Raw genomic sequence first — 110,000 nt, forward strand, 5'->3', positions numbered from 1 at the left:
CTCAAACTTCCTTTTAAGAAGACTTTTCACATGCTCTATCTCATCCAAGTTGTCACCCCCAACAATAAGATCATCTACATAAATGGTAATGATCACAATACCCTTATCACTCTTGCGCACATACAAAGAGTGATCTGCATCTGCCACATAAGAAAACCAATAGTGATAAGATACTCAGCAATCTTGTCATGCCATGCTCGTGGAGCTTGCTTCAGTCCCCATACAAGGCCTTATAAAGCTTACACATATACTCTGGTTGACATGTATCCTCAAAACCTGGTGGCTGATCCATATACACCTCCTCTTGCAAGTCACTATGCAAGAATGCATTTTTTACATCCATCTGATGTAAAAAACAGCCTTTAACTGCAGCCACACCCCGCAATCACAACTCTCACAATTGCCATCATTGCAACAATTGAGGCAAATGTCTTCTCATAATCAATCCCATGTGTTTGCGCATATTCTTTAGCTACCAATCTAGCCTTGTACCTGCTTATGCTACCATCACTGTTATGTTTCACCACCCACTTACAGCCAATAGCTTTCTTGCCTTCAGGCAACGGCACCAAATCCCAAGTCTCATTTCCATACAATGCATCCATCTCCTCCATAGCTTCCCAACACACATTTCCAATAGCCTCATCAAAACATGCGGGTTCTATAACCTACACAACTTTTGCCATATAGGCATAGTGATGTGCCACATAACCATCATAAGTTAACCTCTGCACAGGGTTTTTGACTCTTCCAAATCTTCGTAACTTTGCATTCATGGCTTCCATATCCTTCTTCACACCAGGTGTCCTCATTTATTGGAATCCTAAGCTCCTCATTTAAGGCTCATCTCTAAGCCACTAGAATCTCCATCACAACAAGAGAATGCTCTCTAGAAATATCAGGCATACCAAGGGGCTCAACCACTTTCTCTTTGTCTTTATGTGATGTACCATTCAATAGAACTGCTAGATGAAGACTCTCCTGGCCCACTCAATGACTGTGATTGCTGACTTGCATTATATGCAACTGTTAAAATTACAGCAATGTGATGAGCTATGGTGGATCAAATGCTAGAATCAACATCATTAACAAGGAGATTGGACTATAATTAACATGTTATTAGTGAGCAATTAATTGATAGCTTAATGTAGGCATGGATAATCAAAAACCAGCAAATTCTCATTAGGCTAATGCCTCAATTTATAGAGTTTACATCCAAGCATCTAATCCCACTGATCTCTCCTTGATTCACTCCACCTCTTTTGCTTGATTCTTTCCACCTCTTCTCAGAATATCTCCACACCTCCTAAATCTCCTCATGCTACCTTTATTCTCTCCCAATAGATTCTTCTCACCTTTTCACAGGTTCTCTCACATTTACAGATTCTCTTTTACAGCCTCTAGCCAAGGGCTTGTTCTTGCACACACCATATTCACTTGTATATTTCAACACCTCCCCTCAAGTGAATACTCTAGTACACCTGGACCCTATACCAAGTTTCTCTCTTACTTGATAGTCCGCGATCAGTGCCTCAAGTCCCTAAACTCATAGTCCTTGACTCTCTCTCTCTCTCTCTCTCTCTCTCTCTTAATTGTGCAAGGCTACTCTACAAGTGCCCGTGACCTTGACTAAAGTGCTCACACATACATCTACCACATGGCCTACATCATCGGTGGCTCAGAGATGGTTTTACTCTGTTGGGGAAGGTTACATTGGGTTGTGGGGTCTCTCTCTCTCTCTCTCTCTCTCTCTCTCTCTCTCTCTCTCAGAGAAGATGATCTGACTCCACTTCTTTAGGAGCCTCCATGAAGTTTGCTGTCTGCTGATGTAGTGAAGGTCCTTCCTCCTACTCTGCCTCTTCCTCGTCCTTGTCCTCGAGAGAATCCTCCTCGGGTGAAAAATGCTTTTTCTTCTCTTGCTGTTGAGTCGAGCCATTTCTTCTATTTGCCTCTGCTCTCTTGCTCTAGTAAAGCTCCTTCTATCTCGTGTAGCTTCAACTTAGGTACATTCTTTAGTGTTGCTACAATGTTTTCATATTCACCTTTGTCCACACTCTTCAGAAGCAGTACTAGTGCCTCATCATCTTCTACCTTTTTGCCAATAGCTGCCAGTTGTTGCTTAATGCTTTTATATCTGTTCAAGTGTGTGATTAAAGGTTCACTTTCCTTCATATCCAATTTGTAGAATTGCATTAACAGATTTATCTTTGAATTTTTAGCTTGTGTGCCAAATAATTTATTGAGTTCATCCCATGTATCTTTTGCCCATTGTATCCCTGTGATGTGATGAATGATTTCATCATTTAAACTGAGTGCGATAAGTCCTAATGCTTTTTCATTCCTGCTCTTCCACTCATTTTCCCCTCTCACCTCTGGGCATTCATCTCTTTCCTCAACTAGCCCCAACAGATTTTTCCTCATGAGCAGATACATGGTTTTTGTCTGCCATGTGTAAAACTGCTCCCCATTAAATTTAGCTATTTCTTGTGCCATAGTCATGATAATGTGAAGGGGGTCTTACCTCTTGATCCAATTTCAAGCTTCAAGGAGAGTGTCTACCCTTTTACAGCTCAATCTGGTGTTTAGGAGATGATTACAACAGATTTATCAGCATAAAATCACCAGAAATTACATTAAATCGAGGGTAACCAATATGTACGGAATGGTTGGAGTATCAAACCATCTCCGAATTGCAATCTGAAGTTATAGGGATCTGTATATCAGATACCTAATGGGGTTAATTTGAACCCTCAATTACACCAAAATATAGTGATAAGCAATTAATCATTGATTATAGCAAATTAATCCTCTGTTTTATGTGCAAAAAACAGAGTATGCGAGGAGCCCATATCTGAGGCCTTAGAGTTCAAATGAGCTCAAATGCTTTCAAGGCCATCAATAGCAATTAGTCTAGTAGAGGATTAAGCCAAGAAACACAAGATTTGACTAAACATTGAATGCTTAATCTCTGTTTTACCAAAGTCACCTGTAGATTTGATGAAGAGCTTGGATCTCATTGTAGACTTGATCAAATCAAATTCTAACTTCACCACCTTGTAGAGAACCCTTGAAAACCCCTAGGGCCAAGAGTAATTAGACCCATTTGATCTCGAGCAGTAGAGATTTCAATCTCTCCTCAAAAAAATGGCACTTGCAAATCAGCGAAAATCGGCAGCTCCAGTAAGCGGTTTGCGATTTTGTTTGGATGGGCTGGAGCACTATAGTGTTAGCTATGTATACCTAGAAGGGCTTGCTGCCGTAATGTTGCTCCTGGAGGGAGCAGGCATATTCTTCTTCTCCACAGTATGAAGCTCATTTTGCAACTAAATCTTTTGTGCCTTGGTGTTAGTTTCATACAACTTCACCAAGGTGTCCCATGCCTTCTTAGGTGACTTGGCATCCTGTATATGCCCAATCATGGTGTCTTGTATACTAATAGAAAGCTAATATATGACTTTCCTTACTCCTTGATTCCAATCCTTGAACTCTTTTACATCTGCAGTAGTTGGATTAATCTTCAGTATCTCCGGTGCCTGCCTCCTCATGTTCACCTTTAATGTAGTCTCAGTAACCTTTTCCCATCAGGAAATTGGTCAGTCTAAACCTCCAAGCATGGGAGTTGTTCTTGTTAAGCTTATCTGCAACAATCTAGTTTATTCCATCATTTGACATCTTGTCTACAATACAAATTTACCAAAAACAGCGCTCTTATTTGACCTGCACAAACGGTTGTATTCTCTGCAGAGCGATACTATACTACACCCAAACTGTCACAACCAATGACCTCAATTTGCATACATACACCCAATGGCAACTTTGAGACCTCTTTGCAGTACAAACAGTGTCTGCACAACTTTGAGACCTCTTTGCAGTACAAACAGTGTCTGTACAACTAATTGCCCTTCCTACAATTCCAAAAATAGAGATCTGTAGAGAATCAAAACTTACCGGCAGTGCCCGTGAGAACGCCTGCAAACTAAAAAACGAAGGTCCAAACGTACCCAAAATGCGTTTTTGGCCCAAAAATGCCATCCAAAAGATAATATAGTTGCCTTGTAGCTGTCCTCCCATGAAGAAATCTCCTCAATCAGAGTTCGTTTGTACCGGTGCCTCCCGAAGAGCTCCCGAACAAGAGTAGTAGCCAACACAAAGGGAGAAGAGTAGATGAAGCTCTTACCCTCGTACTGCTTCCTGTGCTTCTCTTGCTTGTCACTCAACCCACCCTCAGCATGAACCAGGCTCTGATACCATGAAAATATGCAAGGGAGAAGAGAGCTTGAGCTCTTGCAAAGCGCGCGCACACACACACACACACACACACACACACACACACACACACACACAAACCCTAAAAGAGAACACACAAGGTGAGAGGCTGAAAATTCTTCTTCTTCTTCACACAACAAAAGAGGTCTACAAAGCAGATAAAGTGACAAACACACATAATAGAGTATATACAAGCGGTCCATAATGTGAACACGCTAAGTGGAGAAGTGAATAGGTGTGGACTAGTCAATGTAGTCCAGCTGTAGAATCTCTTGCGAAGATATGTCGGTGCCAGCTACCAAACCCGCTAGTAATGTAAATGTCAAATAGTCATGGCAGGCGCCTCGTGAGTGTCAGCTCATGTTGAGCTTGACATCTCAACATGGGTCTCCATTGTTTTTGAACTTTAGGTGAAGCTGTTGGGGTTAAAGTTGATAGCGAGGCTATCTTCACTTTGTTCGATTTTTGCAACCATATGATGGGATTACCATCATAGTATCCTTGTTGTGTTGAAGCACGTGCACAGGCACCCATCTTTGATGAACATTATAAATTGGTGGTGGCTGATGCCTTTGGTGCTGAGGTTTGTTTCTTTGAACAAACTGGCTTAGGGGACTTTTTGATGCGCTTGGGAATCCAAGCTTCACTATTATCTTGGTAGTACCCTTGTGCTTGCAGTAATCTTTTTGGTACCCACACTTGTTGACTTAGTGAAGTTTTTTGAGGAACTCGCATAGGCTTTTGTGGACGGTGTTGTGGAGTACTTTTATTTTTCCTTGGACACTGAGTGCTACGTTGAGGAAAAGGCTTTGATGATCGAGGCACCCAAATTGGATTAATGTCTCTGTACTAGCCTTGGGCTATAAGTAGCTTCTTCTCCACCCACCTTTTGATACCATTAAGATATATTGATCTTGGTTGTCTTGGTGGATTTTTCTTTTTGGTGGAAGTGGAAGGTTTTGGGTCCTCCTTCACATTGGTTGGCATTGAGGCTGTAGGTTTGAGACTCATGGGTGTTGTTGACGAGATGAGGTTCAAGTCTCTTGCAGAGTGGTGGTTATTGATGTGGCTTTCAAGCATGTGGTTGTCTCCTTTGGTGAGGTTTGTCGATGAAGAGGCATAGGCTTTGGGGCTTTTCCTTTGAGTTCCTTGTTAGAGATAGATGGTTGCGCGCCGCCGCCGTCGCCGGGGGGGGGGGGGGGGATTCTTCAAGAATAGATGTTGATTATGAGGTTTTGGCATTAAACTTTGTTGGTTAGGATGGGGTTGAAGGAGTCGATCGTTGACGCAGATGGTAGGTCATTGTGTAGAGGGGCTTTTGTGGAGGAGGCTCATAACTTCTTGTGTTCAGCATCATAGGAATCCATTAGGCTTGGATCCTCTTCCTTTGTAGTATGGTATTGTCAACTTTTTGTTGTTGACCTTCATGATGACCCTATCGTCGCTTGGGGGGGGGGCAAAGCATAGTGGTGCTTGGGCAGCAATAGTCCATTTACACCCCAAGATTAAATCTGCTTCCAACACATACTCAACCACAAAAAACTTGCACGTAAGGGGGTTAGTTTCAATATACATTTTATATTCAAAGTATCCCAAACATAGCATGTTCAAGTCTTGTGTAAAGGGAATTCTTTCAAGATGAGCTGTGAGTGTTGGTTGACCTAACAAATCCCATAACTAGAGGGTCATGAGATTGTGTTCTCGTGTTGGATAAAGTTATACTTGATTTGTGGTGATTTTATTGGAAAGTTCCAATCCAACCAAAATCCTAGGGATATTTTCAGTAAGATATGTTGGAAATTCAAGCTCTTGCAAAGTCTCTTCCTCCTGTATAGCAATTGTATAATGCCTGCAGGAGTGTTCAAGGTGACTGTTTGCATGGATTCATCAATTGAATACAACGAGTCATGTATCCGCCGAGTTCCACCAAGGATGACATCATACTCAAGGAGATCTGTGGTAACACGAAATCTAAATTCCACATCTCCACTGATTGTTTGAGTAGCATAGCTAAAATAACTGAGAACTTAAATGTTTTGTCCATTGGCTCCTCTTGCAAGACCGTTGTCTGTAGGGATGAGTTTAGGCTGTCCAAAAATGACACCCAAGTGTCTATTGTCTCATGATGTTATAACTAGCTCGAGGGCTAATCAACGCGCGTTTGTGCTTAACATCACTGCCTTTAGGGAAATCTAACCATACCATGATAGAACCTTCAAGAGGAACAATGGATGTTTTAGTTTGTGTTTTAGCTTTAGATCCCATTTCTATTTCATATTCCCATTCACTTTCGTCCTCTTTTTGACTCTCTGCTTTTTCAAGAGTACCCAATGTGTACAATGGCACACTTGGTCCTCTGATAATTCTAATTAAGTTCTATTTGAAAACTTGTGAATCCTCATAGTCATGTTCAATGGAGCTCTTTATGTCTTGGTATAACTCACGTTGAGCCCTTAAAGGTGCAAGTGCTGATAATATGCTGGCTTCACCACCCATGAGAGAAGAGCATTCCTCCAAATGAGGTTTTGAGAGACTGCTTGTGAATCCTCATAGTCATGTTCAATGGAGCTCTTTATGTCTTGGTATAACTCACGTTGAGCCCTTAAAGGTGCAAGTGCTGATAATATGCTGGCTTCACCACCCATGAGAGAAGAGCATTCCTCCAAATGAGGTTTTGAGAGACTGCTTTAGTTTCACAAGGGATTCATCAAATTCCTCACGTGCTTTCTCTATCGCATAATTCATGCAATCTGTCTCTAATGACTCTTTCGTTAGAGAGTATGTCTTCCTCTTGAAAGGGGAAGGGATACCCCTATGGTTCTTGTATTTTGGTTGCTTTTTTAGGATTGGCCTTATGAGGTTCAATCACAACCGGTGATCCTGTAAGACACTCAACCATGCTAAGCATGCTCTCTTGAGCTTGCTTTTTGTATTCCACATTTGTCGTATGATTATGATTTTCAATTTGGGGTGGTTGGGTGGGTTCTAGTTTCTTGATTGGTTTGGGAAGAGTCAAAGCTTGTTTTATCCTCACTTAGTGACGTACTAGAACATGTTTCATCTTTTGACTTTCTTTGGATCATCAGGTTTTCATTATGTTTGCCCATGCAACAAGAACGAATTTTCTTTCGGGCTTTTGTATCCCATGTCGCACATGTGGGTCTTATGGTTTTTATGGTAGCCCTTGAGGTGGATGCTTTTGCATCATGTGTAGCTTTTGGCTCTTTTGAGGTTATGTCCTCCACAGGCTCTTTATCTATGTTCTTTATTCCAGCTTTGTTTGGATAGTTTGTTACCCCTTGTTTTTCTTGGGTTTAGAAGGTTTTGTTTGCTCTTGTGGTTTCTGCTTTAAGGCATGTTCTTCTACCCATGTTATCTTTTGCATTCTTTTTGACCATTTCTCGTGCCTTGGCTTGCAATTACATAAGCACATTCAAGGGTGCTGTGGACAATTGCCCGTTTTGTATACTTAAGATGTTTAGAGTTGTATTCTGTGAGACAGGTTGCAATGAAGCAACTCGCCCTTGGGAAATCTTGGAACATGTGATCGATGCCACAACGTTCACACAAGGGTTGCAAAGTGCCAGTGATTGTGGGTATGGAAGTATTCCAAATTGTGCAATCAGCCACCTTATGCGGTCCACAACAATAGAAACACTGAAGTGTTCGATTAACTGCTTCCTGAGTAGTTTCTACCCTTTCGACTGTTTTTGTTTGGTGCACGGGAGATGGAGGTTTTGAGTTGATTGTTGATGAATTGGGACACTCAGTGTAGTATCATGACCAAAGGTTTTGCAATATATGCAGTACAGAAAAACAGGTGCCTTGTATGCATAATGGGGATTGGGATGGTTGTAGTGATTGCACTGAACACAAGGCCTTTCACTCCTCACTTGGCGCGGCAGAGGCATTCAGGATGTTTGGTTTTGAAGGATTTCATCCTCTCTTAGAGATGTCGATTGAAAGCTTTTTAAACAAGGCCGCATAGAATTCAGGGAATGACAATTCCAAGATCGATCGTTCTTTTGCCATTGCTTCACTTGGTTTAGATGAGGAACGTCTCGTAGCATGATCATCTTCCATCATGTTGTCATCTAAACATATTGCTTCTTTACAACATTGATCGAATGTTTTCGATTTGGATACAATGATGAAGTTGTGTTAGTTGTTATTCTTTAAGTCCATAATGAAATATCTCTTCAATTGAGAATCTTTTAATTTTTCCCCTGACTCACATCACGAGTCCAAGAGTCTTATCCGAAGGATAAAGTCTCTAATGGTTTCGTTTGGTTGACTCTCAATTGAATAGAGTTCTTTCGTTGCACTCCACTGATCACCTTGTCTTGAAAAGCATGGATAAAGGCTGACTTCAAGGTTCTAAAGTTTATCTTGTGATAGTCGGCATGTGATGAACCATCGACTAGCCTTTCCCACACTAAGCATAGGTTCAATGCATGTACCTTGGTGTGCGGCAACTGGGATTTCCAAAGACTTCACATCTCTGTTCAAACATTTGAGTGAATTGAACATGATTTGTTGTTCCGTCATATTTGCCCATGATTTTGGAGATCTGTACACCCGTATTTTTGTATGAGTCACTAAGGCCGTATGTGAGTGCTCTTGTGGGTAGGGACTCACTCAATTCTTGGTGGGCAACCCCCCTTCCTAGACTAGTTAGTATATTTAAGGTGTGGGCATCCAAGTGTTGAAAAGGGTTGGTACCTATAGATTAGTGGGAATGTTAGGTATGTAAAGGACCAAAGCCCGGTGGGATTGCAGTGACAGGGGGTGGAAAACTGGATGATTCTCTTATTGTTGTCATGGAAAATGGTATTGAGAGTTGCAATTAGGGCATGGATCTTAATGGCTCGAAGATGTCAGTCACCATTGGGTTCAGTCCGTGTGTGAGCCCTGGCAATCTCTCTATCGTTACTATATTTTGATGTTACTAATTGCTCTTTTAATGAGCAAGCACACGTTTTTTTTTCATTTTAGATTTTATCATAGCCTCAGGAGGCCCGGCGTACTCTTTGTTGGGTCACCAAACGAGTGTCCGTTTGCCCTATTTAGCTTAGACGCTACACGCACGTGAACGACCTCTTAGGGATATTTTTCTGGAAAAAGTGCATGCTAGTAACTTCCCAGATGGAAGAGGAGGTCCTAAAATATATTTTCCATCATTGTCTCAAGATGAAATTTTTTAATGGAAATTTTTTTCCTATTTCACAGCCCATTTTTTAAGTTCCAAAAGGAATTTAGAAAAACTCTGTATGAGAGAGTTGTAGTATTTTTGGAGTACTACAACTTTATCTTTCTGAGTCATTCGTGATTTTATCGTTTAGACACTCAAAAAGTAGCCCGAATATGGTTCGAAGTCATTTTCGCACTGTTTTTTGAAATTTGTAGCGCTTTTCGGGTTGTTTTTAGCCTCAATTTTCGAGTCGAATTTTGAGGCTACTAGTCGAAGGCCAAAACAATCGATTTTGACTTTGGACAGTGATAAGACCAAATTTGAAGAGCTCAATGTCAGCTTTGTAATGAGTACTAGAGCGCCCTCATCGGATTCATGGTTTAGAAGATACAAGTCTTCAAACAGGGGTGTCTTCCAAAGTCTTTTTTTTTGGGGCCGACGGACCCCCTTTCACATCGTGAACTAGCAAGGTGTATTTCACGGCATGAAGTGGACTTCACGGATTTTATTAATTTTGTTTTTTTTTTGCGTGAAGTCTTAATGCATGAGACCCTTAAGCCGTGAGATGCTTAGGCCGTGAGACGCTTATGCCGTGAGATGCTTAGGCCGTGAGACCCTTAGGCCGTGAGATGCTTAGGCCGTGAATCATGAGACACGTGTCTCACGTGGATTTTTTTAAACCTTTTTTTGGGAGCGGACTCCTAGGACATAAACCCTTAAGGCATGAGAGTGTAGAAATGATTCACGGCATGAGTCATGTGACTCATGCGATTTTTTAATTTTTAATTTAATTATTTATTTTTGGTGCAGACTCCTAAGAGGTGAACCCTTAATGCATGAGAGTGCAGAAATGGTTCACGGCACGAGCCACGCGACTCACGCGATTTTTTTTTGGCGCGGACTCCTAGGACGTGAACCCTTAAGGCGTGAGAGTGTAGAAATGGTTCACGGCATGAGCCACGTGGCTCACATGGTTTTTTTTTTGGCGTGGACTCCTAGGACGTGAACCCTAAGGCGTGAGAGTGCATAAATGGTTCACGGCATGAGCCATGTGGCTCACGCGATTTTGTTTTTGGGGCGTGGACTCCTAGGATGTGAACCGTTAAGGCGAGAGAGTGCAAAAATGGTTCATGGCGTGAGCCACGTGGCTCACGCATTTTTTTTTGGCACTGACTCCTAGGACATGAACCCTTAAGGTATGAGAGTGCAGAAATGGTTTACGATGTGAGCCACATGGCTCACACGATTTTTTTTTGGGCACGGACTCCTAGGACATGAACCCTTAAGGCGTGAGAGTACAGAAATGGTTCATGGAGTGGCCACGTGGCTCACACAATTTTCTTTTCTGGGTGTAGACTCCTGGGACATGAACCCTTAAGGCGGGAGAGTGCAGAAATAGTTCATGGTGTGAGCCACGTGGCTCACGAGATTATTTATTTATTTATTTTTTTACGCACTCCTAGGACGTGAACTCTTAAGGTGGGAGAGTGTAGAAATGGTTCATGGTGTGAGCTACGTGGCTCACGTGATTTTTATTTTTTATTTTTGGAGTTTAGTGGAAAATTCAAATTTCCTTGTTTGAGGGAAATATTTTTTAAATTTTAAAATGAGGAGATATGGGCATTTTTCCAAAAAAGTAAGTGGGAATAAAAAAAGTCAATCTTTTTATGACACTCCCTTATACCCTTCATAAATGACTCCCAAAATGGACAATTTGACAACTCATGGGCATCTACTCATTGAATGCTCATTAGCCTTAATGAGTTATGTAAAAAAGTGATCAAAAATTAATCAAAGATTAATCCTTTCACTAATCTTTCCTTCTTTTAGACTAATTAAGAGCTCTAATTAACTCCTAATCACTAATTAATTCACTTGGATAGACGAAGGAATTTCTAAGCTATGTGCATCAACTAATGTGTCAATTAATTTATAATTAGAGATTAATCAAACTCTTAATTTTGGTCTCTTCTTTTAAGGTAAAATTAAGCAAAAGAGAGTCCAATTCTTCCAATTGATGTAATTAGGTGTTTTGATGCATCTAGATGCTCTCAAAACACTCAAAAACACTAATTTCGACTACTTACATGATCAATTTGGATCCCAAATAACACATTTTCTAAAATTTTTCTCTTGAAGATTAATTATTCTTAATGATAAAAACGAGTCAATTAAGATAAATTAGTCATTTTATAAATTAGTCACTCACACACACTCACTAGCATGCATTAGAGAGAGAGATTAGCAAGAGCAAGACTCTATTGCATAATGGGAGAGTGTGTTGTATTATGAGAGAAATTCATTCATATACATGGCCATAAAAGTTCACTCACTTAAACTGTGGCCATAAAAGTTCACTCACTTAAACTGTGGCCGACCGGGCACTTTAGGCTCATAAGAGGCCTAATGCTATTACAATGACTACTCTCATAATATATCCATGAAGTACATTACTTGGGACTTCATCCTAACTTGCTATCACATGCTCTTGAAGTGAGAATCGCCTTACTTATTCCATCGGACCATTACGGGCACCCATCCAAGTTGTAGCTTTGGACACCATTGCTTCATATCTTGAATGTATGACCTTTTGGTGTATCTAGATACCTTGACTCCTTGATGTAAGATAATGGCGGTAGCTCTTGTTAACCCTAGGAATGGGTTAACAGGTGCACACATCAACATAATGAAGAACCACATACCTAACCTTTGTGTCCCATACCACCAAGAGGAGGCAAGTCTTCAATCCAGCAGCACATAGCTCTAGTATGAAATGGCAAGAGAGTAGATACAATGATCTACACAAGAGAACATCCCTTGAGAGTGCCCCATGCCCCTATTATATAGGAGAGCTCTCAAGTGACTCTTGACTCTCCATCTCCATGTGTGATCCTTGGTTGCCTGATCCTAGCCTCAACCCAAGGTTAGGTCTAACCCTTGCCCCACTAGAGCATGTTCCCATGCTCCCATATACTCACATGCCTAGGGTGAGTTAGCCTCCTCGTATATACACATAATATAATCTGCACATAACAGAATTGGTGAATATGCCTCGAATGGTGGCAGGTAATCACATGGGTGAAGGGGTGTCCCCAATAAAGATGTGTTAGTGGTAGGGGAAAGATCCTTCTCAATAAGAGAAAGAGGGTGCTTGGATATAATGCTCGATGGTGAGGATATGTGATGTATGGGGGACTCCTCCGAAGGCTCAAGATGTGGCGATAAAAAGCTAGAGGATGAGGCCATGTAGAGCTCCTCGTGATGCACCATGATGTGGTCCAATGATGTAGGTAGTAACAAACGAGTAACATTGATAAAACCCACGTGACCTCCTTGGGCTATATAGTAATGCAGGGGTCAAAAAAAAGTAAATCGATGTGAAGATGTGCGTGGAAGAAATCCAGGTGAAAATGGAGCAATAAAAAAAGTGTAAAAAGCCATGGAATTCCATAAGATGCAATCAATATTGCTACATTATCTCGTAATGAGATGACCACGGCTCTCGCCCTAACATGATATTAGCTAAATCCTCCCAAGCGTAAAAAAAGTGTAAAAAACCATGGAATGCCATAAGTGTTGGAAATAAGTGCACACTAGGTGTACTCTTTTCCTAGTCTAGTATAAACTTTTGTCTTGAGTCTTGTGTGTCTGCCATGTGGCATCTTATTTGTCCCACATAACAGCGTGGCTACTATCTCTTGTACTACACACCTATATATTGTGGGTGTCACATCATAAGAAGTATCTAGCTTGTGTCTTGTCTACACTCATCTCAAGGTAACTCTTTGTCCCTCAATCTTGTTCTTATTTCACTTCTAGTTTTCTAGTTTCTACCTCTCTCATCACGGCATCGTCTATCTACATCACGGCAGCTGCAGATCGACTTTCCTCCTGTTAACGAGCTATTTGTTGCATTCAGTTCTGCCATCGCTTCCTCTTGAAGAGTCTACAAGGTACTGTGCATTATCTCCTTCAGTTTGCTGGTCAGTCCTTTTGTTATCCTCATATCTGCAAACTGTTGGTTCCTCATGCTTCGATGGGCTGTCACATGCTATGGTCTTGACAAGTGGTGAGATAGCCAGCTTCTAAAAACAATTTGGATCTCTTCTTTCGTTCATTTCTGCAATCTTGTAAGGGAATAGACGCTGCCCTTGCATTTTAGCAAGAGGTAAGACCTTCCCACATGGCCTCTTCTACTCATTCTCTCATGTCTATCGACAAATTCAATGGGTCCAACTTTCATACTTGGCAAATCAAAATCAAGTGCCATCTTATGAAAGAAAGTCTTTGGGACGTTGTTCACCATGCTGCTCCCGAAGATTCCGACATTGAGCAAGTTGTCACTTATGTTCCCACTGCCAAGAATGATAAAGCCTATGCTATCATCTTGCTCGGTCTTGGAGATGATTACATTCATCACATCTCCGACATACAGTCTGCTTCTCGAGCATGGATCACTTTGGATACCCTTTTTGGACCCCGCTCTAAAAACTCTAAGATTGCACTTATGATCTCATTCTTTGATCTACATATGCAGGAGGGAGCTACTATAGCCTCTCATGTCAATTATCTTCGCAGTCTTATGGTTCAGCTTGCATCAGTGAAGTCCCCCATCTCCGAAGAAATTGCTATTGCTGTGCTTCTCAAAAGCTTACCTAACACCTATGCTATTCTTGTCACTACCTTCAAGTATCACAATAATCCTACTCTTGAAGGTATCATCAATGCTCTCCAAGAAGAGGAAAGAACTCAACAACAAAAGGTAACTGACACTGCATTTTTAGCAAAGAAAGGAAGTTCTAAGGTAAGAAAGCCTTGCACCCATTGTGGCAAAACTAATCATATGGAGAAGGACTACTTCAAGGCTCATCCATGCACCATTTGTGGCCGTGATAATCACCGGGAGAAGGACTGCTACTTCAAGGCTCATCCATGCACCATTTGTGGCCGTGATAATCACCGGGAGAAGGACTGCTACTCCAAACCCTCTACATCAACCCCTGCATCTACCTCAGCCCATGTTGCTGCAGCATCTCCATCAATAGATCTTGCTTTCATTCCTCATATGATGAAACGTGGGCTTTCTGATTACTTCATCTTTCTTGTCTACCACTTTGACCACCGATGATGTAGGTCAAAGGGTTCTAGTGTCTTACTCATTCTGCTTTTGGACCTCTCTCTTGTCCCTATCCAAGAGGCAGAGATTGCCCTTGAGGAGGGGATGTCTTCAAGGTCCATCTGTTTGTCTACAGTCAGTCTATCTAGTCTTGTCTGTCTGTCTATTTGTCTATCAATCTGACTATGTCTTGTTTTAGATCCATCTTGTCCCTACCCTTGTGGACCCATATGAGGATATCACTTGAGGAGGGGTGTCTCAGGATCTTTTCTATCTTGTCTTCTATCTTGTCTTTCAGTCTTGGTCTTGTCTTGTCTGTCTTTCAGTCTTGTCTTTTGTCTTCCTCCTAGTGTCCACTTAAGGAGGGTGTTGGAAATAAGTGCACACTAGGTGTACTCTTTTCCTAGTCTAGTATAAACTTTTGTCTTGAGTCTTGTGTGTCTGCCATGTGGCATCTTATTTGTCCCACATAACAGCGGGGCTACTATCTCTTGTACTACACACCTATATATTGTGGGTGTCACATCATAAGAAGTATCTAGCTTGTGTCTTGTCTACACTCATCTCAAGGTAACTCTTTGTCCCTCAATCTTTTTCTTATTTCACTTCTAGTTTTCTAGTTTCTAGCTCTTGTTTCCATATTTCTACAATAAGATGCAATGAATATTGCTACATCATCTCGTAATGAGACGACCATGGCACGCCCGACATGATATTAGCTAAATCCTCCCAAGCGTCAAGGAACAAAAATACACCCCACCAATCCTCATACCACCAAAGAATATGCATGAAGCTCATAGCGTGGAAATGCTTGCATGGTGTTGGATGGTGTCAAGAACACGTGCTAGTGGATGTGCCATGGTTCGAAAAGATGTGCTTGCATGGTGTGGTGTCAAGAACACGTGCTAGTGGATGTGCCATGGTTTGAAAAGATGTGCTTGCATTAAGTCAAAGCACAAATACATGTAAAAGTGGGATGCGTGTACGAGAAAAAATAAAACTCCTCTTTTGCTTCTTTTGGAGCTTTGAGAAAATAAAAAAAAACCTTTTTAATTTTTTTTCTTTTTTGATCTCTTAAAAAAACATAGGGGTTTTTTGAATATATACAAAAAGTTAGCAAGGGTTAGTTTGGAAGGTTAGAAACTAAAAAGGTTTTAGTTTAGAAAAAGTTAGTGAAAGGGGTAACTAGAAAAAGTGGGGTTAGTTAAATAAATATTTTTTATTTTTTTGAAAGATAAAACGCAGGGGCTTAGTTTTAAAAAATAGAAAAAGGAGTGAGAGTTTAGTTTTAAAAAAGAAAAGGATTTTTTTTTGAATTTGGAAAAAGGAGGGGTTAATGAGATTGTAAGAGGGGAGATGGGGGTTAGTTTTAGTTAAAAACTCTATATATATTGGTTTTTTTTAATAAAATAAAAAGGAAGAGGGATTAGAGTCAGTGGGGATTTATGAGTGTAAATGGGGAAGGGGTGGATTTAAATAAAATAAAAAGGAAGAGGGGTTAGAGTTAATGGGGATTTATGAGGGTGTAAGGGGGGAATGGATGGATTTAAATAGGGGTGTAAGAAGAAGAGTGGGGGAATTAATGTCTATGTAAGGAGCTATTCACAAGAGACCACGGGCGGACAACTCGTCACCCACTTGGCTAGCTTTGTACAGTTCATGCTAGTTGCGGGTTTCTTCAGGGTGGTCCATTGGTGCTGTTCACGACTGTCACCCTTGTCTGTTGCTGCGTGCTACCCAATGGACTTGAATGAGGCGTGGAGCTAAGATCTTCAGGAGGAGTACATCCCCTCTTCAAGAGGAGTACATCCCCTCTTCTCAGCAAGAGGACAACATCTCTGCAAGCACTCCTAATGTCTCAACCCAAGCTAATGTAAGTTCAGCCAACAATACCTTTTGCATCATTTGGTTCTTTGTTGACATGGTATGCACCTCCTTTGTTTTCTCGACCCCACCACTATCTTGTGTCTCTAATGCTCCAACCCCTTTAGTGCGGCCAAAGCTACCCATGGTGAGATGCCACCTACCCTATAGTCCTATTGGTTTGGCGGCTTAGCCCTCTACAAAGGCAAATATGGGTGATGAAAATGCAGGTCTGCCAACAATGGGAAATGGGGGTGCCCGAAAGGGAGATGAAGTGCTCATAGGATTGGGAGGTGTGTCAAAGCAGTCCAAATATGCTAGCAATATCCCTAATAATGAGGACTACCCAGCTAACAAGAACGGTGGCAGCCAAACTCAAGATACAAATGCAAAAACAGTGGGGTAAACAAAAGGTTCCACAAGTGATGTAGTAAATTGGAATGAGTCCGAAACCGAGGTAATCGTCTCAATAAAATTGGAGCTGGACAAGTTGGAAGAGAACAACCTACTTCTGGGGCATATGCGCTCCAAGAAGGCTAAGTGGTAATTTGTCTCCCAGAAATGCAATAGCCTGGGAGTCAAGAGGATTGCATATTCATGTTTGTACCGCTCGGTGGAACTTGGTTTTCAAACAATGGAAGCTTATATTTGACTATGAGCAAAGGATTCCCTCTGGCCACAACTCTTAGTGGCAAATAAACAAAAATGAGAGAGTAGATAGGAGGTTGCTTAGGTGGTTTGACAAGAAAATGTGGGATGCCATTGAGCACCAACACGGCAAATCCAAAGCAACCAATCCGAGAGACATTCTTGTGGATTCATTAAGGGGGGATGTAGAGGCAGGTTGCAATATTCATCCCTTCCTTTGCATGCTTTGTTTTCTTATTTCATCATGTTTGTTGCATGCTTTTAACATTTCTTGCTTGATTTTTAGATGGTGTAGAGGCAAGGATGAACAATAGCCCGGGTGCTGTTGATGGTGTGGAGGAGCCAAGATCACCTACACCACATGAGGAAATTGTTGGATAGTAGCCTACCATGTTGAAAGAGAAGACTAGTGGTGGGACACAAAAGGCACAAGCTTACACGCATGGAGAAGGGTACCAAGGACTTCAAAGAATGCACAAAGAAGATGATGGAATTCTTCGGAGAGGTTGAGGACAAGCAATTTACTTGGCAACATGACCTAGTGGAGATCTCTAAACAAGAATTTGAATCCAATGTCCAAATTGCAAGAGACTCTCCAAACTAAACATGCTCGACTAGAGAATGAGAGGGAGAGTAATCAAGCCTTGTTCCAAATTGCTAATGCAATCAAGGATGTCTCCGATATTTTAGGGATGTAAGGCCCATTTTTGAAACTGCATCAAGTTATATTGTAATGGTAGTTCTTCTTTGGCATACAGCCTTTAAGGACATGTAATGTTGGCATTCATGTAATGGAATGGAAGTTATATCGTAATGGTAGTTCTTCTTTGGCATATAGCCTTTATGGACATGTAATGTTGGCATTCAATGTAATGGAATGAAACCCAAAGCATTTTTCTTTTTGCAACTCTCATTGCAAAAAACATACGCACTGTGACTTTCTCCATGCCACAAATATATATTCGCACATACATTTTGCAAGGTGGTTTTTGTGCAGATTATGAATCCACGAAGAGGATGGAAATGCATGTACCCTTGTGTGAAAGGATTGCATATTATAACATTGCAGAATGCTACATTGTTGCATGAGTTTTAGGGACATGATGAATGTCATTCCTTATGAATACAGGAATACATACATAATGCTAGGCTTGTGCACCTACTTTTGCGCACTAATGATATGGCAAGGATGTCATATCAAAATCACTCAATGTGTGATGTAATACATCAAATAGTAGTTGATGATGTGAAGGTTTGTGGGAGTTTCTACCATTTTCAAACCCATGTATAAGATCATGCATACTGTAAAATCGATTGCTTTTCGATGGATGTCATCCTTTCAAGTTGCATAGGGAGGTGATCATTTAAGAGACGAGCTCCAAAATGAAGCCTCTTCTTGGTAGGGTTACAAGGCAGTTCTCCTATTCAGAACTACAAGAGGTTGTTGGGGGCTTTTGCAAGTCAAATATGATAGGTGTTGGTGGAAGCAGCAATGTTTACAAAGGTTGCCTTAAAGATGGTAGACATGTATCCATCAAAAAGCCGAATGCAAGATGCGGACCCAGTTTAGATCGATAGTTTTTTCTAGAGGTAATCATGGTTGGTTTTTTTTTCCAACCATATTTCATCTCTAAGGATTTAGTAAATACACATTCACATGTCTACAGGTAGAGCTTCTTTCGAGACTTCATCATTTCCATTTGGTTCCACTTGTTGGGGGTACTGTATTGAAACTCATGGGAGAGATGTTGAAAGGATGTTGGTCTATGAGTACATGCCCAATGGTAATTTACGAGAGCATTTGAATCAACCCTTTGGAAAGAAAACCTCAACTGGGTAGCACGTTTGAGGGTTGCACTAGGGGCAGCAAAAGAGGACTTGAATATCTTCATGAAGCGGCAGATCCGAGGGTTCTTCATCAAGATTTCAAATTAAGCAATATATTGCTTGATGAAAAATGGAGGGCAAAGGTTGGTTTCTTCTTTTGACTTATCGTCAATAGAAAAAGGTGCATCTAATTAAAGCAAAGCTAAGGGAGGGGAGGAGTCTTTTCATGGGGCTAATAGTGTGGTCACATATGAGAGGGTGGAAGAGCCACATTAGATGGGGCAATCATGCCCTGTGCTAAAACTAGAGGAAAATAGTGAGAACCCGTACACCCATGAGATTTAGCTGAGTTTAATCTTAGGCTCCCCAAGTGAAATAGGAGCGCATGTGAAGGAGGAAGATGCACCAAACTGTACAGATCAAGGGTTTCTGAAGTCTGTGTTCTTTGTTCAGATCGAGGGGGGGAGTATATGTCCAAGGAATTTCATGCATATATGGCTGAAAAAGGCATAAGGCATCAATGTACAGTGCCATACACACCTTAGCAAAATGGTGTGGCTGAGAGGAAGAACATGTCTCTCATGGAGATGGCATAATATATGGTGAAAGCCCAAGATTTACCTCATGGTTTTTGGTTAGAGGCAACTATGTGCGCAAACTATGTGTTGAACAAATGCCCTACCAAGGCCTTGCAGTCTAAAACTCCTTATGAAGCTTGGCATGGCAGGAAGCCTTCTGTGGCTCATTTGCGTGTTTTTTTGGTTGTCTTGCTTATGCTCTTGTGCCTGAGCAACAATGCAGTAAGCTTGATGATAAGGCAGTTAAATGCATATTTGTGGGATACAGTTCAGAAAGCAAGGGATATAGACTCTACCATCCAGCCGCCTCAAAGCGGATTTTGGTAAGTAGAGATGTTGTTTTTGTCAAAAACTCAGCCCAGCCCATGCTTTCATGCAAAAAACAGTAGAATGTATGCACACAGAACATGTTTGATTCGCTCCTACCTTTGTTTAATGGAGGGCAACCATATGTAAAGCAATTGAATGCTCAACCAAGTGCTGAAATTCAGCCTTTGCAGGTGCAATTAGCCTGTAAATCAACCTTTTGATGAAACAATTATTGAGGATGTAGTGGATGACAAGAGAGTAGCCATAGAAGAATCTAGGCGTATGCCAAAATGGCTTGTGCAGACATTGAGGGATAGCAAGTAGCAGCTCCTTTACTAGCAGAACTCGTGCAGGTTCTCATCGAGCAGATTATTCTCATGTAGATCGTGTTCTCATTTCTACTTTATGTAATGAGGAGGAACCTGTTTCCTTTGAGGAAGCACAGGATGATGATCATTGGATGCATGCTATACAGGATGAGTATAACTCTATACTCAAGAATGACACTTGGTATTTGACAGATCTACCCCTCATGGCAAGAAGGCCATTGGTACTAAGTGGGTTTAGTTACAAGTTAAAACGCAAAGCAAATGGTAGCATTGATCGCTACAATGCCAGACTTGTTGCAAAGGGGTATGCCTAGCAAAAGGGCATTAATTATGATGAGACCTTTGCACCCACATCTCGTATGACTACCATTAGGTGTCTCATTGCTTTGGCAGCACATCATGGGTGGAATGTACATCAATTGGACATTAAGACTGCATTCTTGAATGGTGATTTACATGAGGAGGTGTAAGTATCACAGCCTCCTGGTTTTGATGTGAAAGGAGAAGAGTCTAAAGTATGTAGGTTGAAAAAGGATCTTTATGGCCTTAAGCAGGCTCCTAGAGCATAGTATGAGAAGATTCATGCATACTTGGTTACAAATGATTTTTGCAACAATCCAACTGATTGTACCCTCTATGTGAAGAGAGGAGTAAGGACACATTTTTGGTCATCGGTCTATACGTTGATGACATGCTGCTTACGGGACTCGATATAGATCAGATTTTAGTCTTTAAGGCTGATTTGCAATTATTGTTTGAGATGTTAGATTTGGGGCCCTTGCATTATTATTTGGGGATTCAATTTATGCAGCGCAATGATGGCATTGTTATGTTGCAGTCTAAATATATACAGAAGCTATTGAAGAGGTTTAATCTTGAAGACTGTAAACCTATGGTCACACCTATGGAGATAGGTACTTGACTTAGTCTTCAAGATGCAGGAGACTCTTTTGATGCTAGTTTGTATCAGCAGACTGTTGGATCCCTTCTTTATGTATGCAACACGAGGCCAGATAAAGAGTACGGAGTCTCATAGTTGAGCAGATTTATGCATAGCCAGGTACGAAGCATTGGCAGGCTATCAAGCGGGTTTTTCGCTATTTGTAGGACACTTATTCCCAAAGGGGGTGTGAGTCACAGCTGCATGCTTTTAGTGGATGTTATGACACATGAGTGTCCACTAGTGGGTTTTGCTTTCGCCTTGGTGATTCATCTATATCATGGCTCATCAAGAAGCAGTCTAGAGTGGCCACTTCTAGCTGAAGCTCAGTACAAGAAGGCAGCTTTTACAGCTACATTTGAGTGTGTATGGCTCAGACATCTTATGGCTGATTTGGGTGTTGGAAAGTCGTCTAGCACTACGATTTTCACTGATAGAGCCAGAGCGCATTAGCAGTTGCGAGGAACCCAATGTTTTATGCTCGAACTAAGCACATTGAGGTACACTACCACTTTGTCAGGGAAAGACTCTCTGTAGAGCAGAGATCAACTTGGTCTATGTGCCTACACATGACAACATGACAGATTTATTCACGAAGGCTCTTCCTCGTGAAAAGTTTGAAGCTTTTCGTACAGCTTTGGGCTTACTGCCTTTTCATGATTGATCGGCTATACCTTGTACATGTTCACATCATCACTCCAGGGGAGATTTGTAGCATTATATGGTAGTGATGTGTATGAACACACTTAGGACCGTCGGGGTACTTTTTTCCTCACTAGGAGGTTTTTTCCTTCGTCCGTATGTACACTCTATTATCTACTCATTTTGGGGTGTGTACTTATCTTTTGTATCTGGCACACATTTGTTCATTCTAATCTAGTGAGTTTGTGTGCTCTTAAGCTTCTCTATCTTGTGTGTGTGCATTGTTGTTGCAACCCTAACCCTAATTCCAACAAATGTGAGTTGAAGATAGCTTGAAGTTGAATTGTTGTTGCCTGCTTGTTCGTGGCAAGACATATGGTGTTATGCACCAATCCTTGAGAGTGTACCCGCCATTGTCCCATGATGTACTCATAGAGAGGCGCCCATCTACGAATGCTGGACCATTGAGATACAAGCCACTCTCAAACAGCATGACAGAAGTGAGTTTTTTGGAGAATTCTCTTGTCATTTGCAGACCCAGGCCAACCGGAGAATGCTGGACCATTGAGACGAATGCTAGACCATTGAGATACAAGCCACTCTCAATAGCATGACAGAAGTGAGTTTTTCGGAGAATTCTCTTGTCATTTGCGGACCAACCGGAGAACACATCCAAGAATCTGAGATCCATGTCTACAATGCACTGAACTGACATGGAGTAGTTCTTGTTGCAATCGAACCAATATGCTGCGGTTTTGTCTTTCGGCTTGTCCATGTTGACATGTGTGACATCTATAGCACCACAACAATTAGGAAGATCACGTTGTGCAAAGAAGCCTCGCTTGACCCGGGCGACAGCGAAAGCGTGTTGTGGCCATCGAATGTATTGCTACGATGCGAGAGAAGGCCCCTGACAATCTTGTTCACAATTTTTGAGGCAGTAAACTTGCCAATGCCGAAATGCTCAACAATGTCGATGAGACGGGTGCTTGTTGTTGCAAGCCGCAAAATCGCCACAGCAACTTGCTTCTCCACAGAGATCAGACGTCCACTCACCATTGCAAATGGAGCTGGAATTGGCCCTTGCTGTAGATCATCATGAAGGAGGGCACTCACATGTTTAAGCAAGTGTAAAGGTAGACGGAACACCTCCTTGAACCACATGTAATCTCCCCAAGTTGCTCTAACATAGTGGTTGCACACCAGTCGAGGGCTCGTGGCTTCACACAGAATTGTGATACATAATGTGGTTTGATGTTGAACGCTTTGAGCATTTGAGAAAACAAGAAGCTATGGCAACATGAGAGAAGTAGATGCTTGTGACATCGATGCGAGGACACCATGTGGGCCAACCGATGTCGCTTGGCTCAGTGTGTGGAAATGGAGCATGGAAAATTGTAAGCTATTTTATGTTGAATATATGAGTAAAGAGTAACTAGCAGTCCCAGCAATGAGAAGAGAAAGGGGCGAATTGGAGAAGAGGGAGGCATGATGGTGGCTAGCGCTAGCTTGTGGGGAGTAGTACAATGGGCAAAGAACGAGCTTGTGGGTAAGCAATCAGGTTTGCAGGTGGAGAAACTGAGTAGGGAGGAGAGAACACTCTTATTGGCAATTTGAAAAGTTTTAATTATGTTACGTGTGAAGTTTAAATTAATTGTTTGTTAAGGAAATGGTGCCCAAAAATTTGACTAGCTGGGGTCTAAGTTGGTGTGGCCTGAACTATCCTCTGGGAGGCCTGCAGGTCGCCCATTGGAGGTCGCTAAGGTATCATCGTGTGAACAGACCCTAAGAGGGAATAAGGGGTGAATAGAAGGGACTAGCCCTTTACACATTAAAGAGGGGGGAGATTTTTTTAATTAAAAAATATTTTGGTCACATGAAGATCCGGTGATGGTGACCTCTTTCTCCTCCCCCATGAGGTCCCTTTTCTATGGAGCCTTGCCACACAAAGGTCCTCTTTTCCACTACTCTGCTTGCCTTTTGCAGTGCTGTCACCACACTAAGCTCTGCCACCACCTCTCCTACTGCTGGTGCTGCTTTCCTTTGAGCTAGCCTCACGAATAGAGCCTCCCCCTTTCGTTTTGTTAATGCCGCTTTGACAGCCCACCTCCTCTCCATGCTGAGCTCCAATAGTCGCGTCTCCTGAGCTCTGCCATGGTACAATTGGAGTCACTTCCTCCGTCTCCATGTTGTACCTTGGGAGAGGAATTGACTCCAGCTACAACATGGCAACATGGCAGAGCGCATACACTACAAGCCCCACTTCCATGGCTAGACGTTTGTGCTTGTAAACTTCTTGTGCCAATTGAGTTAGGTTATGACATTTGCAAATAGGGGCTCTCTTACACTGCAAGCTCCACCTTGGGACTTCTTGACTGTTGTGTGGTGGTTAGAGCACTTGTGAGCTAGTCGGCTACTTTTTTAGAGGGTGAGTCCAAAAACAAGCTCAATGTTACCCAAATATCCTATGGTAAAATATAGGAGATGTGCACCAAAGTGATATGCATATATATGTGCACTTGCACCTTCACGTGGAGAAGTATGCAGTGCTAAGCTATAATGTGCGAAAAGAGGTTAACATTCATGGTCCTGCTCTCGCTCCTTCACTGAAGGTAGTTAAATACTCTCTTTATAAAATTTAAGGCGAGTGTATGTGTGTGTGTGTGTGTGTGTGTATGTATGCATGCATGTCATGATTGAAAACTATATTTAGAAAATATTTTGAGTAAATACTAATACCTTACTATATTGATGTTTCTTGATTGACACTGATAGGAACCGAGGCAATGTTTGCAGACGTAGGTCACTTTTGTGTATCTTCCATCCAGGTTTGAAAATGTATTGGCAGACATATTTTATAAGTCCATTCCATGATGTAAGATTTTTTCCAAGTTTCTCATTTAGTGTAGACCATTTTCTTCTACACATTTAGGGCACAACGTCTATTTTGATAATAATGATTGGGCTGAAAGTATAAAACAAAGGAAAACACACTTAAGTTGGGATTAAATTTCTCAGTTTGTTTGTGAATAATATGGGGAAGACTTACGGTGTACTACCATCAGTTCTCTAAGAGGAACTCCACCATTTCACTCAAGAAATTGGTCCCTCAGTTGCTAATTAGCTCCATAGGACACACGAATCTAGTGATGATGTGCTCGTAAATGAACTTGGTGGTCATTCTCGCATCAACTTTTACTATGGCCTTAGCCTCAGTGCACTTGGTCACATAATCGGTAGCCCATGATAATGTATCACGCTTGTGAACTTCTAGTAGCGAGTAGGACTAATGTATCCTACAAAGTTAATGCCCCATTTGGCAAAAGGTCTTATGGATATGATTGGCTATAAAGGCATTCTATCCTTTTGTTGGTGAATGGTGAAGTGCTGGCATTCATCGCCAACATTTTAACATATTCCATTGCATCACCAAACACCATGTAATTTTCCTTGTGGCACATGGTTTGTTCACAGAGTAAAGCAAAGCTTAATGGTCTATAAAAAATATAAATTTATTCACCAAAGATAATGGTGAAACTTCTTAATTGCATGAACCATTGCTAAGTCTTCCCTTTTTGTGGTGGTATAATTCTTCTCAAGATCGTTGAATTATCTATTGGTATAAATAAGGCGTAATAATAGAAAAGTCTTTTTTCTTTGCAATGTTGAGCTAAAATACATCCTATAGCATAGGCTGATACATCTATGTGTACGTGTGAAGATAACATCCCACCTTGGCGCTCAGAAAGTTGAAGCTGTTTATCAAGGCCTCCTTGAGCTTTTGGAATAACTCTCTGCACTCTTCACTCCACACTAAACATTCCAACAGGGCATATAGCCATCTAGCGATCTTCGTATATATGAATATAAAGCGTCTATAATACCCTATCTAACCCATGAATCATTGAATTGCTTTAGTGTTTCGAGCCTTTTGAGTTCTATGATCACTCAGATCTTTCCTTCATCTATGGAGATTCCATTTTTTGACACCACGTGCCCTAGAATTAATTACACCATGTCTCACTATGAACTTGCATTTTTCAGGTTTCAAACATAGTCTATATAGTTGACACCTTTCCAACGCTAGTCACAAATGGGGTATGTGCTCTCGTATTGACTTTGAGTTCACGCAGAGATCATCCATGAAGATCCCTAAGAATTTCCTTAGGAAATCCTTACAGTGCACATCAATCTTTGAAACATAGTTGGTTTCTTTATATGCAAGTGTTTCCTATTCCGTTAGTGAATATTGTCTTGTGATGGTCCTTTGGGTCTATGATGGATACTTGGTTGTACTCGAAAAATCCATCCAAGTAGTTATAGACTTCTTTTCCTGCTACTCTGTGTCAAGAAAATGTCTAGTGTATGGTAGTGTGGGTGATGCCAAGAGTTGCATTTACTTTTTGAAGTTAACACACACACACACACACACACACGCAGATCTTACCATTCTTCATGGGCAGCACGATCATGATTGGTGACACCCAATCTGTGTGCTCAATCTCATAAATGAAACCCGCATTAATAAGTCTTCATCTTCGATTGCCTTGGCGTAGGTTTCATTGTACATGTATGGTTGTTGTTTTACCAGACTAGCACCATCGCTGGGCCTATTGCACCAACTTCTCATTCAACCTTGAGATTTCCTCTCTTGGGTTAGGGTAAGCTTGTAACTTCTTGGGAAGGGGTTCTTCTAATCTTCTAAATTTGTACTTCCCTTCCACAGTTTTCTTGGGCATTTAAGAAGCTCATCCTTTCGGTCCATTATGGACTGATCCGACTTCACTTTCCTCACCTTGTTCTTCATCAAGAGTGATTTGAATTGGTAGTTTAGGGATGATTTTTATTTCAACATAGCTTGGATCATCAATTGGCTTTAATCGTCAGAGTTGTTTGTCCCTATTTATGAGCTTGTGAGGCTTCTCTAGCTTTCTCCTAGAGTTATGGGGTTCTCTCTATCAAGACTGGTCCATCAGGACTATTTAACCCCTTCTCTTTATCCAAGGTTATTTGGCTTACTGAATCTAGAACATTTTCGATCTCAACATAACCTTGATGGTCTTTTGGGTCCCTTACCCATGTCTCTTCCACTAGGACTTTTGAGGTCCCTAGTTGACTGGGTACTTTTTTTTTTTTGGCTCTGAGGAGGGCAATGTAGCTTTTCCTTATTGCATCCTCATACAACACCATTCCCTCATCGTTGACTCTAAGTCTCCTCAGGAAGAATTTATTAATGACATGAGGGAGCTGAGTCCTTACTGCATATGTTTGCTTCAGTAGCTTCTTGGAATCATTGGCCATGGCCAAAGGTCTAACCTTCTCGATGTTCGTTGTTGGGGAGTCCAAATAGAACTCCTGGTTTCCACAACATGTGTAACTTGTCCAAGAGGTCTGGCTCAATTCCATACACTAGCAGCATTGGCCATCTCTCCAAGTGTATCCCGTTAGTGTCAATGAAGAATGGGACTTAGTTAGTTGTGTGGAAGCCATGACATTGTATGACATATGCCTCACTGGTTCCGATGTTGCTAGCCTAGCCTCTAATCTGTTCACTCATGGCTCTTCTCTCACCCATTGGTCTTCCAGCTTGGGGCCTTTCAGCTCCTTTTGATGACTCACCTCTGAACACTCTATGGCCTCGTTTGGCCATATTCAAGTTTGGACGTTGAATTGGGATTATGCCCAACAATCTTGATTTGGTGTTCTTCCTTGTGAAGGATTCCTAGTCCGCTTTTCGAACTGGAATTTGGAGCTACGGGGGTGTTAGATCAACTCTTGGTCCTGTCCTAATCCCTAGTGTTTTGTACTCAAACTTTGGGTTTAAGTATGAAGTCGCAATGATTCGGCCCCAATGTAAATGTAAAAATACTTGGTCCAACACTAGAATCACTTGTTAAGGTTCTTTTTATGTTTTTTCTTGTTTTTTAAGATTTTTTATGCTTTTTAATGGTTTTCTTTTGGTAGATTTTCTTGATTTTTAATATTTTATATTGAGAGAGAGAGAGAGAGAGAGAGAGAGAGAGAGAGAGAGATGTACACACACACACACACACACACACACACACACACACATACATATATGTATATATATGCATACATACATAGATATATGTATATACATACATACATACACACACACACACATATATGATTTTTCTCATAGGGTTTAGCGAGTCTAGGTTTGAGGTGGTGGTCAAAATCCCTTGCACTGGCTATTTTTTTTAAAATTTTAATGTTTCTAGAATTTAGTCTGAGTAGAATCAACGATCCTATTTGGGCGTTTCACCTTTGTGACGATTCTTCTTGAAAACGACTCCTATTGAAAACGATTCTATAAAACGGTTCCAAACGAAACAATTTTAGAGGAAATGATTCTATTTAAGAATGATTCAAAAACTTGGACTACTTTTGGGATCGGTACGATAAGAGCTTGGACGATTCAACTCTTGGATTATAGCGATCCTAGTTGACTCACGATCCGAGACTTGGATCGACAAGTGTACTTGTGGGATCATCGACGATTTGACTGTCAATGTTAGATCGGAGGCACCTCGATTGTGGTGTGTAATTATTGCACTGTTAGCAAATATTCCTTGCAGATTTGGCAGGTACACTGGCACTGACTCCCACATCCACAACTGTTATGGCCGAGACTTGGATTGACAAGTGTACTTCTAAGATCCGAGTGTCAATGTTAGGTCAGCAACACCTCAATTGCGGTGTAATTATTACACTATTAGCAAATATTTCATGCAAATTTGGTACGTACACTGGCACCGACTCCCACATTCACAACTGTTATGGCCAGTTAATTGCTTATTAATGCGCTTGCAAGTAGACGTGAGGTCAACGATCGTGCCAGCCTAGTCAAATCAATTTGACTTTTGGGGTTGGATTGGATGATTCTACCCCAAATGATCCCACTACTAGACTCAACACGATCTGATTGGGAAATGATCCCACTTTACACGTGAGTTTTTTCCTTGCATTTTCTTTGTTCTTTTGTTTTTTGTTATATGCCTCGTACCTAGCTTAGCAATGATTCCAAGATGGTTATTCTAGCATGCAACATCAATATAAATGCTTATTGTGAATCAATTGTTGCTTGCGTTTAGGGAGATCTCTAGAGCTCTAAAGCTTGGGCTTAAAGAAAGCACAAAGCTCCAAACTGGTTTATTACCTATAATGACACAACCCCATGTTAACATGAGTGACATGCTAACCAAAAAAGTATTCATCACTATGGGACCGAAGCCTTCCTATGTGCACCTCTTGTGCCCCATATTACTATCATGTTTAATGAAAATGTTGTTAAATTGTGCATTGCCATTGTTTGCCATTTACTGTTGCAGCTGGGATTAACACAGTTTTTGACAGTTTGTATAAAAAGATTTGGCACCTCAACCAACATACTATTTACACATGCAGTGTAACACACAGCTCACAAAGATCAAAATTTTAGCTCCATTGCATGTTAGCTGAATGGTTACAACTGAACGACCAGAAATCTTCTTTTTACAAGAATAAAGCAGATTACACAGCCACAAGGAGACAGCTACTGCCATGGCTGACCATATTACATGTAAAATCAGCACTTCAATTGTGAGACCTAAAGCTCTACAAGGAAGCCATTCTCACATTTACAATGACAAGAGAACATTGTGCATGTACTTGGATTACTTGGAGATGGTCAAGGGGGCCACTCAAATGATGATCCTCTGAGCTCCTGCAGCTGATCCACTTGGGCCATGACAATCATACCAGTGCTTTGTCTCTACCATAGCCACCATAACTATTTAGGAGAATCAGCTGCCCCATGGATATAGCTGTTTTTTTAACATTCTCTTCTCCAAACATATTCTCATGCCACAGCTTTCTTTTATTACCCATGCTTTTCCACATCAAATATGTATAAATCCCATGTACAGCTGCCTGGCAACCTATCTATACATTATAAATGAATCCGAAAAAATGAACACATGGATCATCTATATACTGCATACAGCAAAGCTACTTCTGTCAGCCATTTAGGAAGGGTTCCTAACCCACCATTTCTTCTTGCTCTTGTCTGCAGACTCTGATTTCCCAAGCTTTTTCAGAACGCCTTTTGTCTCCTTTAGCCTGACTTTGAAATCCTTCTTCCACACATCAAACCTTTGCTTCAGTTTCTGAAGCTCCTCATCAGGCTTAAATTTTGCTTCAATATGCCCAGACTTCACGTCCACCAAGAAATCGGCATCATCATTGAAAACCTGTGTCCGACGCTCGAGCTCTTTGGTTAAATGATCTAAAACGGATCTACTTGGATCAAGTTCGTTTCTGCTCACAGGCAAGTCAGGAGCAAGAAGGGGTATTTCTGGGGTATTTCCTGCCATCATAATACCTTGCGGATGTGTATTCTGCACAGCACACTGAATATTGCACTGATCATTATGTTTAACTGCTTGGCTGGCAGGTTCCTCTGAATTCGCACCTTTTGTTGCAGCATTAAGACACTGTTGCAGTGAGGCTATCTGTTTTTGCCACATTTCCTCCATCAATTTCATCTTGCCTTCATAAGCTGTCCATTTTCTCTCATATTCCTTCAGACTCTGCTGCAAGATAGCGTTCTCGTCTTCTTTCTTCTGCAAAGCTACCTCTGCAGCCAGCTTCTGCATCTGCATCTCTTCAAGAGCTGGTTTTTCCATGCCTTTTCCATCAATTTGTTGACTGAAATCACACACCTATCGTTCATGTGAAAAAGGAATACCACATCAGTGGATTTGCTACTAAATCCTTAAGAAAAGCACTCTAGAGCAACATGATTGGAAACCTTCCAATCAGGAAAGAAGTCTTCTTTTCTTTATTAACACATAAAGCACATACATGCACGTGCACTAAAACAAAAATCTCTTCACAACCCTCACACACACACACACACACACACACACACACATCCAGGTCATTCTTTGACAACATGGAGAGCTCCCATCCCAGGCTAGAGATATCACTATAGCTCTCCGGCTGAAGGCCTTGGCCAGAATTTTGCAGGCAGTCCCTAGGAGGGTGATGGGTGTCAAAATACGCAGCGGAAATGATAACCAAACTTGAGACCACAAGAGCAAGTAGAGTGCAGAAAATAGACAGCACAAGAGAAGGAGAGAGATACGTACTGTCCTCCGTCGAACAGAACTCTAGCAAGATGTCATCAGCAATGATTTGTTCACTAACAAAGTGCCTGCGGCGGTTGACCATGGGTTCCTCCGGTGGAAGCCCAATCCTACAATGCAACCTCACCACCTCACAAGCAGCCCGGTACTCTGCCTTTGTCGTCGACAAGGCAAAAGATGACTGCCTCTTATTGCTCCATAAAACTGCTCTTGGGCCTGAAGTAGATCTCCCCAAACTGAGTCACTCCCACCGTGGAGTCGGCTCCATCAATCAATCCCCCTCCTGTGTACAAGAGTCCATGATCCTTCGCATGCCGCAGAACCACAGGATATGCAATCCTGCCTCCCAAAGAGTCATCTGCAACCATGAGCTCAACAGCCTCATCAGGAAGCTCACGTCCAATCTGGTGTCTATCAACAAGATCAATGAACCATTCTGCTTCTGAGTCAAAGAGGCATCACACTGCTCACAAGGATCAACACTTATTATGGTGAAAAACCAAGTTCTGGAAACCTACTGAAGACCATGCAAGGCCTTTTGAAACCTGTCAACCACCCCCTCTGAATCCGGAACCACAAAGCCTGGGGTGTGCACCTCCTTCTGCAAGTAATCAACTGCCACCTGCTTGGCTTTCCGAAAGGTCTCCGTGGAAATAACATCCTCATCTATAGGAGGTTCTTTGTCCCGAATACTACGAGACATCAGAGCATAAGTGACCTGTTCAGTTTCCTCTGACTGACGAACACAAGAACTACCAACATCAGTACTGGAGAGTTCCTACCAACTGCTACCATCCACTGGCAAGCTATCCACCATCAGGTCTCAGAAAGACCTGTATACCTGCAATGTATCCACACTTAAGTGGCCATTACCAGACTGCCACTCATCACAAACCCGAGGACCTGGGAGAGAGAGTGCTGAAAGCTTGTAAACTCCATTCTCCACTCCGCCTTCCCAAACCACCTGGCCTGTTGCTTTGTCCCAGAGAGCAACAAAATGCTCATCAAACTCCACTCGTACGCCAGTCTTGCAAACCTGATGCACTGACAACAGATGAAAACCAAGTGACGGAACATACAACACCTGGGAGGAATGCTTCCCCCCTCTGCCATCGGGAACTATCTCCAACCTGCTCTCACTGTGAACTGGGATAGTGGATGTATCCCCAGTAAGAATGTGACCAGAATACCTACAGAGATCCTGTAAATCTGAACGGTAAGGAGTCATGTGCCTGGAAGCACCACTGTCTAGAATCCACTCTCGAGTATCCGTTGAGGAGAATCCTCCAATCTCCTCCCTGCCTGAAAAAAATCAAACATCGGTGTTCATCACCTCCAGGTGCACAAAAGCCAGAGTTTTCATGATTGCTGTTGAGGAATCTTCACCCTTCTCGGTCTTCCGCTTGGGACACTGCCTCCAATAGTGGCCTTTCTCACCACAATCATTACAGGTCCTCTCTGCCTTTAATTTCTCGCGGTCAGCGTCGGACTTCTTCTTAGAAGACTTTTGCGAGGAAGCCTTCCCTTTGCCCGTGTTACGGCCTTTCGACCGTTGGCCAGTTAAGGCCTCCAAACCTCCACCCTGAGGAGGGTTCGTGAATCGTTCCTCTTGGTCCAAGATCATGGGCACAAGCTCCTCCCACGTGATGGTGCTGAGCCTGCCACTAGTAATCAAAGACGAGTAAAATGCTGAGTACTGAGAGGGCAAGTGCGACAGCAACGTTATGGCCATGTCCTCTGACGATATCTCCTTCCCAGCCTAAAGAACCTTCCTGCTGAAGAGCCTGCAGCTTGTTAATATGCTCCCGCATCGTCAACGACTTTGCAGGGCTCATAACCCGCATCTGTACTTCCAAGGAAATCCTCTTCATGGGCGATACCTTGTTGTAAAGAGAGGCCAAATGCTGCCATATACCTCTGGCCAACGTCATATGCTTTACATGATTGATTACTTGCAGTGTGCAATTGAGAAAGATAAACAAACGGACCCTGGTGTTGACACGATCCCACATCTGTGTCTGAGTCTCCCGGTCCTTTCGGATCGACGGTAACTCCCCTTCCTCTACTTCCGGCCATGGAACCCCAACAATGAAGAAATCAGCGAGGTCGTAAGACTCCAGAACAGATTCCATCATAACCTTCCATATGCTAGAGTTGTTCCCGTCCAGCTAACGGTCCACTGGGAACGTGGAGAGTGTTGGGATCTTCACATGCTTCTCAGCCATCTCTAACAAATCTGCCATCACGGGGATGTAACTGAAAAAGGGTCGGTGGGTGGGAAAAAAAAAACTCTAAACCTGCAAGTGGCTGTCCAGCACTTTAGCCCGCCTTCCTCTTGCAACTTCTCTTCCCGAACAGTCCAAACAGTCCACCAATCAGCAACGTAACTATCTCCCTCTTGCTCAAAAAACTCCCAAGATCTATCAAGAGCCTAGGGCTCTGATACCATGTCAAAATACGCAGTGGAAATGATAACCAAACTTGAGACCACAAGAGCAAGTAGAGTGCAGAAAATAGACAGCACAAGAGAAGGAGAGAGATAGGCGTAGTATAACTCTTCTCTATACACAAGATCCCGAGAAATAACTGAATAAGTACAATGTGGGATAATGGGACCTACTTATATGGTCCCATCATGCAGTCGGCCAGCACTAGTGGCCCTCACGACTGGGCACATCCAGTTGGCCAGTAGAGAAAAATACCACGACCCCTCCTGATGAAGTCGGCCAGCTCCTTGTGCAGTCGGCCAGTATTAGAGGCTCCTGCCAGCCTGTGGCAGCCACCCACATCATGGAAAAAATGGGGAAAAAATATAGGGAGTGAGGAAAAATGATAGAACACCTGGAAAAATGATATAACACCTATACAAGGTGGGCACACCCACAACAGAGGCCCTGGTGCCTGATAAAGACAAGAGATGACTTCTAACAATGGGTCCCCATTGCCGGATCTCCAATCTCACCATCTTGCGAATTAAGTGGATCAAACCCTCCTGAGATTCATCCCATATGGTGACACATTGTATCAGGGAGTGGTTAGGTCTGCTCAGACGGTTCTTGAAATCGTTGCATATCTATGGAAAAAGAAGAAGCTTTTTGTCACGTGTGTTTTTGCTTGTTCTCTGACAGTCCTGGTGTGCGTATGTTTTGAGGGTGAAACCTTAGACCTTGGTCGTTTGTATGCAAAGGAGGTTTTGAGACTGTTTGCTGTGTCTTACTGAGAGCTGGTCGAGTTCTACAGAAAGCTGAATCCTGTCCGCTTTTTATTGTGCGTAGACAAGAAAACGACTATAGGAAGGGTAACTCTTAATACATACAGGGTGGGGTTGTTGAGAGAGAAGCACATGGAAGAGAGAGAGAGAGAGAGAAGCAGTGGACTGTAGCATGCTGGGCATGCTTTGTGACTGCAGCCAAGGCATTGTTTGCCTTACACACAAAAGCATGAAAGCCTGAGTACCTCTAGTAGGCCCACACATGTCTATGGGGTGGACCTGAATATGGCCGGACCATGGACACACTATAGGGATACACCACTTTTAATAATAATAAAAGCATGTGCATGGGATATTTTGGACATCTTTTAGCCATAACTGACTTTTAAACTAAAAGAAAGCTGAGAGTTGGAACTTGGGTGCCTTCTTATTTTGGGTATTAGCTTCCTGCTCGTAAAAGCATGCATGCTTGATGTGTGGGCTAAACGTCAGCCTCTATGAGTCTCTAACTTTCTCACTCTTTAATACCCTGCATGGTTTCTGAGATCTCTCTGTCCTTATTCCATGGCAAAACAACAACCAACTTCGGGAATTCATGTGGATGCTTTTTTTGATCCGTACAACAAGAACATATATGCTCAGCGTACTAGTCAAATTCAAATTATGCTTCAACATAAAGTGTTTGCTTGGTGGATGGACCTCCGTGTGAAGCCAACAACATGTGCTGATTTTCAGCTTATGTTAAGACACATTTTGTCTCTAGAGATTAACAAGATAGACAACTTTCGTAGGTTTAAATTGGAGATGGGAAAGAAGAGCCTAGACTGTAGGCATATGCTCACTTATGGTAGTGCTATGTGTGAACAGGGCTTAACCAAGGGCACTTTTTCCCATGTGGTTTTTCCCCTTGGACATCAAGTGTGAAAGGACACTCTAACATATAATATTTTGTACTTCTATATTATATGGATGTGGCACACATGCAAGGGTTGACTTGCATTTTGTGGATACCACACTTTTGGCTCTCTCTCTCTCTCTCTCTCTCTCTCTCTCTCTCTCTCTCTCTCATTTCTGTGTGTGATCTTCTCTACCCTGCACCTAACCCTAATGTGCAGGTTTGTGTGTGTGAGAGTGTGTGAGTCCAACACCCAACATTTGGTATCAGAGCTGGGAGCTAGCCTTGGAAAACTGCTGCTGGAAAAATTTCTGCGAAATTCCGTCCACAGGCTGCCCAATTCCGTCGACTGTGAATTTCCGTCCGCCGGTTCCGTCTCGACGCTCCTCCCTCCAGCCACCAGAATCGGGCGGCACTAGTGGGGAGCCCACCACCTCCGCCCAGCCTCCCGGCCGTCAGCGCTCCCCGTTCCGACCAGCGTTCGCCCTCCACCGTCGACGTTCCTGCATCGGCCGCCGTCCGTCCCCACCGTTCGACGTTCCTGCTCCGGCCGCTAGCCCGTCGCTAGTCCAAGGCCACCGTCTGCACCTCCGTCGACGTTCCGTTCCAGCCATCTGCTCCGGCTCGACCCCGTCGACGTTCCGTTCCGTTCAGGCCGTCGCCGTTCGCCGACTCGCTCGCCCGACACCACCGTGCCCAGCAACGCCCAGCACATCGGCGCTCTGCTCCCGTTCGGCTTCCGTCGAAGTCGCCCGTTCCAGCCACCATCCGTTCGCGCTCAGCGCTCCCCGTGCTGGCCCACGGCTGCCGCTTCCGCTTGCTCGCCTGCCCGCCACCAACACGCCTGCTTGCAAGTCGACTCCAGTTCTGACCTGCTCGCCCGACACCTGCAGCTGGGTCCGTACTTCACCTTCGCTTCCACCTGGTTGCTGCCCGTCGACAAAAGAGTTTACCTGCCGACAACTCCTCATTGTTCCAAGCCTCCCTGCACGTCTGCCTGCTGCTCACCTACGACTGGCCCCTCGGCTGCCCACAGCCATCCGCTCACCCTGCTGATGCATTCTCTGCAACAACAGTGTGCTCCCCGCCTACACTCTGCAAGTATGAGGTATTTCTAGTACACATTTTTTATCAAACCCAAATACAAAATCTGCAGATATTGCAGTGCAGGTCATATGCCGATTTTGCAGACAATGAATGCTGTGCAAGTCGGATTGAAAGGAAAATTGCAGGTGCAATTTGGGGAATTTACCAATTTCAGGACAAATTGAAAAAAAATTGGGCATTTTGCTTTGCCTGCAATTTGGGGGTTTTCAAAATTGAGGTCAAAATCAGCAAATTGAACCTCTCTCATTTGCAAAAATTTGGGGGTTTTCAAAATTGAGGTCAAAATTGGCAAATTGAACCTCTTACATTTGCAGAAATTTGGGGCTTTTTTGAAAATTGGCCAATTAGATGCACATTGAAGCGATTGGAGTGCATAAAAATTGGGGATTTTCTGATTGGAGCATGTAATTGGGCATTACAGCTGCGATTTGTCGCGTATGTATACACATTGGGTGTAATTGGACAATTTGGTGCAGGTTTACACTTGCTTTGGTTTGCAGGCATACATTTGCACAGGACATTTGGTTGCCTGGCAGTGCACATTGGTGCTTGGTTTGCTTGCAGTTATACTTTGTTGACATGGCACAGAATGCTACAGATGTATTTGGTGTGCTCACCCAGGAGGACAAGCTGGATGGATCTAACTACTCGCTCTGGAGTTTTATGATCCGTAATTTGCTGGTAGCCAAAGGGCTTTGGGGCATCGTGTGTGGTGATGACACACGCCCACATACCATTCAGCCAGCCACGCCTCAAAGGGGAGGTGCTCAAAGAGCTCCTGATGTAGATCCTGCTCCCACACAAGAGCAGAAGAGATGGGACTCTAGAGATGCACAGGCCATGTCATTGATAGCCCTTTCAGTGAAAAGGACTATTATTCCGCACATTCGTTCATGCAAGACATCGAAGCTTGCATGGGACACATTGGAAGCAATGTATCAGGTACGCAACGAGGCAAGAGTTGCCTACTTGAAGAGGCAATTGGATCTTCTTTCTATGGATGAGGGTGACTCCATGGCAGATCATCTCACCAAAGTGAAAGATTTGCAAGAACAATTGCTCAACATTGATGAGGTTATCCCAGACAGACAGATAGTCACCAACACTCTTCATTCTTTACCGCCTTCCTACTTGGGCTTTCACACCTCTCTCAACCTCTCGATGAGAGGAGGTGGTGATCCCGTCACTTTTGAAGAGCTCGTGGGTTTACTCTTGCAAGAAGAGCAAATAAGAGCAAACATATCGAGCAACCGTGGTGGAGAAAAGGCATTTACAGCCAAGGACAAGGGTAAAGCAAAGAGCTTTAAGCATGGGGGACAACAGTCTAGCAAGACTGGTCATGGACAGTCCTCTTCTAGTGGTGAAAAGTCTGACAAAGGGGATGCAAACAAGCCCAAAAAGAAGGGCAAATGTCACTACTGCCATAAGCCTGGACACTACATTAGTGAATGTAGGAAAAGGATTGCAAAAGAGAAAAAGAAAGAAGCAGGCAATGCAGTAGCAGACTCTTCGGATGACAAAGCAAAGCAATCAGCTAATGTAATCCAAGAAGAGTACACTTTTTTGGTCACATGCACTAGTGACACACCAAGTGCTTCGGACACTGATATGTCTTGCATTGCATCTGACAGACAGAATGCATCATGGTATTTTGATAGTGGTGCTTCGAGCCACATCACTTCATGCAAAGATGTATTTCAGCACTTGGTTTATGCTTCAAATGGCCGCACTGTATCATGTGCAGATCATACCACATATCCAGTAAAGGGAGTTGGTAATGTCATACTTATTGCAGCCAATAGTGCCAATATATGTATGAAAAATGTATTGTATGTTCCAGGAATAAAGAAAAATCTGCTCTCCGTCTCAGCCATAAACGACCAAGGTTTAAAGGTTGAATTTAAAGATGGGAAGTGTTTGGTAAAAGACCCATCAAAGGGTTATGAAATAGTCACTTCTGGAACACGATACAAAGGCTTGTATAAGCTGGACAGCTATGACAAGCGCACTTATGATGCAAATACAGTGGTTGCCCACACTCCTGCTATGCATGATGCAAAGCTATGGCATGCTCGTTTTGGGCATGTAAATTTTCAGAGTTTGATGCTTTTGCAGAAGCATCATATGGTTGATAATATGCCGCCTCTTGAGTCTCCACCAAGACATGTATGTGAGGGGTGTATTTTGGGAAAGATGCAACGAAAACCATTCCCCAAAGATGGAGCTGTTAGAGCTGAAAGTAAATTACAGCTCATACATAGTGATGTATGTGGTCCAATGCGGACACCATCCATAGGGGGGCATCTTTACTTTGTCACATTCATTGATGACTACTCCAGGTTTGCTTGGGCTTACCCTTTGAAAGTGAAAGAAGATGTGTTTACATGCTTTCGACACTTTGTCGCAATGGCTGAAAATATGTGTGCATGTAAAGTCCAAACACTTCGCTCAGATAGAGGTGGAGAATACATGTCAAATGGATTCAAGGATTATATGCTTCAAAAGGGCATCAAACACCAATGTACTGTGCCTTATACACCGCAGCAAAATGGTGTAGCTGAAAGGAAAAATAGATCTCTCATGGAGATGGCAAGATGCATGGTGAAAGCACAAAAGTTGCCTCACAAATTTTGGATGGAAGCTATAATGTGTGCAACTCATGTGTTGAACAGGTGTCCAACAAAAGCTTTGAAAACCATAACACCATTTGAGGCTTGGTATAGCCGAAAGCCAACAGTGGATTATATGCGTACATTTGGGTGTTTGGCATATGCACATGTGCCAGAACAACTCCGAACAAAGCTTGATGACAAAGCAATTAAATGCATTTTTGTGGGCTACAGCAATGAAAGCAAAGGATACCATCTTTATAATCCAACTACACGAAGGATTTTTGTAAGTAGAGATGTGGTATTTGCTGAAAATTCAGAACAGCCCATGGTCAGCTTGTATAAAAACAATGATACAGGCATACAGGACATGTTTGATGGACTTTTACCCATTGCAATTAGGGGGGATTCAGATCAGCCAGCCCCTACACAAGAAATCCACATGTAGAACATGTGGAACAGCCAGCCATTCAGTCCCCTTCTGTTGAAGAAGTGGAAGATCTTGTTAGGGAAGAGCAAACAACCATAGACACAGCCAAGTCAGTGCCAAGATGGTTGCTGAAAACTTTGCAAGAAAGCAAACTTGCAGCTCCACTCACAGGTAGAACAAGGGCTAGTTCCAGCCATGCTTTGAATGTACATCGTGGGGAGTCTGCATTCGCAATGGGTGGTCTCTTTGATTCAGAAGAGCCTTCTTCTTATGAAGAAGCACATGAGAATGAGCATTGGTTGCAAGCTATGCAAGCTGAAATTTCTTCTATCATGAAGAATAATACATGGGATCTTGTGGAATTGCCTAAAGGCAAGCATGTAATTGGCACAAAGTGGGTGTACAAAGTCAAAAGAAAGTCTGATGGTACTATTGACAGGTACAAAGCAAGACTTGTGGCTAAAGGCTACTCCCAGAAAAAGGGAATAGATTATGAAGAGACTTTTGCTCCTCCTTCGAGAATGACCACAATAAGATCTGTGATTGCATTGGCTGCCCATAAAGGATGGAAAGTGCATCAATTGGATATCAAAACTGCATTCTTAAATGGGGATTTACAGGAGGAAGTATATGTAAATCAGCCCATTGGTTTTGTAGTTCCTGGTGAGGAACATAAAGTATGAAGGTTGCACAAAGCATTGTATGGGTTAAAGCAAGCTCCAAGAGCTTGGTATGATAAGATACATGCTCATCTAACCAGCCAAGGTTATGAGAATAGTCCAGCTGAAAGCACATTGTATGTGAAGAAAACCGATGCCGATATTCTCATAGTCATCTTGTATGTAGATGACATGCTCATTACAGGTACAAGCAAAGCACAAATTTCAGATTTCAAAGCTGATTTGAAAGCTGAATTTGATATGTCAGATTTGGGGCCTTTACACTACTATCTCGGCATACAGTTTGTTCATACAGATGATGGCATTGTTATGCAGCAAACTAAGTACATAAAAAGTTTGCTAAAAAGGTTTCACATGGATGAATGTAAGCCCATTTCTACTCCGGTAGAACCAGGTGTACGGCTTACTATGCATGATATTGGAGAGCCTTTTGATGCCGGCCTTTATAGCTAGGCAGTGGGATGCCTCATTTACCTGTGTAACACGAGGCCAGACATATCTTTTGGAGTGTCTTTGTTGAGCAAATTCATGCACAGCCCAGGCACAAAGCATTGGCAAGCAGTCAAACGCATTTTTCGATATCTTAAGGGTACCCTGGATCTTGGTTTGTTCTATCCCAGGGGGGGCAGCTTGCAGCTTTATGCATACAGTGATTCAGATTGGGCTGGTGATTACGATACCAGGCAATCCACCAGTGGGAATTGTTTTTTTCTTGGCAGCTCATGCATATCTTGGTTGAGTAAAAAGCAACCCACTGTTGCTACATCTACTTGTGAGGCTGAGTACAGGGCAGTCTTTACAGCTACAGTAGATTGTGTATGGTTGAGGAGACTATTGGCTGATCTTCGTGAGTGTCAGCAGACACCCACCACCATTCTCACTGATAGCCAGAGTGCTATGGCCGTGGCACGAAATCCAGTATTTCATGCACGTACCAAGCACATAGAGACTCATTATCACTATGTCAGAGAGAGGCTACATGCAGGGGAGATCAGTTTATCTTATTGCCCTACACAGGATAATGTTGCAGATCTATTCACAAAGGCTTTACCTCGAGAAAAGTTTGAAGCTTTCCGCAAAGCTTTGGGCTTACTCTCATACAGAGAGTGATCTGCTACCTTGTACAGGTTCACACTTCCACTACAGGGGGGATTTGTAGGCATATGCTCACTTATGGTAGTGCTATGTGTGAACAGGGCTTAACCAAGGGCACTTTTTCCCATGTGGTTTTTCCCCTTGGACATCAAGTGTGAAAGGACACTCTAACATATAATATTTTGTACTTCTATATTATATGGATGTGGCACACATGCAAGGGTTGACTTGCATTTTGTGGATACCACACTTTTGGCTCTCTCTCTCTCTCTCTCTCATTTCTGTGTGTGAGCTTCTCTACCCTGCACCTAACCCTAATGTGCAGGTTTGTGTGTGTGAGAGTGTGTGAGTCCAACACCCAACATAGACAACTACTACCAAGAGTTTAAAGACTTGGTGAATCGTTGTGAGGCCCTTGAGGAGCCTCTCATGTTGGTAAGACTTGGTGAATCATTGTAAGGCCCATGAAGAGTCTCACATGTTGGTTTACATGTTATACTTGTTCGGACTTCCGCTGAATTATCAGAATGAGGTTCTCCGAAATCATATTCATTATTTCATACACTGGACAACATCTACAGATATGCCAAGAATTTTGATGATACCCTTGCAGTCAAAAGGGGTGGTGAGCTTGCAGGTGATTCCTCACGAAAGAGCCAAAAATCCTCTAAAGACAAGAAGCAAGGGGCTTGTTGCAGCCTCCTAGGAGGGTCAGCCGTTGCAGCACAATCCCAACAAGCACTCCAGAGGCAAGCGAAACTCTACACCCCTTACCGAGGAACATGTGGCAAAGGTGTGGAAGGACAAGTGGCAAAGATGCGGAAGGACAAGTTATGGTTCGAGTGCAACCAGCCCAACCATCACTATAGGGATTGTCTAAAGAAGAAGTCTTGAGGGGGTAAGACCTCTGCCACTGTACATATTACGGAACTACAAGGTAACTCTTTGATCTCTTCTGTTGTAATTCATCATCTAGTCAGCAATAGTTGCCAAGGGTGTCAGATTAGTGAGTATGCCTTTAGTTTGCTTGATCTCCTCTGAGTTGAGGGATCTATAGGTGGCCATCAAGTGCGGATTTTGTTTGACAATGGCTCTACTCACAATTTTATTTCTTCATGTTTGATGCAGACACTCCAACTACCCATGGTGGCAAGTGATCACCGTTATGTGGTCAACCTTGCTAGAGGACAGACATGGAAGTGTGGGATCAATGGTACCTGGGTTGGAGGTCCAGATATTCAGGACTACCGGGAGGCTTTGGACTTCCACATCATGAACCTCGACAAGGTGGACGTGATCTTGGAAATGTCCTAGTTTTTTGATAAGAGTGAAACGATGATGTTACATTATTGGTCTCGTAGGCTCTTATTTGTTCATGACGGTGAACTATATGTAATTCAGGGTGGTATCCCCTGTGGATTTTGTGATGTAAACTTGACTCTTACGTTTTGGCCAAGGATATATACGAAACTCTTTTTGATCCAAATTGTGAGTCATTTTGTTGTTTTCATGTTTTGAAATTTTGTTAAGATCATCATCTTGTGAATGTAATTCAATCTCAAGTAGTGAAAACTAAAGAACAAATTGTCGATGATATTTTAAAAGAGTTTCGTGATGTATTTTTGAGTGAGTTACTTGATGGTCTGCCACTCAAGACGGGCGTAGATCATGCTAATAGGCTATTGCCTAGAGGCCGATAGTAATTTGGTCTCCCAGCAACCTTATTAGTTTAGCTAGGAGGAAGAAGACGAGATTGCTCAACAATTGCAAGATTATCTCAATAAAGGTTTTATTCAATCTAGTAAGTCTCCATGGGGAGCTCCTTTTCTTTTGTCAGGAAAGAAAGATGGTAGCATGCGCTTCTGTGTCGATTACAAAGACTTGAATAAACCTATTGTCAAAAACAGGTATCCTTTGCCGAGAATGGATAACCTGGTAGATCGTCTTCAGGGTGCTATGTATTTCACCAAGATTGATCTATGATTAGGCTATTATCAAATAAGGATTAAACATGAAGACGTGATTAAGATCGCACTTCGGATACGATATGGTCACTATGAGTTTTTATTCCTACCTTTTGAGTGACCAAAGTTAGATATCACATGATGAGAAGGAGCAAGATACAATGGCTTGAAGGTATGCATGGTGTGCTTGTGGGAGAGAAACAAGTACAAGGAGAGAGATGGAGGTTCAAACCATGGAGATGGTGTTGAGAGAGAGAGAGAGAGAAAGTAAGAGAAAGAGAGGGAGATGAGATACTCAAGCCAAGAGAGAGCAAGTTTGCACAACTCAAATGATATTCATTGTGATAATGAATCCACCCAAATACATGCTTTTATAGGCACAAAGGCATTATCTTTTGACCCTAAATAAGAGGGTGTTCACACCACTGAGACTCCGACTATCCCAACACTCCCCTTCGAAGTGAAGATGGTGAGACCAGAACGTGAAAGAAGCAACCAACCTCCAACTCCATCACATCACTATAGAGAGGCAACCTAGCCATGTGCATCGCTGTTCCTAATTGGCATGAGTGTCACCATTTGGCTACCCAAGTGGTCTTCCCCAATTTCATGCCAAGGTATGGGAGGCCAAGGAGCTTCGTGTCACCTGTACTGAGGCCAGCACTCACATCACCTATGAGAGGCCAAGCCTCATGTCACCCATAGTGTGGCCAAGACGTGGAATCCACTATCAAGGATCCTAGTTTAGGCTTCCCACTGAGCCAATTCTGCTTGGGAAGACATGTTATTTACAGGTTCCACGAATGGGAGATATATCCATTGCATAGTGTGCTTATAGATGCATCTCTGCCTACTTGAAACTTTTTTCGCATTACTTGGTTTCATGTGAATGCCTGCTATGACGTGTCCGGTTCATGGGCAAGGAAGCCTACCCATGAACCTCGTGTGAATGCCTATATTCTAACATGGTTTGTGGCATGTGAACAAGTGGTAAGTATTAATCTAGATCTTATAACATTTACTATTCACATTCATTAAAGTTAAGCACCAGTGTCGCCCAGGGCCCAACAACATAGTCACAAGAAATGTTGTTCCTTGTGGTTTAAAACGTTGCTTCCCTTTCATACGGAACACCGGAACGGATGCTGATGTGGCATGGCCTAAGGCAACGGTTTCTGCCATTTCAGGATGTGACATGCAGGGATTGACCGTAGTAAACAACCTTAGGCTAATGCTAAACTTCACTTAATGATGCTTAAGAGATAGACAATGGTGTCAATGCAATGCAATGCAACTATATTAAATGAATGAGTTAACTACAACGAGGATCTGTAAATAGATCTATGCTGTCCCTAGATGAGTATCTATCTCGGGAAGAGAGAGAGAAGCTGAATGCTGATGATGAATGACTGTTCCCGTCTCCAATGCTGAGGTCCACCCTTGGAATGCTGGCTTTCCTCTAAGTAAAAGGTAGGAATATGACCTAAATGCTGAATATGCTGACTATACTGCATTTGCTGTCTCCCTTGCTCCCTGGATAGGAAATGCTGAAGAGAAGATGAGATCACCTGCTGAAAATGATATATCCAATGCTGATTTGATGCGCTTCTTATATATGGTGAGCTGCTGCTGGTCGGGTACCTAAACTGCTGCCGGCCAGAGGACTGTACCCCTCACGACTGCAAAAAATGCCTAAAATATGCTGTCAGCTGCCATTAACTACTGTCGGCTGCCTTCCACTGCTGTCGGTTGGTCACAACAGCCCTGACCTGATATAATGAATGCTCTAAATGCTGCTATATGCCTCGTAACTGCTGTTGGTGTTGTACAAGCCCCAAACACATGCTTATGCTGTGATTAATGCTTAAATGTCCTGCTTAATGCTTATGGTTGCTAAGATATGCCATGTCACTTGTACACCTGATGGGTGTGCACGTGACACGGGAACGGCGTTCTCGTTTCTAGAACAGCTGTTCCATGTGATGGCTTGGCATGCAACGGCCGTCTTACAACTTAAGGTACCTAATATAGTACCTAAGGTACTAAAGTACCTTCAAATGGGTACTTGTCCGGTTGATAAGGGCTTTATATATGGCATTGATGTGGTGTTCCCGTTCTGGACAGCCTGCCCATTCCCGTTGCATATGCCCAATAGACCTTTGTGTGGGCACCCTTAGCCATATAAACACACATTAATGTGTGAACTATTAATAGAGGTGCCCACCCCAGTTTGAGGTGCCACTTGGCACTTGGGTGCAAGTACATGCTGAAACCCTACTGTACCTACAAGTACATGCTGAAAACCCTTATTGTACCAGCAAGTACATGCTGAAAACCCTACTGTACCGGAAAGTACTTGCTGAATATCATCCTATATCTACAGTACCAGATGCAGTGTTGTGAACTGGCACCAAGTGTACTTGTTTGAGTACCGGCTGATGACATTGTGTACCCGTACCTATTCGTGTACTTGTACATGTACTTGTTTGTGTACTCGTACCAAGGAGGCTTGAGCCACGGTCTTTGCGAGGGTACGAGAGCGCCTATTTGTGCGTGGTCTTGGAATGATAGTTTTGGCATCAACAATCTACTCCGACACACTTTTGTTTGGGTAACTTGTCTTCATACTTGCATTGCATTGGAATATCTGGCAAGCAAGCCCTTGGAACTTTGTACAGATTAAATACAATTCAGTATTAGGAGAGGAAAGGGGGGGGGGGGGGGGGCGGGGGGCAGCCCCAACGGTGGTGTACTGTGCAGTGCCTATCTCTTTTGTAGATTATCTTGTGCAATGTTGTATCATTCAGTTGTTTTGTGCAATATGGCTTTTACATTTTAAGTGTCGGCGTGCGTATTGTTCATGAGATGGTGCCCAAGGACATTCACACTTGGTTGGTGTAGTTACAACAAGAATACATCTTTGACTTTTATAGCATCAAGGCTTTACAACAAATCTAAAAGACATCCAAAATACTCCAATTTTGGGGAACAACCCAAGTAGAGAACTAGATTCAAACATAATTAAAAGATGATTTTGGAAGTTTGAAAACCCCCCAGAGCAGAACGTCAATGATGATCTGATGCAGTCTTCTTGCGTTGATGTTTCCAAGATTCCGACACTCGATTGTCATGGGAAGAGCACTTGCAAAGAACAGATGCTTTGTGATGATGCTCGCAGTATTGATGGTTAAAATCTTTTTAGGCATGAAAGCCAGGGCAGAGAACTCGAGAGAACCTCCATGATATTTTAACTCAAAATGATATGATCACTAAGCACATGTGCAAGTTGTTACGCTAATGAAGCAGAGCACAAGTAGAAGAAAAGCATTTAAATTTGCCTAATTTTTTTACCTCATACCAAACTTTGCAGGTGATAACATGGATTGATAAAAATCGCAAGATTGAAGAGAAACATAGAGATTTGACAAAAACATGAAAGCTTTGTTGACGATGCAACAACTAATGTAGACGTAGAGCTTGGTAGCTCTGGGTTGGGGTTGCACGCAATAGTAACGGGTGCAAAGGAGCCCGACAAGCGCAACATGCACAAGAAGCAACACCACCAAGAAGGGCCAAAAAACACCAGCATAGGTAGAGAGGTCTACGCTAGAGCTGGTGGCTTGAAAGACGGCATGCCAGGTGGTGGTGGCTGGCTGAGCATTGGCGGTGGGTGTTGTGGATTAACACACGGCCAGGGAGGCTTCAATGCATCTGATGATGGTAGCTCTAATGATGTTCGCAAGATGCAGCATGGATGGCAAAGCTCACAACAAAGGTAACCATTGCTCTAATACCAAGTTGGATATCACAAGATGAGAGGGAGCAAGCTATGGTGGCTTGAAGGTCTCCATGGTGTGCCTATGGGAGAGAAGCAAGTACAAGGAGAGAGGTGGAGATTCAAGCCACATAGATGGTATTTTGAGAGAGAGAAAGAAAGAAAGATATATTAAGCGTCTACTAAAGACCCAATGGGCATATGAGACCAAAGTGATACAATAATGTCCATGGCATATCTCATCATGGAATGGAAAATAAAACAGAAAAAAAAAATAAACATAGCTATCTCATGGGGTGATACAAAACCGTCCATGGAAACTCATCATGGATTACTAAGAACATAGAGACATGAGAGTAACATCAGCTCCGAGTAGATGGTATACCACTCTCAAAAATATCAAGCATGGGGCTAATGAGTATGGCCAAGAGGTCTCCCTAAGCTATGTCACGTGGAAAGGTAGCTCGATAGCAATGGAGCATGTCCTATATCTGGAGCCGATGAGGTGATCGTGGCTACAGCCGAGGGACCGGGGGCGTCGGGCACACTAGAGTGCGGAGGCTCAGTCTAAGGTAACTCCTCTCGGGTGAGGTAGGTCCGGAGCAACTCGTGGAGGGTCCACAAGATCCACTATATCGATGTCCTCCTCCTACTGGGTCTGGAAGAAACTGGTGATGGTTGGCTGGCGAGGGAGGGGGCGGGGTGGCTGGGGCTGAAGCTCTCTCAAGGTGTCCCTATGTCTGCGGAGCTCAAGCAGGGAAGAGGCCTAGGCAATGCTGGTCCTGGAAGTCAATGATCCTGTAGAGTGGACCAAATCCCTCACGAAATAGACAATGAAACCTCCCGCAGATCTCATAGTATACTGGACATCCTCTCCTCTATGGCTCTCTTCGTATGAGCTTCCCGACTCTGCAGATGCGCTCAGCTCTACTTGTCTCCACTCTGAGGCGGTGGGATGAAACCCGTATGTGGCCAATCGCAATCCGCATGGCATGGGACATCTGAACACTCAAGTAGCCTAGCTGCTGGATGAATCCATCCTCAGTGAGTGTGAGGAAGTGATCTCTGTAGAAGTGCATCTTCATGGGGAGCTCTGGAGGTGTGATCCATGTGCAATGGGTGTAGAGGCTGAGAAGATCTATCCGGGAGTTATATTAACGTCTTCAAAAGACCCAAAGGGTCTATGAGACCAAAATGATGTGTATATAGTGTACATGAAATCTCATCATGGATGAGACCAAAATGATGCGTACATAGTGTACATGAAATAAGAGAAAACAACAGTAAACTAAAACTGAAAACTGAAAGCTAAGATCTCAAACTCTGAGATTATACAAGATGAAAAATCTAGATCCTACTATGCTAGGTATAGGGTACAATAAGTGAGGGATATGGAAGAGCTAAATCAAAACAATCAATCAACCTTGTATGTCAAGCAAGATAGTTTGAGTGGAAAAGATATCTTCCATAGATTGAGTTTGCTTATAACAATAGTAAGCATGTGGTTACTGGATTTAGCCCATTTATGCTTATGTATGGTTATCAGCCAAGGTCACCCATTGTCGCAAGGCTAGATGGGATCAAGTTGCGATCAACAATGGATTTCTTACAAGATATGCAAGATATGTTGAAAGTTGCAAGGAAAAGTGTAAAGATGGCTCAAGATCGTGCTCAGTATTACACTAACCAACTACGAACCTTGATAGTTTTACAAGAGGGCATGTGGGCGTATCTGAAAGTCCCAAGGGACTCTAAGATAATGAGGACTAGTAAACATTACAAGTTATCTTCTTGATGTTGTGGTCCTTATCAGATCACAAAGAAGATTAGTGATATGTCTTACTACTTAGCACTACCTCCTGAAATCAAGATTCACCTTGTATTTTACGTCAAATGTTTGAAAGAACGACCGGGTGAAGGTGATGAGATTGTGTCAGTAAAGGAGATCCCTAACCTCACGAATATGACTAGGTATATTCTTATGAAACCCGAGTTGGTTCTGGATGGATTTACTAGATCGTCTCAGCATATCATCTACTCTAAGTACTTGATCGAATGGAAAGGACAGTCTGAGGTCGAGGCTACATGGGAGTCTATGCACAATCTAAATAGTTGCTTCCTTGAATTCAATGTCGAGGATATCAATGGTTCTTAAGGGAAGAAGTATGCTACATCCTAAGGGTAATCAAGATTAAGACCTTCAAGTTAGGTTAACCATGGCGTAGGGATTAAACATCTTAAGTGGGGGTTAGTAGCTTTCATGAGACATGCTATATTTGGTTCCTTGTTTATAGGAGGCCTATATAAGTGAGTCAATTTGACTCCTCGGACCTGGACTCAAGACCTTGAGACTACTCCATGCTTACATCCGAAATATCATGGTCAAGCTTTGAGGGCCTTCCTCTACCGACGAGAGATGCCAGATTATCCATAAGCAACCACTATTTCACCATACACACGGGCTATCATTAAAAGAATCAACAAATTAGCCAATGAGGTGATAGCCCAAGTGGTGAAGATGTTTGCGTTCAAAACCCCACAAGGTGCTTTCTCAACGGTATCACTTTTGTAGGTGGATAAAATGCGCCTACGGGCCGTGAAAAATGGTAACTATGGGAGGATCTTGGGTCTAAGGCTAGTCAGATTAAAAAAAAGAAGCCCCAAATTACCATGGATGTAAGTAAACCACCTCTTCTAGTGATCTTCCCCATCACCATGGGTCTTCAAGATGCCATATGTGATAGAAAAAACTAAGCTAAAGTAAATAATACTTCCACATATACCATAAATCCAAAAACACTGAAGAAATACAAACTCCGGCAACTATAAAATCCGTGTAGAACAATCCAAACAACTTTAGGCACCATCCCAACACTATGAACAAGTCGAGCTGTGGCAGCATGAGCAACCAAAACAGGTCGGGGAGCACCAATACAGCTAGTACAACAGGTACAAAATCTAAAACAGTAGGTCCATGGGCTGGTACAATAAATACAATCATTGGTACAAGTAGAGTGGCTAGCACAACCTAGCACAACAAGTACATGGTTGGTACATTAGGTACAATGCATAGTTGCACCCGGTTCGCGAACCGCCGCAGAAGTTCGATTCGAACAGTTCGGTTCGGTTCGATCCGGTTCGTTCATTTCGGTTCAAAGATTGCCGTTTTTTTTCGCCATTTTTTCCACCGTTTTCTAGCCGTTTGATGGGTGTTTTTTGGGGCTCTTGCTTGCTTGCCTTGGCCCTTGAGGCTTGAGGCTTGGCAAGTTGGCAACTTGGCCCTTTGGTTGCCAACTTGCCTTTGCTTGAGGCTTGAGTCTCTAGGCTCTCCCTATTATCTATATAATAGGCCCTCCCCCAACCCCATCCTCACAAGTTCTCATTGCTCAACCCTCCCCTCACAAGTGCTCGAGTCTATCCTCTCCCTTGAGTCTCCTCTAGGCTCTATCCCTCTTCCTCAAGGGCCAAGGCTGAAGCCTCCCCCTCAAGGCTCAAGCCTCTCCCTCTTCCTCAACTTTCAAGCCTCTAGGCTCTCCCTCTTGAGTCTTGAGTCTTCCTCAAGCCTCTCCCTCCCTCTCCCTCTTCCTACCTCTCCCTTTCCTTCTCCTGGGACCCTTCTCTCCTCTCACCATGCGAGAAAAGCATGAAGCCTTTACTTTGCACACCATTACCCATGAGAAGAACAAGGGGAACTTGGAGGCATGGAAGTGGACTTGCAAGTATTGTGGCAAGGCCTACACTAGTAGTGCCACTAGGCTTCTTGCACATCTCTCCAAGATGGGGGGCAAATTGCACCTTGCAAGATGATCCCTCAAGACATTTCCGATAGCATTGTGAAGAAGTACTCCTTGCTTGGCAAAGCAAGTGATAGTGGAAGACACTCCCCCCCCTCCCGGCCGTTGCCGCCACTCAAGACGAAGTCATCCCACCGGCAAGGGATACATCCTCTTCATCATTCTCCGCATCCTTCTCCCCCTTCACCAACTCCAACCCCTCATCACGTGTACATTTGTCTACTTTCATTTCTATACAACTTGCAAGTTGCAACATTCTAAATTTTTATGTTTTGGGTAAGTTAGAAGTTGTAAGTTGTGACTTCTCTAAGTTTTGAATCTATATTTATATTTTTAAGTATTTTTTAATGGACCGTACCTCCATTGTTTTTTTTTTAAAATTTAACGGTGCCTTCCGAGACCGTATTTGAACGTACCGTACCGAATCGAACTTTTCGTACCTAACAACTATGGTACAATGGCAACGTAGCAAGTCCAGTTGGTGGTACAACAAGTACAATGATTGGTACACAAGTACTAATGATTTAATAGAAGCAAGGGCATATGCAAGCCCTTTAACCTCCACTGAGTAATCATTTATACTCAGCTTTTCTCTGGTCACCTTATGTAGATCTTGCTTTAGTTGTGCATCTTCTGAGCCTGAATGTTTGTGCTGAAATAGCAAGGGTACCGCCATAGAAAAGTTAGAGAGGTAGAGTATCCTTTTGTAGAGGAAAGTAGTGTGTGAAGACTTTCCATAGAGTGTTGTAGACAAGAATGCGAGCAACCAACATGGAAGAGGCTAGTTTGCAACAATAGAGCCATCTCAAATTAAAGATTTGGGGCTCTCATGAGCTAGAATGGTAAGTAAAAGCTATAATGACCAGTGGAGAGCTCAGGTGACATGAATAAGGCCACTTGTCTCAATTTGATCCACAATCCTACCACATGTCCCAATTTAAGAGATGGTCTCCTCCATAAACTTCATCTTTAAAAATATCTCAACGTATACATTTTGTCAAAGGTGCTTTGGCAAGTCCCACCATTTGCTTAATTTACGAACATAATGGTGCGAATGGAATTTCCATTGGGAGTTGTCAAAAAAAAATAGTAACCCTCCTATATTTTAAGAGTCTGTTCCTTTGTATTCCACATGTATGTGAGAACCATGTAGAAACATGTTTCAATGCTAGATCTCTCCCAAATCCTTGGGAGCTCACCATACATGCTTTTCACTTGACACTTGGGTTCCAATGCCTATTTCTGTGTCCAAGAAACCATCTCTCGCCCCCCATTCCCAAAGCTTGTACAATAATGCATATTTGGCCATCTTGACCCCTTTTCATACTGGAAATGTCTTGGACTGGTGACAATTGTCCAGCATGATTTTCCTCGAAATTCCACACTGATAAAAGGCTCAAGAGTCACCCTGAACAAAGCCCACCAGCAGTGCACCCATTGTCTACAGATTCTGGTCTACGGCAGCCTTCCTTTCACATCAAGGAGATTCTTCAGTGACACACGATGCCTCTCCATCGAGTAGTGACACGGTGAGCCTCTCAAGAGTCATAGAATCCCATGTGTTAGATATACATACCTAGATGAATCTAGGAACATGCCCAAATTTCTCTTATAAGAAAGTGCAATTTATAACCTCATGGTAGTCATCCACAAGACAATAAACCATTTTCAGTGTCATAGACCCTTTGGGTCTTTCGTAGACGTTTAATACAATCTTTCTTTATGTGTGTGCACACACGCACGTGCGTGCATGCATGCATGCACAGGTGTTTTAGTGTGTGCACACGCATGTGTACATGAGAGAGAGAGAGAGAGAGAGAGAGAGAGAGAGAGAGAGATTTTGTTCCTGATAAGGCACCAAGTGTGTACCTGCACACGTGTGTTCATGCATGCATAGGTGTTTTAGTGTGTGCACACGCATGTGTACATGAGAGAGAGAGAGAGAGAGAGAGAGAGATTTTGTTCCTGATAAGGCACTGAGTGTGTACCTGCACTGAGTGCTTTTCTTCCCTGGTTATGATTAAGGGAACTTTTAACATGAAGGCATCATCCTCTTGCTCTAACACAGAAGTCCTTGACAAGTCCATGTTCTTTGTGTTGTCTTCTGAAATGGGCTTCGATTCTAGCTTGTCATGCATATCAGAATTCCTTCCTATTGCTATATTTTCTGCACCTTGATGTGAAAGTCCCTTCCTGACCAGCCAGCCTCTTACCACTGCAAACGAAGAATTGTCATTATCTTGGACAATATTCTAGTCCCATCAAAGTACAGATTTTGAACTAAGTTGGAAAGAAAATGCTTGAAAATGTACAGAAGCTTGACAGCATCAAGTTTCAACAAGCACAACTCAGGCCCTTTACACATATAAGAGCATAATGGGTGCACCGGGAATCCCATATGGACAAGCAAATATTGACTCCCCCTGCCACTTGCCAGATATCTGAAGCTTCTGGATGGGCGGGTATATGTGTAAAGACATTCATTTTAAGAGAGGGCAAGCACATAGACACATCCAAGACCGCTTCATTGTAGCTTGCTGTATGGGAAAATTTTATACGGCCATGTCTGATAAAGAAACTCAATGAGACGAGTAATGTAAATCATGTTTTTCAGACTTACAAGCTTGCAAATAGGTTACTGCCCTTTTCTGCTTCTCTAAGTGATATCGGAGTTTATAACCTCGATAAGTCTTTTGCACACTAACAATTCTCTCAAGAAGCTTTTCCCAGATATGCTGCAACTTATCAATCTGCAAAAAAGTATGTAAGACAGTAGCATAAGTAGCCATACAATCATGGCTACTCACAAACCTGCTTGAACCACATCGAGCTTAAGCATTAAAATCCCATGCTGCTTCTTACAAAAAGGGTTTCTTACTTTGAATAGCATTGCAGTTATTTGGATTTGCATGAAGGTAAGAGCAGAAAATCACCTGCCCAGAGCGAAAAAAGAGCATTGTCAATCCCTCTTGGTACATGTCAGGAGGTATATCGAATCGCTGCAGTACTGCTACACAGATGCCAAGAGCATCTTGGCCCTTTGCAACATTTGGTGCAAGTAGGACACCAAACCTGCATATAAGAGTACACGTGTGGAGAAATCAAGTACCAAAACCCTCAGTTCAATCAAGCATTACATGAAACTGAAAGAGGAAATACCTGCTTGCAAAAAGCTGATGTGAAATTTTTATTGGATAGCCAGACCTTGATGCTCTCACAGCTTCAGGCACCCTGTTGGAGCACAGCTGCTGCAATAAGAGATCCTGCTCGAGTGAGTTTGTGAGCAACGATTCATTTGGCCTGATGCAAAGAATGAAATGCGGTGCAGTGTTGTCCAACCACTGCATCATCTGTAACACTCGTTCCTGGAAACCCCTTGCATCAGACACAGAATGTTCTGCATCAGCACCAAGACTTTCTAATGGCACGCATTAACAAAGGGTGTCTCTTCTAGCCTCTAGGGCAACACAAGGCCATAAGTGCAAACATTGAGTATAAGATTTCTCTCCTTTAACCTGGCGTCTGAAAAAAAAGGTCTCCTGTAACAGGTCTGCAGACCAGCTCTTTTGGAAGGGATCCTTATCCTTTTCTGTTGAAAGCCCCAGCAATCGCGCCATGCATGAATGTAAGATTTGGAGAAGCTGAGGACTAAGAGTCTCCTTGATTCCCTCAAGAAAACTAGAGGCTTCATATGTCACCTGCAGATAAATTGATTACATCTTTTACTCGTGGTCACAAAGCACTACTGCCCATCTACAAAATGGGAACATATTAAAACAAACAGCAATAGCTGTTCTTTTAACCAGAACAACATGAACCTCTCCAAAACTGTGGGAGATCACAAACTCCAGGCTGTTCTTTTGTTTGCAGCAGGCACTATCAGCGAACAGTGCTTCAAACCTTCGAGTGAAGCTCAAATCTAACTCCTTCGAAAAAGCACAGCTCTCATCGTGTAATAAAGGAAATAAACCCTGTTCAAGGTAGCTAACACAAAGTCACTCTTAAGTACTGTACAAACACATCACAAAAGGCTTTTAAAGGATGTGAAACAAAATACCATGTAATACCATACCCACGACGAAATGATAAACTACTCAGAAACCCTAATATCATACATAGGCACCATGGAGCCCCACCCAAGTGACACCATTTAAGTACTTCCAAAGACTTCAAAGCATAAAAACTCACCTTTTCCATAAAATTAATGCTTTCTTCGTTCCTTGAATAATAAATCCTAGAACTATTTGATCCTCCACAAATAATGTCCTGTCATGTAAACCATAAAAACCACTCATTTTTTTATGCTTCAAGTGTTGATAGAAAGGTTAAGAGTAGGACACATGATAGGGTAAGACAACATCTTATATGTACACACATGCATCCACGCATGATAGACAAGACAATGCACCTCATGCACACACACAGTCGTCCACAAATGTATCCTCAAGGACAAGATCACCATTCAATAAATGAGGCAAAAGCTAACACAATTAAATTGCCATGCCATCATTTCCTAAAGAAATGCCATGCCAAGGCTTCTCTTGGGAAACAAAGGCTTATACAAATTAGAAAAAGACTACCTCTTCATCTTGTTGAAAAAGATGGTGTTGAATATAGTGCTGCAAGTGTTCATGTGAATAATTTACAAGCATGCCTTCAAGTCCATTTCTCTGAAAGCCATGCTGGTGAGTCAGCATGACTGCCCAAGATAGCAAATGCACATCGACATTTACAACACCAAACCGGTTACAAACCTTAGAAAAACCAAAACCAGGTGCATCCACAATAGTAATACACTTGACATCACCATCCTTTTCAACCTCTAATGCTTTGTTGATTTGGACCACAAGCCACTCAAACAACCTTTCATAGATTGATTGGGCCAGTGCATCCCTGGCAGCAACCATCTAAATCCACAGCATTCCTAAAATGTGAGTTAAAATCCAAGCAATACTATCAAGTCATGATCTTAGAAATGGCTTTTCTTCCAGCGAAAAAAAGGCAGATGTTACAAAAATCCTTCAGCAACCTGCAAGGAATGGCTAGCTTCTTTGCCAGGCTGAAACCCAAGAAGATGTGTACTTACATCAACTGCGCACTCTGTGGTACCAAGAGCTTTTAATAGGTGCTCTCTAGAGCACTTCAGCAATTTTGTAGCATTATCAACAGCTGAAATGCATGTGTTTAGTCAGGCCGGGATGCACTAGGGTAGCGTAGGTGCATGCATTTTATGGGAGATATCAGTACCACATACCTTGATTCTCATTATCAAGGGTAGAAAACGTGATGTTTCCAAGCCAAAGTATTCCTGCCAGCATAGTGAAAATAGCTTCTTGATCTTCCTCAGTGAATCCAAGGGTACACAGAGCATTCTGCATCCAAAACATCAAGCTATTAAGACTAGACTTTCATACACAGTAGTTTGTGACTCTTATTGACACCATTAGAAGCTGGAAAGAAAAGCAAAGAGTGTGCTCTTCGCAAGAGTTTCTCACAAGCACTGACTGAAACTGGGCATGATAATCAGCCCCATCCACACCATTGCACCCACTCTTGTTCAGATATTCAAACTCCTTTGCATCTCTTAGGTTCAGCTTCTCTGCATCACATGCAAAGACATAAGGATCAGCCTAAACACCGATAACGATCAAGGAAAAGACAAGCAAAAAGTTTCACTCGATGTTTTACCTCTCAAGGAAGGGCCTGCTCCTTCACAGAGCTGGTAAAAGATGTGATATGACTGTTCCCCCTCAGCCCGACATACAACTCGCGACTGCCATCATCAGCAACTTCAAAATCAGCATTTATCAAATCAAACTGTACACAGCAATTTTCAGATCAGTCACTGAAAGTTAATTGCCAAATTACCACTAAGCATGAATTACATGTTCCTAATAGTCCCCACACTTTTACGCTTAATCCACAAATAGTATTCTAACCTACACTAGCATTCAACAACTATATACACAAAAGCATTACCTTCTCAAAGAAAACTTTAGAGCCAGCCGTTGATGTGCATCAGAATAAGGATGTGTTGAGCCCATTTGAGAAAATGAACAGTGGCCAAATCAGAATTTTCCTTCTCTATAAAATTTGCAATTAAAAAGCCAACAAGAGAAAATTTTCTATACAAGAAGCCTGCCTTTCGTGATTTTTTTGGGAGAGAGAGAGAGAGAGAGAGAGAGAGGAGGAGGAGAAAAAAGCATTCAATTTTTTTTTGGCAGACTACTATTACGTATCAATAGACCATACAAAATCTCAGGTAGAAGCCGGAACAAAAAATCCTCATCCTAAAATGTATGGTGATCTCAACAAATCTGGGGCACAAAGGTGCCAAGAGAGTCCTGTGGGGATCAATGAGAAAAAGATTCATTGAAACCACACACAATGCGCTTTGCTTGCACAGATCTCAATGGTCCCATATACAAGCCCATGTGGCCATAAGAGTGTGAATAATATCTCCCCAGAGAGTACAAATGCACTGAGTGACGTATATCTGAATGCCCTCTATAGCCACTGTACATCTAGCCCTCCAAATCTGCCAAGCTGTGATACTTGCAATGATCTCCCAAGTAGTATCAATGCTCTGCAAAGGTGGTCTATACTGTGTATGAGGAATATCCAGTAGCATGCAACGTTGGGCCACACCTCTGCATATCATTATGGCAGAGTCCAAATCCCTCTCCTCAAAAAATATATGTGGACCACACTAAATGAACCAAACAATAGCACCCCAAGTAACATTAATGGTATCTCGATTCTCTCCTCAATCTGCTCATAAGCTGAGCTACAGAGCCCCAAATCCTCTTGGCAGCTCTACACCCCCATATGCAATGTTGCACTATCTCAAAAGTTACCAAGGCATCTAGGACAAGAGAGGTTTGCTCCAAAAATACCCCTCCACTGATTAATGGGGAGACCACCATGTAAGAATAACCAAAAGAAGTAGATCTCTTGTATGAGTGCCAAAGTCTGCCATAATCTCTTTTGAATCAATGGGGTAATGTCATAGCTCTCCTCAGTGGCGCCTGAGAGAGTTATGACATTTCAGAAGAAAGAAAGAGAAATGGGGAAGGATTAGTGTCCTAAATTTAAAAGTATCCTCACCAGTTTGGCATTTCGCACCACATAATTTTCCCAAATGATCATAATAGACATCCATCATGTTTCCCTGGAAACAAAACAAGAGCTTAAGATTGTTTTCTAAGCACCAAGAATGCACGGCCCAACATCAGTTCAATATAAACTTCACATATTGGCCAAAATACATTGACAATACTATTAACATCCATGCAAGCAATGATCAAAGATTATTGCACAGTTCACAAAGGCCAAAATCTGAAATCAAATAGAAGATTAGAGCATTTGGGCAACATACAAAACGGCTTGCATTGGGATTGTTGGACAACTTTGCATTCCCAAAAGCTTCCAAAATTGGATTAGTCAGCAACAACATATTTCCAAGCTGAGTGTTTCCTCCACAAGAAACCAAGTACTGCATTGTTGATTTGGCTGACTCTGTCTTTCCTGCACCACTCTCACCACTGAAAAGTACACGCATGGATAAGCTTCACACAATCAAGCTTTGCTTATTTTCACAGACTAGCATAAAAAAACAACACGCTATTTAATAGCCTAGGATGATGATCCATACTGAGGTAGATCTGACCCACCACCTGTTCCTAGAAGCTGGCAGTTTATGAACACAAGCAGCTTTTCCTCCCCGAGTCCAAAAACTCTCCATTAAACCTTCATATTCCTCTGCCTATATCATTAGTGCTCATCAAAAAAATCAACTGAAGGAACAAGCCGTTCTCTAAGAAGCTAGTCTATTCCCCTACTTCCAAGCTTAATGAAAGTATCCTTGAAAAAAAAAGCCCAACAGTGTATCCACGCTAGCTACCCCTTTTATCACCTTCTCAATACACAGCATTCCATTGGCATGCACTTCATTCCTAACAGCTCTAGACAGGTGTCCCATATTCTTCCAGGAGTGAAAGGGAGAAAAGGAGTACAACTACATGGTCGAACTGATGCAGAGCAAATTATAAAGAGCAGGCAAGTGGGACAGATTGGGTCTAAAAACTCATCCATAGTCGATGGACCCATTTGGTAATCCTATCAAGCTTCAACAACCTTGCCAACACAAGACCAACCAGAAGGCAAACATGCTCCAGTACCAATGTTATGAACAGTGCTAAATGATAAGCCCTCAAGGCCACTCCACCTCCAAGAATAAAGCAACAATAAACGAAACAAGTTTACTGACATCCAAAATGGTAAGCCCTCAAGGCCACTCCACCTCCAAGAATAAAGCAACAATAAACAAAACAAGTTTACTGACATTCAAAATGGTAAGCCCTCAAGGCCACTCCACCTCCAAGAATAAAGCAACAATAAACGAAACAAAACCGTTCTACAATAACTAAATCAGAACAATGCATCACGTATACACATATTCAAGTAGTTGCTTCCTTGCATAGAAACCTTTGTCTAAACTCCCAACCATAAATCAAATGGAAATCTGAACACACCTGATAATAACTGATTGGTTCATCCCTTCTGAAACATAAGCGACCAAACAAAAATCTTAGATGCAACTCAGAGAAGAGAATAAAAATCAAGTTCAAGAACTGCATAAAACCGGCATGGTAACAGAAGTCCAATGCATACCCCGCATCATGGCTTCAAATGCATTGTCTGCTATTGTATAAACATGGGCATGTACAGTGCCTTTGGCCCTTGTTTTAAATGCTTCCAAAGAGTTGTGGCTTCGAGCTTGATATTCTTTGGATGGAGTGAGTGCTATCAACATGGATCCAGCTTTTGTCTGCAATGCCCAGAATCCAGCATTGCAATACAAAGCATCATGCAATGTGTGTTTCCAAGTCGAAGATGTTATAGCTGTGCATTATCAACTTAATGAGTTTGAATGACTCAACTTAATGAGTTTGAATGACAAGGTCTGAAGCTTACATAAATCTTGTCAAGCCCATATCTCTTTTGCAGATTGTGTAGAATCGCAGGCTCATGGATGAAGCTCAACTGCATAAGGTCCTCCACACCATCAAGAACTTCCGGGTTTGCAGGAAGAAGCTTTTCAAGCGGTGTTTTTAGAAGCTGCACAAGAAGATTTACAACAGCATCAGAAGAACAACAAAAAAAGAAAGAAACTGTTACCAAACACAAAGACGGGTAATGTTTCTGCTGAACTGGCAGCAAACTTAGCAGTTTTCAGTACTTCAAAAGATTTTGAAAACCCATAACCTTTAGAGCTTGTCACCTGGCCATCTGCCATACAAATAATTGAGTCATTGTCACCAGATGATTGGACAACACCAAGCGTCCATTTATTCTCTTGGTTCAAAAACCATACTCGAGAGTTCTGCCCGCAAACAGAGATATTGTCAGTGTTGAAACCCCAATTTATTCCAATCATGTCTTCCAAGTTATGAACTACATACATAAGATCTTTGCTTTAAACCATCAACTCCATATAACAAAGGATATGCCAGTTTAGTACTATGAAGCACTAGTGTGCCCTCGCCATGTGTGCCTCTGCCAGGACAGCAAGCTTCCTCTCTATCAACGCAATGGGGTTACAAGGGCCTCTCAGAACCTCATCTTTCAAGGGACAAGATGGTACGCCCTCTATGTGTCCACTATACTTGTTCACAATCTCCTTATGTTTCTTTGAAGTTTGTGGTCTCCACTAGTGGATATAGTTCCACGAACCGTGGATCTGTTGGATGCTGAGGATCTCCAAGATGTCTGGAGAAAAGTCATGGATGTCTCAATGCAGCTAATTGTGTAGAGGTCATGTAGAAGCCCTTCATACGCTGAGGAAGAAGCTGACTTAATCTCCAGAAGAGGTTGACATTTATATAAAGGAGAACAGATGAAGAGGGACATTGCCCTAACCTTCGAAATGCCACTCAGGTAAATAGTGAAGGAGATTTTGGAAAGGTGAATGGAGTCAAGGTATTGATACTAAACACAAAGGATTTGTTGGTCCCAGCAGTTGGTACACAAAGCTAAGCTCCTAGTAACACCCATTGAAGTATGTATTTTGTCAGGTGTTTTTTCAAGAGGTGTATAATGCAAGTTCACCAGCATAGAATGCGACGCTCGATATACATGGTTAGCAAATAGATACATATTCAGGACGCCTTTTACAAGCACTGGAAGTGATTTTCGGCTGTCGTTATACATGGTTAAGCAAATAGACACACATTCAGGATGCCACCTTCACCATTACAGGCACTTGAAGCAATTTTGGGCATTCATTTCATCACAAGCTGAACATTGAAGGCAACACTCCGGCTTCATGTTTGAAGATATGCATAAGGGGATGCCACCAGCATCATTAGATGCATGTGCCATGATGACTTGGGCCATGTACAGGGTAAATTATGTCAAAGAGACGATTGTGAGCCAAAGAAACATTTAACCTGTCATTGTGAGCCAAAAAACATCTAATATTGTGAGTGCTACAAAGGGGATGCCACCGGCATCAAGCCTCAGATGCAGCCATGACGACTTAGGCCATATACAGAATGAATTAGGTCAAACAGAGACCAATGTGAGGCAAATTAGGTCAAAAACATTTATATATCCTTCAAGAGATTGCAATCCAGATTCAGCTTTTTAGTTCAGTACTTTTTCATTTTGTTGGGATGACAGAGGATACCCCATACAGGTACACCGATTTGTCTCATAGGCCGAGTTCGGTCTTTTGGAAGACGTTAATAAAATCTTTCTCTCTCTCTCTCTCTCTCTCTCTCTCTCTCTCTCTCTCTCTCTCTCGCTCGTACAGAGATCACCTACATGGGCAGCTGGGTGGAGGTAGCAAACTCATATGTCTACTTGGGGGTGACTTTCACGTGCTTCAACAGACGCTTCTCCATGAGACAGATATCACAGGACAGATTGACGAGGGGATACGCTGCACTTGCCCTCCTAGATAGACAGTGCCACTAGACACTTCCAGGAGCCCAGGACGAAGGGCTGTTGACACACTAGACTCCGGCGATGATGTATGCATCCCCATTCTGGGCACCAGGCTTATCAGCGGCAGATTGGCAGTGCATAGAGCATCCACAGATTTTGATGCTATCCAATTCGTCACCATTACCATACCTGCCACTACTACAGTCTTCTCGGGTGATGGCGGAAAGAGGGGTGCATCCATCCTGGTATGCTTCAGTCCTCACATGGTTCACCACACACGGACTACAGATGAGCCAACTACCCCCATTTCAGAATGACCCACACTCCCCCTACACCAAGCTCACACATGTGGATAGGAACCAGGTAATTCGATATGACTTGCTACAGTTACACATTCGAGATACATGGATTACCCCAGGGAAGCCTACCACCCAAGATGCAGTACTACAAAGAAAGCACACTCTAGAGATTGTGCCAAGGAGGAGTAGAGTCTGAGGAGCATTATATTTGTCAGTGCCCAGTGTATTATGAGATCAAGGGGAGATTCCATTGCTATTCAAAGAGGGGTTTGGGCCATTATCTCGGGTTATAGAGTATCCAAATCAGCATTGTCTCAGAGTCTTCCTGTTGGAGATCCGACAACACACACAGTTACTATTCAAAGATCCTCGACCCCGGCCCCCATCTCAATCTACCATCACCAGTTTTTTTCTGCCCACAAGAGAAGGACACTCAGACGGATGAGGCCACCACAATAGCGATGAGGGGCCCACCATCTCACCCCTCGACTCGAGTTACCATGCCTCGTGCCACCGCAATTTGGAGAGCCAAACAGCCTCACCCTCTTGGACCTCGAGCACCCCAAGCTCATCAGCCCCACATTGATGAGATCCTCGCCCGCCACCGAGCTGTAGCTGCTACCTCAGCCCTGCAGATCTAGGGGCCCTACTCACCCCCTCTTGCTGATGCTGGACATCCTTTATGGACCCCTGCCCCCATTCACAAATCAGGCGACCCGATGGACCCCGGGAACTACACGATTCTCATGGTTGGCCATATTATGGCCAAGATATATGGATCAGTACTTGAGACAACGCTCAACTCTCTAGCCAAGAGGGAGGGTCTTCGTCCTCCGGGACAGGCTAGGTTCCGCAGTAACTTCTGCACACTGGATCATATCTTCACCTTGAGGAGCCTAATTGAGCAGGCCAAGTCACGAGAGCAGAGACTCTTCTGCCCCCATTCACAAATCAGGCGACCCGATGGACCCCGGGAACTACACGATTCTCATGGTTGGCCATATTATGGCCAAGATATATGGATCAAGACTAGAGACAACTCTCAACTCTCTAGCCAAGAGGGAGGGTCTTCGTCCTCCGGGACAGGCTAGGTTCCGCAGTAACTTCTGCACACTAGATCATATCTTCACCTTGAGGAGCCTAATTGAGCAGGCCAAGTCACGAGACCAGAGACTCTATTGTTGCTTTGTGGATTTCCGCAAAGCATTCGACACAATGCCACAGGACCGGCTCCTACAGAGATTGCAGACTCTTGGGGTGCCTTCAGATATGATTTGGGGGATGGATCATTGCTTTATATGAGAGGGTGACGGGACAAGCCAGATGCCTAGGTGGCCTGTGAGAGGAGATACATAGCACTATGGGGGTGAAGCAGGGCTGCCCACTCTCCCCGACACTCTTTGGCCTGTACATAGATGAGGTCACGGATTTCATAGACAGAGGAGGAGGGAGTGGTGCATCACTCCCAAGGGTTCTGGTCACTTTATTACTCTATGCGGATGACATCTTTCTGATATCTGACTCGCAGGAGGGACCGCCGATCCACATGGACGCCTTAGATGATTTTTGTCCACAGAGAGACCTTTCAGTGAACCTTGGGAAAACCAAGATTATGATCTCACACACTTCCGGATGGGTTATGAAAGATACAATGATCACATATAGAGGCAGCCAAGTGGAGATGACAAAATCATATGTATACTTGGGTATTACCTTCACTAGTAATGGGAGCCGTTTCTCCATGAAACAGGCATCACAGGACAAGCTCACCCGAGGTTATGCTGCCCTTGCATTGATGGAGCGATAGTGTCATCAAGCTCACTTCCAGGAGCCTCGCACCAAAGGATGGCTATTTGACACCTTAGTCACCCCAACTATGATATATGAAGCACCGGTATGGACCCCTAACCTCTCCACATATGATTGGCGTCAGATGAAGAGACCACATATCCTCATGATCTCTAGGATGATTTGCAGCAAACCATAAGCACCACATGAGATCGTCAGAGCAGAGCTTGCAGTGCCCCCCATGATGGTAGAGGCTCTATTTCAGACCATAGCCTACATAAGAGGCATGGGTCCAGAGAGACTACCCCGCTTGGCCATGAAGTCCTCACAAAGTATTGCCACAAAGGGTGTGACATGCGAGGGATTTGACCGTTGTAAACACAACCTTAGGCTAACTAAACTGCACTTAATGATGCTTGAGAAAAGACAGATAGTGTCAATGCAATGCAATGCAACTATATTAGATGAATGGGTTACAATGAGATCTGAATAGATCTATGATGCTTTCCTAGATGGATATTGTCACGTAGGCTGTAATGCCTGTGACCGACGGCAGACCGGATGGCCATATCCGGGGTTCAGTGGGAGAGGACGCCCATGCGGAGTCATGGGCGGCCAGGCTAGTGTGGACGGCAGGCCACACACTATATAGCCTGGGGGATGAGGGGCAATCCTCATTCTTCCTCTATGGCTGGGTGGTGAGCCAGAGGCCGTCCCCTCTCGTGGTAATGCCCGTAGCGGCGTTACGGATATCTAACATTGGTATCAGAGCATGGTTCGAAGGGATCGTGAGAGTCCGCGCGCGAACGAGGGACCGGAGCCCACTCGGTGGTTTTCATCCACAATCTCCTCACCCTTATCTCCACAAGGGAATGTGTGGAGGAAGGAGGGCCAAGACTCTTGAAGGGAAGAACTCTTTCTCTCTCTCTCTCACTCTCTCTCCCCGACACACACAGCATCGCAGGTAAGAAAATTTTGGTTTTTTTTCTTTTGTTTTCTGCGTTGAATCGATTCGAAATACTCTCCGTTGAAGGTTTCAAAGGATTGAAACCTTTGTCGAGGTGGGGGGGGGCGCAGACCAACCCCCACGAAATGAAGGTGGGATGAACGGGGGCGACCCACATATACGTTGTTGAAGTGGGGGGCGCAGACCACCCCCCACGACCAGCCCCTGTGTGTGTGGGGGCGAAGCAGGGCCCAATTCCGTGTGTGTGTGGGGGCGAAGCTGAAATTCCGTGGGTGTGGGGTGGTTTGCCCCAAGCAGCAGACCAGCAACTCTCCTATGCTTACGCCTGTAGGGCAAAGCTCTCGTAGTGCCCATTCCTCTGCTGGTTGAGAGAACGTGTGTGTTGCGGTTCAATTGACTGTCCAGAACCTCCTTGGAGTCAACCACCAATCAACTTGGTGCGCTGCTTGAGCTCCTTTTGTTCGAACGCTTCCTCGTCTGCCCAAAGCTAGAGCCTTGAATTACAAATAGGAGAGGAGAGCGGCAGCGTCGGCTGGTGAAGGTTTTGTCCACGTTAGATGTACTGAGAGCGTCGTCGTCGTCGTCGTCGTCAGCGTCGTCGTTAACATGACTAAGACACCAAGCCGGTGGCGGCCAGCCAGCCAGGCCGACCATGGGCGGCGGGGCGGCCAGCCAACATGGGCGGCCAGCCAGCCATGGGGGGGGGCGGCCAGCCAGCATGGGCGGCCAGCGGCGCCGGCGCCAGCCAGCCAGCCAATGGCGGCGGCGGCCAAGGGCCACAATGGCCAGCACCAACAGCCAACCCACCAGCGGCCAGAGACCCAAAAAAAAATTATTTTTTTAAAATAATTTTCATTATTCATTTATTAAAAAATAAAGATTTAAAAAAATTATTTTTTTTAAAGAGAAAATTCAAGAAAAACTCTCTCTCGACTGGGGAGGAGAATCATCCCCGCAAGAAATAATCCCGGCACGAAATAAGTGTTTCCGGAGATTAATTTTTGTTATGAATTCAGGCATATTTTCTCGTGGATCGGAGCATCCCGGAAGCGTCCTTGTAGGGGCTCGCAACGCAACAAATCGACAGGCGACCGTAAAGGGGGGTGACTATTATTCTCTCTCCACCATTGCTCATTTTTATTAGAGTTTTTTTTTAGTAATTTCCGAGTTCTCGCATTATTTTTTGCAAGAATTAAAAATGTCTGCTAGGCGTAGTGTGTCCCCACCGCCTTCTACTTCTCTAGGTTTTTCCAGTCTCTTGTCCTCGGTCGCGGGTTTGACCCCGACCAAATTGTCAGGCCGTACACGCCCGACCGTTGTTCGGTCCGGAGCGCGCTTATCGATCACTCGTGATCCGCCAGCGCCCTCCTCGTCTATTGACCCTGCCTTAGGACCCAGCGAGCCCGCAGCGGCCGCATTGGCTGATGACCCCTTTCTGGCCGATGAGCCAGAGGACATGAACACTGACGTCGCCGAGGGGACCGAGGAGGACCTCTTGGATTATGACGACGATGACTATGACCTACTAGACCCTGCTGATGTCCTGACAGAGACGGAGCTCTCTAGTGGACTGTTTAAATATCTTAATGCCAAATTGAATACTATGGGTAAAGTCCAGGCTGATTTAGTCACGATGCTACAGAGCATCTCCACACGGTTAGATGCACTGACAGCCGCCTCGGCTAATACTCCGACTCCTCGTGGTAGTCGAGCTCCTACAGCACGGGTGAGCGTAGCCTCGCCAGTGGTTGCAGGAGTACAGGCCGATGCGCCTGCGGGGCCGTCCGTAGCGACAGCTTCGTCGTTGTTAAAAGACTTAAAGCCGCCTAGTTTTGGTGGCGAGGAAAAGGAGAGAAACAAGGACTCAGTCAATATGTTTCTAGCGAAGTGGTCAGATTTGCACGCGCTGCGACAACAGCCTAGCCGTATACAGCCCGTAGAGGCTAGCCTCTCTTTAACCGGCAAAGCGTACAAGTGGTGGATGAGTCTGACAACTCGCCCTGCCACTTGGACGGAATTTGAAACAATGTTTCGAAAAGAATTTTTGCCTGTTAATGAGGCAGAGAGAAGCTGGGAGTTATGGGACAAGTGCTCGATGGAGAACAAATCCCTAACTCAGTACATCTCGAACTACAGGGAGATAGTACTCAAGTTAAAGGGAATCGATGCATTCCAAACATTGCGAGGCTTTAAGAGAGGCCTCAAAGATGATTACCTTGAGTACGTAGAACCCCTACAGCCTAAAGACTTAGCAGAGGCAATTCAATATGCACAGATGCGCCTCTGTCAGAGACTGAGCTTGCCGAGGCCTTGAGGGTCCTGCCGCGACATAGTTGCCCAGGGGAGGACGGACTGACGCCGGCCTTTTTTATGCGCTATTGGGACCTTTTGGGGCCAGGCCTCCGCAGGGGCTTTCAGCATGTTTTGGACACTGGGGTGATGCCGCAGAGCTTTTCAGAGGGCTTGATCTATCTTATCCCCAAGGGGGAGGGAGTATCAGATGATATTCGGCATTGGAGGCCTATTACGATCCTCAATACTGTCTACAAGGTCTTGGCAAAGGCCTTGAGTTTGAGGATCCAGCCCTTCCTGGGGGAGTTGATTCATGCTACTCAGACAGGATTTGTCAAGGAGCGCAGTATCCTTGACAACATCTTTACTTTCTGGGAGGCGACGGCCCGAGCTAGGTTTCTTGGCGAGGACTTGGTCGTGATGCTTCTCGATTTTGAGAAGGCATACGATAGAGTTGATTGGGGATTCTTAGAGGGCACTATGCTACGCCTGGGCTTTGAGCCAGGATGGATCAGAGGGGTGGCAGCTTTGTATTCCACAGCTCGCAGCCAGGTGCTGATTGCAGGAGGTCGGGGGCCGAGTTTTGAGCTGACCAGATCAGTCCGTCAGGGGTGTCCTCTCGCCCCTTTCCTTTTTCTCTTCTTTGCGGAGGCTATGAGTATGTATTTGTCGGCAGAGGAGGTTGGTTTGAGAGGACTTCAGCTCCCAGTCCGGGGGGAGGATTTGCTTGATGCTGAGTTTGCAGATGACACGGGCTTATTTTTGCATGGCCAAGAGGCCAATCTTATTCGGGCAGAGCAGTCGCTCCAGGTTTTTAGTGCAGCTTCGGGAGCATTGATCAATTGGCGCAAGACAGTGGCCTTTTGGATCAGTAGTGCTCCCACTCCGGCATGGAGTCCGGACCCCGGTTTTAGATGGATTCCTCCCGGCACAGCAGTGCGGTATTTGGGATGCCAGATTGGCCTCGATTTGTCACCTGAGCAGCAGATTGCCCCGCTTCTTCTGAGCATTCGGAAGAAGCTATTGTATTGGAGTACAGCTCGACTATCCTTGGCTGGGAGGGTGGTGGTGGCAAATCAGGTGCTGTTAGCGACTATGTGGTACATTACGTCTTGCTGGATTTTCTCGAGCTCTTGCATCAGCCAGGTACAGAGGCTGATCAGGAACTTTCTGTGGTCTGGGCGGGACGGTCAGCCAGCTCGGGCAAAGGTTGCATGGGCAGTTATTACACTTCCGCTGGCTCAGGGCGGTTTGGGCATTATAGATCCAGTCGATCAGAGTAGAGCCTTATTGGGGAAGCTTATTGTTCGGGGGTTGCTTCCAAGCGCTGAGCCTTGGAAAGAGCTCCTCTTGCAGCGACTGCAGGCCCGGGCGCCTCCTGCAGGGGGTACTTGGGCACCAGAGATTCGCTGGATCTTCATAGAGATGAGGAGGACAGGCCTCAGTAGAGGATGGGAGGACAGATTTGCTTTGAGTATCCTGAGAGCTTGGGAGCTGCTGAGACCGGGGCTCTCTCAGCGGCCTCCTTCTTGTGTTGAGGAGCGGGCCAGGCAGCCGCTCATCTGGAGCCCAGCGGTTCGTACAGAGCAGGGTCATATGCTGGGTTCTCGGCCTCGTCTAGCCTGGGGACCTTTAGCGGCAGGCCCAGCTCGTAGTTTTGGAGACTGGCAGGCTTTCTGCAGTCTACCAGAGGAGACCCAGGTGGAGAGGCTGAGTCACTTCAGAGGGGGATTGATTATGAGGGATGATATTCAGGAGGCACTTTCAGAGGAGTGGTTCACACCTCTCGAGCCAATGGCCCCACGGTGGATGGGAGCCTTTACACAGTTGGAGATCCTGATTGCTGTCAGAGCTAGCACTGAGGATGGCAGATGCCTCTATTATGAGATTCACGATGAGGGCAGACTCCAGAGAGTGGAGGTGGAGTCGCCTTTGGTTGCAGAGTGCACCTTTCAGAGGATTCGGGTAGTGGCTGCCGCTTCTCGGAAGTGGCATATTGACCCCGACCCTGCTGACGTGCTCCCGGATTGGCGTATATGGGCATATGCAGCGCGCCCCTTGGCCCGGCTGCAGTGGGACCCCGGAGAGTACGAGTGGCATGATCCTTATGCATCCCTTGAGGCCACAGAGATCACATTTTTCCAGTATACTGTTAGGTTGGGACGGCATATCTTGACGGCGAGGAGGACGGTTTCTCCAGCGGCAACGGGGCATTGGCGATTGCAGGGACTATCACAGGAGTTCCTGGAGGATTTCTGGGCTCGGCTATGGGCTAGTCGACAGGCCCGCAGGATCTCGGCTTTTCAGTGGCTGGTCGCCCACAGGGGCTCAGCAGTAGGCACTTGGCTTGTTTATAGCGGTCTTCCGGCGGCCTGCGTCCGATGCGGCCACCCTATGGAGACACAGAGACATTGCCTTTGGGACTGCCCTCAGGCACAGCAGATTTGGTTGCGGATGCTGCGTATTCTGGCCCCCCTCTCTCCAGAGGGTATGTTTACGTGGGGTGCCGCTGCTTGGTCGACTTCGTCAGGGCCTGCTATGGGCTATGAGATGGAGCAGGGCAGTCAGGCCATCAGATTTATTAGGGGCCAGCCTCGCCTGGTTCCGGCACCGGATTTCTCGTCCGCCAGCTGGACACAGGAGAGGGATTTACGATGGGAGCTCCTCAGCAGCCTCACCATCTGGTTCACCTGGAGGGCCCGGTATTTCACGGCCTTTGAGGGGAGATTGGAGCCACCAGCAGAGACTGTTCGGGGGATTTGGCAGGAGTTGATCCACACCCTGCGAGGACAGTACGACCGCATCCGGGGAGACTCGGATGAGGCGATCTTACGGCGCCAGGCCTTTCATACCACTTGGCGCTGCGGCCCGTTCTACACCCTACACACGGGATCCCCCCGTTGGCACTACAGACCACCTGTTTGGCTCTTTCCCCCCCCCATTGTATGATTTAGCCGCTCAGTCCTTTAGACTGATGCTTGTATTTTGCAGCACCTAGGGAGAGTCTCCCGGGCTGCCATGATGTATTCACTGCTCTTCTCTCTGTTAGGAGCAGGAGAGATCTCTTTTGTAGCCCTACGGGCGTTTTTTACATAACTAATGAAAGGATCTTTTCTCGGAAAAAAAAAAATATACACAGATATTCGATGACATTAAGCGCCGTAGTACGCGTGGTGGTTCTAGCAGGGCCGAGGGTAGTGAAAAGAGGAGGTCAGGCCTCAAAAGAAAAGGGTTCCGCAGTGACAAACAAGGGGATAGGACGGACCAAGAAGGACAGGGTGGTCATTGGTCTAAAAGACAGCGACCATCCAGAAAAAAAAGAGACCCCGAAAACCAAAAGAAAGAGCAATATATTAAAGCGCGAAAGGAAAATCGCTGCTTTAATTGCAATGAAGTAGGACACACGAAGGCTGAGTGTCCAAAGCCTAAAGCAAGCACGAGTGGCAACGAGCCCAAAAAAGATGGTAAATCTTCTAGGCAGTTGCATACAGTGCAGAGACTCCCTCTCAGTTCCGCAGAGTTCAGAGAGGTGACAGTGTGTCATTGTGATGAGCATCACGCTTGTTCAGTGACACCAGCGATGTGGCAGCCTACTGTAGGTCCGCATGACATGGTGCGCATGTATGGCACCATAGGTGGCCGTAGAGTCACAGTTTTTATTGATGATGGAGCTAGCCACAACTTCTTGAACTATTCGTTAGTCAAGAAGTTGGGGTTGACTGAGACCCGGAGTGATCATGAATATACTGTTGGCCTAGCCAACGGATATGACAAAACGGTATGGAATACCGTAGTATTGGGGGTCCCATTATCTATGCAGGACTATGAGGCACCGCTTGACTTTCAGGTCATGCACTTAGCCAGAGCAGACGTATATCTAGGCAAGGAGGGGCTGTATGGCTTGGGCCCTAGTCTAGCTCGGAATTACTTACATAACACGCTATGTTTTGAGCATGGAGGTAGAGTCATCACCCTGCAGGGCGACCGTACTGTCCCTGCCACACCACTTATTTCCTCCATGGAGTTGTGTACAGCGGTCCGCAGAGACCAGATAGCAGAGGTATATGCTTGTTACCCTCTTTTGAATTCTGTTTCCGTAGATGAAACGATAAATGATGTTTGCGTAGACAAACAAGAAAAACAAAATAACCTTGGACGAGACCCACTGTTTGAAAACCCTGTTTGGCATGCATGTGATTCAAACAAGAAAAAATCCAAGGTGAATGAGACATTAAAGAAAAAGTACGTAGATACTTTAACGAATTTATTAGAGGAATTTCAGGATGTTTTTCTTGATGATTTACCAAATGGTTTACCACCATCTAGGGAAGTAGACCATGGCATCGAAGTTATGCCAGGATCAAAACCTATAAGCAAACCTGCTTATAGATTAAGCCACTCCGAGGCACAGGAGGTGGAAAAACAATTAACGGAATATTTGAACAAAGGCTTTATTCGGCCTAGTTCAAGTCCGTGGGCATCGCCTATTCTTCTGGTAAAGAAGAAAGACGGATCTATGAGGATGTGCATAGACTATAGGGCTCTTAATCAGATAACGATTAAGAACAAGTATCCGATGCCACGCATGGATGAGTTGTTTGATCAACTCTATGGATCGAGATACTTCACAAAAATAGACCTGAGATCTGGGTATCATCAGGTTAGAATTAAACAAGAAGATGTTGCGAAGACAGCATTTAGGACCCGTTTCGGGCATTTTGAGTTTTTGGTTATGCCATTTGGGCTAACCAATGCTCCAGCGACGTTTATGACGCTGATGGACAGTATTTTACGTCCATATCTGGGAAAATTCGTAGTAGTTTTCCTAGATGATATTCTTGTGTACAGTAAGACACAGAAAGAACACATAGAGCATTTGCGTCTAGTGTTCAAGTTGTTGCGAGAGCACAAATTATTTGCAAAGAAAAGCAAATGTGAATTTTTTGAAACAGAAATTCACTACCTTGGCCATATTATATCCGCCGATGGTACGCGGATGGAGCCAGAAAAAGTAGAGGCTATTCTTAAATGGCCAGCGCCGAAGAATCTCGAGGAACTGCAGATTTTTCTTGGCATGTCGGGGTTCTACCGACAGTATGTGAAGGACTACGCGAAGATCGCAGTCCCGTTGACGGACCAGTTACGGTCAAAAACAAAGAACATTAGTTGGGGGGACGCCCAACAGAAAAGCTTTGATAAGCTCAAGGTGACCGTAGCAGCTGCACCTGTTTTGACAATTGTCGATCCAAATGAGCCGTTTGTTTTGGAAACAGACGCTAGTAATGAGGCCATTGGGGCCGTACTTATGCAAAGGGGACGCCCAATTGCATTTGAAAGTAAAAAGTTAGATCGTGCGCAGCGTAACTACTCGGCTTACGAGCGAGAGTTACTAGCGATAGTTCATGCACTGAAAAAGTGGAGACACTATTTATATGGTGCCACTTTTGAGGTCCGAACGGACCATGAAAGTCTGAAATGGCTTTCAAGTCAAAATGAACTGAAGGGTAGAAAAGCTCGGTGGGCGGAGATTCTACAAGAGTTTGACCTTCAGATACGTTACCAGAAAGGTAAGTATAACATGGTGGCAGATGCACTTAGTCGCATGCCACAAATTAATGAACTTAGTTTCACAGTCTTTAAGAATGATTTCTTGGAGTCCCTACGTGGTTTATGTGAGCATGATCCATCTTTTACAGAGGTCTGGCGCGTTGTACGCGTACGCACTTCTTCACAGACGCGACCACCTCCCTCGTTGGCACGTATTGCTAGTCCGGAGAGACTGGCCGAAGGTGCAACGGGAAGGGAAGCGAGAGTTAGTCCGGAGAGACTAGCCGTGTCTTCTGGGTATAGTTTGGAACCGGAGAGTTCTGACGTAGGCCCTTCATCACCTTTGACTGCCACGGCTTCAAAGGGGAGTGATAAACTTCGTCGGGGGGAGAAATATGCTAATTACTCCATTGACGACGGGTACTTACTCTACAAGGGTAGAATATGTGTACCAACTATTGGTGACTTTCGGGCCCAAATTCTTAAAGAAAGTCATGATAGTCCAAGTGCGGGTCATCCCGGGATTCAGAAGACCTAGGCACTAGTAAAAAGACAGTTTTATTGGCCTAGTTTGTTTAAGGACGTCCAGACTTATGTGCTGAAATGCAATAAGTGCCAGGTCAATAAACATGAACGTCTTAAGGTTGGAGGACTACTCCATCCGCTGGAGATTCCTCAAGGGAAATGGGAAAGCATTTCCATGGATTTCATTACCGGTTTACCCAAGACGAGTCGAGGGAATGACTCGGTGTGGGTGGTAGTGGACAGGTTAACTAAAATGGCAAAGTTTATTGCCACGAAGAAAACTGTTAAAACGCCAGAGTTGGCAAAACTCTTTATTGAACATCTCTACAAGCTATATGGCCTGCCCGCAGATATAGTGTCGGATAGAGATAGAAAGTTCAACAGTCATTTTTGGAGGGAAGTCTTCAAAAAGCTGGATACTACTCTGAGTATGAGTACGGCAGATCATCCGGAGTCTGATGGTCAAACTGAAAGAGTTAACCAAATTCTAGAGAATATGTTGCGTTCTTATGTTAGTAAGAAGCAATCTAATTGGGAAGAGTACTTACCCTTACTGGAGTTTGCCTATAACAGCTCCAAACACTCAGCAACTGGATTTACACCATTCATGTTAATGTATGGATTCCAGCCGAGATCTCCAATGGCTGTAGGCCTAGAAAAGGAGAAGATTCAATCTGTCAAGGATTTCCTTGAAGATATGAATGATATGCTCAGAGCCGCACGTGAGAGCATTCGTAGCGCTCAGGATCGCGCTAAAACTTATGCGGATAAAGGACGAAGAAAGGTGACCTTTGCAGAAGGTGACTTTGTGTTCCTCAAGGTTCCTGCGCAGTCAGAAACCATGAAAACGGGAAAGTGTGATAAACTTTCTCCGAGATATTGTGGTCCTTTTAAAATCCTTAAGAAGATTGGGGACGTAGCATATAAACTTGAGTTACCGGAGAGTTCTCAAGTCCATCCTGTCTTCCATGTCAGTAAACTGAAGAAATCAGTTCACGGGTTAGAGAACGCAGTTTCTCCAGAGATTTTGGTGGACTTGATAGAGCCACCAAAGATACCACATGAACCTGAAAAGATTCTACAGTATCGTGATAGACAGACCCGACATAAAGTGTACCAGGAGGTACTTGTTAAATGGACAGATAGGGATGAGGAGGTAGCTACCTGGGAACGCCGTAGTGCAATTTCCAAAAGGTTTCCCCAGTTTGTTTTCGAGGACGAAAACTCTTCTTAAGGGGGGGGGTAATGTCACGTAGGCTGTAATGCCTGTGACCGACGGCAGACCGGATGGCCATATCCGGGGTTTAGTGGGAGAGGACGCCCATGCGGAGTCATGGGCGGCCAGGCTAGTGTGGACGGCAGGCCACACACTATATAGCCTGGGGGATGAGGGGCAATCCTCATTCTTCCTCTATGGCTGGGTGGTGAGCCAGAGGCCGTCCCCTCTCGTGGTAATGCCCGTAGCGGCGTTACGGATATCTAACATTGGGGTAATGTCACGTAGGCTGTAATGCCTGTGACCGACGGCAGACCGGATGGCCATATCCGGGGTTCAGTGGGAGAGGACGCCCATGCGGAGTCATGGGCGGCCAGGCTAGTGTGGACGGCAGGCCACACACTATATAGCCTGGGGGATGAGGGGCAATCCTCATTCTTCCTCTATGGCTGGGTGGTGAGCCAGAGGCCGTCCCCTCTCGTGGTAATGCCCGTAGCGGCGTTACGGATATCTAACAGATATCCTTCTCGGGATGAGAGGGATAGGCTGAATGCTGATGCTGAGGACTGCTCCAATGCTGAGGTCCACCCTTCGATGCCGGCTTCCCTCTATGTAGGAGATAGGAATGATGAACTATATGCTGAATATGCTGCCTATATGCTGAATATGCTGAATGGACTGCTGTCCCACTGTCTTTCCCTTGTCTCCTGGGAAGGAAACGCTGAAGGGATGGTTGGGAACTGATGCTGAACTGCTGAACTGAAACGCAGATGCTCTCCGGACGGAGATGATGCTCTATGCGTTTACTGATCTGATGGACTGATGCGCTGAGATGCGATGATGGACTCAATGCTGAAAACGCTGATGATCTGAGATGCGATGATGCGCTTCTATTTATATGTGGGTAGTACTGATGCAGGTCGGCCAGTGTTGCTGCAGTCGGCCAGTGTTGCTGAATGCTCACGACTGGCCATGAATGCCATAAATACCAGTCGGCTGACTTTAAAAGGCTGTCGGCTGAGTAACATTGCTGTCGGCTGCCCATAATGAATACCTTACATGGTTATGAAGACTAAGGTGCTGATGTTGGTGATGAAACACCCCCATGCTTATGCTGATAAATGCCTGACTAATACTTAGATGTCTGATTAATGCTTGATGATGCCATGCCACTTGTACACCTGATGGGTGTGCACGTGACAAAGGGCCATCACCCATCATGGTTAGAAGGAATACCTTCCTCTCCTCATGGTGATAGGTGGTGGTATTGGGAGAGTGATGGAATCTCCCCCCCCCCCCCCCCCCCCCCCCCCCCCCCCGCCGCTTCTCGATTCTAGCTTGGACGGCCAAGATTCCATCTCTTTGTATTTGCATAGCCTCTCCAAAGTCGGTTCCTCACGCCATATTGCTTCCTTGCCTCCGGGGAGATCCTATTCTACAAAGAGTTGAGTACTCCAACCTCTCATGCCAATGCTTCGTTTGCCGACAAGTGGGACACCTTGCTAGTGTGTGTCCTCATCGTGAGGCCAAGAGAGAGCCTCCAATGGTCCTCCCCCCCCCTCCTTCCTAGTTCAGATCCTCATTAGGGGGGTGTGGGGAATATCGGCCACCAAGCATCACAACACTGGGGCCTAACCTCGATCAATCCCAGTGCAAGAGAGTGGCAGATCACTAGCCCTAGGCGGAACCATCGTCTGACTTCCAAAGTAGAGCGGCACCGCCAAGCGCACCAAGCTAGCAAGACACAGGAGGATACGCTTTTGTCATAGAATTGTTACGAGCATTTATCTTAGTAGAGCCCCTCCACGGTAATGTCCACCCCCCCCAAGTGCCCTTGAGGAATCCACCACCACCCCTCCTTTCTAGAGATCGTTGCCTCATTGCGATCCCATTCCAGGCATTCAGGTTCCTATCAGGCTCTCTGACCCTTCAAAGCCTTCGACGGCCCCCCTCCCCCCCTTCTGCTCCGACTTTCCCCCCTACAACTCCCTCCGCTCCAACTTCATCAGAACCCCCTCCATCTGCCCCCTCTCGTCCCCCTCATCGGAGCACTCCCATTGCCCTCCATTCGCGCCTGACCCCAAAGCTAAGGCAGCAAGCTAGTTCAATCCATCGTTTGGACCACCATCTCGTGGAGTCGATAGAGATGACCATCACTGCCTCGCCGGTGTCTCCCCGGTGCGGGCTCTCCCTCCAAAGCCCCCCCCTCCTTCCCCCCCACGAGTGTTGGAGCACCCAATCGACTACAACTTCTTCAATGCCTTCCCATCAAAGGAGCCTGTATTTTCGAGGAGACAGTGGCTCTCATTCGTATATGTGTGGTTTTACATCACTCCACGCCTTCCACCAAGAAACTGGCACGATGATCTTCTCCTTCCCCCTACCGAGGACAGATTGGAGCACGGAGTCGGTGTCTGCCACTATTCACGAGCAAGGCATAAAGATCTCACACCATTTGCATGATCTACGTATCATCGACGTGCTCGTTGTGGGTACGGTGTTTAAGGCCAGTAAGAGTTGGATCATGTTGGTGGCCGATGCAAGAGGTGTAGAAGTAGTTGTGGTGGTGGCCAATGCGGAGGCAGAGGCTTTGGCAGCTTGGGCAGCCTGCCACTTGGTACAGTCTTTCTTACCATGCCCTACGGTGTGGCAAAAGAAACATCTGTTCTCCCCCTTATACCGCGTTTGCTCTTCTGGTTGGAGATAGCACCAATGATGCCTTTCTTGGCCTTTTCCTCATGTGTTTTCTTAGGCATGAAGTTTTTATCCATCTTGCCGCCTGAGGTGCTCTAGGATTCTTTCTTAGTGTCTTTGCTATTCTAAGCTCCCTTCCCCCTTGAGACGGTGACTGTTGGGTGGTTGATGATTGCTGTTGGGGTTTGGAGCTAGTTTGGGGTTGCTTGGGCTTACATCCGTTCAGCATCATTTCCTCATTCTGAACAAGAGTGAGAGCCCTATCATAAGACTGTGGCTCAAAATTACATACAATAAACCTAATGTTAGTATCCAGACCTGTAATGAATTGTTTCAATTTATCCTCCTCATATACCTAATTGTTGTGCTGACGTGATTACTTTATTAGAGTATGTCAACACGGGTGAGTGACCCATTTTGGGAGAGCTTGTAAAACTCATCCTCAAGGTTGGTCATGTATTGTACAGGGAGAAACCGTTTCTTTAGGTCAGACAAAAAGGTGTCCCATACATTCTGTGGAGCCCCTGTGAACGGGTCTACATGTAGACTCGACCAATGCTGCCACCAAGTGACTGCTTTGCAGAAAGGTGAGGTGCCGCTAGGTGGACTCGATCTTGTGGATCTGAAAGCTTAGCCAATGGAAAATATGCTACAAACTAATGAATGAATTGCATTATTGTAGCATAATCACACTTACCATCATACTTACTAAAGTTGAGTTGAGCTCATATGACGGTGGTGGTTGGGGTGGTGGAGGAACTCGCTCCTTGGTTCACCAGTGTAGGGAGAAGAGACAACACATTCACCTACATAGCAGCTATCAACTATTGGTTTTGGAGTTGCACGGTCTCACATTCAAGCCTTTTTCAAGTAGCTTGGTCTACCCGTCTTTGGTCTTCTTCAGCATTGCGTTTATCCTCACGTCGAGCTTCTTTGGCCTATCGTTCTTCCGCCTTTTTGGCGTCTTCTTTTTGCCATTGCTGCTCCATAAGAAGAAATTTCTGAGAGCTCTTTTGGCTTTTCTGCTTCTTCTTTGGTTTTTTCAACGGTTGCTTTGGCCTTTTCAAGAGGCCTAGGTGTTTTCTTTACCGCACTTTTACCATCTACGGAATGCTCACTTTAGGGTACCCAAGTTGGGTTTCAATTTGTAACTCTAATACCAATGTAGCATGCAACAGGTTGATCGTCGTAATGCGCAACAAAGCCTTCTTTATACCCATGAGTCTGTGCAATTTCAATTAGAGAGAAGAGAACAGAGAGAAAGAAGATAGTAGTTGACACAGTATTGGGTCCCAATTTACTCACTGAAGGGAGTATTTCCTTATATTTCTTTGGAGAACTTTTACAATGGATATGAATGACGACTGAGGGGACTGCCAAACGCAAGGACGAGGTAGACCGAACGCAAGCCGATCTAGATGCTATCCAAGCTCCTTTGAATTGCTCTTCAATGACCACTATGCAATCCCAAAACTGAGGGATGCACATATGCCAGCTGAATGTTGAAGATACTTTTTGTGGAGCCTTGGGGATGCTGCTGAAAGTATGCACAAGGGAGCTGGTGGCTGTAGGCACACTTGCATTGCTGGGAACTGCTATAAACTGATTGGTTTGATGGATGATTATTGCTGAATGTAAAGCGCTCCTTATATATGGCCTTTTGCCAGTAGACATTGGACAAAAAATGCAAGTTTTGCAGCATAACTGCTGCATGTTATTCATGTGCTGCTCCTGAGGCTTGGCCGACTCGTAGATGCTGGCCGACCTGATGTGGATAGGCTGTATGATAGCCAACTGCATTTATGGGGCAGGTGTAGGCTGCCGACTGGCTGCCTATGCCCCTTATGGGCTTGATGTTGCTCTTATGGGCTGGCCTTTGGTTGGCCCATAGAGCTATCTACAATGCACTACATGCAACTATGCTATGGATTTGACTTCTACATGCCTTACCTAATGAATTCTCCAAGTGGGTAAGAGGGCTGACACATGCAGACTCTCTATGGCTGTCGAGACTAACCTACGTAACTCATGGCACGTGCCTGACATGTCCTGGACTGGGGCTCACAATGGGGTCACGGCATACGACAAATATTCCTAAAAAGGTAAAATCCTACTAATGAATGTTGCACTGATGTAAAGCCAATGTGTCACATAGCACTCCAGTGCAGGCTGCATGTGACAGTCCAAGTTATAAAGTTGGATTAGTTGGAGTTGGAGGAGTCAGATGAGCTAGAGGAAGATAAGAAGCAAGTCTCGATCCGCCATATAAGTTGCCATTGTACGGGCACAAAAACCACCATATTGGGATTATCTCAAGTGCAAAGCCTCCATTCATAGGACTTGTGTGTGTACGTGAGATTTTTAGGGTCATGCTAAGCTTGATGACCAGAATCTGACTAAGCTTGGATGATTGACATCATCCCCTTAAGTGCATGTCGACTCCATCCTTGGCATCCTGGTTCCAAAACTTGAGGCACTCTTGACCACTTGGATCTGGACTTGAAAACCTTTGATCGCAACCTTGGATTGTTCCAATCTCTAATGCTCTATTCTATGCGGAGAGACGTGCGCCTATTCTTCTTGTCCCCTCCTTGGGCTGAAAACTTGTACCTTTCTTGGGCTTAGAGCTTGATCCCTTCTTGAAAACCTGCAACCCCGTGTTCCTCCACTCATCCTTGTACCATGACAGTTGAGCTAAGCATATGGAGCTCTATACCTGTGACATAGTAAAATCCTTCATGCCTTAATCACAGCCCTTAGGCACCCTGTAGGAACCTTAATGCAAGATGATGAGAAGAGAGAGAGAGATAGACAAGTTTTCCCGTATATTATATTATGTACATGAAAAAAGGTTACATGTATGATTTCAAAAGGAACTTCTTCTCACTACTTCTACTGACTAGCTACTACTATTCTACGACCAAATTGTTGGAGAATGCACTGGCGGAAGCATAAACAAAACAAGAGAGAGAGTAGAGAGAGCTTGTGGAAAAAATCACCTTTTATAATAGATTGAAGGCTTTACAATGGCAATAAGCCAGCAAGGAGTGTTGAACAAGTGCTTGGGAATGGTTGAATACAAGTGATGATGAGAGGCCCCTTTTATAGTGAAGCAAGGAGGCTGGCCGATTGCCTTTGGGACAACCGACTACCCACGACTCACTAAACATGAGAAAATATATATAAAATCCCATAAAATGGGTGCTGCACAAATACACTGAGATGCACCAAATTTTAACACCCCCTCTGCAGCTCATAGTGTGCAAGAGTCTGAAGAAGATAAGTTGATGAAGATGCAACCATGGGCCCTCCAGCACCGCGAATACTAGAATCACCTCGAAGAGAGCACCCGCCAACCTGTTTCCTCGAAACAAAATGCCATCACAAACAGCAAGGAACTTTGTTTGGCTACGAATTCCCACACAAGTGTGCAATGAACTCCAAGAATGATGAGCTGTTGGACACACCGTGCCCATAATCCCCGACAGTGGACGAAAAACACATCACATCCCAAAAGCCTCGAACAATGAACTCGAAACAGATTCAGTTCATAATCTTCGCTACATAAAAGATAACCATGTCCTGCCAAATGTCAAATGCTTGGAACTCCGAATCATGGTTCCCATGCACGAGTAAGTGGAGCTGCAATCAGCCCCCTCTCCCACCCACAAGCCTCCTCTAGCTGGAAGCACCTGGAGGAAATTGCATGTATACTAGAGAAGTACACCATCTAAGTCCTGAGCCAGAAGTGTCCTGGGAGCCCTAGAAGTGGTACTAGAAGAATCTGTATCACTGTCATGTGCCGTGTCTTTGCCCTTTCTCTGAGATGAAGACTTGCCCTTGGTCTTGTCCTTCTTGGACAGACAATCCTTGGACAAATGTCCCCTCTTTTTGCAAGAGAAGTAGCGACTCCAACCTTTCTTCTCAACTGTAGAAAGTGACTGGTCAAAATTGTTGAGACACACCTTCAACTTACCCTATGAAACGAGGACAGACTCTTCCTCCAAGAGTAGGAAGCTAAGATCATCAAAATCCAACTGAGTGGATGTGACCTGGCACCGCAAAGATTGAGAAATCACATCATAGTCCGGGGGAAGCTTAGTGAGGATAAGTGCAACCAACTAAGCAGAGGACAAAGCAACATCCATAGCCAGTAGTAACTAGTCATGGATAACCTTGGCCTTCATGGGAAACGACTACATGGAACTGCAACACGGAATAACAAACCGTAGAGTTGCCCTTGCAAGGTAACTGCCCTCATCGACGAATCTCAAGTAAAGCGATCCTCCAATTTAGACCATACCTGATGAGCACTGGTGAGAGTTTGCACGACCGATGAGACCTCCTCTGAGATGGTCCGCACAAGCACTGAATGTGCCTTCGAATCCCGATTCTCCCAGTCTTGTAATTCCACAAACAAATTCATCCTCTTGATCCTGAGTCCACCTCCTAGAGTTCTGAGGACACTCGGGCTTCCTCTCAGTGCCCTGAACAATATCCCACAAACCCTTGTGGATGAACCAGATCCGCATTTGAAGCTTCCAATGTGCATATTTGGGTCCTTTCAACTTGTCATCCTTGTTCGTACAGGGGGGGGGGGGGGGGAGGCCATATCCACAACAACAAAAAACACAAATCTCAACTCTCCAAGACTTGTCTCAAGTGCTTTCCAACGAAGCGAGGCTCCAGAACCAATCAGCCCCCTCTCAAACCTGAGGAGCCATATCCACAACAACAAAGAATACAAATCTCATCTCTCCAAGACTTCTCTCAAGTGCTTTACAACGAAGCGAGGCTCCAGAACCAATCAGTATCCTCTCAAACTTGAGAGAGACAAAGACTAAACACAAATCTCATCTCTCCAAGACTTCTCTCAAGTGCTTTCCAACGAAGCGAGGCTCTAGAACCAATCAGCCCCCTCTCAAACTTGAGGAGCCATATCCACAACAACAAAGAACACAAATCTCATCTCTCCAATGTTAGCACATTCATCCCCAGTTTTTGCCCATTTGTGGTGTCCTTTTGGTCCCATTTTGTCATGTGCATGATAAATGCCATGGACATTTTCAGGGCTAAATCCAAAAGGGGCAGCCAAGAAAAAGAGTATTAGGACTACGACATGGAGCACAGAGTACTGTTTGGCAGTGTAGGAATTGGAGCAAGGCTGGAGGGCTTGAAGAGGAAGGCCTGTCGGCTGTACCAGAATCAAGCAAGAAGCTGTCGGCTGAAGCTGAACAAGGGAAAAGGGACAATTGGCTGCTTACAGAAGGTGGGCGGCTGGCCAACCAGAGGGCAGCGTTGAAATTTATGGATTAAAGGGGGCAAGACTGCTGGCCGACCAGCAGTCGGCCAGTTCCCCCAAGCATGCCAAAGGACTATAAATAGCCCAAGATGCTCATAGTTCTAGCATTCAGTCCTTTAGGGATTGGATCCTTAGGGTCCGAGTAGGGACCAGAATTTTGGTGTTTATCACCCTTTTCATGAAGACAGCCTAGGGCTGTGTGTAAGAGTACCTTTTGTACTATAGCAATATACTGAATTTCCAGCACATCTCTCTCTCTCTACTCTCTCTCTAAATCTGTGTTTTTGCATCAGCATGTTGCCAGGAGTGTTTAGGACTAAAAGAAGACTCCCAGAGCTTCCGCATGTTACATTGGTATCAGAGCATGAGGCTCAGCAAAGCTAAACACTGATTCAGTCCCATATGATGGTGTACAGGTCCAAGGTACAGGAAACTACACGGATACGAAGCCCAAGGCAAGGAACACGAAATCAGGAAGAGCTCCCAGGAGGTTTGTTGGTGGTGTTCCACAAAGCCAAAGGGGATGGTAGTCCTGTGAGCCAGATAGGTTCTCGGGCAACGGTCCCAAGGGAGGTTATCCTCCAAGGGTGATGTGAGAGTGCCAGACTCATTTCTCAGGAATGAAGACCAAGACAGTGTTCAGAGTCAGGGCAGGAATGTATTGTGGACTTGATGGAACCAGATGCATAGATCTTAGTCGGTGACAGAGTAGTTTGGAGACCGGGCTGAGATTTTAGAGAAAAGGGTTGCCAAGGATGGAAGGATGACAGAGGGACTTCGGGAAAAGATTTGGGATGATGACAGTCATCCAAGAGCAGGTTGGATTCCCGTCATCAAGTTTAGCAGAGGGGGATGTCATGTGCATGATAAATGCCATGGACATTTTCAAGGCTAAATCCAGAAGGGGCAGCCAAGAAAAAGAGTATTACGACTAGGACATGGAGCACAGAGTGCTGTTTGGCAGTGTAGGAATTGGAGCAAGGCTGGAGGGCTTGAAGAGGAAGGCCTGTCGACTGTACCAGAATCAAGCAAGAAGCTGTCGCAGCTGAAACTGAACAAGGGAAAAGGGACAGTCGGCTGAAACTGAACAAGGGAAAAGGGACAGTCGGCTGCTTACAGAAGGTGGGCGGCTGGCCAACCAAAGGGCAGCGTTGAAATTTATGGATTAAAGGGGGCAAGACTGCTGGCCGACTAGCAGTCGGCCAGTTCCCCCAAGCATGCCAAAGGCCTATAAATAGCCCAAGATGCTCATAGTTCTAGCATTCAGTCCTTCAAGGATTGGATCCTTAGGGTCCAAGTAGGGACCAGAATTTTGGTGTTTATCACCCTTTTCATGAAGACAGCCTAGGGCTGTGTGTAAGAGTACCTTTTGTACTAAAGCAATATACTGAATTTCCAGCACCTCTCTCTCTCTCTACTCTCTCTATATCTGCGTTTTTTGCATCAGCATGTTGCCAGGAGTGTTTAGGGCTGAAAGAAGACTCCCAGAGCTTCCGCGTGTTACACATTTGTATGGCCCTTGATTGTGGGCTGGCCACCCCTTTTTCTAGTATTTTTCTGGGATTTTTCCCAACCTTTCTGGCATTTTCCAGTCGGCCTTGTCCAGTAGCTCTAGTCGGCCTGTTTTGCAGCTCCAGTCGGCCAGCTTACCCCTACTATAAATAGTGGGTGCTGGCCTCTCATTGTTCATTCAGTCTTGTACATATTTTGCTCCCTCACTTATGAGACTTGTAGTGTCTCTTACTTGGGACTGTTTTGCTTCAGTATATTCGGCATAGTTTTCTCCATCTCTCTCTCTCTCTCGCACTCTCTGTTCAGCACATTCTAGTGCCACTCTGCTTCCGCTCTATGCACTCTTTCATGGTATCATCGCTCCCGGTTTAGCAACCTCTTTGCTGCCCCAGATTCAGCACTGTTTTCAGCACCCTCTCCTCTGCGTTTTCTCTCAGATTTGCAGCCCTTTGCTGCTGCGTTTTCTGGACAGCACCTGCTGGTCTTTTCGCCTACAGTTTGGCTTCACCGACACAGCCATCAGGTACTCTTTGATCAGCGTTTTCTTTTCCACGTGGAGATTGGACATAAGCAGCCTGTTTTTTCAGGACAGCAGCCTTCTGTGTACTGCGTTTTCCTCTCCAATGGGCTTTCCCCTTTGCAGAGGGGGTCTGTGGTGTTTCAAGCTTTGGTGGCACTCTTGGTACCTGTGGAGGCCACTTCTTCAGAATTTGTGCGTTTTTCTTGAGGAGAGCCCAAGCTACTGTCCTTGTTGTTGCCTTTCCCTCTTGCACCCTCTTACAGCATATTCTCGGGTGCTGTCCAGCCTCTTAGGGCTGCGTTTTGGTGGGAGGAAAGACCCTATATCAGCGTTTTCTGATTTGGACAGTTTTTATCTTATGAGGGTTGGTTCTATTGATTGGATCAAGGATGACATGGTGGTAACTTTCAGTCATGGAAGTTGCAGGTTACTTCTATTCTCAGGGAGTATGGTTTGATGGAGTTTCTCTCGTACAAGAATCGGTGCTTGCCGGACCTTGCCTCTGCGGAGGATGTGTGTCGCCGGAGGAAGACTAACGGACAGATCTATGGCTTTCTCCTCCTGAATTGTCAAGATTCGGTTCTTCGACACTTCATCTATGCTCTTGATGATGCTTCTACCTTCTATGTGTGGCAGTTGCTTTGTGACCTGTATGGTGATGCCAATGATCAGCAGATGCTTTCTGCTTCTGGGTGCTTTGCAGCCGGTGATCTTATGGATACTTCTTTTGGAGATGTTCCTACAGTGAAGGATAGTGGACCAGTTTTGCTCACTGCATCTGAGGAGTTTGTTTCTCCTGTTTCCCTGCCTTTAATTTCTGGGCATACTTTTCCTTGCCAGGATGATATCTTTGGTAATGTTTTTGAGGAAGATAGTGGGCTATCCTTGCTCACAGCTTCTGAGGGGGATTTTTCTCCTATTGCTTCGCCTCCAACTCATTCTTCGACAACCAGTGACCAAGATGTGTTACTGGTCCCTTTGCCTTCTATGGAGGAGCCTGCTTCTACGCTGTGTGATGCTATTGAGGAGGCTACTACTACTTCAGTTACCACTACTGTGAATGTTCCTACTTCCCTTACTCTATGTGAGGATTTTGGATTGTGGTCAGGTATGTCCGTGACCGTGCCTGGGGCACAATGGTACTTCCAGGGATTGAAGGATTGGGATTTGGATTTGGTTGGGTCTGTGGAGTCCCGACATCAGTTTTCAAAGGGAGCAATTGAGTTCTTACATCTGGCGCCGACCTTCGAGGAGGGTGCTATTACACAGCATTTGGCTACTCTTGGTACAGAGTTGGAGCAAATGGACTCTTTCTTTTGAGGGTATTATCTTCTTGGAGCTACAGGCTTCTAGGGATTCCTATGACACTGTGTTTATATTTGGGTTTGGCACCGATATTTGGAACAACACGATGCAACCTTCATGGTTGATTTCTTCTGGAAGAACAATGTACCTGGAAGCTTGTTCTGTTACTTTTGTAGCTGAGCTGCTGTGGAGATTGCTTGTGAAGCTTTCCTGGTACCTGTTGTGCTGCTGCTTTCTTGTCTTTGACAGAGGACGACTTCTTCGGCTTCTCGGAGTTATGTTCAGCATCTGGTGCTGAGAGGGGGTGTTAGCACATTCATCCCCAGTTTCTGCCCATTTCTGGTGTCCTTTTGGTCCCATTTGTATGCCCTTGATTGTGGGCTGGCCACCCCTTTATCTCGTATTTTTTGGAATTTTTTCCAACCTTTCTGGCATTTTCCAGTCGGCCTTGTCCAGTAGCTCCAGTCGGCCTGTTTTGCAGCTCCAATCGGCCAGCTTACCCCTACTATAAATAGTGGGTGCTGGCCTCTCATTGTTCATTCAGTCTTGTACATATTTTGCTTCCCCACTTACGAGACTTGTAGTGTCTCTTGCTTGGGACTGTTTTGCTTCAGTATATTCAGCATAGTTTTCTCCATATCTCTCTCTTGCACTCTCTGTTCAGCACATTCTAGTGCCACTCTGCTTCCGCTCTGTGCACTCTTTCATCCAAGACTTCTCTCAAGTGCTTTACAACGAAGCGAGGCTCCAGAACCAATCAGCCCCCTCTCAAACCTAAGAGAGACAGAGACTGAACAGCAACAAAACAATCCAAGAAACCACAGGGAACCTCCTACCGAAAGAGTAGGGACTCGTGGAGGAGGAAGGAGATGTAGTGCCCCTTGTTTAGCAACACCACATGCAAGAAGCTCACCACACCTACTGCTGAAGTAGAAGACAACCACAACTCCAAGAACTTGCCTGTGTAGGACAAAACACAGCCTGTAAGGCTGGTCCACAACAAGGAGAGGACTAGCTAGACCAAAAAACACAGCCACACTTCGCAACTTACCTCTGAAGAATCAAAACGACGCCTGGAGGGCTGGCCAACAGCAACAAGAGGGCTGGACCAGAAAACGCAGCAAGGTAATGAACCGCAACCACTGAAGGAGATTAGTCTGCAACCGGAGAAGTAATGGAAGCAAAACAGACAGCAAGATAGAAGACGGCGAGCAATTTGCAAAAGAATGAAGCAACCTGAACCTAAGCGAATAATACCATGTTGGAGAATGCACAGGCAAAAGCATAAACAAAACAAGAGAGTAGAGAGAGCTTGTGAACAAAATCACCTTTTATAATAGCATGAAGGCATTATAATGGCAATAAGCCAGCAAGGAGTGTTGAACAAGTGCTTGGGAATGGTTAAATACAAGTGATGATGAGAGACCCCTTTTATAGTGAAGCAAGGAGGCTAGCCGACTGCCTTTGGGACAGCCAACTACCCACGACTCACTAAACATGAGAAAAAATATATAAAATCCCATAAAATGGGTACTGCCCACATACACTGAGATGCACCAAATTCTAACACAAACTCCATAAGGGAGTGAATGATCAATGAACTATCATGCTGCTTTCTTATATAATCTTCTAGACTGTTGGTCGGCCACTGATGATGCTATCAACATGTTCTGGATGTCCACGACTGAGAAAAGTGTAACATTAAATGCTATGCTTCGCATGTGTGGGGTCTTCCTGTTGCCAATTGTCCATATGATGCTATCGAGTAAGTATAACTTGTAACATGCAATAAAATTATGCATAATAAGGGATCTTGTCACTCAAGTCTTACATCGCCTTCTTTATCCTGAGTTTCACAAGTCTTTAGCAATCCACTTTTAGCACTTCAAACTTTAAGAGATTTAGAGAGAGATAGAACTGTACACTAGATTGGGTCCGAAATTAACCACTGAAGGGCCCCCTCCTATTGCTAGCAATATTTGCTTCATTATCTTTGAAGAGAATGACTTTGGACTGAAGATAAGCCAAACACAAGATCTTTGAAAGACCAAGAGTCGGGTTGAACTCTACATGGCTATAGAAGCACCAATGATGACTGATCTCAAGCCAATGCACTCTTCCAATGGAATGTAGGAAGGCTGGAAATCTGAGGCTGAGATATGGGCTAATTGGGATTGGTTCTAGACTGTGAAACGCTGAAAATGAATGAATGTGTGCGTTTCACCTTCACCGGAAGGGCTGTAGCAAAACGATGATGATATGAATGTTGGAAACTAGTTGTATGCTAAAAACACTGAATACTGAAGGAACTGAATGCCGTGTTTTGTTGATGCTATGTTGAATGGTCAATCGTTTATACTCCTTGTGCTGAAGGATCAAACGCTTAAAGGCTTTGATGCTGAATTATGAGATAATTGATAGGATGAGCAAGTGATGCTATTTATATGCACTACATGAGCAAGTCAGCTAGCTGAAACTGGCCCACCGCTTCATGTCTTGCAAATAAATGAATAATGGTGATAATAATGGAAAAAAATGCCAGATAAATACTATAAAATATGAAAAAAAATACCAGATAATATTCTGAGGCTTCTGCAATGGTCTAGGTGGTCTAAATGCATATGGGATGAATGCTATGCAAAATGCAAACATGTCCTGATGCAAACCCTAAGGCTTCTATGACATCTATATGCATGAATGATTCTATCCAAGTAGGTTAAGGGACTTCGACTGACTGACTGACTCACTAAGACTGAGGAATGACCTCCGTAGCTCGTGCCTGACATATCCTGGACTGAGGATTACAACGGAGTCACAACGTACGACAAATATCAAATCCTAAAGGGTTCTACTGTTGTAGAGTGTTGCATTCATGATAAGCCATCTTGTCACCGTGCACCACAGTGCAGAGTGCATGTGACATAACTGCTGCCAACTATCATATCCTATGTTGAATATGATGCACGCATATGCTAAAGATGCATGTGTTAAATGTACCTAATATTGTTGTCAAATGGCCAGATGGGGCTATTTGTAGGATTAATCATGGCACTACATGTGTGCACGTGACATTCCCTCCTGCTGAGCTTGATGACGGGAATCCAACTTCTGCTGTCTTTGACTTTAGATAACGTCATCCTCCCTTCACTTCATTGGGATTCTTTGTCATACTTACTTCTTCCCTGGCAACTATACTCTCCTATCTTGCCTCTGATTCCACTCCATGACTAGGAATGTGCGTCTTGTTCCAACTTACCTACATACCCTTGTCCCTGAACGCACTTGCTTATAACTGATGAATAAGGTTGATCATGGCAACACTAAGGTTGCTCCCCTTGTTCCCAAGAAGTTACTAAGGTCCTCCTTTGAGCACCTACTTCATGGGCTGACTGTTGAGGATTGGCCTAATGCCTGACCTTCCAATACTTTAACTGCTTGCGTTATCTTCCACTACTGAACTACACACCTTCTTGGGACCTATAGTGCTCAATATGTGGCTGCACCTGATGCTCTAATACCAATAAGACATACCGGAAGCCTTCATGCCTTAATCCCAGTAGGATGCTTTGATACCATTAAGCACCCAGTAGGAAGCTTTGATACCATTAAGCACCCAGTAGGAAGCTTAATGCAAGATGATGAAAGGAGAGAGAGAGAGAGAGAGAGAGAGAGAGAGAGAGAGAGAGTAGTTTTCTAGTATATTGTATTACATACATGAAAAAAGGTTCCGTGTATGATTTCCAAACAGAACTTCTTCTCACTACTTCTACTTATTGGCTGCTACTATTCTATGACCAAACTCCATAAAGGAGTGACATGATCAATGAACTAACATGCTACTTCCTTATATAGTCTTGTAAAATGCTGGTCGGCCATTGATGATGATGTCGGCAAGTTCTGGATTTCCATGGCTGAGGAAAATGTAGCATTAAATGCTATGCTTCTCATGTGTGGGGTCTTCATGTTGCCAACTGTCAATATGATGCTGCCGAGTAGGTCTAACTACTGCCAACTGTCATATCCTGTGCTGAATATGCTGCCGATTGTCATATCCTACTGCCAAATGAGCCTACCTGCAGGATTAATCATGGCGCTACATGTGTGCACGTGACAATACCCCATGATCCCCACCCGGGGGCTCTATACCCCTTGACTACCCACATTCTGGCTCCACCAGATACTTGATGTTGAAGAACCACTTGGCTGCGTTTTCCTGTCCAGTGTTTGGACCAAAAACAACTACCTTTGTACTGTGCATTTTCCAAACATGCAGTAATTCAGCACCTCTCGGATCATCCATGCCACCACTTGCTCCACACCACCGCAAGGTGAAGACCTTGCAAGAATTTCATCCCTACGCGATGAAGTAAGGGTGGGTGGGACATGGGCAGTGATGATACCTTGGAATCATCCAAGCTCTAATACCAATGTCACATGCAGAATACTACCTGCATTACGAACTATACAAAACACAAAAATGAACAGAGACAAGAGAGATGTTGCAGTAACAGTGTTTTCTATATATCTGTATCAACATGTACATAGATCCTAGCCAGCATGGCCTCCAAAAAAGTCACACATACGCCTATAACTTTTCCCACAAACATGGGATCAAATGAATACAAGTCAAATTCAATATGCCTATTTATAGGCTCCCAAAATCACATAAAATCTAGGCAGCTGGTAGACCAGCTTTTAGGAAACCAAAAACGGATCTAATAATGCCTTATTACCTTGTTTTGTTGTCCAGCACTTGCCCAATTGCCTTGGAAAAATACCCAGCTTTGAACTAGGTTGCTTATTGCCCCAAATGGTTCCTAATCAGAGCCTAAAACTGCGGATTAAGCATGTCCACATGCTGTGCATGTGACATGCCCTATTGCTAAGTTTGATGACGGGAATCCGACTGAACTTGGATGACTGACATCATCCCCTTAATGGACTCCATCCTTAGCATCCTGCTTCCAAAACTCGAGCCACGCTTGACCACTTGGATCTAGTCTTGAAAATCTTGTGCCGCAATCTTGGATTGCTCAAATTTCTAATGCTCTATTCTGCGTTGAAAATTGTTCACTTATTCTTCTTGTCCCCTCCTTCAGTGAAGACATGTACCTTTCTTAGGTTGAGAGCTTAATCCCTTCTTGAAAACCTGCAACCCCTTGTTCCTCCACTCATCATTGTACCATGGCCACCGGGTTGAGCTGCGAGCATCTGGGAGCTTCATTCCCCATGATCCCCACCTAGGGGCTCTATACCCCATGGCTGCCCTCATTCTAGCTCCACCGCAATACTTGCTGTTGAAGAACCACTTGGCTGCATTTTCCTCTAGGGACCACAAAACAGCTATGTTTGTACTGTGTGTTTTCCAATCATGCAGCAATTCAGCACCTCTAGGATCATCCATGCCACCACTTGGTCGACACCACCACAAGGTCAAGGCACTGGCGAGGGTTTCATACTTGCGCGATGAAGTAAGGGTGGGTGGGACATGGGCAGCGATGATACCTTGGGATCATCCCGGCTCTGATACCAATGTCACATGCAAAAGAACTCTGCAAAACGCAAAGATGAACAGAGAGAGGAGAGAGAGAAGTTGTTGTAACACTCTTTTCTGTATGTATCAATATGTACATAGATCCTAGCCAACATGGCCTCCAAAAAGGTAACATCTATGCCTATGACCTGTCCCACAAACCTGCAATCAGATGAATACAAGTGGATTCAATATCCCTGTTTATAGACTCCCCAAAACACAAAATGCAGCCGGCCAGTAGACCAAAAGTTGGCATGTTTTAGGATACAAAAACGGTTTTCTTGTCTAGCACTTGCCCAACTGCCTTGGCAAAATACCTAGCTTTAAAATGGTCTATTTACTGCCCCAAAAGGTTCCTAATCACAGCCTAAAACTGGGGATTAAACATGTCCACATGCTGTGCATGTGACAGAGGAAATGTTGGCCAAACTGTTGGTCTGCACAGTGTTGCAGCAGCGGCATGGGCACCATGGTGCCACGTTATAGTATCACATGACCAAGAGCTGCTTGTGGTGGTGCACGCCCTTCAGCAATATATAATTAGTGCTTAGTTCTGGATGTGTACACATTATCAAATATTCAAAACTAACTCACAGTCCCTACAAGATTTATCTCCACATCAACTTCACTCGTCCAATTTGTTGTCCAACTTTACCTTTCAAATCGACTATGTCCTGGGAAGGAGAATGTGGTAGCCAACACACATAGTCATAGTCAAAGACAATGCACACTGTGAAAGGATGTCAGAGCGAGTACTTTGTGCAGATGTCGAGCATGTATATTGGGAACCCAAATTTCCATTACCATTGGAGCAAACACTTGCAAGACATTGCTTCAAAGTACACCATTCGTGCTGGATGATCGTACTATTGTCACTAACTTTCAACTTGATCCCGAGATCATTAGTTATGAGCGAGACTCCTATAGACTTCGGTTGGATTTCAGTGAGTAGGACTTGTGCTTGTGTCTAAACCAATGTCCAAAATTACAAGCTTGGAAGATGGGAAGTTTGACCAATACAATGGTACATTATGTATAAAGCTTGTTTGCCTAGGAAGGACTTCACGAGTGAATTTTGTTTTCTGGTGTAGGAATTGCGTAGCTTTTAATAGATGTGTGTCCAAAGGAAAGGGCTAGAGCTCTCGGAGCCCCCACACACCCATGTGCCTGAAACTATCTACGGCCTAACAAATGATTTTTATGGGTTTTGTAGATGGTCATGCCCCTAGTCCCAATTTAGTATTTGTAAGGCTTTATAGCCAATGTAAGTGGCGACTTGACGTTACACTCAATATGAGCACGGACAGGGAATAGCAAGGGCTCTTTTTATTAAATCAAGAGCACGGACAAGAGCATAGGGACAAGCAAACACGATGGCAGATAATATGCGGATAGGGCCAGCTCTCCTAACCCCTATTTCACTGGTCGGTTGAAAAGTGCCGTACAAACCACCAGGGCCAGGTGCACCGATCTTTTTAAGTTTTTTTAATTGGTACAACAGTAGAAGGCATGATTAAGCACCTTTTAGATAATACAATCAGCCCCTTTATTAATAATAATTAAGCAGTACGATGAGCGCCTTTATTAATACTGATTAAGCAGTAGGAAGACAAGATTAAGCACCTTTCTCAGAGTGTGCATGCGATGGTCCCTCTTCCTCTTCTTCAAGGTAGTGAAAGCAGCTTCTTGCTTTTGCTTCTTGGGCGAATGCATTTTCTGCTCCACAGAATCACCGTTAGACTCCGGCAAAGCTTCTCCTTCCCTCTTCATCATCTCCTCTTGTCCGTTAGCTCGGCCTACCATAATTTTTTCTACTGCTGCATTCTGCGCAGACTCGTTTCCATTCTCCGTTTCCTTCTCCCGCCCATTTTGTCCGACACCGGAAACCTCCGTCGCCCACGAGCTCCGTCCAGTGCCCACTATTCCGCCGGCGGCAACACCCTCCTGCAGCAAATTAGCCCCGCGGTGCGAATCTTGCTTCTCTGCGTTGCTCGGATGCAGAAAAGAATCCGGAGTAGCATTAGTTGCCATGGATTGGTGTCGCATATGGCCGTTCGATCGGTCACAGGTTGGGTCGGCGAAAAGCAGCGGTGGGTGTCCTCTTCTTGAAGGCAAGCGAGCCCTCGATGTGGGCCTCTGAGGCAGCAAAGGAAGCTGGTCTGGGGGCGTTTCGTCTCTCTCGTTGATGGACTCCAACAATAGCTCCAGCGTACTGCGGGCCATTTCCCTGCCTGTGATCCCGAGATCGACAGATTTTCAGTACCCAAAATCTTTCTTTCATCAAACGCGCGAAGCTCAGACTCTGAAGATACCTGCAATAGCGCCGCGCAAACTATAAAAGCAGCGTGCAAGTGGCAGAAGGAGAAAGCTAGGCAACCAAGCAAGTTGAGCAACCTACAAGAAGCAGGCGATTCCAACTCCACCGAAGCAATGCAGTAGACAACCGGCGATCGGATTAAAAAACCAGGGCAGCAAGCTGAACGGGGGAACAAAGCAGAGCAAGCTCAGGGGGGAATGAGAAAAGTAAATGCAAAATGAGAAAGTGGGGAAGATTTCAGTGCTCCTCGGGAAGGCGAAAGGCGTGCAGGAAAGATGAGAGGTGAGTGAAAAGCAGATCCGGCGCTACGAAGGAAGAGCGCGCGCAAGTGGGGTTTAGTTGGGCTTTGAAGCTCGATGGCTATGGCGGTCGACGAGCCCTCTGCGGAAAACAACACTACTGAAAAGTTAAAACCCACTGCACCACACGAGGACATGGTGGCTGACTGGGCAGTCAATTTTCTGCCACGTGGCTGCCGATTAACTTATGACGTGGCCCGAGGGCGCCAGGTAGGATTTCATGAGCCCCCATGCTCTTCACGTGGCAGGTCTTTAAATCTCCACGTGTTATAAAATCATTAGTGGATTGCGTGGCAAATTTAAATTGGCTAGTCCCACTGTCCGAAGCGCCAGCTGGGCCCCGCCCACCGTTGAAATGTTTTGTAATTCTTACGAGATAAGCCATTTATTTGTTTATGCTATTAATTATTATTTTTTTTTGGATTAAACCTTTGGAAATCAAGGGCACCTCGAATACTTCGATCACCAACCCCTGCCATAGACGGATAGTCAAATTTTTGACTAAGGAAAGGATGCATGTGTAGGCCTTATTGCTAAAATTAAATTATGTTACTTTACATGTGAAACTAAATTATGTTACTTTACATGTGAAATTATGTTAATTTAATTTCACATGTGAAACTAAATTATGTTACTTTCACATGTGAAACTAACTTATAGCTAAAATGTTATTCTTACGATTACTTTACATGTGAAATTAAATTACAATTACTCGGGCTTTTAATCCGTTTTTTTTGTTATTCTTACAATTACTTTACATGTGAAATTAAATTATAGCTAAAATGTTATAAAAATTGGGTCATCCCAAGCTCTTCGAGCAAGGACCCTATTAAACGAAGGGAGAATAGTCTTTTTTTCATAAGGTTTTCCTAAGGTTCATTACGTACAGTTATCTTCCTCTTTTGGCAAGTTTGACAAAACCATGCATTCTTTATCCCCCTCTCCTACCGCACATCATGTGGGAAAGCTCTCTCTCTCTCTCTCTCTCTCTCTCTCTCTCTCTCTCTCTCTCTCTCTCTCTCTCTCTCTCTCTCTCTCTCTCTCTCTCTCTCAGCTTGCATGTCTCTGACTTGTCTCTATTAGCATGAGAAGGTGAGGGGGCTGCGAAACTCTCAAGAGGGAGAACACAAAGAGGAAGAGGGCAGGCCAAAGGAAGCAGTAGGGTAATCATGATTCGTGAATATCTCTCTCTCTCTTCATCCGTCTCTCTTCGATGAGCATGAGCAGGTAGAATGGGCTGGTTGTGGCCACGCGCCACCTTATCTTAGTGTTGTATGCATATTCATTAACTTGACCACTTTAACTAATACGAGTAACCTCGCCCATGTTCGGAGGGTAGGTGCCTACCCTCCTCCAACCTCCTCATCTCCTCATCTCCTCGAACCTCCAAATTGTGTGCCCGAGCCTCCCAATTCTTGCCACGTAGCAGTCCCATGAAACTCGTCCTTTATATAATATGCCTATTAATTAACTTGACCACTTTATTTAATACGAGTAACCTCATTCATCTTCAACGAGTAGGAGCCTACCCTCCTCAAACCTCCAAACTTCATGCCCGAGTCTCCCAATTCACGCCATGTGGAACTCATCCTTATAGAGAGGCTAAGATAAGGTGGCCGCATGCCACCTTCTCTTAGCGTTGTATGCCTATTAATTAACTTGACCACTTTAATTAATAGGCATACAGTTATGTTATAAAGATACAGTTATGTTATCTTAGCGTTGTATGCCTATTAATTAACTTGACCACTTTAAATAATAGGCATACAGTTATGTTATAAAGACACAACTTTTCCACTCTCAAAATATTTATTTTGGTGACCTATCAATTTTTTCTCCTAGGTTATAGCTCAATTGTAGCAACCGTTCCCCTCTCTACAAGGAAGTATTTAGTTCAAATCTACCCTAACGGCACTCTCAATTTATTATATAAAAAAGTAGACGTGTGATTTTTTCCCCTTTTTCTAACATAGAGATCCTCAACCAACACTTATGAGAGCTCCTCTATTTGTGAGCTTACTTCCACACATGTCACACCTTAAGCTAATTGTCTTGCAAATAAGCATGAAACCCACAAGCTGGCAACTTGACTGGAAACCTACCTACTACTAGTAATTGAAGGGATAAAAGCATTGATGGAGAAACCTTACCTATGATAACATTTCACATGGTGGGCATATTGGTGGGGAAACATCACCTATTGTGGCGAAACCTTACCTACAATAGCATCCCACAAAGCTACGTACATTGGTGGGGAAACCTTACCTACTTTAAGCTATTGTGCATACCATTCTTGTACCATCATAAAGCTTTTTGATTGTACAAACTAAAAAGGTTATTTGGTATGTCCCTTCACATTCTTTTGGCTCCACCAAGTGCACATGGCAAGCAATAGAAGCCCACTTTTATGACTTTTGAAGATATAAGAGCCCCAATACACAAGTTGTTATGTTTCATGTGTCAACATATGTAATGATGATTTTGTTTGCCACACTAATGGTCAAATGTTATTCGCCCAATTTTCCACAAAATTTGAACAATTCAAAAACTCCACATTATGATTCAATATGCATGGCACAAAATTCATGTATGCAAGATTTTGTGAAGTTCTTTCCTTTTTGTTATTTTGCCCCTCCTATCTCAAAATTCTAGATTATGGTATGTCAACTATTCAAAAGAGTTTTTCACTTTAAGGGTACCTTTCTTGTTCTTAAATGGACTCTGTATGGATCTTCAATGTATATGGCAACAAAGTGTTGGGTCAATTTCTTCACTTATATGGTCCTTTATTCTTTTTTTCTTGGAGTACAAGATACCTAGAGTGGCTTCATTTTTCAATTATGCCCATGCATCTTTTGCTTTCACATCCCAAGCAAGGGCATTTAGCTCTTGTTATGCCATGGTCCATGGAGAGGATCTTTAGGCATGGATTCTTACTAGTTGGTTGGACTTTACACAAATAGTGATGGATAAAAGGGTTGAGCTATATTAGATTAATGCCCAGGGGGGATTCATGAGTTAATCATAATTTTCTTTTTTGTACCTTGGCTCCTTTTTAGCATTCATGTAAGGTCGTGGCCTCAAAAAACCAATATCTAGAGTGTGGACTTTTCTATAATATTTTAGTAGCTTGATTTAGTTCAATGGAAATTAAATCACGTCACATTTTTTTAAAAGGAATGCCTCTTAATAAACATCTTAGTGAGTCTCTAGCATTAATTTCAAATAGGGGAGTTGCTAATATCCAAGGTATCTATAAGTACCTTGGATAGTGTAATTAATTTCAAATAGTCACATTCTAAGTACTATAGGGAGTTGCTAATATCCAAGGTACATCTTTAAGTTTCATACTTAGAGATAATACACTAAATAATATGGCAAACTTTTATATCCTTATCCTATGAATTAAGTGGTGTGCTTCAACCTTCTCCAACAAGCATTCAACCTCTACAAGTATATGCAATTAAATTAGTGAAGTTTGGAATTGAATTAGTGTAGTTTATGCAATTGAATTAGTGAATTTTATGCAATTGAATTCGTAAAGCTTGCAAATTTCCTTAAAGATAGTAATGGGATTGCAATTATTATTATTATTTTGTGAGGACATAGAGTACACACATAGAGGGGGGAAGTTCGAACCTACATCCCAAGCGGGCAAGGGCTTGCCACTCGGTAATTCTCCCTCGCCCCTTAAAAAAAAAGGGATTGCAATTTAAGGCAACTAGTAAAGGACCTTTTGGCTTCAATTTTCTTTTACCAACTTACTATTTGATACTTTTTTTGCCAATCTTCAAAGCTTCAACCTTTTATATTGTAGCAACTTCAATTCATTTAGTTCTTTTCCAAGAAAAGTTGTAATTTTCTATATCCTAAACATGATTTTTGGCTCCAAAAGCAAGGCCTTCCAAAATCAAAATAGTGTTATTTGAGTTTTTAGCCTAACATACTTAAAAAGTCACAAAAGTCTAATATCTATAATTATCTATGCTATGATTGCTTTTGTGTTTAAAGAATTACAAAATTGTCATATCTATAATATCCATGTTATGATTGTTTTTTATGGGTTTCGTGTTCATGACGGTTTTCTATTCCTTTTCCTTAGGTGCTCATCTGAAAACCATCTCTCTCTCTCTCTCTCTCTCTCTCTCTCTCTCTCTCTCTCTCTCTCTCTCTCTCTCTCTCTCTCTCTCTCTCTCTCTCTCTCTCTCACACACACACACACACACACACACACACACACACACACACACACATGCACACGCACACGTGGCTATAATGCTTTTGAAAAATTAAAGGGATCCCTAATGAGAACCCTCTCTTGTGTGTACATTGACAATGATTTTTCTCATTGGCCATTTCGACAAGTACTCGTTATTATTGCTAAGGCACCAACACAATGGTCTATTCAACCTTTTAAAGTACAAATTTATTCTCAACACCAAAGCTGTCACATCATCACAATAGTTCCTTGATTGTGGTGGTGGTTGAAAAATGGGCTCACCAGCCTGTATAGCATGCCCCTTGTTTTATAATATCTATTCCTTTAGCATGGGGAGAGGAAAGCTGTGCTCAAAGGTAAATCTTAATTCAAAGTCCTTCATGGGCACTTGCCACATGCAACAGGCATAAAGTTTGTCTAAACACATAGTGATGGGAAATAAAACAAACACATTGCTATATCCAAAGGACATGTACCTTGTATCATTGTCTTTTATGAGTTTTTAAAATGTGTACAATCTATCCGAATTGTAAGTTTCTAGAGGGTTTCTATGTCAATGTAAAAAATAATAAATGGTTTAATATAGAAGGCCTCAAATGGTATATATATCATATATAACCATGTGATAGTTTGGATTCTATGGTTATATATATATCATATATAACCATGTGATAGTTTGGATTCTATGGTCAAGCACAACTTTACAATGTTTTGCTTTTTATTACATACCAAAAAATGCATTTATGTACAATATTATTATTTAATATGTGAAATTGTTGGCTCATCTAGACCAAAGATATGTGGCAAAGATAGGGAAGAAAGCCCCTTAAACCTTAAAAAATTATCCTAAAAATAATTGAGAGTAACTGTGGAACACCCATAGGAATTTTAAAAGCGGGAGAAGTAATGTCATGTAGCCTAGTCTATGAGTATACATTTGCTATTATAGGCTTACGAACTAGGATGTGATTTATGGATACTCATTCATGTGTCAAACGATGTTAATCTATGAAGAGATGAAATACCTTTGATAAGATGATAGGTGAAAACCTAAAAAGCTGTTCTTATAGAGATGTGACTAGGACGCTTATGGATGAATTAGGGTTAAATACAATAGCACATTCAAAAATCATAAACATCTTTCATAACGGACATAGCTGTAAAAGGTGCGAGCATGAGGAGGAAACTTTCATTGTTTCACTACTTGACCCTGATGAGGAGGAAACTTCCACTGTTTCATTCCTTGAGCTTGATGAGGAGGAAAATTCCACTGTTTCATTACTTGACCTTGATGAGGAGGAAAATTCCACTGTTTCATTGCCTAGCCCTAATGAGGAAGAAACTTGCATTTTTTCATTTCCTCGCCTAGATGAGGAGGAAAAAAGGATGCGTTTATTGGCTACGATGGAACAAGAACCCAAAAAACCCAGTTCTTTGACAAAGATAAAAATGATATCATTCCTATTAGAACAATATCTTCCATAGTCTCAGAACCTAAAGGGATTACATCACCTAAAACTGCAGTGTAATGATAGATATGAAAGGAGAAAAAACATCTTCCAAGGAGGACATAGTCATACCACTCAGAGGCTTTACAAGTGCAGCTATTTGTTAAGAATGGTAGACAATGATAAGGATGAGGAAGAATTGAATACTGTAAGGCTTTGTTTAGACTTTAGACAAATCAAAAGAATATAGCCTAACTTGCTCAATTAGGAAGAATTGAATACTGTAAGGCTTTGTTTAGACTTTAGACAAATCAAAAGAATATAGCCTAACTTGCTCAATTAGATATAGGAGTAGGAAAGAGTTTGATGTCTTGTGAGACTTTGACCTGATTAGACAAACCTATCCTTTAGCCTACAAAGCCATAGTGTAAACTATTTTGGGACTGTATAATGAATGTGAAGGAGTAAGAAATCCTAATTTCCACATCAACTCTTATAAAGTGAAAGGTAGTTTCTTTATCATGACTTTATTTCCACATCAACTCTTATCAAGTGGAAGGTAGTTTCTTTATCATGACTTTAGGAACTATGACATAAGAAATCATCCTTAGGAGGGAATGGATTGCCAAACATGACTGCAGTATTGACTAGATGACACAAACTATGACCCCATAAATTGCTCACTTTATTATAAACATGTCCTATCGAGCCGGTAAGTACAATTATTGACAAGCCCGAAGTCTCATTTGAAATAACCCTTCTCAATCTTATCAGGAACCAACTAACCCTAAGGATGTGAAACCCAAGCTAGAACCAAGTCCAACAAACCAAAACTAACCCTAAGGATGTGAAACCCAAGCTAGAACTAAGTCCAACAAACCAACTAACCCTAAGGATGTGAAACCCAAGCTAGAACCAAGTCCAACAAACCAATCAACCCTAAGGATGTGAAACCGAAGCTAGAACCAAGGAGGATTTGGGTAAGAAGCCAAAGAACTACCAAGGATACTCCAATCCTTGCTACCTCCACTTCTTAGAGGATACCCAAATGATAAAAATGATCAATGTGGGTCCCAAAAGCCTCAATGGTTCCAGAAACAATACCCTCTACTTCTCCAAAAACCATAGTCAAAAGGCCAAAACAGGTAGGGATCCTGAAAGCTAATATTTCAAGCCTGTAAATGGATGCCAATATGGCTCCCAAAGAAAGGGAGAAGCTACAAACCCAAGGGTGATCTAGCCACACAATTGATGGGTGATCACAAAAAACTCTTTAAAAGCCCAAGGATACTACCAAGAAGAGAGACATTTGGCTATTGCCCGCTCAAGGGTGCAACCCACCAAAGGAGGAGAATAAAAGGGCATTAAAAAATCATCATCGTGCTCAATGATGATGCACCAACATGTCACACCAAAGCAGGTATAGGGTGAGTTAAAAGATTGATAAATGCCATGCCAAGGGCATAAGAAATCTCAAGAGTTAGGTTACAAAAGGCAAAAATGTTCCCAAGTGTAAATACTAAGCACACCACATTGTATCCTTTGTGACACTTTCAAAGTCAAGTCACTTGTGCTAGAGAGGCAAGCATAAAACTGAAGCCAAAGTTGCCTATGCAGAATGTGGTATAGGCATAAGTGTCAAGTCCAAGTCGGAGTCAAAGGAGTGATGGAGACAAGTCCCACTCATGCACTATTCACAAAAAAACTTTTGAGCAAAACCTCGACTCCATTAACTCACCTATACATCTTTAGATGGGGGGCACTAGTAGCGAGTTAATAAAAGGGAAACCTTTCTCCGCTTGGCCTACCCATCACTAGATAGCGAAGAAGTTGTTGTGAGGTATTCTCTACAAAATCGATGATAGAAGCCTTCATGAAGAGTGTCTAGAACCTCAGCAACCTAAAGCAAGAGGAGATAGTGGCAAGTCACAATGAATTTTGCATGCTTTCAAGTGATGCAAAAGGAAATTGAAAAGCTCTGCTAAGTGGATGCCACATAGCACGAAGAAGAAATTGATTCAATATGGGAAGAGAGTGGTAACTTCAAAAACCATATTTCATTTGGTCCAACGACACTAATTCCCATGTGTTGAATGTGGAAAGCCTGCTTGCCAATCTTGATCATTACATTTGTGGTGAAAGCGATGAAAGTAGGCAAACCACGAAATCAAAGAGATTGTCGAAGCCATCCATGCTTGTATAGTAGATACATGTCATTTGGAGAAGCATGCCTTTGTGACGTTACTTGTTGAAAGGTAACTATTTTTTAAACTTCTTAAGTCTATGTTTATGCATGCAAAAAAACTGTGTTTTAAACTTTATGATTTCTAAACATGATTAGTTTATTATAGTTCGATAAGAAGTATAGATATAAGAGCATAAGGATTTTATGCATGCATAAGAGCTTTATGTTTGGACTTTATGGTTTCTAGAGAGAGAGAGAGAGAGAGAGAGAGAGAGAGAGAGAGAGAGAGAGAGAGAGAGAGAGAGAGAGAGAGAGAGAGAGAGAGACATTATAGAAAATTTCAAGAGAGAAAATTAAACTTTGCATATATAAACAGGCATGTGATAAACACATAAACATATGAATACTATGTATGTATACTATGTTTAGTAATGCAAGAACCTTAGTAATGTTTAGTCACACACACACGTGAATGCAAAATGGTAGATACTTCATGTATATACACATATGTGTATACATAAATATGATAGAAAATTTATTATTATTATTTTCTATTTACTATTTAGTATTTTATCATAAAGAAAATGGCTTTATACTTCACATGGCCCAAATCCCCTTTTAGTATGTTTATTATTGTGAAGATGCATCTATCTATCAATAATTTAAAATGACATTAGCCACCTTAAATGTAGTATTTGATATAGATAAATTTTAAATATTCTATTGTGTATGTGTATATGTTATGTATGTCTAGATGTTGTGGGGAGAATCTATGACTTCTCCAAAATCCAATGCCTAGATGGATGTAAAGTACGAAAGGTTGTGTATGGTGAATCCAAGCTAGTGAAAGGCAACATGGCAACCGGGAGAAAAGGCGTAGGTGCGTAAATCAAAATAGCAAGAGCATGGGTGATCATGGAAGATGGGTGATGTAGATTCTAGAAGAAGGCAAGGAGGCGGCAACAACGGGCTCAAGATAGCAGGGGAGTTCATTTAAAAATACAGACCGAGGGGGGTGGGCTGGAGAGACTACTAGTGAAGTGACTACAGTGAATTGTGTCTTTTGCATTGCTATTTTCTTGTTTGAGTTTGTAGCTTGGATAATTTTTTGATTTTGTTCAAGTTTTAAGAAGAAAGACATAGTGCAGTGCTGGAAGATCTGAGTGAATCAGAGCAGAGGGTGATTGAAGATTGAAGAATTGGCCTAGAGGTGTGACTTCGGGTTTTCTATGTATCCCTTTTGTTATAGAGACTTTGACTATAGTAGTTGCCAAAGTGGAAGCTTCAAAAGGCGGCCACAAGGATCAACCAGAGGGGGATCCATGAGTTCACTGTGATTTCTTCTTTTCTTAGTGCCCAGGTCCCAGTGCTGTTGGGATAGTGTTGTTTAGTATATATGAAAAAATATGAGAGTTTGGGATTTATCCGTTGTCTTGTTGTTTATGATGGGATATGTGTGGTTGTTGATTGAGATTGTGGGAAAAAAGGATATTTGTATATGTTGAGTTGGATCTTGGTTAGTGTTGACTAAGAGTTTGTTAGTTGAGAAATGAAGGTTCTGAGCCATTTCTGTGTTAGTTGGACATCAATTAGATCGATTGAAGGTGTAGAGGGCTTTCCCTGACTTGTTTGAGCTTGAGAGAATTGCGTATGGATCGATTGAAGGTGCAGAGGGCTTTCCCTGACTTGTTTGAGCTTGAGAGAAGTGCGTATGGATCAGAGCTGACAGTTTGGTCTGTTAGCAACAATCAGTAGTCATAAGGGCAAGTGGGCTGAGAGAGTTTCTGGAGCAGCCATGATTCAGCTGCTATCAACTAAGTGGTCATAGGGTTGGGACTAGGCTTGATTCAAGTGTTCTAAGTATCTAGAGGTCTCTGCGAGCACAGAGGAGAGACTGAGTAGGTTTTAACATCCTTGAGAAGACAACCGGTTCTGAGGCAGCTATGACCCCGTAGAGCAGCTGTCAGTAGTAGGGAGCTAATAATGTGATATCCCTTCGAGTTTAGAGTTGTTTGAGGGTCCGAGGAAGTCTGTGCACACCTGAGGAAAGATTCTGATCCATTTAAGGGTTCTGAGTCAGATGGCTCTGAGTTAGATTACTGAGGTAGAAATCAACTGAGATCAACTAGAAGAGGGTCGACAGAGCAGGGGATCTAGGGAGGTCCTAGGGATTGGGATCTAAGATCAGGTGATAGTTAGAGGACACTTTGAAGGTCTAGAGGACGGTTTTCTGCCTGAGGACAAGAGAGAGGATTTCGAAGGTAGAATCAAAGGGTTCTGCTAGGGTGGAATCTGGTTAGCTAGTGGTCAGCTCTATTTAGGAGAGGCTCTTTGGGGAAATATATGAGCTTTTGGAGGTGAGAGATGACCTGGGAGGACATCTGAAATAGGCAACTGGACCGGATGGGAGGTTGGAAGGGTTTTGAAGAGTTCTACAGTGCTAATAGAGTCAGCTGGTGGTAGGAGGATAGTTGCCAGGTCAGTTGGTGCCCTTGGAGCTGGAATTTCAACATCCCCTAGTTGTGATCCCTTTTGTTTTCATCCTTGTGTGCCTATTGGTGGTGTATAGAGGCCATCACCTGGAGACCACACAACATAAGTAAGGATTAGGAACAAATATATTTCACTTCCTCATGCATTATGTTAATCTTCGTGTGTGCAGCACCAATGGAAAGATGCCAAATTAAAGTCCATACTAATGTTTTCTATTATACTTCACATGGAAGAAATCCCCTTTTAGTATGTTTTAATATTGTGAAGTCATATCTATCTATAATGACATCAACTACCTTTAGTATGTTTTAATATTGTGAAGTCATATCTATCTATAATGACATCAACTACCTTTAAATATATTATTTAATACATATATATATATATGTATGTAAATGTAAGGATTAAGGACAAGCAACAAAAACATTTCACTTCCACGTGCATTATGTTAATCTTAGTGCACACAAATGGAAAGATGCCAAATTGAAGCCCATACTTATCTATGTACTCTTTTTAGGTATACAGGATCAAAAGGGCTCTTTGTGGTGTCCATACTGCTTAACTCTATCAAATAGTTTGCATCTTTCTCCTTTGCATAGTTTGCATCTTTCTCCTTTGCATAGTTTGCATCTCTCTTGCTTCCTTCATATAGGCTATGCTTTGTTATTCTTTTCATCCTATGTCTATGTTTATGCATGTATAAATATTTATGTTTTAGATTTTATGATTTAGAATGGTTTTCTAATCTCTTATATGTGTGTGTGTGTGTGTGTGTGTGTGTGTGTGTGTGTGTGTGTGTATAGACATATTCATAATCACAAAAATGTGCCACATGTGTGTGTGTGTGTGTGTGTGTGTGTGCATGTGTGCATGTGTGTGTATTTTACCTTCAAATGTATTTTAAGGATTATGGATGTAAGGTTTAAGGATTGTGGATTTTGTGTATTGTTCCTATATGTGTAAGGACTAAGGTTTTTGTGTCTTGTTCCTATATGTGTAAGGACTAAGGATTAGGCTTTTTGTATGAATAGGGTGGAAAGGGCTCTCATGTGGTGTACTTTGTGTATCAATGTAGGTACTTTAGCTTTTTGTGGAGTTCACATATTGCTTGACTCTATCATAGTTTATGTATGCATTCCTCGCAAGTTTGTGTCTCTCTTGCTATGTTGAGGTAGGCTATTAAAACTTTGCTTTCTTATTCTTTTACTTCTTAAGTATATGTTTATGCATGCATAAGATCTTTATGTTTCAGACTTTATGATTTCTAAACACAAATAGTTTGGTAAGAGTATAGATATAAGTGCATAAGGGATTTTTATGCATGCTTAAAGAACTTTATTTTTTGGACTTATAATTTCTAAACACACACACACTGTGTGTGTGTGTGTGTGTGTGTGTGTGTGTGTGTGTGTGTGAGAGAGAGAGAGAGAGAGAGAGAGAGAGAGAGAGAGAGATTTATAATCTCTTAATGTATACGCAAAGATTATAGAAAAGTTCATGAGAGAAGATGAAACTTTGCATGTACAAATAGGCTTATGTCATGTATCTTCATACATACAAGCACAAACACATAAATATGGATACGTGCATATATACATGCAACATATGTATATTATGTATGTATGTTTTGCTTAGTAATGCAAGAACCTCAATAATTGGATATTTACACACACACACACACAGGTATATAAATACGATAGATAGTTCATGCATATATACATATGTATGCATAAATATGATAAAACATTATTATTATTATTATTTATTATTTATTTAATATTTAGTATTTTATCATAAAGATAATGAGTTTGTACTCTACATGAATCCCCTTTTAGTATATTTTTTAAATATTCAATTGTGTATATATACTATGTATGTAGATGGAAGGATTAAGGATTGGGAACAAAAAAAAAACACTTCCTCATACATTATGTTTTCATTGTGAACATAAATGGAAGGATGCCAAATTAAAGTCCATACTTATCTTTGAGCCATTTTTATGTGTATAGAGTGGAAAGGGCTCTTTGTGATGTTTATATTGCTTGACTTTGTGGCATAGTTTGCATCTTTCTCCATTGCATATTTTGCATCTCTCTTTCTTCCTGCATGTAGGCTATGCTTTATTGTTATTTTTCTCTTAGTGTGTATACAAAGTTTGTAGAAAGCTTCATGAGAGAAGATGAAACTTTACATGTACAGGTAGACATATAACATGTATATATAAGCACAAACACATGAATATGGATACATGCAACATATGCTTTTTAGGATACTCAATTTAAACTTCATGACAGAAGAGGAAACTTTGCATGTACAGATAGACATATAATATGTGCATACAAGCACAAACACATGAATATGGATACATGCAACATATGTTTTTTGGGAGACTCGAATTTTTTAAGAGTGTGATTTCAATTGAATACTTAATTGGAAATAGGAAATTTGGTGAGAATGGTAGAGTTAGGTACTTTGAGGCATCCTCTCTGCACAATTTCCTTGAATGCTCCAAGGAAATAGGGAAGAATTGGAAAAAGAGTAAGTGCAAATAGATGCATCTCATTGTTATGATGGAAAGAGGCATAATATTATATGTAATATTGGTGATGTGATGACGTAAGAGAATCATCTAATTTAAAGTGAAGCACATAGATAAGTAACAAGACAAGAGGAACTTCAACACATCCGCACACTGATTTAGTAGCAAGAGATCTCAAGTTACTCTTATCAAAGGGTGTCTAACAAGGCTATTTGGCAATCAGTGGTAATGTTGGAGACTACTATAAGCCTTTGTCATGTGATATTGCTAGGAATAGGACTCTTTTGATGAAAGAATTAACAAGGGAAATAATGAGTGGAGTTTGTCGAGGTATGTCACTAGCTGAAAGTTTGAGACTTACACTTCATTAGGAACAAGACCTCTTATAATGTAATAATAAGAGTAATTGTTGATGGAAGTAATGATTGTCCTACAATAGTTAATATAATTATGGCATTGGCTCTACTGACATAACTTCTTTTAATGGAAGAAGAAGGCTATTTATAAATGGAAATAATGAGAGTGCTATGGCATATAATGAGATAGTAGTGGCATGCCTTAATGTAGATAATGAGGGTTCAACAAGAAGGGTTGTAGTTATTGATACATGTATGTTATCTGAATCATGTTTGCACATTATGAGTGAGAACTTTCACCTTCAAATGAAGCTAACAAGGATGCCACTATATTTGGTGAGAGAGTAGTGTGACGGATGATCATGGAATAGTGGCAAAAAATGAGAGAGTAGTATTGGATGATTAGAGTGGATGATTAAAGAGGATTAGTGAAGGGTGAGAGAGTGTTGGTAGAGGTAGTGGGGTTGATGAGAGAGTATTGGTGAAGGGTGAGAGAGTAGTAGGATGATTAGGGAGTAGTGATTGATGAGAGAGTAGCGGTGAAGGGGGTGAAAGAGCATTGGTAGATGATGAGAGTATTAGAATTTGTGAATGATGCAACTACAATGTCTTGATTTTCTATCTATGATGAAAGAGAAGTACCATTTTCTAATACCATAAGAGGAAAGAGTGTTATATAAATTCCAAGTTACGTATTTAATAAAAGGAAGGGACTTTGTCTATCCTCCATGAACTCCCACCTTTACCAGGTATACATGCAGCAATGTAGGCTTTGGCATACTCATGCACTACAAGCCACTGATTTATTAGGAGGGATGACACATGAGTGTAGGTTTTGTGGAGCATGATTATGGGAGAGTGAAAAAAAGATTAGTTGCATAAGTTCTTGCCAAATATTGTTATAAACATGGGCATGCGTCTCTTCCTTCATTCATAGAATCACCTAATCCATTGAGGTCTTTGTTGATGAAAAATATCCTTAAAAATGAGCTTTTTGGTAAGGTGATTGGGTATGTGTTAGCGGTCAATCACTGAGTTTCAAAAAAGAGGATCGCCACATTCACACATGTTATTGATAATGGATAGTCTTCATAAACTTAAGACCATCGAAGACTATGATAGATTGGTGTATGTAGAATTGCCTGATAAGCATATGTTTACTACTACTTTACATGATGTTATCTTGCATTATAATATCCATGGGCCTTGCGGACCATTCAATCCAAATGTAGTTTGTATCAATGAAGGGAAATGCATAAGAAACTATCCACATAGGTTTTCACAAGAGACTAATGTGGATAGCAGTGGATTACCCTGTGTGTATGCATAAGAAACTATCCACATAGGTTTTCACAAGAGACTAATGTGGATAGCAGTGGATTACCCTGTGTGTATGCATCGCAAAAATGGAAGAATTGTAGAAGTAAAAAAATGTAACGTTGATAATAATAGATTGGTTATGCCATATAACCCTTTTTTCAGTCATATATAATGTACATATAAATGTGGAAATATGCTCGATAATATCACTACAGTGAAGTATCTTTACAAGTTCATTTATAAGGGGCAAGATTAAGGACTATATAATGTGGTGATGCTAACATTAGTGGGGTAGTCATTGATGAAATAGAGAGGTACTTGGATGCACATTATGTCTTTGTGTGTCAGAGGCAAGTTCATTTATAAGGGGCAAGATTAAGGACTATATAATGTGGTGATGCTAACATTAGTGGGGTAGTCATTGATGAAATAGAGAGGTACTTGGATGCACATTATGTCTTTGTGTGTCAGAGGCACGTTGGAGACTCTTTGAATATGATTTGCATAATGAGAAGCTAGACACAATTGAACGTACACTTACCTGGGGGTCAGAATGTTATCTTCAAAGGCGATGATAATATTGCAGAGGTAGTCCAAAGGGAAAATGAAATAATTTTCTGATTGAATGGTTTGCATAATGAGAAGCTAGACACATTTGTATGTTCACTTACAAGGGGGTGTGAATGTTATCTTCAAAGGTGATGATAATATTGCAGAGGTTGTCTAGAGAGGTAAAATGAAAGACTTTTGTGATTGAATACTTTACATGTAACGAACATCTTAAAGCAAATGATACATTGTATATCAATTTTCCTCAACAATGGGGTTGAAATCCACCTTGAAGAAATGGACCAAAAGAAAGAATGAAACACTAGAGGGTGCATGTACTTTGTACCTTCAGTAGGTGATCAATACTTTGTTCACCTACTATGTAAGTTATTTAAAGATTTGCATTCATTCAATGGTTATGTCTTTCCTTCCATCAAGGGAGCTTGCATTCAAAGAGAGATATTAGAAGATGACTGTGAATTGGTTGCATGTATGGATAAAGCATCACCCATACAAGATGCCTTGCAGTGAGATGCCTTTTTGTACTATATTCTTGTTTTGTGAGCCTTCCTCTCTAGGAACATTGTGGAAGATATTTCAAGAGGCAATGATAAAAGATTTTCTATACATTTTTTTGAGAAGCATGGGTTAGTTTCTCGGTATTGAACATCTAGCTAAAACTCATGTATTCTTGTATCTGGAAGAATCTTTGTGAGATAAAGGACAAACATTAGCAAACTTTGATGGAATACCTTAGCGTAGAATTGATTTGGAGGTCTTGGGGTGGAAACGTATTGCTTTGGAAGAGAGAGATTTTGATATAGTTTAACAATCCAACCTACATGTGCTATGGAGTCAACGTTAATAGATTCCCAATACATTGCTTTGGTGTTGCATGTAGTTTATAACAATGCAAGTGACATTTTTTTTTTGATGGACCCATGGGATTAGGGAAGATATATTTTTATAAGTGCTTTCTTGCATGATTATGTGCATAAGGGTATGTTACTCTAGCCACTACGTCGTCGAATATTGCTTCTCTACTCTTGGAAAATGGACATACAACACATTCAAGATTCAAGTTACCTTTGGAGCTAAATCATTGTTCAACTTGTAAAATCTATGTACATGGATAGCTTAGAGAGGTTTTGAGAGTTTGTAAGCTTATTATTTGGGAGAGGCTCCTATGATGCATCATTTTGATTTTGAAGCATTGAGAATAGGAGCTTATGAGATGTATCATTTTTAGATAAGCCATTTGGTGGAAAGGTGGTATCATTGGGGAGAGATTTTAGAAAAAATTAGATTGTTTTATGATGGGAAAACATGAGGATTTTTGGATGTAGCATTATGTCATTCCTTCCTAAGTCTATGGAAGTTCTAACGTTGACTAGAAATATATGCATT

The 110,000-nt window shown here is 43.3% G+C and overlaps 1 protein-coding gene across 5 annotated transcripts; it reads right to left on the reverse strand.

Annotated features, from left to right (window-relative positions):
- Positions 1 to 29,154: 29,154 nt before the first annotated feature.
- On the reverse strand, positions 29,155 to 93,587 carry LOC147619413 (myosin-1-like). 5 transcript variants are annotated; one of them, XM_086773055.1, is made up of 23 exons: positions 93,267 to 93,586; positions 92,492 to 93,180; positions 59,702 to 59,803; positions 59,395 to 59,538; positions 59,092 to 59,248; positions 58,953 to 58,980; positions 57,797 to 57,962; positions 57,526 to 57,589; positions 56,398 to 56,411; positions 56,107 to 56,191; positions 55,914 to 56,017; positions 55,673 to 55,790; positions 55,505 to 55,587; positions 55,173 to 55,325; positions 54,999 to 55,088; positions 54,607 to 54,684; positions 54,237 to 54,389; positions 53,934 to 54,116; positions 53,578 to 53,783; positions 53,352 to 53,490; positions 53,039 to 53,168; positions 52,407 to 52,633; positions 29,155 to 30,432 (listed from the first exon to the last, which is right to left on the reverse strand). In XM_086773055.1, the coding sequence occupies exons 2-23, from the start codon at positions 93,089 to 93,091 to the stop codon at positions 29,737 to 29,739; spliced, it is 3,720 nt and encodes a 1,239-aa protein (XP_086629181.1). In that variant the 5' UTR covers positions 93,092 to 93,180; positions 93,267 to 93,586; the 3' UTR covers positions 29,155 to 29,736. The 5 variants fall into 5 exon arrangements, with proteins under 5 accessions (XP_086629181.1, XP_086629182.1, XP_086629180.1 ...); XM_086773056.1 differs by having other exon boundaries at positions 92,492 to 93,099; positions 93,181 to 93,314; XM_086773054.1 differs by having other exon boundaries at positions 92,492 to 93,587.
- Between the last annotated feature and the right edge of the window lie 16,413 nt (positions 93,588 to 110,000).

This window comes from Cibotium barometz, chromosome 33, assembly GCF_041138505.1.
Source record: "Cibotium barometz isolate CiBa-2024 chromosome 33, ASM4113850v1, whole genome shotgun sequence".
Taxonomy (NCBI): Eukaryota; Viridiplantae; Streptophyta; class Polypodiopsida; order Cyatheales; family Cibotiaceae; genus Cibotium; species Cibotium barometz.

Bases quoted from the DNA above. Each gene is read 5' to 3' on its own strand.
- LOC147619413 (XM_086773054.1), bottom strand. From the start codon at position 93,091: ATGGCCCGCAGTACGCTGGAGCTATTGTTGGAGTCCATCAACGAGAGA. The intron at 55,588-55,672 runs GTATGTGGTACT...CATGCATTTCAG, and splicing joins CCTTGATAATGAGAATCAAG to CTGTTGATAATGCTACAAAA. The intron at 53,491-53,577 runs GTATTTCCTCTT...TCTTATATGCAG, and splicing joins CATCAGCTTTTTGCAAGCAG to GTTTGGTGTCCTACTTGCAC.